Source organism: Castor canadensis, chromosome 13 (assembly GCF_047511655.1).
Source record: "Castor canadensis chromosome 13, mCasCan1.hap1v2, whole genome shotgun sequence".
Classification (NCBI taxonomy): domain Eukaryota; kingdom Metazoa; phylum Chordata; class Mammalia; order Rodentia; family Castoridae; genus Castor; species Castor canadensis.
In genome coordinates this window covers 66,693,861-66,838,039 of record NC_133398.1, presented here as the reverse complement: position 1 = coordinate 66,838,039, position 144,179 = coordinate 66,693,861, and the positions used below count along the sequence as shown (strand labels likewise).

General features: G+C 39.2%; 1 protein-coding gene across 2 annotated transcripts; it reads left to right on the top strand.

Moving 5' to 3' along the window:
• Positions 1-24,118: 24,118 nt before the first annotated feature.
• On the top strand, positions 24,119-140,343 carry Slc1a1 (solute carrier family 1 member 1). 2 transcript variants are annotated; one of them, XM_074051949.1, is made up of 12 exons: positions 24,125-24,667; positions 101,113-101,253; positions 118,428-118,520; positions 120,134-120,248; positions 121,441-121,483; positions 123,052-123,144; positions 125,842-126,026; positions 127,161-127,268; positions 129,315-129,437; positions 129,804-129,998; positions 136,297-136,431; positions 138,387-140,343. In XM_074051949.1, exons 1-12 carry the CDS (start codon positions 24,577-24,579, stop codon positions 138,631-138,633), a joined length of 1,569 nt encoding a protein of 522 aa, XP_073908050.1. In that variant the 5' UTR covers positions 24,125-24,576; the 3' UTR covers positions 138,634-140,343. The 2 variants fall into 2 exon arrangements, with proteins under 2 accessions (XP_073908051.1, XP_073908050.1); XM_074051950.1 differs by lacking the exon at positions 127,161-127,268 and having other exon boundaries at positions 24,119-24,667.
• The last annotated feature ends 3,836 nt before the right edge of the window (positions 140,344-144,179 follow it).

The window sequence follows — 144,179 nt, the reverse complement described above, 5'->3', positions numbered from 1 at the left end:
TCCCCTCAAAAAGTAAACTTAACTAAGGAAGTAAAAGACCTCTACAATGAAAATTATAAAACACCGTAAAAAAAAGTTGAAGAAGACACTAGAAGATGGAAATTCCTCCATGTTCATGGACTGGCAAAATGACTACATTTTCAAAAGCAGTCTACAGATTTAATGCAATCACCATCAAAATCTGGATGTCATTCTTCATAGAACTAGAAAAAAAATCCTAAAAGTGATATGGAAGCACAAAAGACCAAGAATAGCCAAGGCAATCCTAAGCAAAAAGAGCAATGTTAGAGGTATCACATATCTGAACTCAAATTACACTATAGAGCCATAGCAAATAAAACAGCATGGTATTGGCACAAAAACAGACAAGGAGACCAGAAGAATAGAGTAGAATAGAATAGAAAATACAGAAATAAACCCATGCAGCTACAGCCATCTGATTCTTTACAAACAAGCCAAAGACATATGTTGGAGGAAAAAAAACACCCTTTTTTTTTGCTTTGAGAAAACTAAATATCCACATAGAGAAGACTAAAACTAGATACCTGTCTCTCACACTGTACAAAAATAAAGTAAAAAACAGATCAAGCACCTTAATGTAAGTCCTGGAACTTTGAAACTACTATAGGAAAACATTTCAAGATATATGCATAGGCAACTCCTTCTGAACAGGATTCTAGTAGCTCAGTAAATAAGATCAAGAATTGACAAATGGAATTTCATCAAGTTGAAAAAATTCTGCACATCAAAGAGAACAATTACAGAGACAGCCTACAGAATGGAAGAAAATCTTTGCCTGCTATTCATCTGATAAGGGATTGATATCCAGAATATATAAAAAGATAAAAAATTTAAACACCAGGCAAATAACCCAATTAATAAACAGGCAAAAAAATTGACCTTTTCAAAAGAAGCACAAATGGCCAATAAACACATGAAAAGTGCCCAACATTTTTTCCTGTAAAAGAAATGCAAATCAAGACAGTATTAAGATTCTATCTCATCCCAGGCAGAATGGCAATCATCAAGAAAACAACAAAGGCTGGCAAGAATGCAGGGGAAAAGGAACCTTATACACTGTTGGTGGGAATATAAACTGATATAATCAGTATAGAAATCAGTATGGAGTTTCCTCAAAAAAAAAGAAAACTAAGCTGAAAATGGACTACCAATATGATCCTGCTATATTTGGGCATGTACCTGAAGAAATCTAAGTCAGCATACAATAGAGGTACCCGAACATCCATGTTTTTGCAGCACTATTCACAATAGATAAGTCATGGACTCAACCAGGAGCCCCTCAACCCATGGATAAAGAAAATGTCTCTCTCTCTCTCTCTCTCTCTCTCTCTCTCTCTCTTTCTCTCTCTCTCACACACACACACACACACACACACACACAGCCATAACGAAGAATGAAATTATGTCATCTTTAGGAAAATAGTGGGACTGGAGACCATAACATTAGGCAAAATAAGTCAGACCCAGAAAGGCAAATACCACATATTTTCTCTCATATGCAGAATCTCGATTTTTTTAAAAGGACATGAACATAAAAGGAAGACTCTTTGGGCTTCCAGTGGGAGGTGGGAAAGGGAAAAAAAGGTGGAGTGAAGTGTATATGATATATGACTGAAGTACATTGTACATACATAGGCAAAGGACAAAATAAAATCCATTTAAAAATTCATAAGGAAGTTTCTAAAAAGGAAGCGGTTGTGGGGAGGGAGGAAAAGAAAGAGTAACTCAGGGGTTAATATAATCAAATTACATAATATGTAGTGCAGAAAAATCACAATGAAACCCCTTTCTACAATTAATATATGCTAACCAAAATAATTTGTAAATAGAAAGAATTGAGAAGACTAACACTGCCATTATGCTCAAATAATATGTTGGAATATATAGAAAACAAAAACTAAAATTTAGATAATTATTGGAACTATTAAGCAAACTTATCAAGATTGCTGAAAAGAAAATAAAAATCTATATTTTTAGATATCATTAACAAAATTGGAAAATAAAAAGATACCATTTACAATAAAATCAAATACATGAGAAACTGAGAGGGAAATTTCTAATAATAGATTCATGAATCCGCTACAGAAAACTCCAAAGTATTATTTACATAAACCAGGGAATATCTAAGTAAATGGAAGAACAGACCCAGACATGAACCTGGTGTACTCTAAAGTTGCCAATCTCCCCAAATCACTCCCAAGCAAAATCTCAAAAGAATTTTCTGTGTATATTCACAAGCTGTTTAAATTTTGAAGGGAATTCAAAGGATCAATTACTAAGTAAGACAATCTTAAGAAAATAAAGGATTTAAAATATCAAATAGCAAAGCTCTTTATAAAACTATAAAAATTATCTTATAATTACAATAACCACCTCGAGTGGGAATTGATAGAAATACATCAATGAAATAAGTTAGAGTGTCCAGACCCACACATATTCATATATAATATTGATACTGCAGTTCAGCAGAGAAAAGTGATCTTTCAATAAATGTTGCTAGATTAATTGTACAACCACATGGAGAAAAGAATGGATCAGATGTATTTTAGATCAAAAAGAGAGAAGTAAAGTTGGTAGAATAAAACTCCTAGTATCTTCATATTTTCTTTGGACATGTATTTCTTAAGGAGAATCCCAAGTTCTTCCAACTTAAAGAAAACTTTGATACATAGGGCAACGTTTAAAAATTTTAAATCAGAATATCGAAAGAAATTATTGAGAGAGTGAAAAGGCAAGCCATAGTGAAAAAAGGTATTTGACATATATACATTCAAGAAAAGACTCAGATCATATTGAGAAAAGAATAAGCCGGACTAATAGAAAAGCGAGAAGAGATTTGGATTCTTCAAAGAGGAGGAAGCCAAATGCCCAGTATCTATGTGAAAAGGTGCTCAATCCCATGTGTTCTTGGGGAAAAGAGCATGAACGCCACAATGAAATACTATTACACACTTAAATTTCATTTTTTTAAAAAAAATCTGAGCATACAATCCTAGGTCAGGTTCTCCAGGAAGCAAACTCAGATGCTTTCAGGTCTGTATGTGGGAGGATTGGGGGAGATGATCTTGGAAAAATGTTCAGCGGTGTGAGGAAAGCAGGGAGGGACAAGGGAACAACCCTGCAAAGGAAGCCTTGGTTCATCATCAAGGAGCCCTGGCATTGGAATGGTGGAAATTGCCTGTACCCACAATTACAACTTTCACCATCACCACCCTTTACCACCACCATGGTGACTCACCACTGCAGGTGGCTTGCCCCAGGGGAAGAGGCATGACCTTCAGTGTGGACAGTCTCTGCTTGTGGGTAATTTTCACAGAGGGTTTCAGCAAATGGCTGTCAGTCGTTAACACTGCTTCAATGGCACCTCAGTGAGGAGTGCTTCAGTCCCAAAGAAGAGTCTGAAAATCAAGTACTTATGAAAATGGGGGACAACTGAACTCTCACACTGCTGCTGGATGTGCACTTTGGTAAAGCCACTTTGGAAAACTATCTGGAAGTTTCCAGTAAAGCTGAACATGTGCCCTATGACCCAGCACTTCTACAAGTAGGTATATACACAACACATAGGTGTGTGTGCCAAAAGACAGCTACGGGTGTTTGTGGCTGGAAACAATCCAAATGACTGTCAACAGGATGAATTACGACATATTCACACAATAAAAACTATTGCTGTACAAAACAGCATGGACGAATTCCACAAACAATATGGAGTGAAAGAAGCCAGACCCAAAATAGTTTGAGGCATGACTTAATTTTTTATAAAATTCAAAGACAGGCAAAATTTATATTATATGTGAATAGTTGGGTAGGATAATAGGGGTGGACCTAAAGAGTCATTCTAGTGATGTGTACAAAGCAGAAAATCTGACCCCAACATAAGTCAGCATCTCCAACTTCAGCTCCCAAAAACTACACGGCATTTCCCCAGCCAAGATGAACTATTCACAGCGCATCTTCCTCAGGCTTCTCTTTGTAGTTGATCAGAGGAAAGAAAAAATGATAAAAGGAAGGAAGGGACTAAGGGAGAATCAAAAGAAAGAAGTGACATATGCCCTATGTCACTTTTTAAAAGTCTGTCAAATGTATTTGTTTCTTAGAAACTTAAAAAAAAAAAAAAGCAAAGGCCCTGATTTTATTTGGGGCAGCAATCTCATAGCTGACTCCATTTCCCAGTTACCCTTAGAGTTAGATATGACCAGACAGCTTTGTGCTGTCTGGCAAACTACAAGCAGAGGTGCTGTATGGGACCTTAGGAAGTATCCTAAAAGGTGACAAACTCAGCAGAACAGTGCACCCAGATTGCCTTTTCCCATTTCTTCCTTCCTATTCTCTGGCTTGTTGCTACGGTGTCTGGTACACCATTAGCCACTTTGAATCATGAGGCTGCTTACCTACATGACACAGCAGAGTAGAAGAAGGTGCCTGCACATAGTTCCCTAAGAGAGAAGCAGACCATTACACATTCCATAATATTCAGGTGATGCTAGTGCTGCCTATCTCAGGCAGATAGAAGAACTTCCTATTCAGGTATTAACCAGCTGAACCAGCTCACGAGCACTAATGGTTAAATTTTTAGGGATATCCATGGCTGGTTGTAAAACATTTTCACTTACAGAAAAACTAAAAGTATATAAACATAAAACTAAAAAATTATATTTAAAACAAAGTTAATAAAGACTTAAAACTCACTACTCCCTGGTTATTTCTACTACCTTCCATTGTTTTTATGCTCTTAAGATTATTTGCATCTGGCCTGTCTCAGTGGTAGATATGTTACATAAAAATTTCTTTCTGACTCCACATTCACCAACTTCAAATTGGTAATTTGAAATTAGCCATGGTTGGAGTAATTTACCCTGGATATATCAGAGTTATTTTGTTTTGGTGAGTGGGTTTTTTTCTATCTTTTTTCCCCCCACAGGGCATAGTGGTAAACATTTACCAGAGCACTACTGAGTGAGGCCAATGCTACTCCTTGTGGTAGTATTTGTAATGGCAAATACTGCAAAACTCAATGTTCATGACTAAGGAGCATGTTAAATAAACTGCAGCTATACCCACACAATGGAGTATTCTGCAGAAGAGAAAGGAATGAGGAAGAATTCTTTATAATAAAGTCTACACAGAGGAGTATTAAGTAGAAAAGGAACAAGGAAGATTCCTGTAAGGTGGTATTGGGTGAGCACCAGGATGCATTGTTCAATGAAAAATTGCAGGCACAGAGCTGTGCTTGCAAAATGCCACTCTTGTGTAATAAAGGGGAGGGGAATATGAATATAAATGCTTGTTTATATTTTCTAAAACAAAGCAACAGAAAGATAAATCAAACAGCAGTGACACTTAACTTCCTGTTCCCTACAGAAGGAGGGAGAGGAGTAAAAGAAGAAAGGAGATGAAGATTAAAGTGGGGGTCCTCTGATTGTGCTACTTTATACTTAGGACTGAACAGTGCTATGTTTTACATAGTTTAAGAATGATTGAATTTTTTTAAATCAATTTCTGAAATTTGAAAATAAATAGAAAATATTATTTTAATTATATGGCAAATGAATGAAATAACTACATAGGGAAAACAATTATGTCAAGTGACATTTAAACACAGTAATGGCATAGGTCCCGAAGCTATAAAAATCACAAAGGATTGTCTGTCTAGAAAGCATGAGGTCTTAAGTTTAAACCCCAGTATCACCAAAAGAAAGAAAGATAAGATGGTCTTTTAAAAAACAGAAAACTATTCTAAACATATTATAGGAAATAAATACTTCATGTCTTTATTTTTTTGTGTGTGGGACTGGGGTTTGAACTCTGGGCTTCATGCTTGTAAAGCAGGTGCTCTACCACTTGAGCAGCACCTCCAGTCCATTTTGCTCTGGTTATTTTGGATGGGAGTCTCTTGAACTATCTGCCCAGGCTTGGCCTCGAACCTTGGTAGAATTATAGGTACGAGCCACTAGTGCTTGGCAATACTTCATGTCTTTAAGAATCAAAATTTTCAAAAAGAAAACAAATATGAGAATAAAATTTTAAAAATTAAATCAAAATCCTGTAATTTTAAATTTGAATTGTTTCATGCCCATTATAAGTGCTGTTATTTTTTAAATAGAATTGTAAAAAGCAAAAAATAACAAATATAAGAATGTGGAAAAATTGGACCCCAGTGCGTTGCTGTTAAGAGAGTAAAATGTTGTGCCTACTGTGGAAAAGACTATGTCAGTTCCTTAGAAAGTTAAACAAAGAATTGTAGCATGGCCCTAGAAATTACACTTCTGGGTATATAACCCAGAGACCTTAAAGCAGAGTCTCCAATAGATATCTATGTAACTATGTTCATTCACAGCATCTTTATTCATAATAGCCAAAACATGACTACCTAAGTGTCCATGAACCAGTGAATGGATAAGCAAAATGTGGCATAAACACACACACACACAGACACACACACACACACACACACAGGAATATTTTCAGCCATCAACAGGAAGGAAATTTTGACACATACTTCAACATGGATGAACCTTAATGATATCACATTAGTGAAATAAGCCAGTCACAAAAAGACAAGTATTCAGAGATACAGAAAGTAGAATTGTGGGTGCTGGAATGGGAGTTGGTGGCTTGAAAACGGGGAATGGGCAATTAGTGTTTAATGGGTATAGACTTTCAGTTTGGGAAGATAAGGTTCTGGAGAAGAATGGTATACATGGTTGTAGAACAATATCAATACATTTAGTGCCACTAAATTGTACACATGAAGTAGTTATGTATGTTATACCACAATAAAAATTAATCATTTATTAATTGGATTATTTGTTGTTTTGCTGTTTAATGTTTTTATCTTTTTGTATATTCTGGATATTAATCCTTTATCTGTTGAATAGGTGATGAAAATTTTCTCCCATTCTGTGAGTTGTCTCTTGAGTCTGGTAATTGTTTCTTTTGATGTATAGAAATTTTATAATTTGATGCAGTCCTATTTATCAAGTCTTGCTCTTAGTTCCTGGGCAATTGTTCCTATTCAGAAAAAAAATTACCTGTGCCTGTATCTTCCAGAGATTTTCCTATTTTTCCAAGTAGTGATTTCAAAATTTCAGGTCTTACATTAAGATCTTTGATCCATTTGGAGTTGATTTTATATAGGGTGAGAGATAGGGATCTAGTTTTGGTCTTTTGCAAGTAGATAACCACTTTTCCCAGCACCATTTGTTAAAGAGAGGGTTTTCTCTGGTGTATGTTTTTGGCACCTTTGTCAAAGATTAGATGGCTGTAACTGTTGTGGTTTTATATCTGGGTTTTCTATTCTGTTCCATAGGTTTTCATGTCTGTTTTGTACCATTACCATGCTGTTTTTGCTGCTATGGCTCTGTAGAATAATTTATAGTCCGGTATTGTGATACCTACGGCATTACCCTTTTGCTCAGAATTGCTTTGACTATTCAGGGTCTTTTAGGCCTCCATGTGAATTTTTGGATTGATTTTTCTATTTCTGCGAAGAGCAACATTGGAATCTTGCTGAGCATCGCATTGAATCTGTTAGATAGCCGTTTTCATGATATTAATTGTACTAGTCCATGAACATAGAAGGTCTTCTTTAATTTCTCTCTTCAAGGTTTTATAGTTTTCATTCTAGAGTCTTTCACCTCCCTGGTTAAGTTTATTTTCAGGGATATTTTGAGGCTATTGTGAATGAACTTGTTCGCCTGATTTCTTTCTCAGCCTGTTCACTGTTGGTATATAGAAAAGCTACTGACTTTTTTGTATTTACATATCATTATTGAACTGTTCTGGACAATACCCTCCCCCATTAGAGTTTTTCTGACCTTTCTCAAGACATCATGGAAACTTTAGGTATCAAGATTATTTGATGTTCTTTGGTCACAGGGACAGTTTCAGTTAATATCTGAATATAAGCTAGTAATTGCCCCTCACATGGAAATTTTCTAGTCCATTGCCCTATTAGTTGTCACTGGGAGCCACTTATAGGCTTTTGGCCTAGCTGTGTAAGGCTGTTGGAAAGGATTTGTCTGTACCAGCACTGTAGCTTACATTCTACACTGTGGGTTCAGGGAGTCTTATTCTTTCTCATTTAGCATGTTCAATTAATGTTGCTTGAAGGGTGGATTTATATGCTTTCTGTTCTACAGTAGTAGATAGGGAAAGTGTTCCCTCATCAGACATAAGGTCCATTCCCATAAAACATTCAGGTAAAGCCTGTGTAAACATTCTAATTTACTTCAAACTTCCATCTTAATCCTATCAGCCTTAACATTTTTATAGTCTGTTGTTCTGATTGTAGCCTGTGTTAAGACTTCACTAACAGATTTAGGGACCTCAGTGCAATGAGGCAATTTTAAGGAGTCCCAGAAACTTCTCACCCCTGACCATGTCATGCACTTCTGTTTATTAGGTTTGACACCACCTCAAGAAGTTGACCCAAGAGACCCCAGTTCTTTTGTCAGCCTTTATCTTGACTAATCTCTTACCCCAGCAGATTACAGTTCATTTCTTCTTACAATCTTTGCCTTCCCACATTTTATATTTCTCCAAACTAGGTCAAAAAGAATAGACTTGTTTAGGCCCTTTAATGTTGAAAAATCTTCAGGAGATCTCTTTAGTTTGCCCAGCCTCCCACAGTGCTACGTTAAGACATTTGTTTAACATGTCTGTTTTATTCACCCCACTTTTTTTTTTATGATTATACTCTTTTTTTTAATGACTTTTTTCTATTATTATTATTCATATGTGCATACAAGGCTTGGGTCATTTCTCCCTCCTGCCCCCACCCCCTCCCTTACCACCCACTCTGCCCCCTCCCTTTCCCCCCACCCCCTCAATACCCAGCAGAAACTATTTTGCCCTTATTTCTAATTTTGTTGTAGAGAGAGTATAAGCCATAATAGGAAGGAACAAGGGTTTTTGCTGGTTGAGATAAGGATAGCTATACAGGGAGTTGACTCACATTAATTTCCTGTGCATGTGTGTTACCTTCTAGGTTAATTCTTTTTGATCTAACCTTTTCTCTAGTTCCTGGTCCCCTTCTCCTATTGGCCTCAGTTGCTTTTAAGGTATCTGCTTTAGTTTCTCTGTGTTAAGGGCAAAAAATGCAAGATAATTTTTTAGGTGTCTTACCTATCCTCACCTCTCCCTTATATGCTCTCTCTTTTATCATGTGCTCAAAGTCCAATCCCATTGTTGTGTTTGCCCTTGATCTAATGTTCACATATGAGGGAGAACATACGATTTTTGGTCTTTTGGGCCAGGCTAACCTCACTCAGAATGATGTTCTCCAATTCCATCCATTTACCAGCGAATGATAACATTTCGTTCTTCTTCATGGCTGCATAAAATTCCATTGTGTATAGATACCACATTTTCTTAATCCATTTGTCAGTGGTGGGGCATCTTGGCTGTTTCCATAACTTGGCTATTGTGAATAGTGCTGCAATAAACATGGGTGTGCAGGTGCCTCTGGAGTAACCTGTGTCACAGTCTTTTGGGTATATCCCCAAGAGTGGTATTGCTGGATCAAATGGTAGATCAATGTTTAGCTTTTTAAGTAGCCTCCAAATTTTTTTCCAGAGTGGTTGTACTAGTTTACATTCCCATCAACAGTGTAAGAGGGTTCCTTTTTCCCCGCATCCTCGCCAACACCTGTTGTTGGTGGTGTTGCTGATGATGGCTATTCTAACAGGGGTGAGGTAGAATCTTAGCGTGGTTTTAATTTGCATTTCCTTTATTGCTAGAGATGGTGAGCATTTTTTCATGTGTTTTTTTGGCCATTTGAATTTCTTCTTTTGAGAAAGTTATGTTTAGTTCACTTGCCCATTTCTTTATTGGTTCATTAGTTTTGGGAGAATTTAGTTTTTTAAGTTCCCTATATATTCTGGTTATCAGTCCTTTGTCTGATGTATAGCTGGCAAATATTTTCTCCCACTCTGTGGGTGTTCTCTTCAGTTTAGAGACATTTCTTTTGATGAACGGAAGCTCTTTAGTTTTATAAAGTCCCATTTATCTATGCTATCTCTTAGTTGCTGTGCTGCTGGGGTTTTGCTGAGAAAGTTCTTACCTATACCTACTAACTCCAGAGTATTTCCTACTCTTTCCTGTATCAACTTTAGAGTTTGTGGTCTGATATTAAGATCCTTGATCCATTTTGAGTTAATCTTGGTATAGGGTGATATACATGGATCTAGTTTCAGTTTTTTGCAGACTGCTAACCAGTTTTCCCAGCAGTTTTTGTTGAAGAGGCTGCTATTTCTCCATCGTATATTTTTAGCTCCTCTGACAAAGACAAGTTGGTTATAGTTGTGTGGCTTCATATCTGGATCCTCTATTCTGTTCCACTGGTCTTGATGTCTGTTTTTGTGCCAGTACCATGCTGTTTTTACTGTTATTGCTTTGGAATATAGTTTGAAGTCAGGTATTGTGATACCTCCTGCATTGTTCTTTTGACTGAGTATTGCCTTGGCTATTCGTGGCTTCCTGTGTTTCCAGATAAATTTCAAGGTAGATTTTTCAATCTCTTTAATGAATGTCATTGGAATTTTGATGGGAATTGCATTAAACATGTAGATTACTTTAGGGAGTATCGACATTTTTACTGTGTTGATTCTACCAATCCATGAGCATGGGAGATCTCTCCACTTTCTATAATCTTCCTCAATCTCTTTCTTCAGAAGTGTATAGTTTTCCTTGTAGAGGCCATTCACATCTTTTGTTAGGTTTACACCTAGGTATTTGATTTTTTTTGAGGCTATTGTAAATGGAATTGTTTTCATACATTCATTTTCAGTTTGCTCATTGTTAGTGTATAGAAATGCTAATGATTTTTCTATGTTGATTTTGTATCCTGCTACCTTGCTGTAGCTATTGATGATGTCTAGAAGCTTCTGAGTAGAGTTTTTTGGGTCTTTAAGGTATAGGATCATGTCGTCTGCAAATAGGGATATTTTGACAGTTTCTTTACCTATTTGTATTCTTTTTATTCCTTCTTCTTGCCTAATTGCTCTGGCTAGGAATTCCAGTACTATGTTGAATAGGAGTGGAGATAGTGGGCATCCTTGTCTGGTTCCTGATTTTAGAGGGAATGGTTTCAGTTTTTCTCCATTACGTATAATGCTGGCTGTAGGTTTGTCATATATAGCTTTTATAATGTTGAGGTACTTTACTTCTATTCCTAGTTTTCTTAGAGCTTTTATCATGAAATGGTGTTGGATCTCAATCAAAGGCTTTTTCTGCATCTGTTGAGATGATCAAGTGGTTTTTGTCTTTGCTTCTGTTAATGTGGTTTATTACATTTATTGATTTTTGTATGTTGAACCATCCCTGCATCCCTGGGATGAAGCCTACTTGGTCATGGTGAATAATCTTTTTGATTTGTTGTTGAATTCGGTTTGCCATTATTTTGTTAAGTATTTTTGCATCAATGTTCATTAAGGAGGTTGGCCTATAGTTCTCCTTTTTGGAGGTGTCTTTGCCTGGTTTTGAGATAAGTGTAATACTGGCTTCACAAAATGTGTTTGGCAGTTTTCCTTCCCTTTCTATTTCGTGGAACAGTTTAAGGAGGTTTGGTATTAGCTCTTCTTTAAAGGTCTGATAGAATTCATCAGAGAATCCATCAGGTCCTGGACTTTTCTTTTTGGGGAGACTCTTCATTGCTGCTTAAATTTCACTTTGTGTTATAGATCTATTCAGGTGATTCATTTCCTCTTGGTTCAGTTTTGGCTGATCATATGTATCTAGAAATCTGTCCATTTCTTTAAGATTTTCAAATTTATTTGAATATAGGTTCTCAAAGTAGTCTCTGATGATTTCCTGGACTTCCATGGTGTTTGTTGTTATCTCCCCTTTTGCATTCCTGATTCTACTAATTTGGGTTTTTTCTCTCCTCATTTTAGTCAGGTTTGCCAGGGGTCTATCGATCTTGTTTATTTTTTCAAAGAACCAACTTTTTGTTTCATTAATTCTTTGTATGGTTTTTTTGGTTTCTATTTCGTTGATTTCAGCTCTTATTTTTATTGTTTCTCTCCTTCTATTTGTTTTGGGATTTGCTTGTTCTTGTTTTTCTAGGAGTTTGAAATGTATCATTAGGTCATTGATTTGGGATCTTTCAATCTTTTTAATATATGCACTCATGGCTATAAACTTTCCTCTCAGGACTGCCTTAGCTGTGTCCCATAGGTTCTGGTAAGTTGTGTTTTCATTTTCATTGACTTCCAGGAACCTTTTAATTTCCCCTTTTATTTCATCAATGATCCATTCTTCATTAAGTAATAAGTTATTTCGTTTCCAGCTGTTTGCATGTTTTTTGTCTTTACTTTTGTTGTTCAGTTCTACTTTTACTGCATTGTGATCAGATAGTATGCACGGTATAATTTCTATTTTCTTATATTTGCTGAGACTTGCTTTGTGCCCTAGGATATGATCTATTTTGGAGAAGGTTCCATGGTCTGCTGAGAAGAATGTATATTGTGTAGAAGTTGGATGAAATGTTCTGTAGACATCAACTAGGTCCATTTGATCTATTGCATATTTTAGATCTTGGATTTCTTTATGGATTTTTTGTTTGGATGACCTATCTATTGATGATAATGGGGTGCTAAAGTCTCCCACAACCACTGTGTTGGCGTTTATATATGCTTTTAGGTCTTTCAGGGTATGTTTGATGAAATTGGGTGCGTTAACATTGGGTGCATACAGGTTGATAATTATTATTTCCTTTTGGTCTATTTCCCCTTTTATTAGTATGGAATGTCCTTCTTTATCTCGTTTGATCAATGTAGGTTTGAAGTCTACTTTGTCAGAGATAAGTATTTCTCCTCCTGCCTGTTTTTGGGGGCCATTGGCTTGGTAAATCTTCTTCTAGCCTTTCATCCTTAGCCTATGCTTATTTCTGTCAGTGAGATGGGTCTCCTGTAAGCAACAAATTGTTGGATCTTCCTTTTTAATCCATTTCATCAAGCAGTGCCTTTTGATGGGTGAATTTGTCCATTAACATTAAGCGTTAGTACTGATAGGTATGTGGTGATTCCTGCCATTTAGTTGTCTTAGTTGTTTGAAGGTTTGATTGTGTGTACCTAAGTTGAGATTATTCTCTACTGTCTTGCTTTTTCTTTTCCTGTGGTTTGGTTCTGCCTGTCTTTTCATGGTTAAGTTGGGTGTCACTTTCTGTGTGCAGAATCCCTTGAAGAATCCTTTGTAGTGGTAGCTTTGTGGTTACATATTGTTTTAGTTTCTGCTTATCATGGAAGACTTTTATTGCTTCATCTATTTTGAATGATAGTTTTGCTGGGTAGAGTATCCTGGGGTTGAAGTTATTTTCATTCAGTGCCTGGAAGATCTCACCCCATGCTCTTCTTGCTTTTAATGTTTCTGTTGAGAAGTCTGCTGTGATTTTGATGGGTTTACCTTTGTATGTTACTTGTTTTTTCTCTCTTACAGCCTTCAATATTCTTTCCTTAGTTTCTGAACTTGTTGTTTTAATGATGATATGTCGTGGGGTAGTTCTATTTTTATCTGGTCTGTTTGGTGTCCTGGAGGCCTCTTGCATCTGTATGGGAATATCTTTCTCTAGATTTGGGAAATTTTCCATTATTATTTTGTTAAACATATTATGCATTCCCTTCGCTTGCACCTCTTCTCCTTCTTCGATGCCCATGATTCTCAAGTTTGATCTTTTGATGGAGTCGGTGAGTTCTTACATTTTCTTTTCACAGGTCTTGAGTTGTTTAATTAATAGTTCTTTGGTTTTTCCTTTCATTATCATTTCATCTTCAAGTTCTGAGATTCTGTCTTCTATTTGTTCTATTCTGCTGGATTGGCCTTCTGGTTTGTTTTGCAGTTCTGTTTGTTCTTTTTTCTGAGGTTTTTCCATATCCTGGCTGGTTTCCTTTTTTATGTTGTCTGTTTTTGTCCTTAGTTCATTTATCTGTTTATTCATCATGTTCTCTCTTTCACTTTGGTGTTTATACAGTGCTTCTATGGTTTCCTTTATTTCTTCTTTTGCTTTTTCAAGTTCTCTATTTTTGTTGTCTTGGAATTTCTTGAGTGTCTCCTGTACATTTTGGTTGACCCTATCCAGTATCATCTCTATAAAATTCTCATTGAGTACCTGTAGTATGTCTTCTTTTAAATTATTTTTGTGGGCTTCATTGGGTCCTTTGGCATAGTTTATCTTCATTTTGTTGGAGTCTGGATCTGAGTACCTGTTTTCTTCATTCTCCTCTGGTTCCTGTACTAATTTTTTGCTGTGGGGAAACTGGTTTCCCTGTTTTTTCTGTCTTCCCATCATTGTCTTTGGTGTTGTTACTGTCCCTGTACTGTGTGCAATTAAGTATTTTCTAGCTTGTAATAATAACAATGGTAATATTTAGAATGGAAGGGTGAGCTGAGATGGAAAGCAAGAAGTTAAAGAAATGGGAAAAACAAATACACAGACTGGAGGGAGAAAACAGAACAAGGTGTCAGACAAAAAGATTTGAAAGGTATAAACAGGGAGCTTTAGTGTACTAATCGACAGTAAGCTGAACAGACATTAGAGAGAGAGAGGATTGAAAATCAAAAATTAAAAAAAGATAAGAATAAAAATAAAAAATAAGTAAATGAAAGAAAAATCTATATATAAAAATGCATTAAAATAAAATGAAAAAATAGAAAATTTCAAAAAACCAAAAAACCAAAAAACCTCCAAGTTCAAATGCAATGAAGTTTCAGTCTTAATAATTTGGGTGTCCGTCTCAGTCTCCAGTTGGAGATGGTGCCTCGGATGTTGTTCTGTAGTTGTCTCATCAAAGGGGATGCATAAAGTAGAACAAAACTACAGACACACGCACAAAAAAAAAAACCCCACCAAGTGTCCCAAGTTCAAATGCAATACAGTTTCAGTAAGTTTTTCAGCTTACAGGTGTAATTCAGTTGTTCTCTCATCAAAGGTAGAGAGACAAAGGCAAAAAAAGAGTCTGGAGACAGTTCTGAGAATGGTATCTGCAGCTGTGGCTTGCCTGCCCACTGCTGTCAGCCTGCTGTTGCTGGAGGCATTATTTATGCAGATCTCAGGGGTGAGCTTAGCACTCACCTGGCCCTGCAGGCTTTGTTTACCCAGATTTCTCCTGTGCATGAGCCTCTGCTACAAGCTTTCCCCTTTCCAAGCACACTGGGAAAAGTGACACTGCACCCGCGTTGTCAGGCCTGCGTGTTTATTTACAGTTCATGTGGGAGGTGGGTCTTCTCCCCTCTCCTGTGCAGTTTTCCTCCCACCGCCACTTTCACAAGCTTTCCTGCTCCTGATTACTGGGCGGTGCTGCTGCTCCTGCCAGCTGCCATGTTTATTTACAGTTCACATGGGAAGTGGGTCTTCTCTCCTCTCCTGTGGAGTTTTCCTCCCTCTGCCACTCTCACAAGCTTTCCCACTCCTGGTTGCTGGGCGCGCACCCCGGCTCCCACCAGAGGCTCTCTGGCCAGGCCGGCTTGTTTATTTACACTCCCAGGAAGGATTCCCTTCCCCAATCTTCGGCGCTCAGTGCACCCCACCCTCTTTCCCACGTGTCTTTATTGCTCTTATTGTTTATTACTCAGTTTCTCTTTTTTCCCTGGGTGGAGGTTGGTCTGTCCAGGGGGGCTATCCTGCTCTGGCCCAGGCTTGTCTGTGGGAGTACCACATACCATGAAGCTCATCTGGTCCGTGTCTTCCCAAGCCGTCTGGGCACCGGCAACTGGAGGCCTGGGGGCCCTCCTGGTTTCTCCATTTAACATGAAGTGGAGATTCTCTGCGCCGGCTGGAGGTGTGGAGGGGTCAAAGTTATGCCTCTTCTCAGTGATTATTCCTGCAAAGTGTGTCTCCAGCATCTCTCTAAGATTTCACTCTAGGAATCTTGCTTTCTGCTTCTTCCCTCTAGCCGCCATCTTGGAATCCACCCCTCATACACTGTTGGTGGGAATGTAAACTAGATAAAATATTATGGAAATCAGTATGGAGATACCTCTTTATGATCCTACCATACCACTCTTGGGTATATATTCAAAGAAATATAAATCAATATACAAGAGAGATATCTCCATACCAACATTTATTGCAGTTCTCTTCATAATAACCAAATTGTAGAATCAGCCAAGGTGCCCAACAACTGATGAATGGATGAAGAAAATATGGTGTGTGTGTGTGTGTGTGTGTGTGTGTGTGTGTGTGTGTGTGTGTAGATATACCATGGAATATTATTCAGCCATAAAGATAAATTAAATTATGTCATTTGCAAGAAAATGGATGGAACTGGAGATCATCATGTTGAGTGAGTTAAACCAAGCTCAAAATGCCAGACATTGCAAGGTCTCACTCATTTATGGAACCTAGATCTAAAATTATTATGATGATAATAAAATAATAATGGGACATGAATACAAGTGGGGGATTGTCTGGGAGGATCAGCAGGAGGGGGAGGGAGAAGGAAAGGACACTGAGAAGTGTAGAGGATTGAAGTATGCCACACATGTACCTATCTATGTAGATATGAAGACAGCAAAAAGCAATAAAAGGAAAGAATGAAGCCTTTGTCTCTGCCTTTTCTGTATGAAATCTCTTTCAAGGCAACCAAATAGTTGATCCCAGCAAATGTATTCAGAGGGAGTGAGTTAAATAAAATAAGTTAAATAAATGATCTTAAACGACCATATGTGCTAAAACCATAGGTTCTGAAACCATATGTGAAAGATCAATGATGAATTTACCACAGGTGAACCTAGCTGACAACATCAGAATGTACTTGCTCAATCTTAGTATTGCCAAATGTCAAAACTCTAGATCTAACTTCCAACTAAAAGGTAACACTGTAGATAGAGAAATAAATAGCCACCACAAAGAAGCAGTCTGCTAAATCTAGAATGTGGAGAATTTTGACATCCAGACTGATCCAGTCCCTTTAACCATTAAGTGAGACCAGGAAGATCAGTTGTAGAACAAAAGAGACTTAAAAAAAAACTAACGAAAAAAAATAACGTGCACTCCTCTAGATCCTGGAATCTAGATTGTCCTCTGTGACTCTGGTTGCAACTTGCCCTGTGGCCATGGTTGGAATCTGCAGCTCTAGAGATATCTCCTGCACTGTCTCTCTGCTTGATTAGGGCTTAGAGGCATTTATCCACACAGTCTCATCCCACCTACTGGTAGCAATAAACATGCAAGTCCCTTCATGAAGTCAGTCCACATGAGATACCCCAGGAGTCTACAAGGGTCATCTCACTCTGTTAGGCCCATTGTGTGGCTCTCAGTGCAGCATCCCAGGCACCAAGAATGGAGGATGTTTGAGAAATAAAGTTTCAGAGCTTCTCTCTGCCAGACTACCCTGCCCTGCAATGCTTTCATTGATGAAGTTGCATATGGGTTGGAAGGGGTAGCTTGGGAGGTAGCTTCCTAGGTGAGGGCATAGGGGACAGAGCTAACACTCTTTTCTCTGACATACAACCTCCTTCTGGACAAAGCCTAGAGAGAAGGTAGATGCCATCTCTTCTCTGCTCTCCCTTTCTTCCTTCCACCATTGACTTGATCCAAAAATGGGCAGCTTTTCTTCTCCTTTTGCTTGGTCTTAAGCCACCTGCTGTGACAGCCTGACAGCAGTTATAGCTTACACTGCAGGAGAATTTTGTGAAGTGGATCTTCGACACTGAACTTTTGATATTCTCATGGAACATCAGAATGAGGAGCATTCCTCCTGCTATGTAATCCTATACATCAGCAGAACAGGAATGTAACCACATTTTAAAAATTCCTTCTTAACCTCCCATACATAGGAACACGTTGGCCTAGTAGGGCAAAGATTATGTGCTCAGAAAGGCAGAGGGAAAATCCATCAACAATTTCCCTATTATTGCTCTTGCACATACTCATTTAATTGGAATTATTCTGTGCATATTTTGATTTCTGTTTTCAAATATACAAGTAATAAATGACTATAACCTCATTGTAAGGAAACACCCTGTTCACTGCTTTATAACATAATTTTGTCATTTCAAAGCATAGTCTTCTGTGTGTGTTTAGTATTTTCCACGGTAATTCAATTTCCCATGTAATTCAATATTCTGCTAAAATATGCTTTTCATAACTCTGTGTGGTGTTCCATTGTCCAGGGTCCTTGAACACACTTAATCTTTAGCCACTCCACTCTACCAGATAGTTGTTTCCAACTAACCTAGGATACATGGCCTTTGTGCCCATCTTTGAGTATCTTTTTGGTATAAATTTCTTAAGTGCAATTAAAGACTACATGCAGTTTTGAGTCTGGGAGTGTGGCTCAAGAGGTAGAGGTGCCTTCCTAACAAGTGCAAGGCCCTGATTTCAAACCCCAGTACTGAAAAAAACACCTCTGAGAATATCCACAGTTTTGATAAAATATTTTACAAATTGCCTAAATGTCCTCAGAAAAATAGTAGTATTTTCTAGGCACACTTGCATGATTTGCTATTGCCCATTATACCCTCTCTAAGTATAAAAACTATAATGGTAAGACTATACATTTCATAATTATGTATTTAAAAATAGTTTATGTTAAAATATCTTTGGAAGGAGGGAAAGAAGAAGAAAATGATAAAGAGTGAATAACACTGAAATACATTGTATCTGTGTAGAAACAAGACACACGAAATATACTGAAAACTGCTAAACCATATGGGTGGGAGAAAAGGGTAGGGAAGAATAATAGAAAAGATTAGATTGATTTAAGTACAATATAATTACAAGGAAAATGCCACGGCAAAACCCCACTGAACAAAGAGCAGGCACTTAAACAATGAAGGACAGGAATGTAGAACAGGTCATGTCAAGGGGAGGGTAAATGAAGAGGATGAAGAGTGAATATGGTTGGTGTACTTTCTATGCATGTATGAATATGGAACATTGAAACCTGACAAAGTCATTTTAAGAAGGGGGAGGAGGAAGATGGAGAACAAGGGCGGGGATGAACCAAACCTGGGTACCTTATATACATATATAGAAATGTCACAAGGAAACCTGTTGTACAGCTATTATAAACTAACAAAAATGTTTTTAAAATAAAATATCTTTATGTAGTCGGTAAGCAAATATGGGCTAAAATTTGTATTTCCTTGAGTGCTAGAGAGATTGAAACTTTTTCATATATTTCAAATATATATTTGAAACTGGAGTTTTGGACCCCAGACACAAACTTCTGGGTTTCCACATGTCAGGTCTGGCCACTTGATCCTAAATGCCAAATAAAGAGACATGGTGAAGAGCAGGGACTTATTACATGACTGGGAAGAGGCAAAGTAAACAGTTCAGCCCATCTTCAGCCATCTTTGAGTCAGACAAAGAATTAGGGCAGAAGACAAAAGGTATGCATAGTTAAACAGTCGCAGTTACAGGTGTGGTGGGTTGATCATTATTTCAGTCCTTGCTCTCTGGAGAAGTTATCCCTGTCATCATTTGAGGAGAATGATCTGGTTCTCGTGAGATGAAAATTCCTGCTCCAGGCTACAGTCTCATCATTACAGATAATTGTCCTCATGGAGAGGGGAGGGAAGGTCTTTTCTCCCAGGCCCACTGTTGCTTAGGGGTAGTTTCAGTCCCTTGTCATAAAGATGTTATCTATCATTCTTGTCTTTCTTTGAGTCTAAGGTGGTTGCAGGAAAGAATGGCTCAGAGCAAAGGACAAAAGGTACAAAATGGAGACAGGGATGCCAAGCTTTTCTCCTGTTTTTAGTTAATTCATGGGCCCATGTCAGTGCTTTTTAGCAAAAGCAGTTTAAGTACGTCTTATATATTGACCATTTGCATTTATTACTTTAAATGGTATCTTCAAGGGGGGAAACAGGTTCAGAGAGCTTAAATAACTTGTCCAAGTTCTCACAGCTTGTGTCATGCAGGTAGAAAACTTTGTTTTTCATCTCTTAAAATGAAATGGTATTGTTCTTCAGTTTTTTTGAGTAATCAGTAAAGCCCATAGAGCAGAGTTCTGTGAAAGCCTAGAGTTCAAGGACATTTAATTAATAGTAAGTTCCTTCCAACCCAAATCATCCTTAAAGAATATTTCTTGGAGAATTATTGTGAAGGTTTAATGAATTAAAGCCTTTCTTTGATTTGTAGTTCCACAATGAATTCGATCCTGATTGAGTTTGGAAGACAAAGACTGTAAAAGGACATCTGGATATGCTGACAGTATCTTTTTCACCCGCAACGGGCATGAAGGCTGCTGGCTGAGACACTGAAGGTGACTCAGGTGCCCATGATTGCCTCCATCACTAATGACAGGAAGAAACGAACCCCATCTGCTTTATGGCCATGGACTACAACCAGCAAACTATTTTGATAGATGCTCAAAAGCCAATGTTTAATTTTTGCTTTTGAGTGTCTTTTTCATTTATATCCCAATTGATACAGAAGGCCAGACTGTAACCCGCTGGTTTAACCTTGTGTGACAAAAGTCAAAGTCTCCTTTCTTTAATCACTAACCCGACAGTCCATGAGTTGACATTTAAAAAAGAAAGAAAGAAAGAAAATAATAATAAAGGAAATTCCAGAGCTTCTTACATGTTGGAGGAGGAGAAGGAAGAGGAAAAGGAGGAGGAAGAGAATCACATCAGCAAACTGCAATTTAAAAAATTAGCAAAGGTTTATTTGGATGAAGAAATTGAAAAGACTTGAGGAAAAAATATGGGGGGCGGGAATGATAACACTTACTGCAAGAAAAAAGGCCTAGCATTTCTCTCTATTTGGCTTCAAGGTCTTATCTAAGACAGTGATCTTTGGCTTCCAGGAACTGGTGGTCCAGCTCCCCTTCAAAAAAGCTTATAAGGGAAATGCTTCTTAATTTTTTCCCAATCTGAGATCATTTGTGTCCAGGAATATCACAGCCCAAGAAAGTAAAAAAAAACAAAAAATAGGAGTTAAACACTAGGGATCTTCAAACTCTTCTCTCCCCAGACTATTGCTTCTGACATCATTCCTTGTCTTAAGCAGAGAAATTCCATAGACTAAGATGCCAGCATCAGTGACAGAGAATTTTAGGAGTCTAACCACTGCCCTATCAAATGTATTCATTGCCTGTTGGAGTATATACAACACATGAGGACACAGAATGTCCCCTACATAGATTCTTAAAGCCCTAACGTAAAGTTAAACATGTAACTAAGAGTAATTGCCCCACACAACTCTGCATTCTGTAGTTCTCATGTAAGAGGTGTTGGCAAAATGTAGAACTCTGGAATCAGGCCACCCAGTTCAATCCCTAACCCTCCTCCAACCAATAGGGAGAACTTTGTCAATCTGCTTAACTTCTTTGTGCCTGTTTCCTCATCTTGAAGATGAAGAGACAAAATATTCCATTTGGTTCTCACAATAATCCATGAGGTAACAAGAGTCCCTACCTCACTGAGTTGTTCAATTGACTGAATAAATGAGTGTGTGTTAAAGCTCAAAACAGTGCCAGTATGTAGGTGCTTCTTAAGTGTTTGCTTATTAGTGCTAAAGTGGAGCTGCCCTGTGGTCACAGCAGAAACAACTGACAATTCACTTGGTCCACTGGTGTTGAACTTTTGAAAATTTTGACTATTTTGGTCTGGAAGATTTTTATTAATTCAAAATGTACATAGATACACAGACAGATAGATAGATAGATACAGAGATAATAGATAGATAGATAGATACAGAGATAAGAGAGAAAGAGACTTCATTAGTCTTTGCTACTACTATTTTTAATTTGCATTGTATACATGAGTATAAAACCAATTATGTACTAGTTAAATTGCTTTTACTGAAAAGCATTGACTCTTTATTTGGGCAAATAATTAACTGCAAACAGGATAAACACTTTACATCCTGGCCTCCATTTTGTATCTGTGCCTTTTACTCTGAGTCTCTCAATCTCAATGTCTCTCTCTGTCTCTCTTTCTCTGTCTCTCTCTCTCTCTCTCTCTCTCTTTCTCTCTCTCTCTCTCTCTCTCTCTCTCTCTCTCTCTCTCTTTCTCTCTCTCTCTCTCTCTCCTGTAATAGTCTTGGGTCCTAGGAAGGACAGGACTAAGTGATAACAGTTTTGCAATATAAACTACCTCTAAAGAAAGGAAGGACAGAGACTCTGCAGGACAGACCACCTGCCAGGCAGCATCAAATCTCTTATTGTAAAAAGGCTGTGCCTGACCAATCCCATGACAATGAGCCAGCAACTGAACTACCTGGACCACTGGACCACACCTGCGACTCAAAGAAAAGAGAAGGACCACAACCTTCTTCCTTCCTGCCCCAAGTTCCTCCTCTATTTAAACCTAAAGCAAATGTCAGTATGGGGAAGATGGGAGTTTGGGCCTAGACCCTAAAACTCTGGTTTCACATGCAGTTACATGGGCTTTAGGTGTGAAAGTGCAATAGACGACAGGAAGTCTCTTGTACTATGCATCAATGTACAATGTACAATCTCCTGTACATTGCTTCTGAGGAGTCAGAAGCAATTCAGGATATGTTCACAACAGGTGGGCTACAAGAGATCGGGAGAAGATGCACATCCAGGTTGACTTGAGTCCACGTAAAGCTGGAGATAACACTTGTGTGCCAGGCACCTTTCTATGCCCTTCACACACACACTAGTACATTGAATTCTTACAATACCCCCATGAGGTAAAGTTATTAGCATTCACATTACAGTTGGAGAAACAGACACAAAAAAATTGAACCAACTTGTCCAAGGTCGCTGGGATTTAAACCTAAATACCTACCCCTCAAAACTAAGGCATAAATGTCTTACTACAACTCAAAAAAGCTGTGAGATGTGCAAAGTTTCTATTAAGTTTCCTCTTTGGGGGACTTGCTTTATAAACACAGCCCCACTGGCACTCTCCTGATCGTGGGTATGGTTACAATAGACACTGCAGAAGACAGGAAGGGAAAAGATGCTCAAACATGATCGTCTCACCCAAATAAGATCATTGTTTAATTTGGGTGTATTAAAAATTTCATAAATTTACTTTCTATAGATTACATACTGCCGCATGGAAGTCCATAATAAAAGTATTATCCCTTTCATATTGGACACTTGGGTTTACCCAATTTTTTTTCCTGTGTTTTTTTTTTTTTTAATGAATCTTTGTACCCTCTTTGTTGAGTTTCCCTCCTTCTGACATTTCTTCAGCTCTCCTTCAAGCACCCACTGATCTAGATACTGTTCTGTTTTTCTTTCTCTCAAAGGTTTCATTTCTGGACAGGAGCAGATCAACTCATAAAGCTCATAAAGCTTAATTTATTATTTTTAGGGATTTTTTTTAAAAAATCAGTTTAAGCTAAAGAAATGAAGTTCTAATTGTGGGGTTCTCGTCATCAGATAATTCAGTCCACAATGGCAAAAGGCAACAGGGCTCACTTAATTTTAGGAAAGCTGATGAGAACACAGTCTAGAGCTGCGCAGGTGGTGTGTGCTTGAGGGAAGGAAAGAGTTCCTTTAAGTGAGGGAGTAAATATTGGTGGAAGAATGGAAGGGAATTAGAATTTTCACTTAGCAACTCTCAAAGTGTATTTGGCACAACCAACCCAGTTTCTCCAACTCCCAGGTTGCCTTTCATATAACCCGTTTGGCCTTAGGGACAGGCCCGCCTACCCTCCCTTAACAGTCTGGTCCAGTTCTCAGTCCTAATTACTATACAGAGTGGAGGCCACAGATCCAGTCACCAGGAGTGGAAGTAAAGTTGTGAGAGGGATCACCCTTTCCACCTGCAGGGAGCACCTCCACACTCCAAGCCTGTGGACCTCTGGAGACCCAAAGAAAAGAGTAGTAATCCCTGCGTGGGATTAGAGACCCGATGTGAAAGTTCCCAAAACCCTACTCTGCTGCCAGCGCTCTCTTTCCCTTCTCCCAGAGCTTCAGTCTTTGGCAACTGCTGGCAGATCACAGCCTGCCTGGGGGGAGCCAGAGGGACCCAAGGCAGAACCAGCAACCCCCAACACGAGCCCTCCCAACTCGCACCCTTTCTCGGGGTGTCAACCCTGAGGAAGGCTAGGGGGGAGGGAGAAAAAGGAAGGGACAGTGGCTCCGCCCCCTCCGGGAAGGGGGCCGAAGAAAACCCTAAATCTGAGACCTAGCATGATGGAAAAAAGAGCGAGACTCACTTCAGCTGAAGGCTACGGGGCGGTACTCGGGCTCCCGGAGAGGCCACCCCAGCTCCGGCCGCAGCACGGGGCGCCCTCCCACGCCGGCTCCCCCGGGACCCCGGGCGCCCCACGCAAGCACCCACCCGCCTCCCGGGGCCGCCGCTCCTCCCTCTTTCCTAGCTGGTTGGCCCGGGCGCTGCAGAGAGCGGCAGCAGGAGGAGCCGGGCGTGCCCGCCACGCAAAACCACCGCGCTAGCTGGGTGGCGGTCACGGTACGCGATCCCAGGTGGCGGCGGTGACAGTGACAGTGACAGCGGCAGCTGTCGGCGTGCACCCTTCTCTTCGGAGCACCCGCATCCCGCCTCCGCCACGCCACTGAGCTGCTGGCGGTCTCCCCGCGTCCCCCGGCCCACGCGCGCACGGCAGAGCCCCGCGCACAATAGCGGCGGCCGCAGCGGCGGCTCCGAGCCTGGGCACCAGCGATGGGGAAGCCGGCGAGGAAGGGATGCGACTTCAAGCGCTTCCTGAGGAGTAACTGGCTGCTGCTGTCCACCGTGGCCGCGGTGGTGCTAGGTGAGCGGCGCGGCGGGTGGGCAATGCGCGCACCCCCACGCGCGCCCGGCTCCCAGGCCGCGTGCATGGCTTGCGAGGCAAGGGTGGGCATGGCGCTGGCTACTCGCTGCCGGGGTCCCTCGGTCTTGGTCTTAGACCCCACGCTGGGGGCTCCTCTGGAGAGCGCCTATTTCTGCCAGAGAAGAACAAAGCTCCTTCCTAGGGACTCCCATTTGGGTGCTCCTTCACCCAAAATGATCAAAGGGGCTTGGAAGGTGGTAAAGGGAAGCAAGGAGCTCTTGGTTCTGCATCTCTGAAACAAGCAGGGTTTAATTTTTAATTTTATTCTCAATCTAGTGACCCCCCCCCAGCCCTGCTTCTCTCTTTTTTTAAATTTTTATTATTTTTTTTTTGTTTTTTTTTTTCTTCCGTTCTTTCACGAAGCACGGTGCCCCAACAGAGACAGAGACTGTATGAATTACAGTTCTCTTTTCTCAGTGGAAGAGGAACCTTGGTCTCTGGGATGGGGAGAATGGCAGAATGGGGACAGGAGATGCAGCCCAGGAATGTGACGGCAGCGACCCCAGGGCAGTGCATGGAGAGGTACCTTCCTGCCAGCACCCGGGGCTCTGTAAAGCTGCCAGCTTCATGCCTGAATTCAGGGAGGGTGGAATTGTGGCCCCCGGGAGGTCACGGGGAAAGAGGGCTAAGAGAACTCAGATTGCTCCCTCCTCTTGGGCTGTCTTGCTCTCCACGTTTTCCATTAATAATTTAAAACCATCCTTACTTGTTTTTTAAACAAGAGTGTATTCAAGTGATTCACGCCTGACAGATCACCCGGCTAGGTGGTTGTCTAAGCCATTGCTCAGTGGTGTGAGTTACTCGTATTTACCTTCTGGATTTCTGGTGAGGTTGTCCGTTTTCTAAATACGGCTCTGGGAACCCTGTGTGTCTCCTTTCCCTAGGAGCTGGCACAGGTGGGGCCACCTGGCAGGTGAGGGCCTTGCCCCCTCTGGGGAACGTGGATTCCTTGGCAGGCTCCACCCTCTGTTTGGAAACTGCAGCTGCTGGAAAGACAGCCTGGGGGCAGCCTCCCTCCCAACTTCATGCACCTTCCTCTCCAGCTGCTGCTTCTGAATGCTTGGTGCTGTCTGCTCTCCCTTCAAAGCCTCCCCAACAAGCAAACATACAAACAAACAAACAAGAAAATAAAACTGCCGTGGGAAGTTACTGGAATCCTTGGGGTCAGTTTGGCTCCTCTCGAACCTTGGGCAAAGGAAAGTCAAGTTTCTAGTAAATAAGTAACATCCTGGAATTGCCCTAACAGAGAACTTTTGGGGAAGGAAAGGAGAAACTTAAGAGAAGCAAGTGTAGATTTTTTTTACACGCCCCCCCCCCACCGGGAAGTGCAAAAGTGGCCTTGGATATTTTTAAGGAGGGTTTATCCCCACCACATTTAAATGTCAGACTCTACAAAGAAAGTGATTTGATTTCCCTTCACCCAAATAGAAACGATGACCTCATTTTGTTGGTTTTATTTTATTTTAGTTTTTGTCAGAGATGAGTCCAGAATTTATTATTAAATCCCTTTGTAGAGACTGGTGGGTGACCTTAAGCCTTGTGTCTCCCTCGTAATTCCCTGGGGAAAGTACAATAATTCTACCTTTTCAGTCCTGAGTTCTCCGGAGATACTCACTTGTTAACCAAGTGTTGGGCACCAGCAGTTGGGGTACCAACTCACTAGAGGCCACTTTGGAGAGAGTTGTGAACAGTTGCTCCCTGGCCTTTGGAACTAGTTACATAAATACGTCTTCAGAGTCAAAAAAGATTTCATGCCCATTTTGCAGGTTGCAGCTTCTCCTCTCAGGTGGGCCCTTCCCCAGTTTTAATGTGGGCAAACCCCAGCAGCGCCTTATATATATATATATATATATATATATATATATATATATATATATATATATATAAGGAATCCACTATTTAAAAATTGTTAAGTGTCTCCAGGCGCCAGTGGCTCACGCCTGTGCTCCTTCCTACCTACTCAGGAGGCTCTTCGGGGCAAACGGTTCGCCAGAACCTAGCTGGAAAAACCCTTCACAAAAAAGGGCTGGTGGAGTGGCTAAAGGTATAGGCCCCGAGTTCAAACCCCAGTAGTGCAAATAAAAAAATTGTAAGTGTCCAGCTGAATACTTGCCAGTCATTGCCAGTCTTGTTTCTAGTATGAGAAGTCTCAAACTTTAGACACCCTCAGTATGCCCACCCTGGCTTCCTGGGGTCCTCCCTTTTCCTCTTTCTTTGGAGTGTACTGGGTATCGATGAGAAATGAGACCTTTCTTTGTGTAGTCTATAGTGGCTCACTTGTTTAATAAGTAGTGAAATCCCAGCCAGTTTTAACAGTAGCACAGAGTTTCCATAATCCCTTGCTAGGTCATGATAGTAAGAATTTATTTTATAACTGACCTCATTGATTCAGAAAAATCCTAAGAACTCTCATGCAACCTCCTTTCTGGACTTTTCAGGGTGTAGACCTTAAAGAAGAAAAAAAATCTGTTCAATTTATTAAGTGCCCTGGTGAGATGTCTTCTTCTGATTACAACCAGTGAACCATTTGGCACTATTTTAAGTCAGCAGCCCTGACTCTGTAAAATATTTTAATTGTTGAAATGAAGAATAAATATTTTTTATGAGCCTGCTTAGTCTCTGATTTTCCAAGATATAGTGTGTGGGAGGAAGTGCAATGAGGCCATATTTATGAGATATGGAGGTTAATTTTTTCACAGACAAGCAGATACTATGAGCTAAACATTTCTTAAATTTTGGTTTGAAAGCAAGATGGAGGGATTAAATAAATGACTATCTTTGTTAGTTTCTGTGAAACACTACAAGGTCCTGAAAATAATGTCATGGACTTTCACATGAAGCCTCTTCTGAAATACCAAGAGGATCATTTTTATTGCTTTCATTATAATTCTTCTATAGTATAGTAGAATGGGCACAGAGCCTGCAGTCAGGGGTCCTGCATCTGAATTCTGACATCAAATGGCTCCAAATGCTTATTTTCAGTTCCTTTATCTAGAAAATGAGGATATGGGTTATTAGGGTCGGTTGAGATAATGTGAAAACACTGGGTTATGTGGCTAGCATGTAATAGGCACTCCACAAATGTTATATTAGGGTAAATCTGAATAACTCAATTATGAGAAAATTAATATTTCCTTACGAAATAACTTCTCTTGTGCCGTGTCTTTTTCTTTGTTCTACTCAGTGTCCAGCCTATAATTTGGAGTTCAGGGTGATTCAAGTGTTTTGGTGCCATGCTTCATGTAAGCCAATACCAGCCTCTATAACAGACATTTTTTTAAATTTCCTTTTAAAAGGAAGAATGGAAAGAATAAATCATTTTGTCTTGAGCTCTGAGACCTAATTCTCAAGTCATTGAATAGGCAAAAAATCTGAGCGAAGTTTTGTGCTCTTTGTGGGGATTCTGTCCAAGCAGAATTACTCAGTGAGAATTCTGTCCTCCTTCTGATGATTCAAGTCACTAAAAGGGCAGTGTAGGGGAGGCGGTCTTGAGACCACTTTTTCACAACATAAAGCCTGGTCTTCCTCTGCAGACTTGTTATGTATTCTTTCAGCCATGTGAAAAATCTTTGATTCCAATTTGGGGGGGGGTCTTCACAAAAGGCAGTAGGTGTTGTTTATGTGATGAGCTGGCAAATGTCATTGCAAATCATTACCTTTGGGTACTAAGGAAACAATTAATGGTAGATTCCAATTCCATTGTCTAAACTCCGAACCAATTCCTTCAGGTTCTTAGTAATCTCTTGCCCAGCCTGGTGTCTTACCCTGGAGTCTCGTGGCATATACCCGCCAGTGTTTATTTGGACTTGACTTGTGCTTTCTTGTCTATTTTTTGTGATTCTTTGAAACCCCTGAGGACAGGGGCTGGTCCTGGCTCAAACTGGTTCCAGGCCCAGCCTCTCAACTTATATATCCTTGGCTCAGCAGTGTTTAGGAGTTCACCTGTAACAACCAACATTTACATCACTCATTTATTCAGTGTGTATTGGTACCCACTGTGTGGGTCACAACAGCTGGGAACAAAACTCTCTGCCCTCATGGAACTTATCCTGATTCTTTCAATAAACAGCAAGAAGTAGACTAGGGGAAGAGAGCAGGAGGAGATGAAGAGGAGGTGACACAGCAATAGGGTGGGCCAGGTTCAAGGGCTATGAGGTGTTCAACAGGATAACTAATCAGGGTTTGGTGGGATTTGATCTGGGGGAGAAGTGGTGATCTCTAATAGGACAGAGTGCCCCCAGAAGGGGCACCATCTTGGAAATAATCATGGCATGTTCTGATATGAATATGCTAAGGCAATAAGCAATTGAATAAGTGAGTCTGGTGCACAGGAGACAGATTTGGAGTAGAATATTGATTAGAGAACATGCAAGGCCAAGGACGAAGTTAAAGCTTTGGGAATGAAGGAGATCAGGGCGAAGAGAAGACAGAGCTCTGAACACCCCATGTTGGAGGTGTGGGCAGAGAAGGGGCTTATGGGTGGGAAATCAGAAGAGTTAAGAACAAGAACAAGTTGTGGGCAAATGTTTTAGAAAGGTGGAGGGAGCTCCACAGTTGAGAGTGAAGGAGAGAATGTGACCCTTGGGGCCTTTCTTTGGAGGCAACTAGTTGTGAAAGAATTGGAGGAAAGTGGTAGGTAAGATCCACAGAGGTTTATTCTGATTGCTCTAGGAGACTTGACTCTGATTTAACCTGAAGAGAAACATTCACTAATAGTAAGGATGCAAATGAGAAGGATGAATGATGATGAGTGGAGTGAAGCCGGGAGGCAAGAAGACACATATCATAGGATGGAGGGGTAAGAACTTGAGCCTGAGCAGGGCAGGGATCCCACACTCCTGTTATGGAAGGTGAAGAGTTAGGCTTAAAATTTGTATTTATTTCCTGTGGCTGCTGCAATAAATTACCATATACTGAGCGACTTGATAAAACAAAGGTTAGCCTAGGTCTGCAGACCAGAGAAGTCTGAAACCTGGCAAAGCCAGACTCTTCTGGGACTCCTCCAGCCTCCAGTGGCTGTCTTGGCTTTCCTGGCCTTGTGGTGACAGTCATTGTAATCTCCACCTTTATCTTCACTTCAGTCTCCTGGGTTTGTGTGTGCGGTCCCCCTCTATCTCTGTCTTTTGTGACGGTACTTAGAGCCCTCCTGTATAATCCTCCTCTCAAGATTCTTAGCTAAATCTCATCTTGCCATATAAGGTAATATTCATTCCTTTGCTGTATAGATTGCTATCCTTATATTCCAGGGACTAGGACACAGACCTATCGTTTGGAGACCACCATTTAGACCCCTACAACATTTATAGTTGACACAGCTATCAAAGTGATTTTTCTAAGAAGTAAATCAGATCATGTTGCTCTGGAGCTTAAAATGGTGCACTGCCCTAGAGGTGGGGAGAGCATGTCTTTAGCATGACCTCGGAGATCCTCCACTGTGTATCCAAGCCTGCCTGCCTCATCCTTCAAGACTATATCCCTTCTTTTTTTTGGTAATCCCCTACCCCCACTTCACCAAAATAATTAAAAAAACCCTCATTTCCTGTTTCAAACATAAGATCTAAGACTCAGGAGTTGCTTGCCATGGGCTAAGTACTGTTCTAAGTGCTGTAAGTGTATTAATCCATTTGATCTTTTCATCAAGCATATTTTTAGGAAACTGAGGTATAGACAGCTACAAAACTTGCCCAAGGTGAATGACAGATATTCAAACCCTGAAAGTCTGACCCTACAGACTCTGCTCCTAACCCTTTAAGTTTTCCCACTGCTGCTGTGCAGGACCAGTTCCTGCCTGATATTTGTTGCTCTGTATTCTGATTTCTCTGCCTCCACACCAACCCATGAGCCCTTGAAGCCTCCCTCTCTGTGCCACAGCACTGTCTCATTGCCTGGTAAGCTCAATGTATTTGTCCAATTTATGACCCAGAGTGCTGACAAGACATTGTCCTTGTTTTGAATGAACAAATGATTGCAAAGCTTAGACCAAACTCCATTTGTTCCATAAGTTCTCTGCCTGCTTCAACCCCCTCTGATCTATGTCAGTAACACAGATTAACACTTATTTAGTCTACATATACATCAAGCATGCTTATCTTTTTCTTCTGTAAAACTACATCTAGTTTTATGGACCCCTGGAGGGTGCTACTGTTACATCCTCAGACACTTGAAAACTAAGTGGGACCTAAAAATATGTGACTAACTCAAAAAAAGATGTGTGAAAACAGTGTATCTTATACTGTTAGATCCTTTGCTTCTTATCAGAAAGAAAGGGGTTTGGGTTAACTGAAAGAGGGAAGAGAATTCCATTCACATACCACCTCCAAATTACAGGAAGTGGACTGTCTGGTACAATATTTGTTGAGAAAGAATTAGAAATAAAATTCTGAATTGTATTACTGATGTCTGCCAAGGGCTGTAGATCAGGCCATAGTGATATGTGATGTGTGCTGCCTACTTGTTAACTGTAGGTTAGAAAATCTGTGAGATCCTGCTAGTTTCAAGGATTTTTAGCTCTATGACCATATAGTCATTCCTCAGCTTACTTCTAGGAGCCAGAGGAACTCAACTAAGGAGGTGGAGTTAAAGAGTATTACATAAATATGAAATAATCTTGATTAGGATAATAATATAAATTGTAGCTGGGGCTATGAGGATCAAATTATTCATTACAACAGTAAGGAAAGGTCTAATAAATGTTTGGGGCCTTTAACTATGTCCAACTTAAAACATTCATGAAGCAGAGAATATTCCAAATCACAAAACAAAACAAAACTCTTTATATTTTTTCTTTAAAATGATAGGAATAACGTAATTCTTTTACCATTTCTAAAACATGCAATAAATAAACATTTTGACATATGGGAAACAAAAAAATGTCATAATTGTCCATATGTAATAGGGACTTTTGTTTTAATGGAGCATATAGCTTTAAGGTTTTCTATTTCTAGAAGATGATGAAAACAAAGTTGCTAGTTTATTTGCATTAGTATATTTAATCCATAGCATGCCACAGACATGATAATATTTATCAGCAAAATACTGATTACTATAAGTTGGTTTCATGATCTTTTCTAGAAAATTTAAAGTTGGTAATGTGTTAAATTTGTCTAAGTCAACAATGTATATAACTAAATACTTATGTATGTTTGGATAAGATATTACCTTTACCCTACTGTTCTTAGGATTTCTATCTACATCTGTCTATCTGCCTATAACACATATCTGCTTAATTGTCTTAGAGAAGAGTTCCTTTATTTGGTGAGGCTCAAATGCCATTTAAAGAGTTAAGAAAATTGCATGTTGGGTGCCTATACCTGATGCTTTCATTTTTTTAAAACTGCATTGGCAGAATCACTGAAAACACTCTGAATTTGGGTTGGTCTATGCCAGGCATATACCGCAAACCTATGAAATCAAAACCCCAAACTAAGTTATCTAAACACAAGATTACAAAATGAACCTTAAAAATGATTTTACATATCTGATTCTGCAATATATATACTTGTATTCCTAATGCTGCCTGATGGGAATGCTTTGGATAAAAAATTGCTAATGTTTGACACATGTTAAATGTCCTGTTAGATGTTGCTTAATATATGATACATGTTTTATTTAGTATTGTACCCACCTGTCAAAAACTTGAACACTGGGCACAGAAAAGAAATAAAGGAAACTTCAAATGAAGATGCATATGTAGAAAAATTTGTGTAATAATTTAGGCTATGATGGAACTCATAGATTAGCTCAGATGAGTTCAGTCAGAGAAGGTGTAAACAGGAGGATTAGGAACCAACTGTTAGAGAACATGTGAATGCATGTGTGAGCTCTTGCTTGTACAGAGAGAAAGCTTTCCACATTAATTACTTGTGAAAAATTGTGATTACATTTAACAGAGCTGAGACTGAAAATAACTATCCTAGAGAGTCAGCGACACACTGGCTGTGTTCCAGAGAAGCTGTGTTAGCCTGAGGAACTGCAAATCTCCCCGTGTCGCCAGACACCTGGGGTCACTTACACTGTAGGGACTTAAGCACTTGAAGAAAATGCACTAATTTTAGATGACATTGAGTGGCCCATTTAAATGTCCCCCCACCCAGCAATGTCTGTTAAGGTAGCAAATGTTTTAAATGGCCTTTCATATTTTGCATGTTAAATATACATAAGGCAGTGCTGGACACAGTTACTCTGAAGCCCATAATTCACCTTAGAGCTATAGTTTAGCTCGGCAGGTAGTTGTAGATGGAGCTAATTCATTATACTTGCTGAGGGAACAGCCTAGAACTGCAACAAAGAGTGCTCTGTTGTTATTAGCACGCTTCACAGTAACACCTCTGTTAATGGAAAGGAAGTGTGACTCACTCCCTGCCAGAAATGGTGCTACCTTACTTTGGAAAATATCTGCTGACTGTTCCATTACCACAGGTAGGATACTTCCTTTCCAGAAAATACTCTTGCAGTTCCCATGAGGGATGGATCTCATCCCAGTTTGTGTGCCCTATGTCGTTCCTTTCCTGGGCCTAGCTCTAGCTGTGGGAGCTCAACTCAGCCAGAGGGGACGCTGCACTGTTCTTCACCACTTAGCCCAGAATCAGCATTGAGGAGTAAGACCTTCTACCAGCCTTCCTGCTCAGTCTGAGGTATTCGTTCCTAGGCCCCTTCTTAGTTATCAAGAAGAGCTCCAGGTCTAGGAAGGGTCTTGATTCCAGCATTGTATGATCTCTACTTGGTCTGCAGGCTAGAGCAAAGCGTTGGCTTTTGGGACTGGAATTTTGATTCAGAAATGACCCCAAAGAGGGTCTGCTCTGTGTGTTTATTCTCACAACTAATCTTACTTGGATTCAGCCTCAGCTGGTTAAAACTGCAGCACTCAACCAAGGGGAAAATCCTGAGGGGAGAGAGTTTGGGTGAGATTTTACAATTAAGTTATTTTTCTACCATTGTTCTATTGCTTAACTTATACTTGTTACTTATTAACTTAACTTATTACTTATAATTTAGTAAAGAATTAAATCAACAACAACAATAACCAAAATATGTACCATTACCAGAAATGCCTAAACTACAGAAAGCCTAGTCACGTAGCCTTTCCCCATTCCTGGAAAATAAACTGATTTTGCTCAATTTCTGTCAGTATCTCATATAATTAATTGGTTTTTGAGCCATTTAGCCACTTTACAGGTTTCATATAAGATTCAATAAATTATTAGACTTTGAGAGAAACACATTTTCTTCCTTGAAAAACTCCTTCTCTTGTGGCTAACCAAAACTAATACTAATATTTATTGAGAACTTCCTACAAGTTTTATGAACATTTGTTTCACATTTGACCCCAGCACAATGAACAAGCTTGGGGGGGAGGTTCCTATTTTGCAAATGAAGAAACTGAAATTTAAAAGGCATAGGTCATGTGGGCTGAGCCTGAGATTTGCTGTCAGGAATATTTGATTCCAGAGCTTAGATTATTAACCATTAAGCAGGTTTTCTTCCTTTCTAGCAAACTTTGATACACCCAATTGTGAGTTAAAAGTGTTCTTTCAGGCTTCATTCTTAAAAAGTAACTACATGACACCTATTCTTCCTCTTGCTCTATCCCTGCTCTGTCCCTTGGCTATTTTTAACCCTGTCCCTTAACTTGGGGTAATCCATGGTAGTTAGTACTTTCTCCTACATAAAACTTCTGCTTGAACTTATATTTATGTATTTGAACTTATCTAGTAGTTGCCTTTCCAGGATGGGTTGTACTTGTCTGAACTAATGGTCAGATATTTTATCCATGCTTATCCTGTTCATCCTTGAAGATGGATCTAATTCCCACTTTCATCCTATAGACTTCTCTTATTGCTCAGTAGGAGATCATCTCCCTTTTCCCTACTCTTATAACCCTTAATTTATATTCACAAGTGATCAGCATTTGCACTGCAGTCCCAATTCTGCCCTGTGGCAGACATCACTAATTGATTGCAGTGCTCTTTAGTACTGAGTTCTGTCATGGCTTCAGAATCCTGGAAACTATATTCCAGGCAACCACTGATATTCAGAGTTGGCATATAAGATGAGAAGTATTGTCTATTTTTAGGAAAATCTATTCATCTAACAATCAATTAGGAACTGAATGTAAATTGAACTAGTATGGAAGTTACTGGCAAGACATGCAGAGTCAACATCTGTGCTTTGTTTTTTTTCAGTCTGTTGCAACAATACATGCATAAATATCACTACCATGAGCCTAAATGTGGTAAATGCTGTAAGAAAGCTACAACATGCCTGGGGCCTTAAAAAAAAGAAAAGAAAAGAAAAGAAAAAAGAATTCCAATTGGGAAAAAAAAGTTCCTGGAGGAGGCCGTAAGCATGGCATGATAGAATTTCTGGGCTTGAAGATTAGAAAAATCAAGGCCAAATAGAGGTGATGGGAGTAGAGAGCCCTTAATCCTCTCATGTCTAATTTTAGTATTGCACATAACTACTATTTAATATATGCACCACAGTCCTATTTTCTGTTACTATAACAAAAACCTGAGATTGAGTAATTTATAAAAAAGAGATTTGTTTGAGTTCACAGTTCTGGAAACTGGGAAGTTCAAGAGCAAGGTGCCAGCAAGGGCCTCCTGCTGCTTCAACTCCTGGTGGAAAGCAGAGGGCAACCAGTGCATGCAGGAGACCCAAACCCAAGAAGCAATCTCGTGTTACCACAGTCTTTTCTTGTGATAATTAATCCAGCGTGTGAGATAAAGGCATTAATCACCTCTTAGTAACCTAATCACCTCTTACAGGACCCACTTCCCAACACTACCACAGTGGCAATCCAGTTTCAACAAGAGTTTTAGAGGGAACAAACTACATTCAACCAACCCTCAACAATACGTGTCATGTTTCCACACTTGTCTTTCTCACCTGCATTTCCTGAGAGTAGGAATGCTGTCTTACATAAGTCCATCACACTCATGGCACCTGACATTGCACCTACTTCATAAGAGATGCCCTAAAATGTTTTAGACTGATTCCAAAACCTTCTTCCTTGAGGAATAAAGGGCATAACTCCTTGATGGGTCTATTGCATTGATCCCTTAGTTATCCACTCAGTGGTATGGGTTTTTAGAAAGCAACCTGGAGGATGCTTATCCAAGCCTGGATCACCACAAATACACTTTACTCCTAGTATGGAGGCCCTGGAAAAAGAGCAAGGGTGGTTATTCCCAGTTCTGAAGCCATTTTAGTGTGAGCTCACATGGCTGTGAAGCACCCAGACTGGAGGACCTCTCTTTCCCTAAGGAAGATCTGATCTCAGGAAACCAGCACAAGAACCAGCCTGGTCTCCAGAGAATCCTTCGAACTAATTAGAAAAAAAAAAAAAGGAAACACCAGATTTCTAATAGTCCATCTTGGAGCTGAGTCAGCCCTCTAAGTAGAGCCTTTTCAAATGTGATATTTAGCAACTGCTACAACTTTCAGTGAATTTACTTCTGGGTTTTTCTCTCTCCAAGTGTCCTTCACCTCCTTGTCCATATCCTTCCCATTTCTCTCCCTGTCTGGATATTATATTTCTGTGATAAGAAATTAATTTGTCCATCTGTACTACCTGTTCCAGTAGACCTTGAACAACCACTTAGATAAACACTAGACACTGTAATTAAAGATTCTGAAGACGGTTTTTTTTATTTGTTTTATTAGTAGAAGTTAATTGTCAACCAGGAGATGTCACAGGCTTGTTCCATTTCTGCTTCCTGTCCACGGATTCCTTTCTTGTACATGGAGACATCCTGAGATTTCACTAGACTGCAGTGATTCTGAGTTCCACAGAATGATGGAGTCTGGATTTGAGAGCTTGTTCATTCACAAATCACAGGACCTCAGAAACATGCTCAGGTCTCCTTGGTAACTGATCTAATGATTGTGTTGACTATTGATTTTTCCAGTAATCTTCAACTAGCTTGTTTATTTTGAAAAAAGTAGCAGTTTATTTATATCTATGTTTGTTTAAGTGGAAAGAACCAAGTAAGGTTTGGTTGCTTTTCTTAACCTCAAATCAATAGCCACAGGAGACTGGGTTTATTGCATCCAAGATCTAGAAACCCAAAGTTACTTGAAGTAGTGCTCATCACTGTGCTCTTACAGAGTTACCTGACTCTTGCTCAGGGCCCTGTGCTCTAGGGAAAAGGACTGGCAGATCACAAGAGCTGGGCGTGCAACTATGACTGCTAGGTTAGATTATACACCTCTTTTTCTCCCCTCTGACTTACCACTACCCCTCATGCCTGAGGAAACATCTATTGTCAACAAGGACAGTCCTGGAAAAGGTTGGCTGAAGAGCCTCACGAACATAAAGTTTATAAGAGTAAACTCAAGTGTTACTGTAGAAAGATTGTCCTCACCATGTTTGATTTCTTGGATGCATGTACATTCATTTATGGACTTTAAATCTAATCCATTGTTATCATCAAATGATACATGTGGAGGACCTTTATAACATTATAAAGTGCCTTATAAGTATTTGTTACTATTTCTCAGAAACAAAAGGAAGAAGGGGTGACATTTTTCAAATTTGGATCCTGGGTACCATGTTACTCCTTGAAGGAACAGGCCTAATGTATCATTTGTGTGTTTCTTGGGCTTCCTCTTATCCTGTATGAAAAGGCATCTGGGCCTTTTGGTGGCTATGTGACATGTTATATCCCATACATGGGTGTTATTTCCTTTCAAACTTGTAATTAAACAGCTGGCCTGCTTGTGATTTCTTCCAGTGAGGAGGAAGAGAAGCACCAAAGTATTTACTGACACAGATTCCTGATCTACCCTTTCAACCAAGAGAAGTAACAGTCTTCATCTTAATTTAAGAAATATTACAAAATTTTTATATTTTAACTTACCTGAAGATAAAAGTAAATATTTCTGACATCCTTCTGAGAGCAGGGAAGGAATAGAGAGTGTATAGCTTTACACAAGTCAGGAGAGATGGTTGTACAATTGGCAGGCGGGCTGCATGGCTGGCAATCCTGGATAAAAGAGTTCAAGGTGACACAGCTTTGTAAGCAGAGGTAAGGAGAGGTAAACCTTCTCCTCACAGCTGAGGAAAGTTGGGTTCGAAGTCTATCAAACTAGGAATCCCAGGCTTGTGGCAAGTATAGAAAATCCAGGATGACTGGCCACCTTTCTCCTAGAGGTCAATCTAATCTCAAGTTGCTGCTGACTAAAATCTGCAGGGGTAGGGAAGGAGGAGGGAGAGGGAAGACTCAGATTTTATTTTCATGCAGAGCAAAGCCTTCCCAAGATGCATAATGAGCCAGAAAGGTATTTTTACAGCAGTTGTGAAACTGGCTTATTAGAAAGAGGTAGTAATCCAGGACAGCTTGTGTTAAACCTGGGGAGATGTTCAAGTAGAGGATTCCAGGGCCTCTTGAAACTGTGCAAGTGTGGGCAACTGGAAGCTAAATATTTGCTGAAGAGGGGGAAAGAGTGATATGTGACCACGGGTAGATGAAGGTATTTCATAGAAATGCATGGAACTAGTTAATAGGTAGACTCACCCTTGAGATTATCAGACATGAACCATTTCAAGAGGAATAAATAGAATAAAGAGAACCACAAGTAGAAAATGGGATATTTTAGAACTTACAAGTCAAATCATAGTATATCTCCCAGAAAATAGCTGGACCACTCATGTGTGGAACTGACACACCCATGGGGGAGTGAGACTGGATCATTCTTAGATTGAAACATCCACTCAGCAGCTGGGCCTCTGAGCCAGTTGGCTCTAGAGACTGTATTCCTGAGAGGTGGTCCTCACTCTTCCCAGCCAGTCTCAACTCACTTGACCTAGGGTGCTCCTTAGAATCCAGGGGCCCCAGGGAAGTCCCCAAGTGTAGAAAGCAGGCACTTGACTTCTCATATGCACAATACCATAGCCATTGTCAAAGGTGAACAAGTCAATGAGTCAGGAATTATTGCATAGACCATTTCTATGACACGATTCTGACTGTGATGGCCCTAGGATGACGGCAGAATTCGTAGCCACATTCCTGTGGCCCAGTTTTCATGTTGTGCTAATAACATCCTCTGTCAGCTATTTTCTCCTGCCTTTCATAGTTAGGTTTAATGAGTAAAGGGTGGTGGCTTCCTGAGCACGTGTATTAAATAGCAATTAAAGTCCCTTCCTGGTTCAGTTCAATGCAGCAGGTGTCAAACACCTGCAGTGTGTCAAGCCCCTGGATGCTGGGAGAATGGGGGGTACAGAAATAAGCAGAAAAATGTGTCTGCTTCAAGGTTGAGATGAAGGGCAAGGGGAGAGAAACAGGTTGGCCAAAAGGATAACAAAGATGAGAGGAATAAAAGCTCAGTAGGTTCCAGCACTCAGGAGGCTGAAGCAGGAGGATCATGAGTTTGGGGCCAGTCTGGGCTACATAGTGAGAATCTCTCTCTCTCAAAAAAAAAAAAAAAAAAAATCTCAGTAGGGTCCAGAGAAGAGACTTAATTCCACCTGGGAGGCAGCCTGGGAACAAAGGTGGGAGTTTTAACTAGGCTTTGTGGCATGAGTAGGAGGTTTTTAGGCAGAGATAATGGCAGTATTTTCCAGTGAGGGGGATCTGGGTCAACAAGGGTATGAAAGAAGAGCAGTGTGAAGTACGTTTAAGAAATCATCTCAAGAAGCTTATGGTGACTGGATGTGCTGAGACTGAGGGTGGGGAGGACATAGAGGCCTGCATCAGTTAGGGACCTGGCAGGAAACAGATGGTACATACACTCAGAAGGGTTCCACTGGACAGAATTTAATCAAGGGGCTATTTATAGAGTTGAACAGGGTTAAGGGAACCAGCAAAGGATGGGGAGGCCCCCAGGGACTAGTAACTGTAGGACACTATTAACTCCCCTGGGCTTGAACAGACAAGGGGAGGGGACAATGTTACCATAGTCCAGTGAGGGCTAAGGCTGTGGCAGAGGAACCAACTGACCAAATGAGCCCCAGAGGGACACAGCTCCTGTCAGCTCCTAGCAAGGCAGGCAGGGAGGGAGAAAATAAATACCCCAACTGTTCTCTCTTTCTGCTCTTAAGGTCTATAGTTAGTGCATTCTGTTGGCTAAACCCAGCCAAAACCAGAGGGCAAAGAAGCCCAGGTCAGCCTGCCAGCATGCAAAGCAGGACAAAGAAGGACAGGGTTGAATATGGAGGGAAAATGGAGAATAAGCAGTACTGAAGTGTTTGGCACTGAGTACCACACTACAGTGTTTTTTGGGATGACATTATCAAAAAGAAGTGTTGAAAATATCGAAGGTCTATGAATGATGGTATAAAAGTTATTTTGATTCTGCTTACATATACTTTTTATCACCTTGTAAACCATTTTCAGTGTTATCTTTTCTTAGGTATCTTTTTATGTGAATTTATTTATTCATATGTTGGTAGTAAAATAATGATAAAAGTTATTGGATAAAAATCTTAAAAAATAAATAAAAGTTATTTTGATGATTCTGGTGAGAACTGGAGAAGGCCACATAAGGGAATTGGGAAATAGGAGGTAATAATGGCTTCCACACCTCCGTAGCTATATTCTAGCATGACTCTCCTGCTCTTGACCTGTCCTGCAAGCCTCTTCCCTGGGCCTCCATGTCTAGAAGACCTTGCCCCACATCACCACGCTTCTTTGCATGCAACAAGGGCAGGTGTGTATGATGGAGGAAGTATCCAGGATACCAGTGACACGTTCTCTCTCCCCACATATAATTTAGGATGCTTCTAACTGGAAGTGCCAGAATGTCCAGTTCAAATAGGTTCAAGTCAGAGAGGTACAGAGTGATAGAAGTTATGGCTCAAATAACTTAAGGGTTCAGAAATAGTACCTGGCTTCAGGTACCGCTGGATTCAGAGGTTCAAACAATGTCACTCAGACCTGTCCTTTCTTTACATAGGGTCCGCATTCCTGTGCTGTTTTCACTGAGATAGCTGCCATCTCAGCTGGAAGTTTCCTTTACCCAGTCACACACCCAGCAAAAGAGAAGGCACTGCTCCCTACAGGTTCAAATAGCGCTCACGGGTCTTAGCCTGAGACTCTCTCATCTCCACTTAGGTCATAGATTCATTCCTTAATAAAGCATTAGAACAAAGGAATGTGATAATTTGATTGGCCAGACCAAAGTCACTTCCTCTTCCTACCCTATTCTTCCCCAAAAATGTTATGGGGTTAGCTAGTTATGGAGTCAGCTCTGCTTGAAACAGATTAAAAGTTCAGAGATATAATTGTTTTTTGTTTGTTTTTGTTTTACATTTCTTTCTTTTGTAATTACTCTATGTTAATTGTTCAAAATAATAGATTTCATTGTGACATTTTCATATATGAATGTAACATGATTTCATCATACCCACCTCATTACCCTCTCTTATTTCACTCTCCCCTATGTCCTTCCTCTTCCCAAAGAGTCCCCCATCTACTTTTATTTCTTTTTCTTGATTCCACATATGAGAGAAAACATGTCTTTTTGAGTCTGGCTAATTTCACTTATATGATGATCTCCAGTTCCATTCATTTTCCTTTGTGGCTGAATAATACTCCATATTTACTTTATCCATTATCTGTTGACAGGCATCCAGGCTGATTTCATAACTTTATTATTATGAATAGTGCTGCAATAAACGTGGGTGTGTACGTATCTACTGTATGCTGACTTTGATTCTTTTGGGTGTATATCCAGGAGTGGTATATAGCTGGATCATATAGTTTTTAGAGGAACTTCCAAACTGTTTTCCATAGTGTCTAGAATAATTTACAATCCTTCCAAAAGTGTATGGGGTTTCTTTTTCCAGGATCCTTGACAACATTTGTTGTTTGTTTTCTTGATGATTGTCATTCTGACTTGGATGAGATGGAATCTCAGTGTAGTTTTGATTTGCATTTCCCTGATGGCTAAAGATGTTGAACTTTTTTTCATGTATTTATGGGTCACTTGTACATCTTTTGAAAAGTGTTCAGTTCATTTACTCATTTATTGGGTATATTATTTGTTCTTTTGGTGTTTGGTTTTTAGATTTCTTTATATATCCTGGATTTTAATCCTGCTGTCAGATGAATAGCTTACAAAGATTTTCTCTCATTTCTGTAGGCTACCTTTTCACTCTGGTAATTGTTTCCTTTGCTGTGCAGAGGCTTTTTAATTTGATGTGATCCCATTTGTCAACTCTCAGCATTATTTCCTAAGCTTTTGGAGTCATATTCAGAAAGTCATTGCTTATGCCTGTACCTTCTGGTGCTTCCCCTAAGTTTTCCTGTAGTAGTTTCAATAGCTCAGGTCTTAAATTCAGATCTTTGATCTATTTTGAGTTGATTTTCTACAGGGTGAGAGACAGAGATCTTGTTTCACTCTTCTATATTGTAGATATCCAGTTTTCCTAGGACCATTTGTTGAAAAGGCTGACTTTCCTCCAATATATGTTTTTGTTGCGAATTAGATCACTATAGCTGTGTGGGCTTATTTCTGGGTCCTGTATCCTGATCCATTGGTCCACATGTCTGTTTTTGTGCTAATACTATGTTGTTTCAGTTTCTATAGCTCTGTGCTATAATTTGAAGTCAGATATTGTAATACCTCTGGTATTACTATTTTCGCTCAGATTTACTTTGTCTATTTGGGGTCTTTTGTGCTTCCATATTAATTTTAGGATTTTTTTTTCTATTTCAGTAAGGAATGTCATTATAATTTTGATGGGAATTGCACTGAATCTATAAATTGATTTCAGTAATATAGCCATTTTCATTATATTAATTCTTCCAATCCATGAGCATGGAAGGTCTTCCCATCTCCTCATATCGTCTTCAGTTTCTTTTTTCATTGTTTTATGGTTTCCATGGTAGAGATCTTTTACTTCCTTGGTTAGGTTAATTCCTAGGTATTTTTTAGGTTATCGTGAATGAAATTGTTTTCCCGGTTTCTTTTTCAGTCTGTTCATTATTGTTATATAGTTAACAGCAGGCACAATATTGTGTAGCAGTGTCAGCAGACATTTTGCCTTTTGTCTGCTGTGTTCCTAATCTGTTTCCTGACAGTGATCAATATGTACTCAAGGGTTAAATCTTACTGAATTCATGCTATTACAAAACCCATTGAATTTACTGCTTAGTTATTAACCACATGTCTTAGTCTGTTTATTTCCAGAGATAGAGTGATTAATAAAGAATCAATGTTTATTTAACTCATGGTTCTTGGGGCTGAAAATTCTAAGGTTGAGGATATATAGGCAAGGGCCTCCATGCACATGGGAGCTCTCAGCAGAGACCCAAGAGCATCACATGGCAAAGATGGGTGAATACAAGAGCAGACCTCTACATGTTTTTTTTAATTCATTTATTCACATGTGCATACATTGTTTGGGTCAATTCTCCCCCCTGCTCCCCGCCTCCACCCTCTCCCCCTCAACCCCCCTCTTTTCCAGGCAGAACCTGTTCTGCCCTTATCTCTAATTTTGTTGAAGAGAAGACATAAGTATAATAAGAAAAAGTGTTTTTGCTAGTTAAGGATAGCTATACAGAAAGATTCCTAGCATTGCTTCCATGCACAAGTGTATTACAACCCAGGTTGATTCATCACTAACTGATCTTTACACTGGTTCCTGATCCCCTTCTCATGTTGACCTCTGTCGCTTTAAGGTTTCTGTATTAATTCCTCTGGAGTGGGGACATCAAACGCTTTCATGTTTTGGGTTTACTCCCTAACCCCATACCTCTCATGTGTGCCCTCCCCTTGTCATGTGACCTAAGTCTAACAACAGTGCTGTATTTGCCCTAGAGCTAAAGTCCGCATATGAGAGAGAACATATAATTTTTGGTCTTCTGAGCCTGGCTAACGTTGCTCAGAATGATGTTCTCCAGTTCCATCCATTTACCTGCAAATGATAAGATTTCATTCATCTTCATGGCCGAGTAAAATTCCATTGTGTATAAATACCACATTTTCTCGATTCATTCGTCAGTAGCGGGGCATCTTGGCTGTTTCCATAACTTGGCTATTGTGACTAGCACTGCAATAAACATGGGTGTGCAGGTGCCCCTGGAGTAACCTGTGTCGCATTCCTTTGGGTATATCCCCAGGAGTGGGATTGCTGGATCATATGGCAGATCTGCTTTTAGCTTTTTAAGTAGCCTCCAAATTTTTTTCCAGAGTGGTTGTACTAGTTTACATTCCCACCAGCAGTGTAAGAGGGTTCCTTTTTCCCCCCGCATCCTCGCCAACTCCTGTTGTTGGTGGTGTTGCTAATGATGGCTATTCTAACAGGGGTGAGGTGGAATCTTAGTGTGGTTTTCGTTTTCATTTCCCTTATGGCTAGAGATGGTGAACATTTTTCATGTGTTTTTTTGACCATTTGAATTTCTTCTTTTGAGAAAGTTCTGTTTAGTCAGTTGCCCATTTCGTTATTGGTTCATTGATTTTGGGAGAGTTTAGTTTCCTAAGATCCCTGTATATTCTTGTTATGAGTCCTTTGTCTGATGTATTGCTGGCAAATATTTTCTCCCACTCTGTGGGTGGTCTCTTCAGTTTAGAGACCATTTCTTCTGTTGTGCAGAAGCTTTTTAATTTTATGAAGTCCCATTTGTCCATTCTTTCTCTTAGTTGCTGGGCTGCTGGGGTTCTATTGAGGAAGTCCTTGCCTATACCTATTTGTTCCAGAGTGTTTCCTGCTCCTTCCTATATTAACTTCAGAGTTTTGGGTCTGATATTTAGGTCCTTGATCAATTTTGAGTTGATACTAGTACAGGGTAATAAACATGGATCTAGTTTCAGTTTCTTGCAGACGGATAACCACTTTTCCCAGCAACATTTGTTGAAGAGGCTGTCTTTTCTCCATCATATGTTTTTGGCACCTTTGTGAAAAATAAGGTGAGTATAGTTGTGTGGTTTTATATCCGGGTCCTCTGTTCTGTTCCACTGGTCTTCATGTCTGTTTTTGTGCCAGTACCATGCTGTTTTTATTGCTATTGCTTTGTGATATAGTTTGAAGTCAGGTATTGTGATGCCTCCAGCATTGCTCTTTTTGCTGAGTATTGCCTTGGCTATTCCTGGTCTCTTGTATCTCCAAATGAACTTTAGGGTAGAGTTTTCAATCTCTGTAATGAATGTCATTGGGATTTTGATGGGAATTGCATTAAACATGTAGATTGCTTTTGGTAGTATAACCATTTTTACTATGTTGATTCTACCAATCCATGAGCACAGGAGATCTTTCCACCTTCTGTAGTCTTCCTCTATCTCTTTCTTCACTGGTTTGTAGTTCTCCTTGTAGAGGTCATTCACATCCTTTGTTAGGATGTTTGCTAGGTATTTGATTTTTTTTGAGGCTATTGTGAATGGAATTGTTTCCATATATTCCTTCTCAGTTTGTTTGTTGTTGGTGTATAGAAAAGCTAATGATTTTTGTAAGTTGATTTTGTATCCTGCTATCTTCTATAGCTGTTTATGGTGTCTAGGAGTTTTTGGGTAGAGTTTTTTGGGTCTTTAAGGTAAGGATCATATTGTCGGCAAATAGGAATATTTTGACAGTTTCTTTACTTATTTGTATTCCTTTTATTTCTTCTTCTTGCCTAATTGCTCTGGCTAGGAATTCCACTACTGTGTTGAATAGGAGTGGGGATAGTGGGCACCCTTGTCTCGTTCCTGATTTTAGGGGGAATGGTTTCACTTTATTACTATTAAGTATGATGTTGACTGTAGGTTTGTCATATATAGCCTTTACAATGTTGAGGTACATTCCTTCTATTCCTAGTTTTCTTAGAGTTTTTATCATGAAGTGATGTTGGATCTTATCAAAGGCTTTTTCTGCATCTATTGAGATAAGCAAGTGGTTTTCGTCTTTGCTTCTATTAATGTGCTTTATTACATTTATAGATTTGTGTATGTTGAACTACCTCTGCATCCCTGGGATGAAACTGACTTGGTCATGGTGATCTTTCTGATATGTTGTTGGATTCTTTTTGCCACTATTTTATGGAGGATTTTTGCATTGATGTTCATTAAGGAGATTGGCCTATAGTTCTCCTTTTTTGGAGGTCTCTTTGCCTGGTTTTGGGATGAGTGTAATGCTGACTTCATAGAATGAATTAGGCAGTATTCCTTCCCTTTGTATTTCATGGAAAAGTTTAAGGAGAGTTGGTATTAGCTCTTCTTTAAAGGTCTGATAGAATTCAGCAGAGAATCCATCAGGTCCCGGACTCCTCTTTTTTGGGAGACTCTTTATTGTTGCTTCAATTTCATTTTGTGTTATAGATCTATTCAGTTGATTAATATCCTCTTGGTTCAATTTTGGATGGTCATAAGTATCTAGAAATCTGTCCATTTCTTCAAGATTTTTGAATTTATTATAATATAGGTTCTCAAAGTAGTCCCTGATGATTTCCTGGATTTCTGTGGTTTTGTTGTTATCTCCCCTATTGTACTTCCGATTTTACTGATTTGGGTTTTTTTCTCTCCTCATTTTAGTCAGGTTTGCCAGGGGTCTGTCAATCTTATTTATTTTTTCAAAGAACCAGCTTTTTGCTTCATTGATTCTTTGTATGCTTTTTTTTGTTTGTTTCTATCTCATTGATTTCAGCCCTTATTTTTATTATTTTGCTCCTTCTGTTTGTTTTGGGGTTTTCTTGTTCTTGTTTTTCTAGGAGTTTGAGATGTAGCATTAGTTCATTGATTTGAGATCTCTATGACCTTTTGGTATATGTACTCATGGCTATAAACATTCCTTTTAGGAATGCCTTTGCTGTGTCCCATAGGTTCTTGTAGGTCATGTTTTCATTTTCATTAACTTCCAGGAACCTTTTAATTACCTCTTTTATTTCATCAATGTTCTTGTAGGTCATGTTTTCATTTTCATTAACTTCCAGGAACCTTTTAATTACCTCTTTTATTTCATCAATGGCCCATTGATCATTGAGCAATGTGTTTTCCAGCTTCCAATTGTTTGTGTGTTTTTTACTGTTGTTTTTGTTGTTGATTTCTAGTTTTAATGCATTGTGGTCAGATAGAATGCATGGCATTATTTATATCTTCTTATATTTGCTGAGGCTTGCTTTGTGCTGTAAGATATGATCAATTTTGGAGAAGGTTCCATGAGCTTCTGAGAAGACTGTATATTGTGCAAAAGTTGGATGAAATATTCTGTAGACATCAGCTAGGTCCATTTGAGCTATGGTGTGATTTAGTTCTGGAATTTTTTTATTGATTTTTTGTTTGGATGACCTATCTATTGGTGATAGGGGGGTATTAAGTGTCCCACTACCACTGTATATGTTTTTGGGTCCTTCAGAGTATGTTTGACGAAATTGGGTGCATTGACATTGGGTGCATATAGGTTGATAATTGTTATTTCCTTTTGGTGTATTTCCCCTTTTATTAGTATGGAGTGGCCTTCTTTATCTCCTTTGATCAATGTAGGTTTGAAGTCTATTTTGTCCGAGATAAGTATTGCTACCCCTGCCTGTTTTCGGGGACCATTGACTTGGTAAATCTTCTTCCAGCCTTTCACTCTCAGCCAGTGCTTATTTCTGTTGATGAGGTGGGTCTCCTATAGGCAGCAGATTGTTGGATCTTTCTTTTTAGTCCAGTTTGCCAATCAGTGTCTTTTGATGGGGGAATTTAGTCCATTAACATTCAGTGTTAGTATTGATAGGTATGTGGTGATCCCTGTCATGTAGTTCTCTTTGTTGATTAAGGGTTTGATTGTGTGTAGCTGAATCAGTGTTACTCTTTGCTTTCTTGTCTTTTCTTCTCCTGTGGTTTGGTACTGCCTGCCCTTTCATGGTTTTGTCTGCTTTCTTTTTCTGTGTGCAGAGTTCCTTGGAGAATCTTTTGCAGTGGTGGCTTGGTAGTTATATATTGTTTTAGTTTCTGCTTATCATGGAAGAGTTTTATTGTTCTGTCTATTTTGAATGATAGTTTTGCTGGGTAGAGTATACTAGGGTTGAAGTTATTTTCATTCAGTGCTTGGAAGACCTCACTCCGTGCTCTTCTTGCTTTTAATATTTCTGTTGAGAAGTCTGCTGTGATTTTGATGGGTTTGCTATTTGTTTTTTTCTCTTTTACAGCTTTCAATATTCTTCCTCTAGTCTCTGTACTTATTGTTTTAATGATAATATGTTGTGGAGTAGTTCTATTTTGGTCAGGTCTCTTTGGTGTTTTGGAGGCTTCCTGTTCCTGAATGGGCATAGTTTTCTCTAGATTTGGAAAGTTTTCTGTTATTATTTTGTTGAATATGTTACACATTCCTTTTACTGGCACCTCTTCTCCTTCTTCAATGCCTATGATTCTCAGGGTTGGTCTTTTGATGGAGTCAGTGAGCTCTTGTATTTTCTTTTCACAAGTCTTGGGTTGTTTAACTAATAGTTCTTCGGTTTTTCCTTTAATTGCCATTTCATCTTCAAGTTCTGAGATTCTGTCTTCTGTTTGTTCTATTTTGCTGGAATGGCCTTCCATTTTGTTTTGTATTTCTGTTTCACTCTTTTTTTCTGAGGTTTTCCATATCTTGGGTTACTTCCTCTTTAATATTGTCAATTTTTGACCTTAATTCATTTATCTCTCTGTTTGTGGTGGTCTCAGTTTAGTTTGGCATTTATTTAGGGCTTCTATGATTTCATTCATTTGTTTTTGTGTTTTCTCATATTCTTTATTTTTGTCCTCTTGGAATTTCTTGAGTGCTTCCTGGACATTTTGGTTGACCATGTCTAGTAACATCTCTATGAAATTCTCATTAATTACTTGTAGGATTTCTTCTTTCAGGCTGTTCTTGTGGGCTTTCTTGGGTTCCTTGGTATAGTTTATCTTTGTTTTGTTGGAGTCTGGATCTGGGTATCTATTTTCTTTATTTTGCTCTAAATCCTGCAGTACTTTATTTTTTTGGAGGGGGGAATAGTTTCCTTCCCTTTTTCTTCTTCCCATATTTCCACTAGGTAACGTTTCTATCCCTGAACTATGTGTAATTTAGTATTAGCTGGGTAGCAATATTTATACTAACAAAACCAAGAGAGAAGGATAAAAAAGAGAGAGAGATGGAAAGATAAAAGGAATAGAGTAGAGAGGAAAAGAGGAAAAAAATGGTAGGGATAGTGGATGATCAAATAGTAAACCAGGCAACAAATCCCTTAAAGAAGGGAAAAAAATAGAAATTAAAAATTAAAAAAAAAATCACCAGTTCTGGAGCAGTAGAATTGCAGTCTTAGTTGTTTTGATGCTAGTTCTTTAGCATCCAGACCTGTCTGTATGTGTCTCTTAGGTGGGTTTGGAGCCTTCCTGTGGCAAGTGGATGGTGGGTGGGGTCCCACAGGCCTTCATGTGGAGGCCTTTAGCTGAGGTGAAGTAGTGGGTCTTTAGAGCATGGGCTTGGCGTGCCTGAAAGGCACAGGCCAGTGGAGTGGAGATCCTGCGTGTCTATGGATCCCTGGCTTGACAGGCTTGGGGGGCACTGTCAAGCAGAACAGAGATTGTGTGCGTGTGGGTCCCCAGCTTGGCAGGCCTTAGGGGCCTGTGTCTCCTAGGCATGTTTGGAGCCAGCGTCTGGTGGTGCTGAAGCCCTGCTGTGGTGGGAGGTGGCCGGCAGGCAGTGGACGGGTGGCAGCCTACCTTCATGATGTGGAGAAACCTTCCATGGGCTAGGGGTTCAGGGTGCCAAAGGTTCAGCTCTCCCTAGTGCTTTACCTCAACCAAGCATGTCGCCAGCATCTCAGCAAGATCCCTGATTCCCAGAGCTCACACAGTCTGTGTCTGTGTTCCAGTTGCCATTTTGGATCCTCTCCAAATGAAATTTCTCTCTAAGGTGCCACAGAGTGGAAATTCTATCCAGATTAGACAGGGCAATCTTCCCAGAATTTGGATTATTTGTTGAAAGTAAAACCTGAAGAAAATCTACACAGTTCAATGTCTGTCAGAAACAACTTGAGGGAGGAATGATTTCTTTGGGCTCATAGTTTCAAAAGTTTCAGTCCATGATGGCAGGGAGAACATAGTGGAGCAGAGCAGCTCACATCACAGCAGACAGGAAGCAGCGAACCCTCTACTGGTTTTTATAACAGACTCATCCTTGAGATAATCTATTAAGCCATGAATCCATGAATGGATTGATTTTCTCTTGAGGACTGAATGCTCATAATCTAAGTAACTCTTAAAGGTTCCACCTAATCCTACCCATAATACCTCATAGTAAGGATTAAACATCAACATAAGTTTTGGTGGCTACTACAGCACAATATAATTTGAAATTGATTAAATTTATGCTAAAGCCTGAAGGAGTGTGTCTTAGTTCACTCAGGCTGAAACAACAAAATATCATAAACTGAGTAACTTGTAAGCAGAAACTTATTTCTCACAGTTCTGGAGGCTAGGAAGTCCAAGATCAAGGTCCTAGGAGATTTGGAGTCTGGTGATAGGCACACTTTCTTGTTCATGGATGGTACTTTCTCCCTGTGGCCTCACATAGTGAAAGGAACAAGACCCTCTCTCAGAAGGGCACTATTCCCATTCATGAGGACTCTTCCCTAATGACCTAATAACCTCCCAAAGGCACCACCTCTCAACACTATCACATCAGTGATTAGGTTTTTAACATACCAATTTTGAGGGGACAAAAACATTCTGATCAAAGCAGAGAAGAAGAAAAATTAAGCAAGGACCACAACTGAAGTTTTGCTTTAAATTCTAAAGAATTTCCTATATCAAAATATGCAGCTAATATTATATTTTTCATTTAAAGTTTGAATGCTTTCCCTCTAAGAGCAGGAATAAGATGTCCATTTTTTTTTCTAACTAATTTTTTAGGTGTCTTACCTATCCTCATATCTCCCTTGTGTGCTCTCACTTTTATCATGTAAGATGTCCATTCTTAACACTTCTATTCAACACATTATTGAAAGCTTAAGCCAGTGCAGTAGGTCAAGAAAAAGAAACAAAAATGTAGATTGGAGAAAAAAGAAATAAAATGGTACTATTGACAGATGACATTTTCTACATAGGGAATCCCAAGAATTACAAAAGAATGCCTATAAGTGATTTTAGCAAGTTTGCAGGATACTTTGTCAATACACAAAAATATTTATTTCAATATCCTAGCAAAGTATAATTGGAAAAGGCAATTTAAAAATATTCTGTAGATAGCACCACAAGGCAAATATTAGGTATACAACACTGATGAAAGAATATTTAAGTAAATAAGACACACACATGTCCATGGATGGGAAAACTCAAAATAGTAATGGTGTCAATTTTGCCATAATTGATTTATAGGTTTAGTACAATTCCGATTAAATCACTGGGATTTTTTTGTTAGGTGTACAAGACAAATTGATTCTAAAATTTATGTAGAAATTCAAAGTAATTATGACAGCTAAAACAAATTTTGGAAAAGACAAAGAAAATTGGAGAAATTGCATTATTAGCTTATTTTAATACAGTAGTTAAGACAGTGTAGCAATAATGAAAAGGCAGACAGATCAGTGAAACAGAAAAGGGATTCCAGAAATAGACACACAAATGTGCCCAACTGATTTTTGACAAAGCTTCAAAAGCTACTTAAGAAGAAAAGAGAGTCTTTGCAGCAGATTTTATTAGAACAATTGGGCATTGTATGCAAAAAAAAAAAACCCTGGACATGAATATCACATCACATTTTATATAGAAACTTACTCCAAATGGGTCATGGATCTAAAGGATATGAGTAAAACATAAAAAGTTTAGAAGAAAACATAGAAGGAAAAGTCCATGACCTCCAGTTAGGCAAAGAGACTTATTAGACACCAAAGCACAATGCTTTAAAAAAAATGGTAAATTGTACCTTACAAAAAAAAATACTTTCTCTATAAATACACTTAAAAGAATGGACAAACAAGCTTCGAACTGGAAGGAAATCATTGCAGATCATATATTCAACATATCTAAACTTATATTCAAAATAGATAAAAAACTTTCAAAGCTCAATAGTAAGAAAACAATCCGACTTTAAAAATGGACAGACACTTCTCCAAAGGGGATATACCAATAGCATTATTTTTATGTTTAAGAAGAACAGACTGAAAAAGATACCAGGAAAACAATTCCATTCATAATAACCTCAAAAAGTACCTAGGAATTAACCTAACCAAGGAAGTAAAAGACCTCTACCATGGAAACCATAGTACAATGAGATCATAAAAAGATGCTCAGCATCGCTAACCATTAAGAAAATGTAAATTAAAACCATAATAAGATATCACTAAATACCTATTAGAATGACTAAAGTAAAAAATATGACACCAAGTGATGATAAGGATATGGAGTACTCTTAAATATTACTATTGCCACTCTGAAAAGTTTGTTATAAACTTAAATGACACATTTGACACAGCAACCCCACTCTTGGGTACAAACCCTAGAAAAAAAAGACTATAGTCACATAAAAACTTGTATGTAAATGTTTATAGCAGCTGTATTAATAATCACTCAAAATAGGAAGATACACAAATATCCTTCAATAAGTGAATGAATAAACTATCCATAAAATGTGATCCATTCATCAAGAAAAAGGAACATATTGTTGATATGCACAAAACTTGACTGAATCTCAAAAGTGTTATTCTCAGTGAAAGACGCCGGCCTCAATAATGTGATTCCATCTGCATGATATTCTCAGAAAACAAAACCGTAGTGATGGAGAAGATATCAGTGATTACTAGAGGTGAGGAGTGGGGAAGTAGGAGAACTTAAAGGTATATCTTTAAATTCTTTGGGATGATGGGACTGTTCTATATCCTAATTTGGATGGTGGTAGTAAGAATCTTAAGTGTCAAAACAGAACTGTACATGAAAAAAGTTGATTGTGCTGTCTGATAAATATACTTACACACATATTCATAAGCCTGATGGGTTAGATTAGTGCATACATGTTCAGTATTGGTAAGAGGAGGTCTTTGTTTAATGGTGGAGGATCCCTACCTTTTGGTGTATTCTTATCCCTTTGAAGAACAATGTCTCTAATGGCTTGATGTTACCATAATTCCCATCAGGGATTTCTGATCTAATTGTTTTGGGTACTGTTGGGTGTGGAAGGTAGGAGAATTTCTTAACTGTACATCTGTAAGACCAGTCAGGATCTGCCTGGTTATCTCACCCAAGATACACATGTCACATGGATCGTGGAGGAAGGTTAGAAGACTTTTCAAACACTCTTGCACTGAGTTTTAGAATGGCTGAAATTAGGGAGCAGAGGGTTCAAAGACATGGGCAGAACTGAAGCAGTGGGACAAGGTTGGGGTTGAGACTGGGATAAATCAAAGAGCTTTCATACAACCCCATATTAGGGAATCATTGAAAGGTCTGTGAGTAGAAAGGTGACTTGGTCAAATTAGCATCTTAGAAACTTAGATCTGCCTTTTGTTTTCATAATTGACAGTGTCAAGTCTAAAGGCAGGAAGAGCTTTATGAAGTGGTGAAATAGTCTTGGTGAAAGTGTCAGTGAGTGACTTGGTATATTTTCTGTTGATGTAACAAAACACCTGAGACTGGGTAGTATATAAGTTTATTTCGTTCGCAGTTCTGGAAACTGGGAAGTCCAAGAGCCTGGAAGAGCTGGCATCTTCTCAACATCTGCTCAACATCTGTTCAAGGCCTTCTTGCTGCTTCATAAGTTAGCAGAAAGAGGAGACAGAGCAAGTGTGCTAGCTCTGTTCTCTCTTCCTATTCTTAAAGAGCCACTAATGCCATAGTGGTTATGGAGGCGTACCCTCATGGCCTCATCTAATATTAATTACCTAGTGGTCCTACCTCCAAATACCACTAGCATATTAATTTGGGGACCAAGTTTCATTCAAACCACAGCAGTAAGATGGAAGGAAAAGAAATGGATTGAGATTTACTTGTCTAGGAGAATTGGCAGAACTTGGCATGTGCCCCAGATACAGTTATCTAGAACATATCTGAAGAATTCTACTTTAAACCCAAACCGTTTCTATATCTCAACTGTATCACTTACATCCTGTGAGGCCTCAGACAAGTTACTTCACTTGCTTGTGCCTCAGTTTCTCACCTGAAAATGAAGTTACCTGATAGAGTTGTTGTGATGATCAGAGCTAATTACATTTAGCCGAATCCCTGGTATGTGGTAAGCTCTCAAAAAAAAAAAAAAGTGTTGACTGGGCACCAGTGGCTCACGCCTATAATCCTAACTACTCAGGAGGCAGACATTAGGATTGCAGTTTGAAGCCAGCCTGGGCAAATAGTTCACAAGACCTTATCTCAAAAAAACCCATCTCAAAAAAGGGGCTGGTGGAGTGGCTCAAGGTGTAGGCCCTGAGTTCAAGCCCCAGTACTGCAAAAAAAAAAGTTGGTAAATAACACCATAATTTCAGGATATTTATTTCTGTGTAAGAAATCATCCCCAAATTTAGTGGTTTAAAATAACAGTGGTCATATTACTATTGCTTATGGTTCTAAGGGTTGGCTGGGCTCACCTAGGCTACGCACTTCTTTCTTGGGTCCCTTTTGTGACTGGAAGTATTGGTGGCTGAGGCTGGAATCATTTAAAGTCCTGTCACTCACTTGTCAGCTGCCCAACTGGCAAGACCTAAACAGTTGGGGCTCCTCTATTCTCTCTGTCTCTGTCTCACCTTTTCTTTCTTATTTTCCATGTGAACTCTTCAACATGGCAGCTTCAGTGGAGCAGGACTTCATACATGATGCTCAGTGTTTCAAAGTGTCTCAAAAAGAGAAACCAGAAGTTGCCCCTTTTTAACCTAGCTTTGGATTCCATGCAACACCTTACTTCTATGGCATTGTGTCTTAGTGTGGCAATCACAAAACCCCACCCAGGTCCAAGGGAAGGGGACAAAGACCGTCTCCTGATGGAAGGAATGTCAGATACTCTGTAGACCTATTTTTAAACCACCAGGGAACTCAGGATGCAAAGTGTGAGGTTTTCTGAATAGGAGGAAAGACAAATATATCTTTCCCTTGTTAGGTTCCAAGTTGAGGTATATATCCAGTTAAGGATTCCCAGCAGGCAATTGTACTTTGAGCTTGGCACTTGGGAGACAGAAAAAGGTGAGAGATGGTAGTGGAAATTGAAGCTATAAGAACAGATAGGATCACCCTGGGAAAGTAAAGATCAAAAAGAGTGTGGAAGACAAAACAAGTATCCACAGGTAGGGCATGACAAAGGTGGAGAGATGAGTGCTTATCAGCCTGGCTGGGTTCCTCCAGACACCCATAGAGTGTTGTAATCTATGAGATTTTTCTCAGGGTCTCAGTGCCCTCTTGAGAAAGAAGATAAATTTCCTTTTCATTCTCCCACCTCTCTCCAGGCTGCTGACAGCCAGTATCCACCTCCCTCCCCCTGGCCAGGCTCTGTCATACATGGAGCATGAGGTTATGATTGTTTCTGTCCTGTACATTTCTAGGATGGGGCAAGGAATTAGATCCTCCACCCTCCCTCAAGTCTGATGTTTTCCTGAGGTAAAACAGTCTTAAAATAGTTGTTCAGAAAGTTCCCCCTTTTAAGTTGGAGGTATAGGTACAGGTTGGTAGAGCACCTGCCTGCAGTCACAAGGTCCTGATTTCAAATCCCAGTACTGCCAAAAAGAAAGAAAGGTCCCCCTCTCCAACCACTTCAAAATGTCCTCTGAATTCAAGCTACCTTCCAATAATTAGCTTTAAGTTCCAGATACTTTTAGGAAACCACACTGGTTCAGGGGCTAGCCTAGTTCCTCTTTCCTGAGTTGCCAGAAGGAAAAAGGAAGTGACCTGAAATTCTTTGAAAGACATAAGTTCCAATACAGGGATGTCTAACTTCAGGTGTGTCTGAGCACATCACCCCAAGCAGTGAATTTTAACCTGAACAGGCCTGAAGATGTGAACAACAATAGGTAGCTCCTTACAGATTGAGTTCCAATATGTGGGTTTAGTTTGAGCCAGCAGCTGAAATAAAACAAGGCTTATAGGGGGCATGTGGCAGAGTCAGAATGGCCTCACCTGACCTCCTTTTCTCTCTTGAGAACAAGATGAATTAAGGAACTAATTCATACTCCCTCTCACCCAAACTCTGAAATAAAGCATCCTTTCATCTCTCCAAACCTTTCCGTGACCACATCTTGGGTTTGGAGTTCTCGTTCTTCTGCCTCCAGTCTCCCTACTCCTGATGAAACTTGTTCTTATCTTCCCATCCCAGGGGGCTTCCCTGCCGGGCCATGAACAACCCTGAACTGCTCAGCTCCATCCTGCATAGGTCAGCTGGCTCTCTCCCTACTCTAAACCTCCTCTGATATAAAATGTCTAGTGGGCGCTCATTAGCTCTACATATAGCTAATCATTGTGTATTACTTTTCACTGTAGCACATTGTTTATCTCATCTGATCCTCACAATGAACTGGTTTAGTATTGAGGAGAACTAAAGGTCGGGGAAATTTAAATTCTCTACGCTTGTATGGAAGGCTTTTCATGGGATGCCACAGGTATGTTTCCAGTCTTCGTTTTGTTCTCTCAACCACCTCCCAAGCACCAGGCAAACTGAACATACTCTTCTCACCTCTTTATGGAAGGAACAGAACTTTGGGGTCAGAGAGACCTGGGTCTTGAGGCTGGCTGGCTGTGTAACCGTGTGCAAGTATCCTAAACTTTTTTTTTTACATTATTTTCTTTATCAATAAATATAGGCTTGTTAGATTATACAATTAAATGAAATCCACCTCTAATCTGAAATCCAAAAGGCTCCAGAACCCAAAATTTTTCTGAGTCCCAACATGACACAAGTGGGAAATTCTATACTATGAAACACTTTATTAAAAATACTGTATAAAATTACCTTCAAACATGTGTATAAGGTGAATAGAAACACAAATAAATTTCCTGTTAAGATGGGACTTGGGTCCCATCACCAACATATCTTATTATCTATATGCAAATATTCCAAAATTCAAAAGTATTTAAAATCCAAAATACTTCTGGTCCCAAACATTTTGAATAGAGATGCACAAATTGTAATGTACTATAACAGTGTGCTTATTCTTCTTCTCCTGACTCCTTTTCTTTATTTTCCCCACTCTCCCTTCTCCATAGTCCTTATCTATTAAATTCCTAATTTTGTTGGTGGGACTGGGACTTTGAATTTAGGGCTTCATGCTTACCAAGCAGGCACTCTACCAGTTGGGGGACCTCACTATTTGCACGGGGGCTCTCAAGCCTTGATCTTCCTGATCTCATCCCCCCAAACAAGTAGGATTACTGGTGTGAGCCACTGGTGCCTGCCTGAATTCCTATTTTCATATTGAAGGCACATCTGAAATTCTCCCTTTCCTAATCACACTGAATAGGAATTTCAAAGGTAGCCTTGAACTCCTACGACTTTGGGGTGACCTTTGCTGTGGATTAGCAATTTTTCTTGTCTATCACCATGTTCATGTCCTGTCCTATCTACAAATATAACCACAATGGTCTAATTTTCTGCTGATGCCCTAGGTTGCCAATAACTCAAGAGGCACAATGGCAGGAAAAGGAAAGGTTTTACTCAGCAGCAAGCTGGCATGTGGGAAGATGAACAGCCAGCACCTTGGTTCATCTTAGATGGCACCTCTGAGAGGTTTATATAGCATTTTTTGTGGAAATGTTATCTTGGTCTTAATAGGTGGGTGCCAGGGTAGATTATTACACTTGAGAAATGGCCAGTTCTGGAACTTGCATTGTGAGCATCCTATCTTGGTTCCAAGATCACCCAGTCATCCCAACCTGTCAATCTAAGAAAATGGGATTCTTTAGATGTTTGCCATTTGAAGGACTGTGTGTCTGGTTTCTGTTACACCCAGTATCTGCTCTCTACCATTATAGCTACTTTACCTTTCCTGCAACCTGGTAAGGAACAGTGCACAGGGAAAGCCAAGATCCTAAACTGAAAGAAGGAAAAAGGGTAAACACAGAGAAAAAACCAAAAACCTTTTAATCAGAGTGCAACTTCACTACATTATAAGTTGTAGGTGGCAGGAGCTGTGCCCTCTCTTTGGCCTCACAGGTGATATAGCATTTCCTATGATGCTGTCACAAAGCAGTCATTCCAATGACATTTATCACATTGACTGGAGACCACAGGAGGCTTTATATGTTCAAGGTGCTCCTTTCCTGATTGTGGAGATACTTGCTTCCAACTGAAGGGGGTACTGTCCCTGTTTTGCTACTTTTTAAAAAAAAATTTATTGTTTCATTATTCATATGTGCACACAATGCTTGGGTCATTTCTCCCCCCTTACCCACCCCCTCCCTTACCACCCACTCCGCCCCCTCCCTCTCCCCCCAACCCCTCAATAACCGGCAGAAACCATTTTGCCCTTATTTCTAATTTTGTTGTAGAGAGAGTATAAGCAATAATAGGAAGGAACAAGGGTTTTTGCTGGTTGAGATAAGGATAGCTATACAGGGCATTGACTCACATTGATTTCCTGTGCGTGGGTGTTACCTTCTAGGTTAATTCTTTTTGATCAAACCTTTTCTCTAGTTCCTGGTCCCCTTCTCCTATTGCCCTCAGTTGCTTTTAAGGTATCTGCTTTAGTTTCTCTGCATTGAGGGCAACAAATGCTAGCTAGTTTTTTAGGTGTCTTACCTATCCTCATACATCCCTTGTGTGCTCTTGCTTTATCATGTGCTCAAAGTCCAATCCCCTTGTGTGTTTGCCCTTGATCTAATGTCCGCATATGAAGGAGAACATCTGATTTTTGGTTTTTTTGTTTTTTTTGTTTTTTTTTTTTCATTTTTCTTTTATTATTCATATGTGCATACAAGGCTTGGTTTATTTCTCCCCCCTGCCCCCACCCCCTCCCTTACCACCCACTCCACCCCCTCCCGCTCCCCCCCTCAATACCCAGCAGAAACTATTTTGCCCTTATCTCTAATTTTGTTGTAGAGAGAGTATAAGCAATAATAGGAAGGAACAAGGGGTTTTGCTGGTTGAGATAAGGATAGCTATACAGGGCATTGACTCACATTGATTTCCTGTGCGTGGGTGTTACCTTCTAGGTTAATTCTTTTTAATCTAACCTTTTCTCTAGTTCCTGGTCCCCTTTTCCTGTTGGCCTCAGTTGCTTTAAGGGATCTGCTTTAGTTTCTCTGCATTAAGGGCAACAAATGCTAGCTAGTTTTTTAGGTGTCTTACCTATCCTCACCCCTCCCTTGTGTGCTCTCGCTTTTATCATGTGCTCAAAGTCCAATCCCCTTGTTGTGTTTGCCCTTGATCTAATGTCCACATATGAGGGAGAACATACGATTTTTGGTCTTTTGAGCCAGGCTAACCTTACTCAGAATGATGTTCTCCAATTCCATCCATTTACCAGCGAATGATAACATTTCGTTCTTCTTCATGGCTGCATAAAATTCCATTGTGTATAGATACCACATTTTCTTAATCCATTCGTCAGTGCTGGGGCATCTTGGCTGTTTCCATAACTTGGCTATTGTGAATAGTGCCGCAATAAACATGGATGTGCAGGTGCCTCTGGAGTAACAGTCTTTTGGGTATATCCCCAAGAGTGGTATTGCTGGATCAAATGGTAGATCGATGTCCAGCTTTTTAAGTAGCCTCCAAATTTTTTTCCAGAGTGGTTGTACTAGTCTACATTCCCACCAACAGTGTAAGAGGGTTCCTTTTTCCCCGCATCCTCGCCAACACCTGTTGTTGGTGGTGTTGCTGATGATGGCTATTCTAACAGGGGTGAGGTGGAATCTTAGTGTGGTTTTAATTTGCATTTCCTTTATTGCTAGAGATGGTGAGCATTTTTTCATGTGTTTTCTGGCCATTTGAATTTCTTCTTTTGAGAAAGTTCTGTTTAGTTCACCTGCCCATTTCTTTATTGGTTCATTAGTTTTGGGAGAATTTAGTTTTTTAAGTTCCCTGTATATTCTGGTTATCAGTCCTTTGTCTGATGTATAGTTGGCAAATATTTTCTCCCACTCTGTGGGTGTTCTCTTCAGTTTAGAGACCATTTCTTTTGATGAACAGAAGCTTTTTAGTTTTATGAGGTCCCATTTATCTATGCTATCTCTTAGTTGCTGTGCTGCTGGGGTTTCATTGAGAAAGTTCTTACCTATACCTACTAACTCCAGAGTATTTCCTACTATTTCTTGTATCAACTTAAGAGTTTGGGGTCTGATATTAAGATCCTTGATCCATTTTGAGTTAATCTTGGTATAGGGTGATATACATGGATCTAGTTTCAGTTTTTTGCAGACTGCTAACCAGTTTTCCCAGCAGTTTTTGTTGAAGAGGCTGCTATTTCTCCATCGTATATTTTTAGCTCCTTTGTCAAAGATAAGTTGCTCATAGTTGTGTGGCTTCATATCTGGATCCTCTATTCTGTTCCACTGGTCTTCATGTCTGTTTTTGTGCCAGTACCATGCTGTTTTTATTATTATTGCTTTGTAATATAGTTTGAAGTCAGGTATTGTGATACCTCCTGCATTGTTCTTTTGACTGAGTATTGCCTTGGCTATTCGTGGCCTCTTGTGTTACCATATAAATTTAACAGTAGATTTTTCAATCTCTTTGATGAATGTCATTGGAATTTTGATGGGAATTGCATTAAACATGTAGATTACTTTTGGGAGTATAGACATTTTTACTATGTTGATTCTACCAATCCATGAGCATGGGAGATCTCTCCACTTTCTATAGTCTTCCTCAATCTCTTTCTTCAGAAGTGTATAGTTTTCCTTGTAGAGGTCTTTCACATCTTTTGTTAGGTTTACACCTAGGTATTTGATTTTTTTTGAGGCTATTGTAAATGGAATTGTTTTCATACATTCTTTTTCCGTTTGCTCATTGTTAGTGTATAGAAATGCTAATGATTTTTCTATGTTGATTTTATATCCTGCTACCTTGCTATAGCTATTGATGATGTCTAGAAGCTTCTGAGTAGAGTTTTTTGGGTCTTTAAGGTATAGGATCATGTCGTCTGCAAATAGGGATATTTTGACAGTTTCTTTACCTATTTGTATTCCTTTTATTCCTTCTTCTTGCCTAATTGCTCTGGCTAGGAATTCCAGTACTATGTTGAATAGGAGTGGAGATAGTGGGCATCCTTGTCTGGTTCCTGATTTTAGAGGGAATGGTTTTAATTTTTCTCCGTTAAGTATAATGCTAGCTGTAGGTTTGTCATATATAGCTTTTATAATGTTGAGGAACTTTCCTTCTATTCCTAGTTTTCTTAGAGCTTTTATCATGAAATGATGTTGGATCTTATCAAAGGCTTTTTCTGCATCTATTGAGATGATCAAGTGGTTTTTGTCTTTGCTTCTGTTAATGTGGTTTATTACGTTTATTGATTTTCGTATGTTGAACCACCCCTGCATCCCTGGGATGAAGCCTACCTGGTCGTGGTGAATAATCTTTTTGATGTGTTGCTGAATTCGATTTGCCATTATTTTGTTGAGGATTTTTGCATCAATGTTCATTAAGGAGATTGGCCTATAGTTCTCCTTTTTGGAGGTGTCTTTGCCTGGTTTTGGGATAAGTGTAATAGTGGCTTCATAAAATGTGTTTGGCAGTTTTCCTTCCCTTTCTATTTCATGGAACAGTTTAAGGAGGGTTGGTATCAGTTCTTCTTTAAAGGTCTGATAGAATTCAGCAGAGAATCCATCAGGTCCTGGACTTTTCTTTTTGGGGAGACTCTTGATTGCTGCTTCAATTTCATTTTGTGTTATAGGTCTATTCAGGTGATTAATTTCCTCTTCGTTCAGTTTTGGATGATCATATGTATCTAGAAATCTGTCCATTTCTTTAAGATTTTCAAATTTATTTGAATATAGGTTCTCAAAGTAGTCTCTGATGATTTCCTGGACTTCCATGGTGTTTGTTGTTATCTCCCCTTTTGCATTCCTGATTCTACTAATTTGGGTTTTTTCTCTCCTCATTTTAGTCAGGTTTGCCAGGGGTCTATCGATCTTGTTTATTTTTTCAAAGAACCAACTTTTTGTTTCATTAATTCTTTGTATGGTTTTTTTGGTTTCTATTTCGTTGATTTCAGCTCTTATTTTTATTATTTCTCTCCTTCTATTTGTTTTGGGATTTGCTTGTTCTTGTTTTTCTAGGAGTTTGAGATGTATCATTAGGTCATTGATTTGGGATCTTTCAATCTTTTTAATATATGCACTCATGGCTATAAACTTTCCTCTCAAGACTGCCTTAGCTGTGTCCCATAGGTTCTGGTAGGTTGTGTTTTCATTTTCATTGACTTCTAGGAACTTTTTAATTTCCTCTTTTATTGCATCGATGATCCATTCTTCATTAAGTAATGAGTTATTTAGTTTCCAGCTGTTTGCATGTTTTTTGTCTTTACTTTTGTTGTTGAGTTCTACTTTTACTGCATTGTGGTCAGATAGTATGCATGGTATTATTTCTATTTTCTTATATTTGCTGAGGCTTGCTTTGTGCCCTAGGATATGATCTATTTTGGAGAAGGTTCCATGGGCTGCTGAGAAGAATGTATATTGTGTAGAGGTTGGATGAAATGTTCTGTAGACATCTACTAGGTCCACTTGATCTATTGCATATTTTAGATCTTGGATTTCTTTATTGAGTTTTTGTTTGGATGACCTATCTATTGATGATAATGGAGTGTTAAAGTCTCCCACAACCACTGTGTTGGCGTTTATATATGCTTTTAGGTCTTTCAGGGTATGTTTGATGAAATTGGGTGCGTTGACATTGGGTGCGTACAGATTGATGATTATTATTTCCTTTTGGTCTATTTCCCCTTTTATTAGTATGGAATGTCCTTCTTTATCTCGTTTGATCAATGTAGGTTTGAAGTCTACTTTGTCAGAGATAAGTATTGCTACTCCTGCTTGTTTTCGGGGGCCATTGGCTTGGTAAATCTTCTTCCAGCCTTTCATCCTAAGCATATGCTTATTTCTGTCGGTGAGATGAGTCTCCTGTAAGCAACAAATTGTTGGATCTTCTTTTTTAATCCATTTTGTCAAACGGTGTCTTTTGATGGGTGAATTAAGTCCATTAACATTAAGTGTTAGTACTGATAGGTATGTGTTGATTCCTGCCATTTAGTTATCTTAGTTGTTTGAAGGTTTGATTGTGTGTACCTAACTTGATGTTACTCTCTACTGTCTTGCTTTTTCTTATCCTGTGGATTGGTGCTGCCTGCCTTTTCATGGTTAAGTTGGGTGTCACTTTCTGTGTGCAGGATCCCTTGCAGAATCTTTTGTAATGGTGGCTTTGTGGTCACATATTGTTTTAGTTTCTGCTTATCATGGAAGACTTTTATTGCTCCATCTATTTTGAATGATAGCTTTGCTGGGTAGAGTATCCTGGGGTTGAAGTTATTTTCATTCAGTGCCCGGAAGATCTCACCCCACGCTCTTCTTGCTTTTAATGTTTCTGTTGAGAAGTCTGCTGTGATTTTGATGGGTTTACCTTTGTATGTTACTTGTTTTTTCTCTCTTGCAGCCTTCAATATTCTTTCCTTAGTTTCTGAACTTGTTGTTTTAATGATGATATGTCGTGGAGTAGTTCTATTTTGATCTGGTCTGTTTGGTGTCCTGGAGGCCTCTTGCATTTGTATGGGAATATCTTTCTCTAGATTTGGGAAATTTTCCATTATTATTTTGTTGAATATATTACGCATTCCCTTCGCTTGCACCTCTTCTCCTTCTTCGATGCCCATGATTCTCAAGTTTGGTCTTTTGATGGAGTCGGTGAGTTCTTGCATTTTCTTTTCACAGGTCTTGAGTTGTTTAATTAGTAGTTCTTCAGTTTTTCCTTTAATTACCATTTCATCTTCAAGTTCTGAGATTCTGTCTTCTGTTTGTTTTATTCTGCTGGATTGGCCTTCCGTTTTGTTTTGCAGTTCTGTTTCGTTCTTTTTTCTGAGGTTTTCCATATCCTGGCTGTTTTCTTCTTTATTGTTGTCTATTTTTGTCCTGAGTTCATTTATCCATTTATTCATTGTGTTCTCTCTTTCATTTTGGTGTTTATACAGTGCTTCTATGGTTTCCTTTATTTCTTCTTTTGCTTTTTCAAATTCTCTATTTTTATTGTCTTGGAATTTCTTGAGTGTCTCCTGTACATTTTGGTTGACCCTATCCAGTATCATCTCTATAAAATTCTCATTGAGTACTTGTAGTATGTCTTCTTTTAAATTATTCTTGTAGGCTTCATTGGGTCCTTTGGCATAGTTTATCTTCATTTTGTTGGAGTCTGGCTCTGAATTTCTGTTCTCTTCATTCCCCTCTGGTTCCTGTACTAATTTTTTGCTGTGGGGAAACTGGTTTCCTTGTTTTTTCTGTCTTCCTGTCATTGTCCTTGATGTTGTTACTGTCCCTGTACTGTGTGTAATTAAGTATTTTCTAGCTTGTAATAATAACAATGGTAATATTGAGAATGGAAGAGTGAGCTGAGATGGAAAGCAAGAAGTTAAAGAAAAGGGGAAAACAAATATACAGACAAGAGGGAGAAAGCAGAACAAGGTATCAGACAAGAGAGTTTCAAAGGTATAAACAGGGAGTGTTAGTGTACTAATCGACAGTAAGCTGAACAGACAATAGAGTGACAGAGAGAGGATTGAAAATCAAAGATAAAAAAAATAAAAAATAAGCATATGAAAGTAATATCTATTTATAAAAATGAATTAAAATAAAATGGAAAATAGAAAATTAAAAAAAACAAAAAAAACCAAAAAACCAAAAAACTTCCAAGTTTATATGCAATGCAATTTCAGTCTTAATAATTTGGATGTCCGTCTCAATCTCCAGTCCTGGAGTTGGTGCCTCACATGTTGTTCTGTAGTTGTCTCATCAAAGGGGATGCATAAAGTAGAACAAAACTACACTCACACACACACAGAAGAAAAAAAAAAAAAAAAGCCCCACCAAGTGTCCCCAGTTCAAATGCAATACAGTTTCAGTAAGTTTTTTGGCTTGCAGGTGTAATTCGGTTGTTCTCTCATCAAAGGTAGGGAGAAAAAGAAAAAAAAGCGTCTGGAGGCAGTTCTGAGAGTGGTATCTGCAACTGTGGCTTGCCTGCCTGCTGCTCTCAGCCTGTAGCTGGCGGCGTTATTTATGCAGATCTCTGGGGTGAGCTTAGCACTCACCTGGTCCCACAGGCTTTGTTTGCTCAGAGTTCTCCTGTGCGGGGGAGGGGGGCCTCTGCTACAGGCTTTTCCCTTTCCAAGCACTGGGAAAGGCGACACTGCCCCGCGTTGTCAGGCCTGCGTGTTTATTTACAGTTCACGTGGGAAGTGGGTCTTCCCTCCTCTCACAAACTTCCCCGCTCCTGGTTGCTGGGCGTGCGCCCCGCTCCCGCCACAGCCTCTCCGGCCCGCCCGGCTCGTTTATTTCCAGTCCCGGGAAGGAGTCCCTTCCCCCAATCTTCAGCGCTCAGGGCGCCCCACCCACTTTCCAGCGTGTCTTAACTGTTCTTATTGCTTAGTACTCAGTTTCTCTTTTTTTCCCGGGTGGAGGTCAGTCTGTCCAGGGGGCTATGCTGCTCTGGCCCAGGCTTGTCTGTGGGGGAACCGCGGTACCGCGAAGCTCACCTGGTCCGTGTCTTCCCAAGCCGTATGGGCGCCGGCCACTGGCGGCCCGGGGGCCTCCTCGGTTCTCTGTTTAACGTGAAGTGGAGATTCTCTGCGCCGGCTGGAGATGTGGAGGAGTCAAAGTTATGCCTTTTCTCGGTGATTATGCCTGCAACGTGTGTCTCCAGCGTCTCTCCAAGATTTCACTATAGGAGGCTCGCTTTCTGCTTCCTACCTCTAGCCGCCATCTTGGAATTCCCCCAACATATGATTTTTGGTCTTTTGGGTCAGGCTAACCTCACTCAGAATGATGTTTTCCAATTCCATCCATTTGCCAGCGAATGATAACATTTCGTTCTTCTTCATGGCTGCATAAAATTCCATTGTGTATAATACCACATTTTCTTGATCCATTCGTCAGTAGTGGCACATCTTGGCTGTTTCCATAACTTGGCTATTGTGAATAGTGCTGCAATAAACATGGGTGTGCAGGTGCCTCTGGAGTAACCTGTGTCACAGTCTTTTGGGTATATCCCCAAGAGTGGTATTGCTGGATCATATGGTAGATCAATGTTTAGCTTTTTAAGTAGCCTCCAAATTTATTTTCAGAGTGGTTGTACTAGTTTACATTCCCACCAGCAGTGTAAAAGGGTTCTTTTTTCCTCGCATCCTCGCCAACACCTGTTGTTGTTGTTGCTAATGATGGCTATTCTAACAAGGGTGAGGTGGAATCTTAGTGTGGTTTTAATTTGTATTTCCTTTATTGCTGAAGATGGTGAGCATTTTTTCATGTGTTTTTTTGACCATTTGAATTTCTTCTTTTGAGAAAGTTCTGTTTAGTTCACTTGCCCATTTCTTTATTGGTTCATTAGTTTTGGGAGAATTTAGTTTTTTAAGTTCCCTATATATTCTGGTTATCAGTCCTTTGTCTGATGTGTAGCTGGCAAATATTTTCTCCCACTCTGTGGGTGTTCTCTTCAGTTTAGAGACCATTTCTTTTGATGACCAGAAGCTTTTTAGTTTTATAAAGTCCCATTTATCTATGCTATCTCTTAGTTGCTGTGCTGCTGGGGTTCCATTGAGAAAGTTCTTACCTACTCTTTCCTGTATCAACTTTAGAGTTTGTGGTCTGATATTAAGATCCTTGATCCATTTTGAATTAATATTGGTATAGGGTGATATACATGGATCTAGTTTCAGTTTTTTGCAGACTGCTAACCAGTTTTCCCAGCAGTTTTTGTTCAAGAGGCTGCTATTTCTCCATCATATATTTTTAGCTCCTTTGTAAAAGGCAAGTTGGTTATAGTTGTGTGACTTCATATCTGGGTCCTCTATACTGTTCCACTGGTCTTCATGTCTGTTTTTGTGCCAGTGCCATGCTGCTTTTATTGTTATTGCTTTGAAATATACTTTGAAGTCAGGTATCGTGATACCTCTAGCATTGTTCTTTTGACTGAGTAATGCCTTGGCTATTTGTGGCCTCTTGTGTTTCCATATAAATTTAATGGTAGATTTTTCAATGCTTTAATGAATGTCATTGGAATTTTGATGGGAATTGCATTAAACATGTAGATTACTTTTGGGAGTATAGACATTTTTACTATGTTGATTCTACCAATCCATGAGCATGGGAGATCTCTCCACTTTCTATAGTCTTCTTCAGTCTCTTTCTTCAGAAGTGTATAGTTTTCCTTGTAGAGGTCATTCACATCTTTTGTTAGGTTTACACCTAGGTATTTGATTTTTTTTTGAGGCTATTGTAAATGGAATTGTTTTCATACATTCTTTTTCACTTTGTTCATTATTAGTGTATAGAAATGCTAATGATTTTTCTATGTTGATTTTATATCCTGCTACCTTGCTGTAGCTATTGATGATGTCTAGAAGCTTCTGAGTAGAGTTTTTTGGGTCTTTAAGGTATAGGATCATGTCATCTGCAAATAGGGATATTTTGACAGTTTCTTACCTATTTTCATTCCTTGTATTCCTTCTTCTTGCCTAACTGCTCTGGCTAGGAATTCCAGTACTATGTTGAATAGGAATGGAGATAGTGGGCATCCTTGTCTCATTCCTGATTTTAGAGGGAATGGTTTCAGTTTTTCTCTGTTAAGTATAATGCTGGCTGTAGGTTTGTCATGTATAGCTTTTATAATGTTGAGGAACTTTCCTTCTATTCCTAGTTTTCTTAGAGCTTTTATCATGAAATGATGTTGGATCTTATCAAAGGCTTTTTCTGCATCTATTGAGATGATCAAGTGGTTTTTGTCTTTGCTTCTGTTAATGTGGTTTATTACCTTTATTGATTTTCGTATGTTGAACCATTCCTGCATTCCTGGGATGAAGCCTACTTGGTCGTGGTGAATAATCTTTTTGATGTGTTGTTGAATTTGGTTTGCCGTTATTTTGCTGAGGATTTTTGCATCAATGTTCATTAAAGATATTGGCCTATAGTTCTTTTTGGAGGTATCTTTGCCTGGTTTGGGGATAAGTGTAATAGTGGCTTCATAAAATGTGTTTGGCAGTTTTCCTTCCCTTTCTATCTCGTGGAACAGTTTAAGGAGGGTTGGTGTCAGTTCTTTAAAGGTCTGATAGAATTCAGCAGAGAATCCATCAGGTCCTGGACTTTTCTTTTTGGGGAGACTCTTCATTGCTGCTTCAATTTCATTTTGTGTTATAGATCTATTCAGGTGATTAATTTCCTCTTGGTTCAGTTTTGGATGATCATATGTATCTAGAAATCTGTCCATTTCTTTAAGGTTTTCAAATTTATTTGAATATAGGTTCTTGAAGTAGTCTCTGATGATTTCCTGGACTTCCATTGTGTTTGTTGTTATCTCCCCTTTTGCATTCCTGATTCTACTAATTTGGATTTTTTCTCTCCTTATTTTAGTCAGGTTTGCCACGGGTCTGTCGATCTTGTTTTTTTTTTCAAAGATCAACTTTTTGTTTCATTAATTCTTTGTATGGTTTTTTTGGTTTCCATTTCGTTGATTTCAGCTCTTATTTTTATTATTTCTCTTCTTCTATATGTTTTGGGATTTGCTTGTTCTTGTTTTTCTAGGAGTTTGAGATGTATCATTAGGTCATTGATTTGGGATCTTTCAGTCTTTTTAATATATGCACTCATGGCTATAAACTTTCCTGTCAGGACTGCCTTAGCTGTGTCCCATAGGTTCCGGAGGTTGTGTTTTCATTTTCATTGACTTCCAGGAACTTTGTAATTTCCTCTTTTATTGCATCGATGATCCATTCTTCATTAAGTAATGAGTTATTTAGTTTCCAGCTGTTTGCATGTTTTTTGTCTTTACTTTTGTTGTTGAGTTCTACTTTTACTGCATTGTGGTCAGATAGTATGCATGGTATTATTTCTATTTTCTTATATTTGCTGAGGCTTGCTTTGCGCCCTAGGATATGATCTATTTTGGAGAAGATTCCATGGGCTGCTGAGAAGAATGTATATTGCGTAGAAGTTGGATGAAATATTCTGTAGATCCATTTGATGTATTGTATATTTTGGATCTTGGATTTCTTAATTGATTTTTTGTTTAGATGACCTATCTATTAATGATAATGGAGTGATAAAGTCTCCCACAACCACTGTGTTGGCGTTTATATATGCTTTTAGATCTTTCAGGGTATGTTTGATGAAATTGGGTGCATTGACATTAGGTGCATATAGGTTGATAATTGTTATTTCCTTTGGTCTATTTCCCCTTTTATTAGTATGGAATGTCCTTCTTTATCTCATCTGATCAATGTAGGTTTGAAGTCTACTTTGTCAGAGATAAGTATTTCTCCTCCTGCCTGTTTTTGGGGTCCATTGGCTTGGTAAATCTTCTTCCAGCCTTTCATCCTAAGCCTATGCTTATTTCTGTCGGTGAGATGGGTCTCCTGTAAGCAACAAATTGTTGGATCTTCCTTTTTAATCCATTTTGATGGGTGAATTAAGTCCACTAACATTAAGCGTTAGTATGATAGGTATGTGGTGATTCCTGTCATTTAGTTGTCTTGGTTGTTTGAAGGTTTGATTGTGTATACCTAAGTTGAGGTTACTCTCTACTTTCTTCCTATTTCTTTCTCTGTAGTTTGGTGCTGCCTGTCCTTTCATGGTTAAGTTGGGTTTCACTTTCTGTGTGCAGAATCCCTTGAAGAATCTTTTGTAGTGGTGGCTCTGTGGTCACATATTGTTTTAGTTTCTGCTTATCGTGGAAGACTTTTATTGCTTCATCTATTTTGAATGATAGTTTTGCTGGGTAGAGTATCCTGGGGTTGAAGTTATTTTCATTCAGTGCCCGGAAGATCTCACCCCAAGCTCTTCTTGCTTTTAATGTTTCTGTTGAGAAGTCTGCTGTGATTTTGATGGGTTTACCTTTGTATGTTATTTGTTTTTTCTCTCTTACAGCCTTCAATATTCTTTCCTTAGTTTCTGAACTTGTTGTTTTAATGATGATATGTCGTGGAGTAGTTCTATTTTGATCTGGTCTGTTTGGTTTCCTGGAGGCCTCTTGCATTTGTATGGGAATATCTTTCTCTAGATTTGGGAAAGTTTTTGTTATTGTTTTGTTGAATATATTACACATTCCCTTTTCTTGCACCTCTTCTCCTTCTTCAATGCCCATGATTCTCAAGTTTGGTCTTTTGATGGAGTTGGTGAGTTCTTGCATTTTCTTTTCACAGGTCTTGAGTTGTTTCACTAATAGTTCTTCAGTTTTTCCTTTAATTACCATTTCAGCTTCACGTTCTGAGATTCTGTCTTCTGTTTGTTCTATTCTGCTGGATTGGCCCTCCGTTTTGTTTTACAATTCTGTTTCGTTCTTTTTTTCTTAGGTTTTCCATATCCTGGGTCGTTTCCTCTTTGATGTTGCCTATTTTTGTCCTGAGTTCATTTATCTCTTTATTTATTGTGTTCTTTGTTTCACTTTGGTGTTTATACAGTGCTTCTATGGTTTCCTTTATTTCTTTTTTTGCTTTTTCAAATTCTCTATTTTTGTTGTCGTGGAATTTCTTGAGTGTCTCCTGTACATTTTGATTGACCATATCCAGTACCATCTTATAAAATTCTCATTGAGTACCTGTAGTTTGTCATCTTTTAATTTATTCTTATGGGCTTCATTGGGTTCTTTGGCATAGTTTATCTTCATTTTGTTGGAGTCTGGATCTGAGTATTTTTTTTCTTTATTTTCCTGTTGCTCCTGTACTAATGTTTTGCTGTGGGGAAACTGGTTTCCCTGTTTTTTTCTGTCTTCCCATCATTGCCCTTGGTGTTGTTATTGTCTCTGTACTGTGTGCAATTAAGTATTTTCTGGCTCGTAATAATAGCACTAGTGATATTTAGAATGGAAGTGTAAGAGGGGATGGAAAGCAAAGAAGTTAAAGGAAAAGGGAAAAACAAATAATCAAGTAAAAAAACAAAACAAAGAAACAAACAAAAACTTTCAAAGATATAAACATGGAGAGACAGGGTACTAATCAACCATAAGCTGAAAAGGCATTAGAGAGACAGAGAGAGGATTGAAAATAAAAATAAAAAGAATAAAGATAAGAAAAAAATAAAAAATAAGTAAATGAAAGAAAAAAATATATATAAATAAAATAAAATGAAACAAAATAAAAAATAGAAAATAAAAAAAATCTCCAAGTTCAAATGCAGTGAAGTTTAGGTCTTAATAATTTTGGTGTTCGTCCCTCATCCTCCATTCCTGGAGATGGTGCCTCAGATGTTGTTCTGTAGTTGTCTCATCAAAGGGGAAACAAAGTAGAACAAAACTGCACACACACACAAAAAACCCCACAAAGTGTCCCAAGTTCAAATGCAATACAATTTCAGTAAGTTTTTCAGCACGCAGGTGTAGTTTGGTTGTTTTGTCATCAAAGGTAGGGAGAGAGAAATAAAAGAGTCTGGAGACAGGTCTGTGAATGGCATCTGCAGCTGTGACTTGCCTGCCTGCTGCTGTCAGCCTGCTGTTGCTGGAGGCTTTATTTATGCAGATCTCAGGGGTGAGCTTAACACTAACCTGGCCCCCACAAGCTTTGCTTACTCAGAGTTCTGTGCACGATGCCACTGCTACAAGCTTTCCCGTTCCCAAGCACACTCGGGGAGGTGACACTGCACCCACTTTCTCAGGCCTGTGTGTTTATTTACAGCTTACATGGGAAGTGGGTCTTCCCCTCTCTCCTGTGGAGTTTTTCTCCCTCTGCCACTCTCACAAGCTTTCCCACTCCTGGTTGCTGGGCATGTGCCCTGCCCCCGCTCCCACCCTCTCTGGCCAGGCCCAGCTTGTTTATTTACAGTTCCAGGAGGGATTCCTCTCCCCACCTCTTTGGCACTCAGTGTGCCCCACCCTCTTTGCCACGTGTCTTTATTGTTCTTATTGCTTATTACTCAGTTTCTCTTTTTTCCTCGGGTGGGGGTCGGTCTGTCCAGGGGGCTATGCTGATCTGGCCCAGGGTTGTCTGTGGAAGTACCGCATACCGCTTAGCTCACCTTGTCTTTGTCTTCCCAAGCCGTCTGGGCGCAGGCATCTTGCAACTTTTTTTGGTAATAGTCTCTTTTTAAAATAATTTTTTAATTAGGATATATTCATTATACAGGAGGATTCATAATGGCAATTACAATTAAACTTATAGTGTACATTAGTTACATTGCCCCCATCGTTTCTCCCCCTCAACCCTCTTCCCTCCCCACTTAAAGCAATTGCAAGAGGTTTCTTAGTTCAACCATATACTGTCAACTTAATCTCTTTCATTCACCCTCTTCCTTCCACTAGTACCACCCCCCACACATTGTACCTATTTTACAGTCCTGTTTTTCATTATCAGTATCAAAGTTGATGTTCAAAGGGGTGTCTCAATGCCCACTGTAGATATGCTTTACTTTGCTTTTATCCCCTCTTCTGTGGGGAAACCAGAGTTAAAGATGACAGCCCTGGAGGAAATTGCAGAGGCATTTCATGACCTCACTGAATTTAACAATTGTGTTTAAACATTTGCTAACATGTAAAAATTGGTGGCTTCACACAAAGACCTAGGTTCCTAGTTTCTCTTTAAAAATGCAAAGGATGAGGCCACCCTGTCACCTCACTTCCATGTGACAGTAGTGAGCCAGAGATGGCAGAACTCCCACAGACCCCGCTCCTCAGCCACACCTGCTTCCTCCTTCTGGCCTAGAGCCTTGGGGGACTTTCAGTATTTGATGCCAACTCTGGAAACTATTGAAGTGCATTTAAACTCTATATTTAAGAATGGAGTCATCCCTCTTTTTTATTTTAAGACAAACGACCAAGGAGGTGGTTATTGCCCAAAGTGATAAAAAGCATTCTTCTGCTACTGCATATGTTTTAAATATCTTTCTGACCATCATCTGTAGAGTTTTTCATTTGTTTAGATGATAGTGGCCTCATGCCTGTCCCCACTCCAGCCACCCATCAATTCAGTGTCTACAGCTTTTTTGAGATAAAGAGCCATTGGTCTCACTCTCCATTGGCATAAAGTGGAAAATGTCAGGTCACTCTGCTTCAATTACCACCTTTCAGCACCTGTCCCTACAGTTTCTAGAGAGAAAGGCAAACTTGACAGGGAAAGAAAAAAGAAGAAGAGAATTTTCTGACTTTAATGCTTTATCAACATTTAGTATTCACCCTGAATCTGGTTAGGTACTGTTCCTTCCTGACTCATGACAAAATTAAAGCACAAAGAGGCTGTCATTTACTCTTTGTCCCAAAGCTTGAAAGTAAGTGCTGAGGAATTGTGGTCCAATTCTTCCTAACTTAAGTCATATTTTTCTACTGTTCTATCTGTCTTAGGGTCTTTGTGTTAGTCAGTGTTTCATTTTTTCATTGTGAAAAAATACATGAGCAAAACCATTTAAAGGAAAAGGATTTATTTTGGCTCATGCTTTCAGAGGTTTCAGTCCACCATGGTGGGGAAGATAGGGTGAGGCAGAGCAGCTCACCTCATGGACACTGGGAAGCAGAGGGAAAGTAGGCATTCTTCTTTTCCACCTTTTATTCCATTTAGGCCCCCAACCCATGAATGGTGGTGCCCTCATTCAGGGTAGCTTTTCCCCCTTAGTTAGTCCTCTCTGAAAACACCCCTACCAGACATACCCAGAGGTGTACTTTACTAATCTCTTAGGTGCTTCTCATGTCAATCAAGTTGACAATCAAGATTAGCCATCACCTTTCCCACATCTTTTTGCCATGTTTTAAGACTGATATTTGCATAAGTATTTGTTAGTTTGAAGACAATTGTGAGCTGAGCTGTATAAACAAAACTAAGATTTATGCCTACTCTTAATAGAAGCTTTTATTCAGTCCTCTATTGGGAATGTGTCTGTAGGCTACCAAATTATATAGCATAAATATCTGTAATTTGGATGGTTTTCAAGGAAATGGGAACAAATAGGAATTATAAATTACATACATTGTAAAATAAGAATAGCTCATGATATTGGTTTTGATCACTAAGTGCTTCTTATGTTCATTTTCTCATTTTTCTCACAACATTCCTGAAGTACCTTTGTTGGAGTTTGAAATAACCAAAAAAGCAAAAAGATTAAATGACATTGCTAAGTATGTGACTAAAAAGCGAATCAAAATCCAGATTCTTGACTCCTCTTTCCATTTATCTGATCCTACATGGTTTTTACTTACACAAAGGTATAGATTAATTTTGAAAGCACTGTTCTGTCTACTTTTGCTGCTATTATTATCATCCATTGTCATTACTTAGTCATAGCTAACACTGAACCTTCCCATCATCCAAAGGCAGGACTGGATCCTCTTCATCCTACTAAGGCTCACAATAGCCATGTGATACAGGTTCTCTTCTTATCCTTCCTTAATTGACAAGGATATGAAGTTAAAGGGATTGAGCAGTTCACTTATGGCCACACTACTAGTAACTGGTAGAGCAGACTCAACCCCAGATCTGGGTAACCTCTGAATTTTTTTATTTTTTAAGACAGTGTTTCACTATGTAGACCAGGCTCACCTTGAACTCCTGATCCTCCTGCCTCAACCTTCTAATTGCTGGGTCTTCTGGAGATTTCTGCTATGACTTGTAAGAAATAAAGTGACCTGGGCTATAAAACATCTGAGGATCAGGACCTTGCATCCTCCACAGGCCTTAGCAAAATGGTTGCATGCAAGAGGTATGCAAGTTCATTCACTAATGATAGTTGATTTTTCTCTAGGCTGTTAGTTCTAACTTGTCTTTTCCAGAAATTTTCAGGTAGTATTCTGAACTAGCTGAATCTCGATTTTTGGTTGGCTATTTTGCTTCATTTTTATTCTCTATAATTTAAAATTAAGCTCTCAAACATCTCCTTTGCAGGCTGTGAACCATAACTGTAATCACAACTTTTCTTTAAATTGATATTCTTCTTTTTGGATATTAATAAATGTGTCTGGCTTCATTTCAGTTTTTATATTATTATTTCCAGATGGTGAGACTTTCAGATTTTAAAAGGTTGCCTATGTCCTACCAAGTTTCAACAATATGTCACAACTTTGGCAATCTTTGTGCTGTTAAAATGATGAGTAAAAGGAAAAAAAGCAAGGTTCCCTATGTTACTTCAACGACCCCATGAAAAAGCCACCAAATTGTTAGCCAATCAAAATGTAAATGAATGACATTCATTGTTATTAATTGCTTTTCTTTTTCCCATTTTAAATTAATTTACTTCAGTTATTAGTGCAAGAATGCTCTTTTTAACTAACACTTGATTTCATTAATACTTAAGTTTAGCAAAATTAAAATATAACAGGTATCACATACAATATTACATTAACATTTAAAAATAACACAAAAATATTACAAAATAACAATACAAAGTAGTACAAGAACAAAAATAGGTAAAATTTTATTTAATGTGTTGAGTGAACTTGCCTGTTCATAAGTTCATTCCCGTCTGGAAAACAAGAAGATAATGGTACTAGTTTTATCTGCTATACCATTGACCCATTTTTTCTCTTTGATTTTAATGGGTTTAAGATTGAAAATCCCCAGTTGCCACTAGTCATTGTGAATGGTCATAATAGCAGGACGCTGTTTCTACTTAGCAAAGGAAAGTCTTCTTTTATCTTAATACAAAATGCCAATAAACTTAAGGTCTCATAATTATTCTTCAATAGGTATAAAGAACTAAGCTACAATAACCCATTTTCTTCAAACACTAAGTTTAATTCAGTTATTGATCCAGAGTTCCAAAAAGCAAATGGTCTTTTACCCAACTGTTTTCCTTTAATGTCTCAAATTTCTCTTCTGGAAAGACATCATTAAAAGTTTGAGACAGACAAGTGAGATGCAGCAATATCTCTGATTTCACTTCTTTCAAAATGTTTTCATTGATAATATTCTCTTCCATATGTTGTAAAAATCTTGGAAACATGTAGCAACTAAGACGATTGCTTTTAAGCCTTGCTTGCCATAAAAACAATGTCTTTTGGGATGCTTGGATTTATTCAACATGTTAGAATATATCACAGTTTCAAAATCAGTCATTAAGAATGCTAAAAATATCAGTTAATGGGGATTCCAAGATGGCAGCTAGAGGGAAGAAGCAGAAAGCATGCCTCCTAAAGTAAAATCTTGGAGAGATGCTGGAGATACACCTTACAGGCAAAACCACCAAGAAGAGGCAAAAGTTTGACTCCTCCACACCTCCAGCCTGCGCAGAGCATCTCCACTTCACATTAAACGGAAACCAGGAGGGCTCCCACACCACCGCCACCAGATGGCAGTGCCCAGATGGCTTGGGAAGATGCAAACCACAAGGTGAGCTAAGTGGCATGCGGCACTCCAACAGACAACCCTGGCCCAGATCAGCATAGCCCCCTGGACAGACCGACCCCCACCCAGGGAAAAAAGAAAAAAAACTGAATAATAAGCAAAAACAAAAAAAAGACACATAGCAAAAAGGGTGGGGTGCCCTGAGCACTGAAGGGTGGGGGAATCCCTCACAACAAGCTGGCTGGAGAAGGCAGGAGCAGCGGCACACACCCAGCAACCAGGAACGGGAAAGCTTGTAAAAGTGGCAGTGGGAGGAAAGCTCCACAGGAGAGGGGGGAAGAACCACTTCACATGTGAGCTGTAAATAAACACACCAGCCTGAGAAAGCTGGTGCAGTGTCACCTCCCCCAGTGTGCTTGGAAAGGGGAAAGCTTGTAGCAGTGGCATCGCATACAGAACTCTGAGTAAACAAAGCTTGAGGGGGTAGGTGAGTGTTAAGCTCACTCCTGAGATCTGCATAAATAAAGCCTCCAGCAACAGCAGGCTGACAGCAGCAGGCAGGTGAGCCACAGCCTCACATAGCCATTCACAAAACTGTCTCCAAACTCTTTTTTTTTCCCTCTTCCTTTGATGAGACAACAACTGAACTACATCTGCATGCTGAAAAACTTACTGAAACTGTATTACATTTGAACTTGGGACACTTTGTGATTTTTTTTTTTTGTGGGTGTTGTTTTGGGTTTTTTTGGGTTTTTTCCCCTCTGATGAGACAATGACAGAACTACTTCTGAGACACCATCTCCAGGATTGGAGACTGAAGGACTAACACCAAAATTATTAAGACTGAAACTTTATTGCATTTGAACTTGGAGATTTTTTATTATTATTATTTTCTTTCTTTCATTTACTTATTTTTTATTTTTTTTAATCCTCTCTCTGTCTCTCTAATGCCTGTTCAGCTTACTGCTGATTAGTACACTATCTCTCCCTGTTTACATCTTTGAAACTTTTTGTTTGTTTCTTTGTTTTTTTTCTACTTCTTTCTTTGTTTTTCCCTTTTTCTTTAACTTTTATGCTTCCCATCTCCTCTCACCCTTCCATTCTAAATATCACCACCATTATTATTACAAGCTAGAAAATACTTAATTGCACACAGTACAGGGACAATAACAACACCAAGGGCAATGACAGGAAGACAGAAAAAACAAGGAAACCAGTTTCCCCACAGCAAAACATTAGTACGGGAGCAACAGGGAAATAAAGAAAACAAATACTCAGATCCAGATTCCAACAAAATGAAGATAAACTATGCCAAAGAACCCAATGAAGCCCACAAGAATAATCTAAAAGAAGAAATACTAAAGGTAATCAATGAGAATTAAAGTTAAAAACAAAGAACTATTAGTTAAACAGCTCAAGACCTGTGAAAAGAAAATGCAAGAACTCACCGACTCCATCAAAAGACCAAAGCTGAGAATCATGGGCATCGAAGAAGGAGAAGAGGTGCAAGAAAAGGGAATGTGTAATATATTCAACAAAATAATAACAAAAACTTTCCCAAATCTAGAGAAAGCTATTCCCATACAAATGCAAGAGGCCTCCAGGAAACCAAACAGACCAGATCAAAATAGAACTACTCCACGACATATCATCATTAAAACAACAAGTTCAGAAACTAAGGAAAGAATATTGAAGGCTGTAAGAGAGAAAAAACAAATAACATACAAAGGTAAACCCATCAAAATCACAGCAGACTTCTCAACAGAAACATTAAAAGCAAGAACAGCTTGGGGTGAGATCTTCCGGGCTCTGAATGAAAATAACTTCAACCCCAGGATACTCTACCCAGCAAAACTATCATTCAAAATAGATGGAGCAATAAAAGTCTTCCATGATAAGCAGAAACTAAAACAATATGTGACCACAGAGCCACCACTACAAAAGATTCTTCAAGGGATTCTGCACACAGAAAGTGAAACCCAACATAACCATGAAAGGGCAGGCAGCACCAAACTACAGGGAAAGAAAAAGCAAGAAAGTAGAGAGTAACCTCTACTTAGGTACACACAATCAAATGTTCAAATAATTAAGACAACTAAATGACAGGAATCACCACATACCTATCAGTACTAACGCTTAATGTTAGTGGACTTAATTCACCCATCAAAAGGCACCGTTTGATGAAATGGATTAAAAAGGAAGATCCAACAATTTGTTGCTTACAGGAGACCCATTTCACTAACAGAAATAAGCATAGGCTTAGGATGAAAGGCTGGAAGAAGATTTACCAAGCCAATGGACCCCAAAAACAGGCAGGAGTAGTAATACTTATCTCTGACAAAGTAGACTTCAAACCTACATTGATCAGATGAGATAAAGGACATTCCATACTAATAAAAGGGGAAATAGACCAAAAGGAAATAACAATTATCAACCTATATGCACCCAATGTCAATGCACCCAGTTTCATCAAACATACCGTGAAGGACCTAAAAGCATATATTAACTCCAACGTAGTGGTTGTGGGAGACTTTAACACCCCACCCATTAACATTAATAGATAGGTCATCCAAACAAAAAATCAATAAAGAAATCCAAGATCTAAAATATACAATAGATCAAATGGACCTACTTGATGTCTACAGAATATTTCATCCAACTTCTACACAATATACATTCTTTTCAGAATGTCTCATGGAACCTTCTCTAAAATAGATCATATCCTAGGGCGCAAAGCAAGCCTCAGCAAATATAAGAAAATAGAAATTATACCATGCATGCTATCTGATCACAATGCAATAAAACTAGAACTCAACAACAAAAGTAAAAACAAAAAACATGCAAACAACTGGAAACTGAATAACTCATTGCTTAATGAACGTGGATTGGTAGAATCAACATAGTAAAAATGTCTATACTCCCAAAAGTAATCTACATGATTAATGCAATTCCCATCAAAATTCCAATGACATTCATTAAAGAGATTGCAAAATCTAATGTTAAATTTATATGGAAACACAAGAGGCCACGAATAGCTAAGGCAATACTCAGTCAAAAGAACAATGCTGGAGGTATCATGATACCTGACTTCAAACTATATTACAAAGCAATAACAATAAAAACAGCATGGCACTGGCACAAAAACAGACATGAAGACCAGTGGGACAGAATAGAGGACCCAGACATGAAGCCACACAACTATAACCAACTTATCTTTGGCAAAGGCACTAAAAATATACGATGGAGAAATATCAGCCTCTTCAACAAAAACTGCTGGGAAAACTGGTTAGCAGTCTGCAAAAAACTGAAACTAGATCCATGTATATCACCCTATACCAAGATTAATTCAAAATGGATCAAGGATCTTAATATCAGACCACAAACTCTAAAGTTGATACAGGAAAGAGTAGGAAATACTCTGGAGTTAGTAGGTATAGGTAAAAACTTTCTCAATGAAACCCCAGCAGCACAGCAACTAAGAGATAGCATAGATAAATGGGACTTCATAAAACTAAAAAGCTTCTGTTTATCAAAGGAAATGGTCTCTAAACTGAAGAGAACACCCACAGAGTGGGAGAAAATATTTGCCAGCTACACATCAGACAAAGGACTGATAACCAGAATATATAGGGAACATAAAAAACTAAATTCTCCCAAAATTAATGAATCAATAAAGAAATGGGCAAGTGAACTAAACAGAACTTTCTCAAAAGAAGAAATTCAAATGGCCAATAAACACATGAAAAAATGCTCACCATCTCTAGCAATAAAGGAAATGCAAATTAAAACCACACTAAGATTCCACCTCACCCCTGTTAGAATAGCCATCATCAGCAACACCAGCAACAACAGGTGTTGGCGAGGATGCGGGGAAAAGGAAGCCTCTTACACTGCTGGTGGGAATGTAAACTAGTACAACCACTCTGGAAAAAAATTTGGAGGCTACTTAAAAAGATAGACATGGATCTACCATTTGATCCCACTCTTGGGGATATACCCAGAAGACTGTGACACAGGTTACTCCAGAGGCACCTGCACACCCATGTTTATTGCAGCACTATTCACAATAGCCATGTTATGGAAACAGCCAAGATGCCCCACTACTGACGAATGGGTTAAGAAAATGTGGTATTTATACACAATGGAATTTTATGCAGCCATGAAGAACGAAATGTTATCATTTGCTGGTAAATGGGTGGAATTGGAGATCGTCATTCTGAGTGAGGTTAGCCTGGCCCAAAAGACCAAAATTTGTATGTTCTCCCTCATATGTGGACATTAGATCAAGGGCAAACACAACAAGGGGATTGGACTTTGAGCACATGATAAAAGTGAGAGCACACAAGGGAGGTGTGAAGATAGGTAAGACACCTAAAAATCTAGATCGCATTTGTTGCCCTCAACGCAGAGAAACTAAAGCAGATACCTTAAAAGAAACGAGGCCAATAGGAGGAGGGGACCAGGAAGTAGAGAAAAGGTTAGATCAAGAAGAATTAACCTAGAAGTTAACACACATGCACAGGAAATTAATGTGAGTCAACTCCCTGTATAACTATCCTTAACTCAACTAGCAAAAACCCTTGTTCCTTCCTATTATTACTATACTCTGTCTTCAACAAAATTAGAGATAAGGGCAAAATAGTTTCTGCCGGGTAGCAAGGGGGTCAGGGGGAGAGGGATGGGGGATGGGTGTGGGGTGGTAAGGGATTGGTGGGAGAAGGGGGGAGAAATGACCCAAACATTGTATGCAAATATGAATAAAAAAAGTCAAAAAAAACCAGTTAACTATGCCAATTTCATTACCCAAATATCATTTTCAAAAACATTTGCTAAGTGAGATTCTTTCTTCAATGAGAAAAATGTGAACCTAATTTCTGGGTTCATAAACCCTGCATAGTATTTTCCCTTGAGACAGCCAATGAACTTTGGAGTGATACTGTTAAGTGGGTATGATTAGTTCCAATTTCTGAACAAAATGTTTCAAGAGTTTTTTATTCAGTGAGCCTCCTTTAGTAAGATTAACAGCTTTTATTGCATTTTTCAATACTTTCATGAGATCCTGTGGAATGTCTCTGGACGCTAAAGCTTCATGATATACAAAACAATGATTCCACACAGCACCATCTTTGGTAAACTCTCGCATTTTTTTAAATTACTCTGCTATGTTTCCCAGTTATTCTTGCTGTTACATCACTTGCACTTCCTTACCATTTTCCAGTTTAATTTATATTGACAAATAATACACTTTTCTAACTCTGTAAAAATATCTAATCTCCTGAGATGTGAAGTTAAGTTTTTAAGATCCAAAAAATTCTCCATAAAATCATCTTGCCACACTTATCTGACACAGGCCAAAAGTGCTGTGCAGCTTCTAATCTTGGTGCTCTCATTAAGCTGCATTGAAAAATCTGTACCAGACTGTAACTAAGTAATAAGCATTGTTTCTGCATGTCCTGAAAATTCAAAGAGATATTGTTTTGTCACTAGATATACTTTTAAATTTATCAGCTGACTTGACATCAAAAATTGTACACACCATATCCAAGTATGGGAAGGATAATTTTTTCAGCAGCTGTATAAGACATTTTTTTTTCTTTTGCCACATGGTATGCAACCTAACAGTAGTAAGACAACTAAGAAATTAGGTGGATAACTTTCTTTTTTTCTATCTTTGGAAATATTCAATAGGCTTATCAATAAGTTCAGCATGCTGAGTTTATAAGTGCATTTTTAATTTTGAAGGTTTTAAGGTTTCATTTGCAAGAATATTATTACAAATAACACACTGCAGTCTATCATTTTCTAAGGATTGTTCACATTTGATAAAACCGTATTTTAAGCAATTCTCATTATAATGTCTTGTACTTACTTTTCCCTTTTTGGAATGAGGCTCACACAAGGTTGAAGTTGAAAGATTAGAGTCAATATTTTTTTCAATATTGTCAATATTCACACTTCAGATACACCAGTTGAATATCTCTATAGTTCATGATTTCTTTTTCTTTTAATAAAGAAATTATCCATTTTAACAGCAATATGTTCCAGTCTAATTTAAATATAATTGTTACTAACTCTAAAAAATTTTAAAATATGCCCTGGATAAGATGTTATTTAAAATGTCAAAGTGTGCAACTGAAATCAGTGGAATATCTCACACTTCATATCGAGTTGCCAGTCATGGTGATATAAAACTAGACTACACGATACTAACTTTGCTATTATGAAAAACAACTGACAGCCATAAGCAAATGGTGCATAATTCAGGCAAAAGATTGATGCAAAATACTTTGATATTTTGTATTTTATTAATTTTTTTAAAAAGGCCATTGTGACTCACAGAATTAATTTAATGACTCACTAATGGGTCACATACATACTGTGACAAGCAGTGATACAAAGACATTTTGTGTCCTCTGCTGTGTTAGTGGCTTGAGTATGTTAGTGGCTTGAGTATGTTAGTGGCTTTGAGTTTGTTTGGTGATGAGAGAAACTGGCTGATCTGTTAGATACTCTTGATTCGTATAGGAACTTCCTGAAGTGGTAGGAATACATCTTAGTTTTCCCATTTCTGATGGGAAGAGTTTTTAAGCATGCCAGCTGTTGTTGTTATTGTTGATCTTGTGAAAAATCCATGAGGTTTTCCATGGCTAGGTCAAATATTAGGTTGGCGCTTCCATCAGAGACTGTCTTTCTTTCTTCTCACTTCCAACCCAGCTGGGCCTAATGCCCCAAACTGCACGTTTTGCCCACATAGACACAATTCAGTTTGCTCCCTCTTTAGCCACCACAAGAAGACTTCCATTCTAACCTAAGATACCCCACATTGAGCTGGAAAAGCCATGTGCTCTTTTTAATTGAGATGTAATCCACATAAGATTTACTATTTTAAAGTACACCAATTCAGTGGTTTTTAGTGTACTCACTGTGTTGTACAACCATCATCATTTTCTAACTTCATGGTACTTCCAATCGTACTCCCCAAAGAAAATTTGTCCCTATTAACAGTCAGTTCCAACCCTCATCCTCACTGTAGCAACTATTTGCCTACTTTCTGCCTCTATGGATTTGCCTATTCTGGAGATTTCACATAAGTTAAATTATATAATATGTAGCTTTTTTGTCTGACTTCTTTCACTTAGTAGAGTGTGTTCAAAGCTCATTCGTGGGGTAGCATATTAGCAGTGCTTTATGCCTTTTGAAAGTTGAATAATAGCCCCTTATATGGCTACACCTTATTTTGTTTATTCAGCCTGAAGTTGATGGGCATTTACACTGTTTTCACTTTTGAACTATCATTAGTAATATTGCAATGAACACTTCCCATATTACTAACATTAACTACTAACACTTAATGTTAATGGACTTAATTCACCCATCAAAAGGCACCGCTTGACAAAATGGATTAAAAAGGAAGATCCAACAATTTGTTGCTTACAGGAGACCCATCTTACTGACAGAAATAAGCATAGGCTTAGGAGGAAAGGCTGGAAGAAGATTTACCAAGCCAATAGCCCCCGAAAACAGGTAGAAGGAGCAATGCTTATCTCTGACAAAGTAGACTTCAAACCTACATTGATCAAACGAGATAAAGAAGGACATTCCATACTGATAAAAGGGGAAATAGACCAAAAGGAAATAACAATTATCAACCTATATGCACCCAATGTCAATGCACCCAATTACATCAAACATACCCTGAAAAACCTAAAAGCATATATTAACTACAACACAGTGGTTGTGGGAGACTTTAACACCCCATTATCCTTAATAGATAGGACATCCCAACAAAAAATCAATAAAGAAATCCTAGATCGAAAACATACAATACATCAAATGGGCCTACTTGATGTCTACAGAACATTTCATCCAACTTCTACACAATATACATTCTTCTCAGCAGCCCATGGAACCTTCTCCAAAATAAATCATATCTTAGGGCACAAAGCAAGCCTCAGCAAATATAAGAAAATAGAAATTATACCATACATACTATCTGATCACAATGCAATAAAACTAGAACTCAACAACAAAAATAAAGACAAAAAACATGCAAACAGGTAGAAACTAAATAACTCATTACTTAATGAACAATGGATCATTGATGAAATAAAAGAGGAAATTAAAAAGTTCCTGGAAGTCAGTGAAAATGAAAACACATCCTACCAGAAATATGGGACACAGCAAAGGCAGTCCTGAGAGGAAAGTATACAGCCATGAGTGCATATATTAAAAAGACTGAAAGAGCCCGAATCAATGACTAATGAACATCTCAAACTCCTAGAAAAACAAGAACAAGCAAATCCCAAAACAAATAGAAGGAGAGAAATAATAAAAATAAGAGCTGAAATCAACGAAATAGAAACAAATAAAAAAATACAAAGAATTAATGAAACAAAAAGTTGGTTCTTTGAAAAAAAAAAACAAGATCGACAGACCCCTGGCAAACCTGACTAAAATGAGGAGAGAAAAAATCCAAATTAGTAGAATCAGGAATGCAAAAGGGGAGATAACAACAAACACAAGTCCAGGAAATCATCAGAGACTACTTCGAGAACCTACATTCAAATAAATTTGAAAATCTTAAAGAAATGGACAGATTTCTAGATACATATGATCATCCAAAACTGAACCAAGAGGAAATTAATCACCTGAATAGATCTATAACACAAAATGAAATTGAAGCAGCAATCAAGAGTCTCCCCAAAAAGAAAAGTCCAGGACCTGATGGATTCTCTGCTGAATTCTATCAGACCTTTAAAGAAGAACTGACACCAACCCTCCTTAAACTGTTCCACGAAATAGAAAGGGAAGGAAAACTGCCTAACACATTTTATGAAGCCACTATTACACTTATCCCCAAACCAGGCAAAGACACCTCCAAAAAGGAGAACTATAGGCCAATCTCCTTAATGAACATTGATGCAAAAATCCTCAACAAAATAATGGCAAACCAAATTCAACAACACATCAAAAAGATTATTCACCACGACCAAGTAGGCTTCATCTCAGGAATGCAGGAGTGGTTCAACATACGAAAATCAATAAAGGTTACAAATCACACTAACAGAAGCAAAGACAAAAACTACTTGATCATCTCAATAGATGCAGAAAAAGCCTTTGATAAGATCAAACACCATTTCATGATAAAAGCTCTAAGAAAACTAGGAATAGAAAGAAAAGTACCTCCAACATTATAAAAGCTATATATGACAAACCTACAGCCAGCATTATACTTAATGGAGAAAAACTGAAACCATTCCCTCTAAAATCAGGAACGAGACAAGGATGCCCACTATCCACTCCTATTCAACAGAGTACTGGAATTCCTAGCCAGAGCAATTAGGCAAGAAGAAGGAATAAAAGGAATACAAATAGGTAAAGAAACTGTCAAAATATCCCTATTTGCAGACGACATGATCCTATACCTTAAAGACCCAAAAAACTCTACTCAGACACCATCAATAGCTACAGCAAGGTAGCAGGATATAAAATCAACATAGAAAAATCATTAGCATTTCTATATACTAATAGTGAACAAACTGAAAAAGAATATATAAAAAAATTCCATTTACAATAGCCTCAGAAAAAATCAAATACCTAGGTGTAAACCTAACAAAAGATGTGAGTGACCTCTGCAAGGAAAACTATAAACTTCTGAAGAAAGAGATTGAGGAAGACTATAGAAAGTGGAGAAATCTCCCATGCTCATGGATTGGTAGAATCAACATAGTAAAAATGTCTATACTCCCAAAAGTAATCTACATGTTTAATGCAATTCCCATCAAAATTCCAATGACATTCATTAAAGAATTGAAAAATCTACTGTTGAATTTATATGGAAACACAAGTGGCCACGAATAGCCAGGGCAATACTCAGTCAAAAGAACAATGCTGGAGGTATCACGATACCTGACTTCAAACTATATTACAAAGCAATAACAATAAAAACAGCATGGTACTGGCACAAAAACAGACATGAAGACCAGTGGGACAGAATAGAGGATCCAGACATGAAGCCACACAACTATAACCAACTTATCTTTGGCAAAGGCACTAAAAATATACGATGGAGAAATATCAGCCTCTTCAACAAAAACTGCTGGGAAAACTGGTTAGCAGTCTGCAAAAAACTGAAACTAGATCCATGTATATCACCCTATACCAAGATTAATTCAAAATGGATCAAGGATCTTAATATCAGACCACAAACTCTAAAGTTGATACAGGAAAGAGTAGGAAATACTCTGGAGTTAGTAGGTATAGGTAAAAACTTTCTCAATGAAACCCCAGCAGCACAGCAACTAAGAGATAGCATAGATAAATGGGACTTCATAAAACTAAAAAGCTTCTGTTTATCAAAGGAAATGGTCTCTAAACTGAAGAAAACACCCACAGAGTGGGAGAAAATATTTGCCAGCTACACATCAGACAAAGGACTGATAACCAGAATATATAGGGAACATAAAAAACTAAATTCTCCCAAAATTAATGAACCAATAAAGAAATGGGCAAGTGAACTAAACAGAACTTTCTCAAAAGAAGAAATTCAAATGGCCAAAAAACACAGGAAAAAATGCTCACCATCTCTAGCAATAAAGGAAATGCAAATTAAAACCACACTAAGATTCCACCTCACCCCTGTTAGAATAGCCATCATCAGCAACACCAGCAACAACAGGTGTTGGCGAGGATGCGGGGAAAAAGGAACCCTCTTACACTGTTGGTGGGAATGTAAACTAGTACAACCACTCTGGAATAAAATTTGGAGGCTACTTATAAAGCTAAACATTGATCTACCATTTGATCCAGCAATACCACTCTTGGGGATATACTCAAAAGACTTTGACACAGGTTACTCCAGAGGTACCTGCACACCCATGTTTATTGCGGCACTATTCACAATAGACAAGTTATGGAAACAGCCAAGATGCCCCACTACTAATGAATGGATCAAGAAAATGTGGTATCTATACACAATGGAATTTTATGCAGCCATGAAGAAGAACAAAATGTTATCATTTGCTGGTAAATGGATGGAATTGGAGAACATCATTCTGAGTGAGGTTAGCCTGCCCAAAAGACCAAAAATCTTATGTTCTCCCTCATATGTGGACATTAGATCAAGGGTAAACACAACAAGGGGATTGGACTTTGAGCACATGATAAAAGCGAGAGCATACAAGGGAGGGGTGAGGATAGGTAAGACACCTAAAAAATTAGCTAGCATTTGCTGCCCTCAATGCAGAGAAACTAAAGCAGATCCCTTAAAAGCAACTGAGGCCAATAGGAAAAGGGGACCAGGAGCTAGAGAAAAGGTTAGATCAAAAAGAATTAACCTAGAAGGTAACACACATGCACAGGAAATTAATGTGAGTCAACTCCCTGTATAGCTATCCTCATCTCAACTAGCAAAAACCCTTGGTCCTTCCTATTATTGCTTATACTCTGTCTTCAACAAAATTAGAGATAATGGCAAAATAGTTTCTGCCGGGTATTGAGGGGTTGGGGGGGAGAGGGAGAGGGCGGAGTGGGTGGTAAGGAAGGGGGTGGGGGGCAGGGGGGAGAAATGACCCAAGCATTGTGTGCACATGTGAATAATAAAGCAATGAAAATTTTTTTAAAATCACCAAAAATAAAAATAAATAAATAAATAAAAGGTGATAAATGAAAAAAATGAAGAAATAAAATACATTTTTGTGTAAAGGTATGTTTTTAGTTTTCTTGGGTATGTATTTAGGAGTGGAGTCACTGGGTCATTTGATAACTCTGCTTAACTTTTGGAGGAACTGCTAATTATCCATAGGAACTGTATCATAATACATTCCCACCAACAATATAGAAGAATCCCAATTTTTCCCCATTCTCACCAAAACATATTATTTTCTATTCATTTGGGTTTTGTGGTATAGCCAATGTAGTATGTGTGAAGCAGTATCTCCTTCTGAGTTTGATTTATATTTTCCTTATGACTAATGATGTTAAACATATCTTCATGTGCTTGTTGGCTACTTATATATCTTATGTGGAGAAATATCCACTCAAGACCTTCGTCCATTTTTTAAAAAGTGGGCTTCTTTTATTATGAAGTCTTAATGTATTCTAAACCTTTATCAAGTATATGATTTACATATCTGAATTCTTTTTTGTGGTACTGGGGTTTGAACTTAGGGCCTCATGCTTGCTAGGCAGGTACTCTACCATTTGAGCTACTCTGCCAGACTGCATATCTGCATTCTTTTTTTTTAAATCCTGCTGGGGATTCATTGTGACATTTACGAAAATTCTTACAATACATCAAATATATCATAGTTGAGTTCACCCCCTCTATCATTCTCCTTTATCTCCCCTCCCCCATCCCTGAAATAGTTTCAGCAGGTCTCATTTTTCCATTTACATACATGTGTACACTGTATTTGCACCATATTCACCCTCCTATGCCCTTTCCCCACATCCTTCTTCCTCCATCTGGTACCAACTCCCACACACACCCAGACAGGACCTATTCTACTCCCCTGTTCTGTTTTGAAACTGATTTTCAAAATCTGTTTGATTTTGAAAAAAAAAACCTGACATTTTTGCTTGTTAAAGTTAGCTATATAGGGAGTTTCCTTATGACATTTCCGTATATATGTATTATAACCCAACTGGTTCATCTCCTCTATTTTTCTTCTTTATACCTTATGCAGGGATGGTTCAACATATGCAAATCATTAAATGTAATACAGCACATCAACAAAAGCAAAGACAAAACCGACATGATCATCTCAATAGATGCAGAAAAAGCCTTCTACAAAATTCAACATCATTTCATGATAAAAGCTCTGATGAAACTAGGAATAGAAAGAATGTACCTCAACATAGTAAAGGCTATATATGACAAACCTACATCATACTAAATGGGCAAAAACTGAAACCACCTCCTCTAAAGTCAGGAACGAGACAAGGGTATTCTCTCTCTCCACTCATGCATTCTTGAGTCAATTGAAAAGCAACTATTTCAGGAAAGTTTGTCTTTTGACCCCAGGGCATCATGTTAAGAGTGTGTGGCAGAGGAAGATGCTTTCCTCTTGGCAGCTTGGAAGCAAAGAGAGACTGGGGTCCCCAAATCCCCTTTAAAGACACTTCCAATGACGTTCCTTCCAGTGTGCCCCTTCTCCTAAAGGTCCCACCTCCTCCCAAAAATGCTATAGGTTGGTGACCAAAGCTTTAATATATAGGCCTTTGGAGGGCATTTCAGATCCAAACCATAACAGAACCCAAAGCACAAAGTGTAAAACCAAGAGCAACTAAGGTCTAGACCCAATCTGAGGCCCTAATGATGGGAAAGAGGGGTTTTTTTATCCACCTGGGGAAAAGAGATAGGGTTTTGACTTGTATCAGTGAAGGAAATAGAATTAAATCTTTGCATAAGGTCTAGGACCCCAAACTTTGGCTTTCTCCTTTGATAAAATGAGAAGAAAATTTCTACCCAGTGACCTCAGAAAAGCTTCATGAAATGTTGCCATGTAATCATGAGAAACCTATGAAAAAATTAAACCTCAGGTTAATTCTTCCCTAAGTACACACACTCTGAATTATTACTAGCATGATATGCTGACTTCCTAAACTTAAAAAAAAATTATATGAAAACTGTCCTGGAGGCCTTGAAACTCCTCAGTCCTCAACAGAAACAAGTAACCTATAAAAACACATTCACAGCTCATAGAGAAAAGTCATTCACCCAAAAAAAAAAAAAGAAGAAAAGATAAGCCTATCGTAAAAATTACAAACAAGTCAGAAAATGATATACACAGGAGAATACATGTCTCTCAAACTAGATATGGTAGCACAAAGTCTGAAAGTATATACTACATATGTTTAAAATGCTTCAAGGAAAACAGATGGAATAGAAACTGAAAAATAGAAAAGTGACTCAGATATAGAGAATACTATAACTTCTAGAAGCAGAATTTAGAGATGACAATTAAAAATTCAGTAGATGAATTTAACAGCCAATAAATTCAACAAAGCAAGGTTTGGTAAACTTGAAGGTGGGTCTGAAGAAATCAATCAAATACATCACAGAAATAAAAATAAGGAATATTAAAAGTACCCAAATTCCAAGATAATTAGATACTGAAAAGCATGTATAAGGAATTTCCAATTCATAGAAGAAATCACAGTGTAAATTATATGACATCTTAGAAGTAATCAATAGTGAAAATACTGTATAATAATTTGTGGGATACCAACACAGATTTAGAAGGAAATGTGTAGTATTAAATGCAAACTAACAGAAGGGAAGCTACTGAGCTAAACAAAAAAGTTAGAAAAAGAACAAATAAACCTAAAAAACTAGAAGGAAATAAATCACTAGATAAGGGAAGAATAAAAAAATACAGAAAACAAAAACAAAATTGAGGATGTGATGTGAAATACTGAATAGCACTCTGAATAAATGAGTTAGTACTCCTTATATTAATAAGAATAAATCTCAAAAACATAATGAAAAAAATCCTGCAAATCAAAAGCAGTTTGCAAGAAAATACATCCAAACAGATACCATGAAAGTCATATTTTCAAACACAAACAATATGATATATTTTCATGGATAGAGACAAGTATGTAATATATGTACAAAAACAGACAAAAATATACTCAGAATAATGATTATCTCTATTAGGGAAAGGCACAATGGACCCTTGACCATAATGGCATTTGGAAAGATCTGTGGCAGATTTGATAAAATGCTAATGATTTGTTCAGTCTGGGTGGTGGGTGTATGCATGCTTTTTAAATTTTCTGTGAAATATTTCAGAACAACACCTTTTCAAAGAATTGATAATTCAGATTCTGTAGTACATGGAATAGAGTTCTAACAAAATTATCATTCAACAATAAAATTAATGCAATGTTGCATAAGGCTTTTATGCTATGTGGTTAGGTCGTGGGAAGGAATGTAAAGTAGATGTTCTAAGATGGTCCCAAGATTTTCACCCCTTGGTGAACACACCCATATATATCCCCTCCCTGAATCAGGATTATGATGGGATTTTGCTTCCATATTAAGTTACATTATCTGGCAAATTAAAGGGATTTTGCATGTAATTGGGTCCCTAACCAACTGATTCTGAGTTAATCAAAAATATTATAGTTGGTAGGGCTGACTTGATCAGGTACAATCCCTTAGAAGAGAAAGTGGGCCCAGCCTGAACATATCCTTTTGCTGCCTCTGAAGAGCACCGTGTTGTGAGAGGGCCATGTGTGAGTAATGGTGGGGGCCTTTAGGAGCTGAGGGCAGCTCCAGGAACCAGGGATCTGAGTCTTAGAAACACAAGGGTGCAAATCCTGCAAAATCATATGAGCCTGGAAGAAAACCCCAAACTCCAGAAAGGAGTGTAGTGTGGTTGACACCTCATTACAGCCTTATGAAGCCCTTAGCAGAGAACCCAGGACAACTGTGTCCAGACTCTTGACCCATGGAAACTGTGAGAATAAATATGTGTTGTTCATAGCTGGTAAATTTGTGCTGATTTGTTACTCGGTAATAGAAACAAATCAAGTTGCTGCAATACTAACCCTGTTGTATGAAAGCAGTCTATAAGTTATGACATGCTCCATAAACAGACAGCATTGTTTTTTCTATATCATTGTTTATTCACATTTTATCTGAACCTCTGTGAATCAATAAACCATAGACTGTTTACAGAATGTTACATTCACTATTCCGTCATGCCTTTTCTTGGAACTCAGTCTCCAGTGAGGTCATCAAGCTAGGCTTTCATTTTAGAAAATCCCCATAAAAGATCCATAGAAATATTTTCTAAGTTCATTTAACAAAAATGACATCATCCCACCAACACTAGTATCTAAAAATGTCTTTTCATTTGGAGGGGATTTTTGGAACCATTTTTGTTGTTTTGAAGCTGTATAGGTTCACCTGCCTGAAGGGGAAGGTAGTCCAGATATCAGTCATGGTAAAGTGGTGAAGCTTTTGAAAAGAAGTTGGAATTTGATCTTGAACTTTGAAACATATGAGAAATGAAACATCTCCTAGGGTAAGACCAGGAGACTTTCTTACTTGGGTCGACAGTGAAGAATGAACAAATACCAGCATTTTGTTACCCAGCTATCTTATCCATCTTACCCTTGGTGTTTATTTTCCTCATCTTGCTCCCTAACTTTTAGAAAAGCCCTATTTAAACCTTCCTATCTGGTTCTTGCTATCCTAAGGTTATTAAGAGAATGTATACTTTTATAACTGGGCCATGGTGTGGTGATGATGGTGCTAACTAGTGAGAGTTCCTGAGGGGAAAGGCATCTCCAGGAACAAGACACAGAGCTGTAAGGCCTGCCTCTCCTTCCCATGAGAAGATGCTTCCTCCATAGGTAATCTTGGGGGACTAGAGTTTGCTTTATTAAAAAAGAAAGTTAGGGGTTGAGGATTTAGCTCAGTGGAAGAGCGCTTGCCTAGCAAGTGCAAGGTCCTGGGTTTGGTCCCCAGCACCAAAAGGAGGGAAAAAAAGCTATATTTCCTTATAATGGGAGAGCATTATGGTTTAAGAAGATGGGCAGAAACAAAATTGGATTATAGTCTAATTGACACAGAGATAAATGGACCTCTGGCCTTCGCAGTGTACTTTGAGGCCATTTAAGCACTAGGTCTGCGTTCTTGTCCAACCATAGTCTGAGTGGGCTGTAATATGTGTGACCTCATCTACCCTTACCTCTTTAGTTCCCTCTATGCTGATGACATCCACACTCCTTGTCCACACCTCTGGTGCTCTCTGTCCACATGTCCATGTGTTCATTAACATCCTCACCTCAGTTTCCCATCTGTGATGGGTAATTTTAATTTTTAACTTGATTGAATTGAGAAGCCCTAACAGATTGGTAGATCACATCACCGTATGTGTCTATGAGGGCATTTCCAGAGAGAATTAACAAAGGGGGAAAACAAGCCCTGAATGTGGCTTATATGCTGGGGGCCTGGATGGAATAAAAGGGAGGGAAGAAAAAAGCCAGCCAGCATACTCCCTGCTTTCTGGCCACCATGAAGTAAGTTATGCGGCTCCACCACACTCTCCCCACCATGTTCAGCTGAAACTTCTGAAATCATGAGCTAAAATAAATCTTCTCTCCCTTAAGTTGTGTTTGTCAGATACTACCAGTCTTACTAACACAACATCCAAAAGTGAACTTGTCTTCTCCAGAATTTCCCAGATTCCCCACTGTAGTAGGTATCACTACCTGCCCTGTTGCCCAAGCTAGAAAACTAGCAAGAACTCCTAAGGCCTCCCTTTCTTCTTCAACTCTTCCACCCACCCCCACCTCCAATTGACTAATTCATCACCAAGTACTAGCACTTCTACTTCCTCAGTCTATCCAGTTCTCCACTCTCACCTGGGATCAGAGCAGCAACTTTCTAATTGCTCTCCCTGCTTCTAGGATGCACAAAACTCCTTTTAGCTCAAAACTCCTTCAAAGGCTCCCCACAGCCTTCAGAATCAACTTCAGATCCTCCGCTTTGTATTTGGGGTCCTTCATGATCTGTCTCTTACTTCTGTAGCTTGCCATTCTCCTACTAATTCCTGGTCATACTGAATTGCTAGAAGCTGTTCACATGTATCAAGATTCTGACCTCTCAGTCTTTGCAGAATTCTATCTTCAACAGTAGTATTCTATCTTCCTGGAACATCATTCATTTTGTCCTGCCAACTCTCATTCCTCCTTTCCTTGATGTACTGTGTTTATCCCCGTCCTACACTTTTCCCATCATCTTAAAATGATTTGTCTGCTTGCCTCTCACAGGCATCGCCTTGAGGATTGGGACCATTCATTTTTATCATCATACAGTGTGACACAGTGCCTGTTTGTGTAGGTGCTCAGTAAATGTTTGATGTGTGTGTATTAGTGAGAAAAATAATAAATCTATGTGTGAGTGAATAAATGAATACGCAGACGCATCAATAGATGTAGGAAGGGATGAAGGATGAATTAGATGATCAGTAGTCTCTACCACCAGTCAAAATTCAACCTTCATTTTTTAAATACATATTTACTTAGTTACTATATCACAATAGTCATTTTGTTCATGGTCTATGATCCTTTTAAAAGTTCTAAGTCATTTGTAAGAAGACTGTTTTGAGTGCTGCCTCAAACAATGGGGCAAATATTGTCTATATATTTTATTCATTTAGCTCAAATAGGCTGTGAGAATAACTTGAGTATTTAATATCACCCCAAAAAATGCACCATAAATAATGGAAAGAGAGTGACTTTGATTTTTTCCCTTATATTGCTCTTATTTTTATTTGGGTTGACAGAAGTCATTTGTAAGAAGACTGTTTTGAGTGCTGCCTCAAACAATGGGGCAAATATTGTCTATATATTTTATTCATTTAGCTCAAATAGGCTGTGAGAATAACTTGAGTATTTAATATCACCCCAAAAAATGCACCATAAATAATGGAAAGAGAGTGACTTTGATTCTCTCCCTTATATCGCTCTTATTTTTATTTGGGTTGACAGAAAGAAGAAAGTTTGGGGAAGTAAGAAAGAGGGAAGGACATGCAAATAAAAAGCCCTAATTCTTTCCTCCATCTCAAATTGTGTAATATGGAACAAACCCTGATATTTGGTTGTGGACAATGAAATAGTGTGGGTAATCAATATTATGAATAATGAATGTCAAAAACCTCTATTATGGGCCACTAATTTTTCAAAGCATTGGTGGTATAAATAAGGGCACTCAGTGTGTTAATGACATAGAATAAAATGTAACCTTTGGATGAGAAGCTGCTTCAAGATCTAGCCATGCCGGGAAAAGAAATAGGACATAGATGCTAGTTCAGCTCAGTGATGTGCCAGAGAGAAACTTGTTATCCTGTGGATCCAAACCACTACCAGAGAAACCCATTAGGTCCTCACCAAGACCAACTTTCTTCTTGAGTCAGACTGATTAATTGTAAGTGGTAGACACAAGAGGAGATGACTTCAATGTAAGCAGTCACTGCTGTTCGCAAAACATGCAAAACACATTTCCTGTTGATAGCGGACAGAGTCATCCATGAAGAAAAGCATTTATTATTGCAATAGTACAAAGTGTATTTTTAAAAATTCATCCCTTTTGTAAGAATGGGAGGAGAGGGATAAAGGAGAATGATGGAGAGGGTGAATTTAACAATGTACCTTCTAGTACAATAATATAATAAATAAACAACCATTAAGAAATAAAATTCATCCCTTTCAAATTCCCTAGCACTCAGTTCAGTGCTTGGCACACAGTTGAATATTAAAAATGTTAATTCATAATTGCTTTTTAAAAAATTTTTTTTAAAAATTTAATTTTTCCCTTAAATCTGAAGATGTACAATAATATGAAGCCTTTGCATCATATTTTTTGTTTATTTCCTTTATTTGTTAGCAAAAATCAGCAACTTGCAGGAAAATTGTCTAGGATTGAAACATCTAACAATTGGCTGATGGTCAAGAATTAAGTCTATCCAAACATCCACAGTGGTATTACTCAGCATTTTAAAACATTAAAAAAAAAGATTAATGTGGGGAAATGCTTATTATGTAATATCAAATGAAAAATGCTTTTCAAAAAATCCCACCTACATGCTGCAACATGGATCAACCTTGAAAACATCACGCTAAGTAAAAGAAGACAAAAATAGGTATCATATGAGTCCATTTATATGAAATGCCATAGTAGACAAATCTGTACAGAGTAGACTAGTGGTTTCCAAGGGACCCAGAAAGAAAAGGGAATGGGGTGTGTCTGCTGACAGGTACTGAGTTTCTTTTCAGGGATGATAATGGAAATGTCCTGGTGCTAGATAATGGTGATGGTTCTATAACACTGTGAATATAGAAAAAACACTGTAACTATGTGAATTTTATCTCAATAACATTACAAAAAAATACATGTAAGTATATAGGCATTAAAATTGCAAGAGATGATGTATAAGACATGATTCATGTGGTGTGTTTAACTCAGTGCTTGGCACAGTGTGTGCTCATTACTGTTAACCATTATTACATCATGGCTAACAGCAATCGTGACAGAAAAATGAAAACAATTTCATCTTAGATGTAATTGACATGGTAAGTTTGAGGATGAATGTTTGTACTTATTTTTGTTTCCAGTATAGAACTGTCCTAATAATACTAGGATAGAAAATGCTTTTTGAAGGATTTGAAAACAAAAAATAAAAGGTTTACAGGCCCAGGAATTGGGTTTTTAAGTCAAAATTCCTGTGAAGAGCTGGTGGAGCTACTCATAGAAAATGAGGAGAAAAGGACACAGATACATTGCAGTTAAAGACAGAATAGAAAAACCATCCTTCCATTTATTCAGTGTGTGCACATCATCATAGTAAGTGTTCATTCTATACTGATTTTCTCATCATTAATGTTCATTTCAGAGTAGTTCCAGAAGGGCAAAAAGGCACGTAGTTAATTTGCTTAATATAGTGCCTATCCTGATGGCATGGCTTGATAACTATTTCAGTGATAATTTAAAATATTTCCCTTTGTCAATAATTCTTACTTAATCAAGCCAAAATTAATTTGCATACTAGAAAACTATTAGAAAAGCTTACACATAAAACATTCAAGTTTCTTTTCTTTAAATCCCCTCAAACAGGAACACTGCTGTATTCATAAATGTAAATGTAAATCAAATGCAATTTACCTCCTATCCCCAGATTAATTTTATGACTGCTACAAGTGTGAGTGCCTGAGAACAGGCCTGATTAGGACCTGGGAAAAAACAGGAGTGGGGAGGGAGGAGAGAGGGCTGATGTAGTAATATGTGGCTTTTTTTTCCCTTCTTATGATTTCCAGTATTACTTCCTGAGCAATAATTTTTATTAGAAGTAAAAAATAAATCACTCAAGTGATAGAGTGCTTGCTTTGCAAGTGTGAAGTCCTGAGTTCAAACCCAAGTACATCAAAAAAAATCACCCAGAACCTCCCTACAAGGCAGTGAGACTTGCAGTTATTTTTCCAGACATGAAGAGATGACATTCTGTTCATTGTCTCTTTTAAACTTGCATCTTTGAATTTAAGAATCACTAGTTGAGGTCTTGATGGTTTTCCTTCCATGTTTCTTTCTTCCCTATGTTACTAACATATTTATATTTAGCATAAAAGCTGGAGAAAGCTTGAACAACCTTCTTAGAACCAAGATCCTGTGAGCCCATTTTAAAGCTGAAGAAGCCAAGGCTTAGAGGTGATCACAACATCTTGGGCATCAGAAGGGATCTTTGAATGCAGCTAACCTAACCCCTGTCCTACCACCTGACAAGAGAAGCAAAGGTTACACACCTCAGAAAAGAATTCAAGACTGCTCTTCTAACACCAGTATTTTTCTTAATCTACCTTTGTGTGTACTTGGGATTTTCTTATCTATAAAGGAGAGAGAGGCCCAACAATGGTGTCCTGAGTCCATTTCTGGAGCTGTTGGGGTTCAGGTAACTATTTATCTTAGGGATTCCTTGTTGGCCCTGCCTAAGGCCTCCATCAGACTTCCATTAGGGAAGCTGTCAATCTTCAAATCTTCACTTTCCCTCATTCTGGGAGTGGCCCGTACAGGTGGGCCTGGCTGCACACTCCCCAAGATGGAGCCAAAGCAATCTCTGGCTTCACAAACTTCTTTGTGAACCTTAATCCAGCTCAACATCCTTGATACCAGACACAAGAAATTTTGGGCATGAAAATAGTAGAAATAAGACAAGTGCCAAGGATTATGAACAAGACAGGAAAGGTGTTATTAGGACTTCAGCTTGCAAACAAAAGGGAGCTAGCACTGCCCAAAGAGATGACTAAGCTTCTCACTGAATGAAGGAAGGAACAAGATTTTAATTGATTTGTTGGAGTGGGCTAATATAGTAACCGTCCATCAGACATGGGCATGGGTTCAAAAGAAACTTTTTTCCTTATGCACCAACATACTGGTCTTCTCTTTTGCAGACTAACAGTTCTTAGGTTATCTTGTCTCAAGTACTGCTGTCAGGTTGATGCCATCAACCTGTGCAACATCCTGGCCTGGTGAGTTGGTTCTGGCATTAGAATCAGTTTGAAGGACTTGAGTTGCTGCAGCTGCACAAGCGTGGGGTAGAAAAACTACACACCAGTTCCAACGTGCAAAAGGCCAAGTTATCTCTGCATTATAGTCTTGAACAAAACGTTATGTTCCATGATCATAATTTTAACGATCAACGTTTCTACATGCAGAACTGAGTAGAATTTGACACAAAGGTTGTAGCAGCAAAGGGGACAGAGACAGTATGAAGACAGACATGCCAATCCTTATTATCTTGTTCTAGTCACCCTCCAGATATTTGTAGGCCCAAGTGAAGAGTCATGTTGCTAGCAAAAGCAGCCTCAGGTCCCTGAAAAGTAACCTAGAGAACGTTATAACCCACATGTCAGAGGCATTATCTATCTGAAAAAACATGAGGATAGGCCAGAAGAAAATACATACCACACTTTTAGTGAATAATAAGTTTAGGGCCATGGTTTATTTTTCTTCTGTCTGTTTGAGGTGATCCCTTACTATCTCAGTCCTGGCCCTGTTAATGGGTAAGGTAGGGTTGTACCCCGAGATTCTGACCTAATTTTGGGAGTTGGAAGAATCTTACAGTGATTTTCCTTGTCTTGAACCTGATGTGTCTAAACTTGTTTGAGACCAAGAAAAAGCACAGCCCCTTTCAAGGCATAACTCCTGGGTAAATTCATTCACCTGCCACTTTAGGTACTTGAAGGTCTCAGAGTGCTACCTACAAACCTCCAAATTGCTTTTCCAGTCCTTGGTTGGCATTTCTACTCATTTTTATTTTTTTTTCAAAAAAATAAAAAATTGGGATACCACTTGGGGTACTCAACTTCAAGAACAAGCCAAATGCAATAACCTGTTCGCAATGTGTCACCTTTGATGGCTTTTAACTATTCCACATGGTGGCTCTTTTGTTTCTCCCACAAAACGCCCTATCTGGCTAAAGGCTGAAAAATAGCAAGCACATTTTTTTCTAATCACCCTGCGTTTGTCTGGTGTGGCGATGATTAGAGGCTGAGTTCATCATTAGTAATGTAAACCATAAGGTTGGGCACGTGAGGTTCAGTTGCTCCTCAACAGAATAACTCTGTGGCTGATTTGTGAGCACAGACACACCTTTATTTTCACACACTGAGATTTCTTTGACATATAAATCAAAACCTCTCTTGAAACAATCTAAAATAGTATGAGAGAGAATATTTTTTAAAGCCCTCAGCATTACAAATTATCCTATGGCATAATATAGGTGTGTTCATGTAGAACAGCCAAACACAGGCAATTAATAAAGCAGGAAAAGAGCATATTATGCCTCTTCAATTTACTTAAAGTATCTTGACTACTTAGTGTGTTAACTGTTCATAAGTCTAACACTAGGCTTTAATATGTAAACCAAATTGGGTAGATAATAGAGTACTTTTTTGTGTAGTGTCTTAGGTACAATTTGGGAAATGTTTTATGACCAGAAATGAATTTAGTTACATATTATGTATAAAATATAGAGATAAATACAAAGGTAGATTATGTAGGAGAATAAAATTTAGCTAAGGATAAAGCTATTCAAAATGTATCCTATTAAGCTTATCAATTAGGTCTGTCAGTGTATAAAGGAAGGACACTTAATTTAGATGAAACTTCTAGCATTGGTTATAATTCACATCTCCTTTCATTGCCCTGGAGTATTTAACTATGCCCAAATAATTCTGGATTTTCACAAACTAATTGTTTGAGTTTGTGAATTTGCATATCCAGGCATTCTTCCTTGAGTCTTTCGGTCATTCAGTCATTTCCCTTCCAATTAAACTCACTCATAAGAGACCAATGAAGGAAGAAAGACATAAGAATCACCCAATAAGGGAGTGGGTGAGGGGAAGAGGGGAGAAATGACCCAAACATTGTATGCACATATGAATAAAAGAAAAAAATTTTTAAAAAAAGAGTCACCCAATTCATTTATTTCTTGATTTTAAAAAAGGGGTGTGCATATGTACATGTGTGTATGTGTATGGATGTGTGTTGGGGGAGGGCAGGGTGAAGCATTGTTATCAGAGCTATTGGGAGCAAGATAAAGAGGAAATATTAAAATTCTGTGAGTTTGAATTATCACCCAACTGGAAGATTACATATGGACATCTAGCTAAGGTAAGATTCCAGAGTATGTATAACATTTCTTAGTGGCGAGCATGTCCCTGTACTCACGTAATTATAAGTTTCAACATACAAGCAATTCAGGATCAGAAACTTGTAAAAATCCTCTTGATCAGATAAACATGAGCACATCATCTTCTAGAAATGCCTGGAAAGCATGCTAAGCATTAGAAAACACAGGTGCCCAATGATACAGTCAGTATCCATCAAATGAATAGAATGGTATTTTGCTTTTAAAATTATAAAAGTTACATAAACAGGGAAGAGTATTTATCATAAATATTTATCCTAAGCTAGGAATGGTGGCACATGTCCTTTAATCACAGCTACTCAGAGGCCAAGGCAGGAAGACCTTAAGTTTGAGACCAGTGTGGACAAAGTTAGTGAGATTCCATCTCAAAAACAAAATTTAAGAAAAGAAAAAAGAGCCGAAAGTATCATTCAAGTAGTAGAGAGCTTACCTTAGCAAGCACAAGTCCCTGGTTTCAATTTCCAGTACTGAAAAAAAAAAATCTTAAAAAAACACTTATGAGAAAAATACAAACTGAAACTACATAAAATGTGTAAAAGGTTCTATTGGTAGACAAAGAATAAGGTGGTTTGTAAAAGAACAAAATAGTTACATTGAATTGACTAAGTTGATGAATTTGGTGGCTGATGATATAGCTCAGCAGTGGAGCACTTGCCTCGGTTTGAAAAAAAAAAAAACCTAAGATATGTACTCTTCTTTCCCATAGTATTCTTTGATGTTCCTCACTATAAAAATATAACTGATAGGAAAGAAATGAAAACAAAAACTTTCATCTGTAAGATGTAACGTGTATTCTCTACTCACTACCTTCTGGCTCTTCTAGTCTAAATTTTACAGACTCATGGGCAATGATCTAAAATGGTTCTCTTGCCATTAAAATTTGCTTTTTTGGTATTTTTCCATTAAAATGTACACAGGAGAATTAAACAACGTTCTTTTCTCTCCCTTTTTTTCATAGGTATTGCCATAGGAGTCTTGGTTCGAGAACATAGTAAGCTGTCAACTCTGGAGAAATTCTACTTTGCTTTCCCTGGAGAAATTCTAATGAGAATGCTAAAACTCGTCATTTTGCCATTAATTATATCCAGCATGATTACAGGTACCTTGGTTTTCTCTAGGATACTTAGGGAGCCCAGCAGAATCTAAATTGTTCTTTCCTAATTATGGAAAAAATTGAAATGCATGAGAGGCATCAAATAACACAAACACACTCTTGAAAAATGTTTTTGCTTGGGTTGAAATAGTTGAGTGTTTTCAAAGTGTCATTGCTTCATCTCATTGTCCACTACAGCTCAAACCCTCACTTCTCCAACAGGTCGTCACTTGTCCATCTCCTAAGGGAGATGCCATTTTCAAACATATTATACATGAACATCTATTTAGGGCCCGGAAGGGGAAAAAGGCATATTTGGTCACTGAAATATCAGCTAGTGTCCTCAGGAAAAATGTAGCTGTCAATTTTAGTCATGTTTTTAGTAGTTCAGTTACTTGTTTCCCAGCTCCAGCTCTCTCATCCACAACCTCTGGCAGATGCCTGGGGGTTCCCTGTCCTCCTGCTCTTCACCCACTTCCACTCAGCAGCAGAACTCAGAACTTGCAACATAGCTTCCTGGAAATCTGCTAATGGGACCAGCAGCCAGTGCTGTGGGAAAGGTGTGATTAGGGTTTTGCATCATGTTTTAAATGACCCGTATTTTAAAATCTGAACTTGTGACACAGTTGAATTTGGAAATGATTTTTCTCTTATTGATCATTTTATAGCAGGGTGCCTTCAAAAAGCAAGCTCCCTTATGTAACTAGAGAGCAACTTGAGTTACAAAAATGTCATTTACCTAGCTCTGGTGTTGCGCTGAATGCATTCCATTGTTCTTATACTTCCTGTAATTCTGGCAGTTGGGGAAAAGTGGCATGATATTAGTCACTAGTGTTGGCAGCTTGAAAAATCAAGGTTTTATGCAGCCATGCAATTAGGAGTCTTGATGTGTCCTCTTCTAGAACTCTATTCTCCACTGCCACTGAAAGGCCTGGTCTTTGTTGAGTCCTGGACATTGGCCACGGGGAGGAGAAGGTGGATGTCAGGATTTTATGCATACAGCTACTGTATTGTTTGAAGAGCTGTCGTATTTGGCCACTGAACTTCCCAAGTGCCAAACTCCAGTTACACTAGAGTCCCTTGGGAGCTGTGTTCTTAAATGGTCTTGGTGTTCTTGGCTTTTTAGAAACCTAAAGAGAACATTTAATTATTTTTATTTATGAATTTAATTATGTCTTGAAATTCTCAGCTTCCTCCAAGACTAACAGCCTGAGGGACAAAGCAGCAGAGGAGCTGTTTTTCCCATGTAATGTTTAAATTATTAGAAATATTTAAAATTTGGAAGATTTCTTATAAATATCCAGACTTCTGTCCTTCTCTGAAAAAAAGAAAGAAAGTTCTGGAAAAACTAGACCTATGTTCCTACCCACCAACCATGACCTAGAGACAAGAGACAACTATTCCATTTAGTTGGAACACATGCATTTGAGGATGCTACAGTCCCTACATTCCCTATTGCCTACTCTCTTGTCCACTACACTCTTTGACATTACCTGCCTGGTCTATGTAGGCATTGCAGTTGTAATCCCTCAGAATTTTCTCCCTGTCAAAGATTCTTAATCATTTCTTGGGTTTCTTTAAAACAAAATAGGAGCTTCAAATTCCCTCCCAAGAAAAATATTCACAATTGTACGTATATATTTTGCACACATGTTGCAAGATTCATATATTGCCTGATGGGTGATACCATTTAATTCTAGTGTCCATAGGAAAAGAAAAGAAACCAAATCTGAATTAGGCAGCAACCTCAAAACTCATGTGACAAGCCAAGTTTTAGAAGAAAATGTAAAAATGCAGGAATGAAAACCCTAATTGCAATATTGGGTGTTTGAAAATATATGCCATTCTTAGCAGTCAACTACTAGTGAGATATTTGCAACCTAGATGTTTTGTGTGTTGCTCAGCCTTGCGAATAATCTAGGGAAATAATTTACAACCCTTAGCATTCCAGTGACATAGCTCAGCGGCTTCTCAAAGCCATAGCGCAGGTCTAGTAATCTCTACCTTTCCTTCAACACCTCCCCCTTCCCCCCCCAGCAGCTAGTGAGGAGCTAGAGAGAAAGAGAAAAACCACTACGTTTTTGGCAGTGCTGGAGTTTGAACTCAGGGCTTGCTAGGCAGGTGCTCTAGCACTTGAGCCACACCTCTAGCCCTTTTTGCTCTGGTTATTTTGAAGATTAGGTCTTGCTTTTTGCCCAAGTGGGCCTGGATCACAATCCTATTTTACACTTTCTGCTGTAGCTGGGATGACAGGTGTGCACCACCAACCCCAGCTTTTTTCCATTGAGATGGACTGCCGCTAATTTTTTTTTTTTTTTTTTTTTTTTTTTGCCTAGGCTATCCTAGAACTGTGATCCTCCGTATCTCAGCCTCACATATAGTTTGGGATGGCAGGTGTGTGCCACTGCTCCTAGCTATTGGTCGAAGATTTTTTTGCTTGGACTGGCCTTAAATTGCCATCCACCCAATTTCAGCCTTCCAAATAGCTAGGCTTACAAGCATGGGCCACAGATATCTAGCTCCACTACTCATTCTTTTGAGGTGGAACAATGAAATGGTTAAAAAACAAAAAGTGAGGAAAATGAGCCATATTCATGTTTTAAATTGTCATATTTATGGGATAGTGACAATACTAGATTGGCAAGAATGTGGTAAAATAGGTTTACTCATTGATTTTTAGTTACCATATGAATTGAAACAAATATTCTTAAAGTTTGGAACATGTTTTGATCTTTCTACCTAGAAGTTCTATTTATTGGAATTTATCATAGAGAAATAATCAGAGATACATTCAAAGTCTTAGGTACAAGGATTTTCATGGCAGCATTTTTTATAATGATGATAAATTATAAACAATCTAAATGTATGGTCTACCCATGATTTAGGATACCATGCAACTATTAAAAACCTCATTTGGATACATTTTTAATGACCTGTGGAAATAAAGTGACATAAAGTGACAGGATGAAGCAAATTAGACAAGGTATTGTGTACAATCCAGATTTTATTAGAACATATATACCTTTGAAAAGATTGGATTAAAACAAAAAAATTAGCAACAATTCAATCTGGATAGTAAGAAACATAATTCATTAAGGCTTCCTCAGATTTTCAAGGTGAACAGTGTTACTTTTGTTCTTTCTTTGTTTTGTTTTGTATCTTCTTTTTTTGTTTAAGAAGGAAACAAAAGAAAGTGGAGATGGAGTCTTCTCTGTGCTCCTTAGTTTTCCTGGCTCTCAGTCTCCCTCATCCCCTCCTCTCAGCTCTGCTTCCTGTCCCTGACAGCTTGGTGTCACCTTTGCCCTGGCATCAGGTCCTTCCCCCCAAGCCCTACAGTAGTTTTCAGCCTCCCCACCCAGGAAATGGCCCTGGAAAATACACAGGGGAGCACTTTCACATTGCAAAAACCTTTGCAAGTCCACAGGTCAATAGACTAACTGATATATTTGTTAGACTAAGGAGGATGTGTGTGGGAAGCCAGAAGGGTTGAATAAATGCTCCAGGGATATGTAAATTGGAGACACAAATACAGCTAAAATTTGAGACCCAAGACCAATCTGTGCTCCTGTGTAGCTTTTGCCAAATTAACAGGGAAAAAAAAAATCTGGCATCAAAGCATCCAGTGATGGCTGGGTGTGGTGGTGCATGCCTGTGATTCCAGCTACTCGGGAGGCAGAGGTAAAATGATCATGGTCCAAGGACTGATTAAGCAAAAGAAAGAAACTCTATCTTAACAAACTAAAAGGGAAAAGGACTGGGGGAATGGCTCATGTAATAAAGGGATTGTCTAGGATTGTGAGACAATCCTGAGGCCTTGAGTTCAAAACCCATACCACCAAAAATAAATAGATAAATAAAGCAAGCCTCTAGTGACATAAAAACGCTTACTTTATAGCTATGTTTTCTCTTTTTAAATTTTTTTTAAATTAGGATATATTTGTTGTGCAGGGAGGATTCATAGTGACAATTCCAAATAAGCTTATGTTATACATTGGTTATATCACCCCCACTGTCTCTCCCCCTCAACCCCTTTCCCGTCACACTTAAAGCAGTTGCAAGAGGTTTCTTTGTTCTATTTCATACAAGTATATGAAGTCCCTTTACCTCCCACCCTCCATTTTTCCACAGTTTTCAATACACATCCTTATATCCTCTACCTTCACAGATGTTACCTTTTTATGATATTGTTGATGCTCTGACATTCTCTTTTCCTGTCCCTCTTTCCCTGAGTTCCATAGAGTAGTTCCACTATAGCTATATTTTTTAACAGAAAGAATCTCTCTTTCTTATATGTTAGTGTGTCATGTTAATCAGGGAAATTTGAATATAGACTAGATATTAGATGGTATCAAGAGACTGTTGATCATTTTGTTAGATAGAGGTGATAATGGCATATAGTTATGTAAGCAAAATGTCCATATTTTTTAAATGCACAAAGAATTATGTAGGGATGACATAATGGCTCAAATTTGCTTTAGAATAGAGCACAGTAGATACAATTTCAAGGCAATTTCAGACACAGTCAGTGTGGACACTAACAGACAGAATCCTTTCTATGACTTACATTCTGAAGAAAGAACATCTTCCCACCACAGTGAAGAAGATCTGTGCTTGGGCCTTTTTAACATTTCTATTTCTAAGCTGTACTTATGTCAAACCACCAGTGTAACAGCACTGAAAATTGAGGCTCTGCAAACATCCTGGTCCAGATCTCCCCAGCCAGTGGGTTTATTATGCTCAGGTCATGTTTTCTAGAGAACATTCATCTGTGCCTCGCAGGAGCAGCACAAGAGCAGAACAGCCCCTCCAGTCCCACTCCGAGATTCTCCTGTGCTTCCTCCTGGGGTGCTGTTAGCCATCCTCATGAGATCCAAGGTGGGCACCACTGGGCACACCTGCGCCCCTTGGTGTCTGCTGTGGCTGCTGCCACGCCTCTGATCCTGACAAGATACCCCTTTGTTCCTCTATCCTAAAATAGGAACAAGAGCTCAATTCTCCTTTGCGAGGGTGAAACCAGACTGCTACTTAGAACAGAACTACTTAGATCTTTTGCCAAAAGCTTGGGGTAACCAAAAGCAGATGAGACATCAGTGATTGGGTTCCGGCTGCTGCCAGAAGGGGCTCTTCCAGGACTCCCAGAGGTCCTTAACAGAGCTGTCTCTCTGTTTAGTTGCCAGCCTGTCTCCAGGAAGCTAGGGCAGTTTATGCCTCCACATAGATACTCCAAGCCTCCACGCACCTGACACCAGGTTCTAAGAATGAAAAATTTCACTACCACACAGCCTTCCTCCTGAACCAAGGGCAACCTTTTCCTGTGATGCTGTGGAATATCTACTGCAGAGAAAACCTTTGCAGTCACAAGGGGATGGTCTTTCCTTGAAAATCCCCTAAGGTCTTAGTTAGAAATAATACTCCTAGTACCTGCTGGGTTATCACATACAACCTAGCCTTTAGAACTTGGAGTCTGTCCAAGTCAAGTTAAGCCAAATCTATGCAGATTCCCACACTCATTTCAAGAGCAAGGATATACTCATTCCTAACCATTCCTGAATTTTTGCAAATGCCTACTCAAACCAGAGCACAGATAGTAACTCAAGAAGCAGCTTCAGATTTCAACTCAGTGCATCCCAAGCCAAGAAAGCTCCCCCTTCTCCCTCTACAGCCTCCAGGGCCACTGTGTGTGAATCCCGGGCCTGATTCTACTTCCTGGGCAAGTCCTGAAACCAAATACTAGACATCAGTAGAAAATGTTTGCCCTCATTTGTCAATGACTTTTCCATCCCCACAAGACCACTGGTTGGGTTTATATTTGGGGGGAACTTAACCAAAGATAATTTGACTCCACACTTAGAAGATTTAAAATACATTGCTCCAAACTTTTACATCCAGTTTTACAACAAGAGCTCAAAACTTTTGGGACTTGACCTAAGCTATAAAAGCAGACATATTCTAGTATGGTTTAATGGAGAAAAATAAAGCCTTATAAAATTTACATCTAAACAGTATTTGTTAAATACCAGGCAGATGTGGAATGCATATGTAAGTCAGTTACCTTTTTTAGCAAGGGTCAGTAAGGTTTCTCTATAAATGGCCCAATAGTGACTATTTTAGGCTCTGTGAGTCATTTGCTTTCTGTCCAGTTATCCATTTCTGGGTTGCCATGGGAAAGCAGCCACAGACACTATGAAAATGATGTGCCAATAAAACATTTATTTACCAAAATAAGAGGCCAGACAGCAGCTATAGATGATTTCAAGACTAGATTCTGATTCTTAACCAATCTAGTTAATATTGAACCCATGTGGCAAGATAAACCACAGCAACCAAGCCATGTGTGTAAATACCTTGAAGAGCTACTGAAGAATAGAGAGGATGGAACAGAATAAAGTGAAGTAAGTCAAAGAATTTGAAGACCCTTATTTTTAAATGCAAGCATTGTAGGAGATAACACACTTGGAGTGTTTGCTCTGGGAAAAGCATTCTTTTAAGGCTATGTATTCATTTGCTCAGAGGCAGCTGTTTACCTGGAAATAATTCAACATCCACCAAAGGAAAGAATCATGTGCCTCCCTGTGACAGGGTTCAGTTTTATCCCACAAATGCTTGCTAACCCCAACTGTAAGAAAACTGACTAACAGAAAATCACCTGCTACCCACTTGTTCATGAATTCCAGGTCTTCTGATAGCCAGGTACAAAAATCCCCCTGTTGGCAAAAAGATGTAAGACTACAAGGTACATGTACTACTTGGTTGTACAACTTGCTTTTAATTATAAGCTCATAAACATAGGGGGCTGAGAGCCTTCATGTCAAATTCAACTCTGGGAAAGCATACATGCTTTTCTTGAAATTTTGGTCATTTGCTACACAGTTCAGCTTTTGTGAAAATTGCCGTGATTGAAGGTGATTTATAAACTCAAAACCCAGTGCTGAAAAAGGCAAGGATGCAGCCTAAGACCATAAAGTCTGAGAATTAACTTCTTGCCTCATTTTCAACATCTGGAACCAATGGGCTCTTCCTGTGTTTTAAGTCCTTCCTTTCCTTTTCCCTGATCTTCTTTGTGAATCAAGAGAATAAGGGAGACTAAGCAGTTTTGCTCACATGAATTAAACATTTCTGTAAGATCATCAAGAAATTTTTGTTGAGTAAGAACACAGATATTTAAGCCAGAGGACTTATTGTATTAATTTGATTCCTATAATGTCTTCTCCTTGAGGAAAGGAGCACATTGTGTAAAAGCCATAGAGTTCCCACAATGAATGTGCCACTTTCACAGTAATAAAATGAAGAGTGGCAAGAGATAAATGTTCCCTGCTTCAGTCTCTCTCTGGGACAATGAGTCACAGAGAATCAACCATGGATGAGCCTCCCTTCTCCCTTCTCTATGGCACTAGACCATTTCAAAGTTCTGTTTGACTATAAGATAACAAAAAAAAAGAGGAGGGCAAGACCAACCATACAGGTATTTTAACATCCTTCCAATATACTGGATGTGTGGACCTGGGAGACCATTCTTTCATTCCGTCTTCAATGAGCCAAGCTCTGTGGTAGGCACGCAAGATGTAAAGTTAAGTTGTAGCCCAGCAAGAGAGAGTATATTACAATACTATGTGCTAAGAACTTTGTGGGAATGAGGACAGTAGAGAGGACATAGGAGAGGGATTTTAAGGAAGGCTAGAAATCAAGTGAAGGAGAGGAAGAGTGTTCTAGACAGATGGAAATGGCAGAAGGCATAGCTTCTTCGGAAAACAGTAAGACATTAACCAGAATACTAGAAACGTGGTGAAAGAAATGGGATGGAGGAGTGAGCGTGTGGCTTCATTGATTTCATGTACCTTGCCAAGGGTTTTGGACTTGAGTCTATACACACAGGGAAGCAGGTTATAGCAATGACTCCCAGCCATGCCACTGTCTGCAAATGGACACCCTGAACAAGCTTCAGGTGGGAAAGCATCCATCATAGAGGGGCAGAAGTGTCTGGTGGGTAAAAGCACAGACCTAGAAGCCACACTTGCTTGGGTTTAGATCCTGATTCTGCCATTCACTAGCTGTGAAACCTTGGACAAGTTACTTAACTTGTGCTCAATTCTTAAAAAGGAAAAATAATAGTCACAGTGCATATAGAATGCTGTATACTCTTTTTGTTTACAGTCAGAAATGTCTAGAAAGTCACTGAACTGGTACCAGAAGCTACAAGGGTCAATATTATGATCCAGCTTCACACATGTGAAAGCACCAAATGCCTTCATTTGTGAAATGAATAATATAAAATGAAATATAAAAAGACTTGCTCTGCCAACAATTTGTAAATCTCACCAGCCTACAAGCTACTTTTACCTAGAAGCCTTAGTTACCAATTTTATTGGATAAGAAGAAGCAACACACAAAACATAATAATAAGTAGATTGTGGCAGAAAACCACAATCTGGTTGAGCCATAAGCTAGCTGCTGCTTTCAAAACATTCCTGTGGACCTTGGAAGAGAACAATTGAATTCCTCAGATCTTCTGGAGTGTGTTTAATGCTTTTCATTGAACAATAAGCCTCCTAAAAAGCTTATGGGGCCTTCTGAACAATTTGCCCTACTTATAAATACCACCACACTACATGGTATTAAAAATATTAAAACAGCTCCAGTCTGCTGAAGAATCAAGAGACCAGCCACTGCTTCTTGACACATTTTGAACATCAAGTGTGGCACAGCTGACATAGGCTGCAAAGTGACCTTTAGTTGATTCTGCCCAAGTACTGGTTTATTTTGTTAACGTCACAGGATAATGATGATATAACCTATTTATAGAGAGTTATTTGTGTTAATGTCTCTAAGATATATGGTATCATAGGTGATCTAAACACATAAATGTACTTTGCATACTCCCCGCTGCCTTTTCTCTTCTCTTCTAACATCCCAGGGGTATGAATCCAGGCTACTCGGATTTCCCTGTGCCCTGGATTAACAAAAGAGATCACATCCAGCCTTGTTTGCCTTGGGGAATAAAAGAAATATTTCATCGTTTAAAGATTTTGAGTTTGTTTGTTTACTCCACATAGCAACTCTATGAAGTAGTAAAGTAGGTGGGACCTTATCTCCATCTCTACAGATAAGGAAACAGGAGGTTGGAACGAGATTAAACCACTTTTTCAAGATCACACAGATCATAGGCTAGCACCTGGGACTGATGAATTCCATTCTGGGACATTCTGCTGCCCAGGGACCATTGTCTGGAAGAGGCAACCATGCATAAATAAAAGTGTTATTTATTCAATCAACACATCTATTGAATTTCTCCTATGTGCTAGGCACTGGGTACACATTGGTGTATACGCAGATATCTATATCTCCTGCCTTTGTGGAGCTAGCAGTCTAGTAAAAAAGATAGATGTAAACAATAAGTCCATGGATTTAAAGGCAAAAAGTGAAACATGAAGCTGGGTGTGGTGGCACACACCTGTAATCCGAGCTACTCAGGAGATAGAGGCAGGAGAATCATGAATTGCAAGCCAGCCCAGGTAAAGTTAGAAAGTTAGACCCTATCTCAAAAATAAAGGGCTTGTGGAGTGGCTCAAGTGGTAGAGCTACTGCCTTGCAAGCATGAGGTCCTGAGTTAAAATTCTCCCCCAAAAAGTGTGTATGTGTGTATGTGTGTGTATCTGTGCGTGTGTATGTGTGTGTGTGTAAAATAAAAACAAAGGGGCTGGAAGGCATAGCTCAAGGCCCTGATACTAGAAAAAAAAGTGAACAGGATACACATGGAATGAAATCAGCGCCTTGGTACTCAGAGAACAGCTCCAAGGAAGGAGCTTAAAGACCAAATGAAGAGTGGGAAAAGACAATCTAGGTAGAAGGAAAAGCCTGTGTAAAGACTTTGAGGTGGGAAGGACCTTGGTCTGTTGAAGAGAGCTGGCAAAGTAAATGAGACAGGTAAGTGGCACAAGTGGGCTAGAAGAAGCAGGTGGGTGCCCTCCTGCAGGCTCCCATCTTCTGGGGTTAGAATTTGCTATTTTATCTTCAGTGTCATTGGAGGGTTATTCTGGACTATAACATGATTTGATTTATGTTTTTAAAAGATCCCTTTAATGACCATGTAATAAAGGAATGAAGGAGAGAGGGCATAAATGTTGAGTGTCTTCCATATCTTGGTAATACATTGATCAGTCATTCCAAAATAATGGAGGCTGAGAGCAAATTAAGTCTAGGCACTGTTTTAAGCATGTAACAGACAGCAAGTCTAATCCTCACAAAAGGTGTGCAAGCTGAGGTTGTTCACTTTACTCCACCATTACCCTTAAGGACATATAGGCATTTCAAACCTCCATTACAAATGTTAGGAAACAGTATGGGAGAAGAAGACTGATAATTGAGCCTGGTCAGTCCACCAAAGCCCATCCTTGTTTCTGTGTAGGTGGACTCTCTGGTGATGACAGAGAGATAAGAGTCATCCACATTGTGGATGTTTAACTCCTGTGCGACACTAAGCTTCTTGGATTTTGTGTCCATTTACAATTGTGGAACACCATCAAATGCCAGCCTAAAATAAAACTCTAAGCCATTAATTCTGACACCTTAACTGCAAGGTGCAGAGAAGTTGTCACGAAAACTTGGTCTTCCAGTGGGTGGCAGCTTCATCACAGAGCTCTCTGAGGAGTCTTTTGGCCTCGGATGTTTATTTTTAAAACATGCTATTGTTTAGCCCAGGCACTGCTTCCTTTGTGTGGTGTTATTAAAAGTTCAGATGATTTCTGCTTTGGCTAGAGGCCAATATCCCAGCACTTTGGAGCCTCCTCCAGAGGTAAAGAAATCCAATGCTTTTCCCTAAAATAAAGAACAAGCAGGTGCCTCTAATTTCCAAGGACAACCTTGGATTCTATCCCTGTTTCTAGGCTATAGCCCAGCCTCACAACTGACCCAGGTTTTAAAGGCCTTATGGTAATTGAAATTCTGTGCATCTTTTTCTGCCTAATTCAGGTGCTCCATCACGTCTCTCCTAGTCACCTCCTTCTGGTGACATCTCAGGTTCCTCTGAAAGCCACAGGGCCTCTTCTTTGCACAAGGGCTTCACAAAGTATCTAGTCATCAAACAGAATGGGGAAAGCCCAGGTTTTTAAAATTTCTGATCTGCCACAGATAAATAGCCTTTGTAAACTACAGTAAAAGTAAATTACTGGAAAAATAATACAAAAAGCCAAAGATGTACAAAATACTGTCCCTATGTTTTTATTATTTATGTTCAACAGATACAAGATACTGTCCAATTGCTGTAAACATTTTTCAGCACTTCTGGTGAGCTGTGCAGGTCCTGTTACACCTGCTTTGTGATCTCTAAGCACACAGGCCCCTCTCCTTTGTCAGCTTCCCTCACACGTTCATCAGCATCCAGGAGCAGTGAGTTGAGGGAATGTACTATACAGAGAAGTGGTCCTCTTGACTTTACCAGGCACCAGGCTTGACAGCAAGAAACCCGTGTAGCTATGGAGAGCAAACCTCAGGATAAAACAGGGTGATATTTCACCCATGTGAGACTGAGGCGAGCATGCTGTCATGCCTCACCTCCAGTACGTGATAGACAACCACCCCCTTCAGAGTGCAATACCTAGAATGTAGTGCCACGTGTGTGTTACATATTTGTTGAACTTGACCACAAGTTATCAACAGCCGTGGCATCACCCTCAAGGCAGCAGAAACTGATTTTGGGTGGAGGAAGAGGAGAAATCTTCCTCTCTTTGTGCAAAAAAGTGCATATATCCATTTAGCACATAAACAGCCAGTTTGTTTGTGGTACTAAAATTTTGTGGAAGTGGTAATTAAGGAAAAATGTCTAAAAGGCTCTGAGTAAGGGAGTATAAAATATAAACAAAACAAGTTGAAAGACACTAAGATGCTAAACTTGTTCTCACATGGAGGTGTTTTTTGGGTGACAAGTATCTTTGTTGACTGCCCTGCTAACCAAACCAAGCCATTATGTATAAGTGGTTTCTGAGGAGACTACCTGCCGGCTCCACATTTCTGATATGGAAGTGGACCTCTGAAATGGGCTATTGGTAATAGGAAGATAACCTGTAAAAAAATGTAGCTCTTTCTGTCACATGGCAAGCATGGAGCACAAACATTTACAGAGCATTTTAAAAATAAGCCTCAGGCCTTGAAGCATTATAGAAGCACAGGCCAGGAGATGTGGCTTGCTGTGTCCTCCTCTCCACTTTCCCTGTGCTGGCAAGGCGAGGAGGTTTCAGTGAATTTTATAATGGAGTCACGCTTGAGCTTGTTCACTCAACATCATTGAGCACCCACTGGGAAGGTCTAGAGATTGTGCCATCCAATATGATAGTCATTAGCCACTATTAAAATTGAGATTAAATACAATTTAAATTCAATCCTCAATTATACCAGCCACTTTTCAAGAGCTCACTAGCTATATGTAGCTTGTGGTATGAATGTAGCATAAATATAGACCATTTGCACAACACAGAAATTTCTATTGAGAAGCACTGGTCTAGAATTTTGCACACAGGGATTAAGTCAGTATGTCATAGTAGTTAAGAATATGATCTTTGGAGTCAAACCTGGAATCCCAGCTCCACCACCTACCCCTCCCCCAGCCCTATGACTTTGGTATATTATTTAGTCTTTCTGAGCTACAGCCTTCTGCTCTGTAAATGAGGATAATAGTGCTTGCCTCATAGAGTTATAATGAGAATTAAAGGGATGACTGAATAACTTGACCTCATTGCTCAATATAGTGTCTATTGCCATCATCATAGTCATGTTGTTATAATAATTATCATCGTCGTTGTTCACAGGTGGGGCATTTAGACCATCCAGAAGACATTCAATCATTAAGTTCTCTAATGTTCCTATGACAGAGGGGTATGAAGGTTAAGCAGAGTTCCATGCTTGTGTTCTTTCCCTCCCCAGTGGTCACCACCCTTATCATTATGGGGGTGATTCCGCCCCCCACCATTGATGACTAGAGACGTAGAGGGAAAACTGTAGAGTGTAGAGAAATATGATTGCTGACAAGTACATTTCTGATATTTCCAGGAAAATGAAAGGACCAAAGTAGATGAGAGAAATGGGAAGCTCTTCTCGAAAGTGACTACAAGGCAGTTTCTCCAGCTAAGAACTGGCTGACTGCTGGGGATGATTTGTTTAAGCTATTTCCACCAAAAATCTCATTATTAGGAAGTCTTTTATTGCCAGCTGAGTCCTAAAGTATAAGCAGAGGCACCAGTCCATGGCCAAATCATTAGGACAAATTAAGACATATTAACATAGGCTGGAAACAATTACCCACATAGATTTAATTTGTTTCACTGCTGGAAGGAAGTCCTGAGAGGACACCAAACACATACCCCAGAACAGTTCCATGGGTTCATCATTTGTCAGCACTTTAGGGAGCAGAGGCTGCTTAAATTGGACATCTACCAAAGAAAGACAATATATCTGAGAAGGCATCCCATATGAGTTCAGGTGTATTAGTTACTTTTCTCATTGCTGTGACCAAATGCCTGACAGAAACAACTTAGGGGAGGAAGGATTTATTTTGCTCGTGGTTTCAGAGGGTCCAGTCTATGGATACTTGGCTTCATGCACTTGAGCAGAACATCATGATAGCAGGAGAAGGTATGGGGGAAGCTCCTTCACCTCATGATGGACAGGAAGCAGTAAGAGACAGGAAGGGACCAGGGTCAAGTAACTCCAAGTACCCTCCTCCCAAGAGATCTACTTCCTCCAACTAGGACCTACCTCCTAAGGTTTCCAGAAGCTGTTGGAGAGATGGTTTAGGTGATAGAGTACCTGTCTATTAAGAGCAAGACCCCAAGTTCAAATCCCAATCCCAACAAAGTTTCCAGAACCCCCCAAAATATCAGCATCTTTGGACCAAGTCCCCAACACACAAGCCTGTGGGGGACATTTCTATTCAAACTGTAACATCTGGGTTACAGTTATGTGAAATTCTGGTAAAGTGGTGATTTTCTAGGGATGTTTTTTGTGGAGGGGGCTGTTTTGTTTTGGTTTGGTTCAGTTTTTGTAATGCTAGGAGTCAAGCCCAGGGCCCCCCACATTCAAACCAGTGAGCTACACTCCACCCCTCTGGTTTCTTTATAACCTATCATTATTTTTATGAATAGTTATTATAATTGTTTCTCAAAATAATGAACTGAGCTCTGAAATAAGACAGGTGTATTTAATAATCATAAAATATGCTTGGCAAGGTTATATATTTGCAAGGTTTGCTCATTTTAAAAAAGACCTAAACTAAAAATAAGACCATTCATTTCTGAATTATGCCTTCAATCCCTCCTGAGAATTGTTGTTGTTTTTATTGTTGTTCTTTGCATAACTTACTTTTAATTACCTTGCTTTCTGGAGAAGAAGTTCTCAGCACATCAAACTCTTTTTCCCAAAGAAAGAGAACAGACTGTGTCATCAAGGTCATTCTAGGATATGAAATAAGCCCATCATTTGATAATTGTACAGCCTCATGCAAAAGGTTGGTGAGTGGACCCTTATCAGCATTCTAGGGTGACTGCTAAAGAGACTAGGGCACCTTCTCTTCAAATATTAACTTCCTAAAGAGCAATCAACATCCCAAGGAATGGTATGTTCAGAGAGTATGACATGTTCTGTCATCATCATGACCAGCTTCCTTGCCGGTTTTTCCTGTTCACCAAATATGTACCTTTACATGTGAAGACCATAATCCCCAATTTCTTTAAAAAAATGAATAGACTTTTTATAGTGTTAGGAGTGACTATAAAAGCTACCTGCTCACCCCAATAGCCATAAAGGCTTACTATATTTCCCTTTGGGTTGCCTTGTGACAACCTCTTCCTTTTCCTGCTATCCTATACTTTAGGCTTTGCAAATAGCTATGGGACAACTCATGCGTGTTGAAAATGTAAAATCATTTTCTTTGACGATCATTTGATTCAAAATATGTGCCTTATTTTTGAAATCAGGCAGGTAGAGCCTAAAATCTCCAAATGGCAGCTTGCTGAAAAATGCTTTGGTTGCTTCTCAGTTGTCCCATCTGCCTCATGGAAGTCCACTTAGGAAGCATGATTTGACTCCATTTGTACAAGTATCCTTGGTAGAGGGCAAGTAGAGATGTATGCCCTCCACCTCTAATATAGCTGCCCTTGACATTTCAGATGAATCTCTCAAGTCTGGGCAACACTCAGTTATTGTATTTGGTAGCCAAGGACTGAAACTATATCTACCAATGTGACTGCAAGTCTCTTAAATTACCTGTGGCCTTGGAAATATTATTTGTATATGTCTTTCCAACAGAAATTTTAAGGTATTTTCACACTAGAAGCCATATACAATGAGTTTCTTCAGCTAGAAGCAATGTGAAAATCATGAAAAGAGCAAGGAAATATGCTAGCCAGGATGGATAATGAAATTACTGTGATTTATTATTGAACTAATAATAATTCAATAAAAGGCCCTGAGACAGTCTAAAGATTCAGGAATAAGAGGTTGATTAAGTACATTATGATACAGTCATATGCCAGAATATTGTATAGCCATTAAAGTTTTTCCTCAGTATGAGTTTGCAACAATGAGGGAAAATTCTTATAATACAGTATTAAGAACAGAGCAGGTTAAAAAATATAGAATTATCTCATCTATGTTTAAAAAATTAAGAAAAAATATTGGAAGAAAATTCACCAGCATATTAACTGTGGTCATGAGATGAAGTGACTTTTGTTTTCATCTTTATATTTCTGTCTTTTTTGTGGGGATAATGGTAATGAGTATACACTTTTATCATCAGAGGCCATGTTATTTTTTTCAGTTGACTCTAAACTTCCTGACAGAAAAACCATCAAGGAAAACAATCACGACTTGCATTATTCTCATTACGTGATAAGAGAACTATCTTAGTTTTTCAAATTTTTCCTACTGAATTCCAAAAGAGGCTTACCATAAAGGATAGTGCATGACATCATGTTCAAATCTTGATATAATTCTTAGAATACTTGCTCACAAGGAAAGCAGAGACCAAGGCCATGGAAATGAACCTGCCTAGGGAATTTGTGCCTCAATGGCTTCTACCTCTAAATTCTGGTATTGGAATTTTCTTTTTTCTTTTCTTTTCTCTTCTCTTCTCTTCTCTTCTTTTCTTTCATTCTTCTCTCTCTCTCCCTCCCTCCCTCAATTTAAAGCAACAGAAATTTATTGTCACATAGTTAAGGCTACAAATACAAAGTCAAGGTGTCTGTATGATCATGCTCTTTCTGAAGGCTCTAGGGAAGAATTTGTTCCATATCTTTTTCTCTTAGCTTCTAGTGTTGCTGGAAATTTTTAGTGTATGTCAGCTTGCAGACATATTGCTTCAGTCTTTACCTCCAGTGTCACACGCCCTCCCTGTGACTCTCTGTGTATCTTCTCATCTTATAAGGACACGAGTCATATTGGATTAAGGGCCCACCCTACTCCATATGACCTCATGTTAGCATCTTAACTACATCTACAACTATCCTGTTTCCAAAGAAGGTCATGTTCTAAGGTTCCAACATGAACATGAATTTGGGGCGACCACTAGCTAACCAATATAATCTGGCTTCTGGCCTCCCAAAATTTGTATCTATTTCACATGCACAATACTTCCACAAAAATCCCCAAAAGTTTTAAGCCATTTCAATATTCACTCCAAGTTCAAAATCTCATTGAAGTATCAATTCAAAAAGTTCCAAATTTCATTATCTAAATAAGTTATGAGTGAGACTTGGAATATGGTATTTCCTGGGCAAAATTCTTCTCCATCTGTGAATCTTTCTCAGGTGAAACTCCTGAATATTTCAAGTTTTCAATGAAATGACTTACATTCTTTCTTTTCTTGTTCGGCCGAATATGATGGACACTAAAGTCATTGAGTTCTGTTGCTCTAAACATTTCTATTACTTTCTTGGTGGCCACATTACTGGGCAAAGAAAGAGGTGGTGGAGTAGCAGAACTTTTCTCAGAGCATCCACAGCTGCGATGCCCTGCATTTGGAACATTCAAGTGCTTCTTTTGCCTGTTGCATCTTATCTAAACAAACTGTGTGAGATGGACCTTATAATGCAATGAACACTTTCAGTTATTTCACACCTTGAGGATTGAATCACCAGTCGTGGAAATGTGCCTTTTAAAAACGAATGTGATTTTTCTAATCCCGCCTTTCCTTTCAGGTGTTGCTGCACTGGATTCCAATGTATCTGGAAAAATTGGTCTGCGTGCTGTTGTGTATTATTTCTGCACTACCCTCATTGCCGTAATCCTAGGTAACACTTATTTCTGAATTCTTATTCTTCAAAATTATGACTTTTCATTAAACAAGTAGTTGAACATTTAAAAATGCACACTTTTAAAGCAGAACATATTATTTTTGCGTTGAAGTCTCCATAGCACTTTTTATGTTAAGGAGCCACAATATTTTAGCCACAGTACTGCTTTTTAAGGTCTCTAATAAGAAATGGAAAGAGGGTAACAGTGCTGTGCCCTGTCAGGATCATTGGGTAAAAGGAAGTGAAGCAAAGAGCTTATATACTCTTAAAGCAGATAATTACTCTATTATAATAGAAGGTAAATATAAAATTCTGGAAAGGTAGAATTTCAGCACATTTCACATTTCACCAAAAGCTAACAGCTACTAGTCTTGCTAAAGTCTTAATCTCACTTGTAAGCAGGAAAAAGTTCTAATAAGGAAATAGCTGACCTTGTATCTTTAGTATGGTTTTGTGAAGAAACTTGGTCCATCCTTTGTGGCCTCACATGGCATTTTAGAAGGATGCCCAGAGTAGAAAGAAAGGAAGCAAATGTGCTCGGATGTTTCAACCACCTTGGCCCATGCAGATCTGTTTTAATGAATAAGAGATGGTGGGATGTGGTATGGTTTTAGTGGAATTAGGTCAAGGGGCCACAAGGGTCTGAACCCTGCTCTAAACCAAAGCCACATGTCCTCATGAGGTTCCTGAGGGAGTCATACACAAAGAAAAGATAAAAGAAAGAAGGTAAGATACTGCTTTATTATTATCTGAACTTGTGTCCCTTCTGCAATCCTGAGAAGAAAGAGTAGATCATAAAGAGAAGAGTTCTGCTCTCTTATTGCCCAGTGACTCCTCCTATAGAACTGACCCATTCTGCACCCCAAAGTCCTAATCCTAGGATTAGCATTTCCTTCTCTTGGGGGAGAAATGAGAAAGGGCATGGGAACTTTTTCCTTCTTCACTCTCCTCAAACAACCTCTCGTTTCTAAGTCTCTTCACAACCTCTCCCCGCTGCCTGGACACCTCAAGGGAAAGGACCCCTTTACTTCCAGAGGCTATAGTCACACTTCCAGATGCTCTAGTATGTACATGGTTCTTCCTGACAGTGAGTTGAACTTTCTCTCCCTGTATTTCCTTGCTATGTGTCTTTATTCCACCCCCTGAAGGACACATTCTCACATGAGAGTTTTGAGATATTTGAAGGCCTGTGATATGGAAGGAAAACAAGATAAGGCTTGTTCTGGATGACCCTCAGGAAGATGACCAGAATGTGTGAGTAGATGTTTCAGGAAAATATCAAGGGCTGGCAGAGTGGCTCAAGTAGTAGAGAGCCTACCTGGCAAGTGTGAGACCTTGAGTTCAAACCCCAGTACCACAAAAACCAAGTGAAACAAAGGAAAATATCAAATGAGCTCCCTGGGCTGGGAAATGAAGCACCTTCATCCCAACACCTGCCTGAGCTGATCTCATAAGGCTAAAGAAAAGAAGAAAGAGTATTCTTATCACAGGTGTTTTGCTTATCCAAGTATTGCTTTGCGCTTTGCCTACTAGTTCCAAGAAGGATGCACTAGGGTGTCAGGTGCCCTGGAAGGTGCTTAATCCTCTGTGGATACTGTCCTTGACCGCAGGTATTGTGCTGGTGGTGAGCATCAAGCCTGGTGTCACTCAGAAGATGACTGAAATCAACAGGGTGGGCAACACCCCTGAAGTCAGCACAGTCGATGCCATGTTAGACCTGATAAGGTGAGAGTCATGACAATAGGTGACTTCCTGGGTGTGCCATCAGTGTAGTTGCTCAAGACCCCATCCCTGATTTAATGCTCGGGTGTTTCTGTCTTGAAATTTTTAATAATTCGTAAATTACTATGAGTCTTAATTTTGCCCTGGGCCCTACAAATTACATAGCCTGGAATTTCTGCTTGCCAGATCGTAGATCCAAGAGGAATGGAAAGAACAGATTCCTCTGTAAGGATTTAGGATGGATAGAAATGCTGAGTTATGTAAAGGTGCTGGACTGGATGGATAGTCAATTCCGAACATACTTGAACAAATTCATTTTTAATTGTATAGCAGAAACCCTCTAAACAGTCAACCATAGAAAGAAGTCAATTAAAACAGAGACCCACAAAAATATTATAGACTATGCATTACATATTTTGTTTCCACTTGAAACTTATATGCACTTCACCAATTTTTGATGTAGGCCATGGTCTTTCTTTAAGTGTATCAGTTCATTGTAATTTCATATCATTTTTGCTGTATATACTGACCTTATAAGTGTGTCATCCATAATTTCTAGATTCAATTTCTATAAAGTAGAGCAAAAAAACACTTGGAAATTGCAAAAAAAAAAAGTCAAGTGATAAATCCTCCCACTTTTTATTTCAGTTGTCTCCCCATACCCAATTTATCTGCATGAATTTTAGTCACTTGCCTTTATTGAGTTTCTAAGCATTCAACTTATATTTTAATAAAAAAATGCCATCTTTTTCACACTCTCATTTCATTGGTTTACATAATACTTAATTCAATAATTATAGTGATATTTGCAAATGGCATTAGTATTTTTGGAATAAATGCAATAGATTATTAGCATATTGCCTCATTTATGAGACTAGACATGTGCAGAAAATTAAAAGAATTTTCTCTTGACTGTGAGTGTCCACCTGCCAGTGTAGCATTTCCCCTAGGACAGCAAGTATGTCACTCAGTGAATCAGTTAAGTGATGGTTGACTAAAAGAGCTTTCTACAGTCACTTAAGGCTCAGCAGAAAAGAAAGAAATCTCAATAAAAGGAAGTATTATGCAAAGGAGAAGCCAGAAGATAAATCACAGTTCCCATTCTATATTATATTCATTTCTACCAATGCATTGACCATAACAACAAAAAAAACCTTTTCTCTCTAACATAATAATGCTTTCCATGTCTCCACAGGAACATGTTCCCTGAGAACCTTGTCCAAGCCTGTTTTCAGCAGGTAATAGTAATTTTGCCTGCAACTTGTTCCCCTCTTCTTTCTGCTGCGACCTAAGAAATGGAATTAGCCCATCAAAAAGGGAAACAGGAAGTGCACCTGTGTGTGGTGATGTTTCAGGTGGCTCCTCTGTTTTGTATTCCCATCTTTCTAGCCCACAGTGAAATACATGTCACAATTTACACTGCTCCCTTTTCCTTTATATTTTTCCCCAAAAAAAGACTGAAATAGAGCAAGTCAGCAATCTGAAATAATGTTTTAATGTGGACATTTAAAACATGGATGGAAAACCATGTTATATTTGTAAAAAAAAAAAAAATTGAACTCTCTGCAGATGCAATGCAGTGAATAAGGGGCTGTCTATCTCCTCCTTCCTGCCCCTCTCCTGGTGACCATCTGTATCTATCCTACATGGTCTGGCCAGCACCCCTGAGATTGGGTCTTTTTCTTACTGATCACATGCCCAATACAGGCAGTCTGCAGAACAATGTAACAAAGCCATGATTTTTTTTCTCTTGGAAAGTTTAATACTGTCTTCACTCCACTGACAAGTCTTTTTCTTCTATTTATCTATGCCCTTAAGACAGCTGAGCCTATCACAAACTACTACATTCATTTATGTAAAATGCATGAACAGAGACCTCTGTGTATACCAACAAAAATGGCAATTATATTGCTCCCTGCCAACTTCCATGAGGCACAGAAGCACCTCTATTTAAGGGTGCCTTTGCAGATCAGCCACAGTGGTTGTTTGTAAGGTTCTCAGTGTTGGCAGAGCCCTGTAGTGGGAACATTTATGCCTGTGGTAATAATATACTAGCTCTTTCTTAAATCTCCGTGTTGAAACTCTTCAGAACCAAACAAGGCTAAAGGAAGAAGACTGAACAGAAGCAATCTCACTTACTGAATAGCCCTAACTGTTGATTGGGCACAACCATCTAGTTAAACCTTTCTGGATATTTATCAAAGTAATAGTGGCCTGCTGGGCATGGTGGCTCATACCTGCAATCCCAGCTATTTGGGAGGCAGAAGCAGGAGGTCAGAACAGGCAAAGTGAGCTATTTAAAAAAAAAAAAGGGGGAGGCTGCGGGGTGCAGCTCAAGTGGTAGAGTGCTTGCCTAGCATGCTTGAGTTCCTGGGCTCAATTCCCAATACTGCAAAAAAGTAGTCCTGGTGGCTACTTTTTGCCAAAATGATAAGATTAAAAATTTTTTTAAAAAAATAAAAATGATTGACAGGAATCCCTGCAGGTCTGTGTGCGAAAGCACCTACAGATAAAACGCACTTTCTTTCACATTATTTCCTTACTTGGAAAGTGACAGAATAATCTGACATTGTTGAATCATGGTTTGGGGAGTTGGAGATTTGAGCTTTTCAATCCCATTTTTAGTTCTAAAACTTCACAAGAAGGACCATCAAAAACCAGAAGCAAGAGAGGCAGCACAGATAGAGACCTTCTGTGGCATTTGTTTGGCCAAAATAGAATTCCTGAGGTGTGACTTCAGAAGTTTAAAGCTCTTTTGTTTGTTTGTTTGTTTGTTTGCTTGTCTTTGTTTTTCTCCAACGTGCAGTACAAAACAAAGCGTGAAGAAGTGAATTCTTCCAGTGATCCCGAGAGAAATGTGACAGAGTCTGTCACCATCACCATGACAACAGTTTCTGAGGTACAGTTCTGTCACATGCTCACTTTCCCAGTAGTCAGGTGCCAGTCATGAGTGAGCAGGATAGGGAAGGACAGTCAATCTTTGTTATTCACAGGATCCTCATTATGAATTCCCTTCTCGCCAAAGTTTATCTGTAACCCCAAATCAATAGTCATGCACTTTCACACTCATTCGCAAACAATGACACAAAATTTGAGTCACTTACTGCACGTGTGTGCCCAGGTGAGGTTAAACAAGGTTACCCCCTGCCTTCTTGTCTTGACTTTCATACTATAAACGAGCATCCATTTTCTGGTGTGTTTAGTGCCAATTTTTTTTTGGGGGGTGTGCCTTTTTTTTTTCTTTTTGGTGATTTCACTATTTAAAATGAAGTGAAGCACAGCCGTCAAATGTTCTGTAGAGTTCCTAAGCACAAGAAGGTGTGATGTGCCTTACAGAGAAAATACAGGTATTAAAGGAGCTTCATTCAGACATAAGTTATAGTATATTGGCTGTGAATTCAATATTAATGATCAACTCTGTGTGTTAAACAAGATATATTTAAGCAGAAACACATAAAACAATGTCAGGTATTAATTGATATAAATTATGTGACCAGAGTTCTCAGGAACATAATCCCATATTTGGTCTAGGAGCAATGCTTCAGTGTTTGGTAACTGAGCCTTCATAGGGTCTTTCTAGCACATAGCTACCCAGGAATACTGAGAACCAACTCACACATGGAGAAAAGAAGGAGCCTGTTGCCACTCCTTACAGTCGGCCATCTCGGGGACTATTTTAGATTTGCAAGGCTATGTACACACAGAATACATGTCTGAATTTTTCTGCCCAGATTGATTCCATGTTCAGAACATCGAGACTATATTCAGGCCATACATATGTGCTGTGTGGTATGCAGCATCTGTAAGTGGAACTGCAGCCACACATCACAACCAAGCAATGTTTCTGCAACAAGCACATGAGTATTCTGCCAAATGAGAAAAACAGATAATTAGTAGCCTCATCTAATAAGGGAGGAGTTTTGCTTCCAAAAGAGTTTGCCATAAACTTACAAATAAAACCAGTGGGCTTTGAGAGCTTTGGGAATTTCAGAATTGGAGATTAAAATTCATAGGACTGACATGGTACCTTTGTAAGCCTGTAGTCAGGCTTCTGAATGTTTTTTGCCTTCACTCAAAGAGGAAAGATTTACCTTGGGTTTGATCCTAAGCACTACCAATAAATAAATTAAATAAATAAATATAACAAAGAAAAGGATATTCAGTGGACTTAAGAATTCAAATTAAAGTTGGAGTTGGTGGTGCACACCTATGATCCCAGCACTCACAGGAGGAGCTGTGAGTTAGTTTGAGGCCACCTTGAGCTGCATAGTGAGATCTTATCTCCAAAAAAAAGAAAGAATTCAAATTAAATAGGCCACAGTTGGGGTCCCTGCTTCCAAGTGCAGAAAGCCTTAACTTCTCCAGCTATGATCAGAGGCCCTCCTTGGACTGGCTTTTACTGAGTTTCTCCCACTTTCTTCCCAGTGGGTCCCTCTCTTCTATCTAGATCTGCCTCTTCCATTATACCTTATTCCTGCCTTTTGATGTGGTTCCACAAATATTTTTCTGAACAGCCTCCTTATGCCTGGCCCTTCTGTGCATTGTGAGTATAACAGTGAAAAGACAGATTTGACATCTGTCCTCATGTGAGGAACCATGAGTATTACAATAGGGAAGAATGGGGTGCTTTAGGGGCATTCAGCAGGTATTAAGTCAATTCGAGGGTCATAAAGGATGAGTAAGAATTATCCAAACAGGTTACGAAGACCCAGTGCACCATGGCCTTTGCCCTTGCTTACCATCTTTCTATAACATGCATTGTCTTCTGACTGCCTACTCCTCAAGCCCAGCTCTCCCTAATCTGGAAGCCTTCATGCATGTTCTAGTCTCTAGGTAACACTTGTAATGCACAGCTTAGTTGTGATATTAATTTTACACCATCTTGGTATTGGTTCATGCTTTTCACAGTTCATCTCTTCAACTGAATTTTAAGACCTTATGTTGCAGTCAGTGCAGTTCGAACACTCCAGCTGCTCCATAAATATTTGTTTCATCATAAATAGTAAATGCCTGTACACCAGTGGCTTGCCAACATAATTCTTTATAAACTTGGTTTGCACCACTCAGATTATTTTATCTCTTAGTAAGTCTTATGCTATTTTTACCCAAGAAGAAATAGCTCATAGTAGCAGGTATTTGGATAATTTTTGTATCTGAAATCCTGTTGGTCATATAAGACCACAGGCAGTGCAGAATGTTTGTGAGCTTCATTATCAGGGTAAAACGGATGGTAAAATGTCCTAAAACTGTTCACACTGTGTAAATATCTTGTACTTCCTGCATTATTAATTCCTGTCTTTTTTTTTTCAAAAAGCAGTCTCCAAATGTAACTAAAATAGCCCTGAAAAGTGCTCTGATTTTAAAATTCATAATAAAAATATAAAACATTCCAGAATTAGAAATTTTCAAAAGAAATATTCAAATATGGACTTGTTAAGAAAAGGGGGGGGAGAAAATGTAAACTTCAATGGGGGTGAAAATTTGCTACATGTGTAGAGGATTTTATTATTATTATCATTATTATATTTCCTAAGTATTGTTGACTCTGATTTACTGTACTGTGATTAAAATCATGCTTCTTGGTTTTGGTCCACAGAACAAAACAAAGGAATACACAATTGTAGGCATGTATTCAGACGGTATAAATGTTCTGGGCTTGATTATCTTTTGCCTCGTCTTCGGACTTGTCATTGGAAAAATGGGAGAAAGGGGACAGATTCTGGTGGATTTCTTCAATGCTTTGAGTGATGCAACCATGAAAATCGTTCAGATCATTATGTGGTGAGCAGACAGTGTTTCATGCCATTTTGCTTCCCTTGACAACTCTGTCCCTTCAGAATTAGAAAGAAGAGGCTATGTTCCTCAACTGGTCCCCTCCTAGAGAAGACAGACACAGTAGTATTAAATAATCCCACATACTACTCAGTAGTGAGTTCATTAATAAAAGTCTAGCTGTCAGCCATTGTCTTTTCCCTTAAAGCACTGGAACATCATCTTGCACCCAACCAGTATTCATGTCAGAAGTGACTCTTCTAGAAGTGATTTGAAGGAGTTCCTTGCACATCAGAAAACAAAGTACCTTTTAGCTTAGGCCCCATGCTGAAGTGAGATTCAAAACATTTGCAGCCACTGCAGCGTGGACAGCTGAATGAGGCTGCCACCTGAGCCTCCCAGAGATACCACCTGAAGTGCCCTATCTCTGAGATACCAGAGTCCACCCTTCCTGGGAGATCTCTGCCTCCTTATCTCATATGGAATTGGTTTAACATTATATAATCCAAAGGGTAGACATTAATGATGATGCAAAAGGTTCAGCAATAATGTCCAGGAAAATCTCTTAATCCTTCCAAAACCTCAGCTTTATTATCTGTCAAAAAAAAAGATAATAAAACCTATCCCCAGGGTTAGAAGTACATTAAGTGAAATGATGCATGTAAAATACTTTCCCCCAACACAAGACATAATGAGAGCTCCACAAACAGAGCTATCATGTCCATTTCCACCACTGCTGCTGTTGCCTTTATTGCTGACACCTAAGAAAGAAGATGACCATGGCCCAGAATCCATATTTTGCAGTCAGGGTCATGCTCCGGTAAGATAAACAGATACGACAATCAGTAGGATGTATGTGCACTGTACTTGCATGTGTCTGACATGGGGCATATACCAATCTGACCACACATTCTTGCTAAACTTAATTTTGGATGGGTGGAATTTAAGGCACTTCCAGATACTAAAAATTCAACCAACAGAGCACCCAGGACTCCAAGCTGAGCTCTTGGCTTCATGCTGTACCCTTTTCTTCTCCCAAGCTGAGGGTACATGCACTGACTTGTTCCTCTCCCATACCCCAAGCCTGAGCAACCGCCCCTCCCCCCCATGACAGAATCATGTCTTTACTGTGCTCCTTTCTAGTTACATGCCAGTTGGTATTTTGTTCCTGATTGCTGGGAAGATCATAGAAGTTGAAGACTGGGAAATATTCCGCAAGCTGGGCCTTTATATGGCTACCGTCCTGAGTGGGTATGTCTGACTCAAGAGAAGAAACAGAAACCTCATTGGATCCAATAGGGTGGCTGCAGAGAGGCTGGGGTGCAGCTCGTTAAAGGCAGCTTCTCTCCCATGTGCAGGGAAAAATAGGGTTCAGAGATAAGAGAGCAGGGGAATCAGGGCTGCCCTTTTAACAGCTGTGCTGTAGGTGGATCACGCTGTACTAATTGTCAGCTCTTGGCAGAAAAGCCTGGACCAGGCTTCACCACTGCCTTTATTGGTTGTATTTAAATAATTTTTTAAAAGAAGAGAGAAACCCACTCGTGTCCTTTTTTGGCATTCTCCTGCCCTTCACTGTCTCAAGAGTATAAACTAACCAAGCAGGTAAGAACAGCCTTCCACCTTCTCCAAGGATGAAATAAATTCAAAAGGGCCTAAATGAAACTAGACTCAAGTGAGTAGAAGCAGTGGGCTGGCCAGTTCAAACTCTGTTGCTGGGCTGCTAGCTACTGCCATGCCCTGTATAATGAAGTGTCAGCTCTCTGACACCTAGGAAGGAGATCATCAGGAGAACAGGTATTGTGTGGGGCTTTTTAGAAACCATAAAACAGAAGGGAAGGAAGGCAGTGAGGTGGGTCACTGGCATATTTCTTAAAGTCCAGTTTTTGGTTCATTAAGAAGAGATGCAATTGGATAGGTTATGTAGAGTGCCCTGAGACACCCAGCCAAGGACGGGATGTGTCATATATGCCAAGAAATGTAGACTAAGGGAGTGTATAAATAGCACTGATTTGACTTCCAGAGATCAAACACCCAACTTGAGCAATCAACTCACCCATTGTAACCTGATTGCATCAGGGAGTTTCCACACAGGATTGGGTCTCAATCTGGATTTGCCAAAAAGCACAGCCAAGCCGGCGAACACAGAAGCAGCCTGGGTTCCTATAGGGTGAGGGCCAGAGTCAAACTTTGGGGCCATGAAGGCCAGGGAGGCAGAGGCCAGCTCTGCTCTGGCTGTTGAAACAGGTAGAGTTAAGGGTTGTGAATGGGCGGTGATGTGGCTGAGGCTTATCATACTGAGCTATTTCATAACGGAGTCTACTGCTTTCTTTTCTCCTGCCCTATTTAGGTTTCTAACAGAAAACTAAAAGTCATAGCTAAAACTCATTACTTACCAGAGAAAGCCCTCTCTTCAGAACCCTATTTACAACGACCATTTCTTAGTATTTCAACTTTGGGTAACTGATCTATAAACTGTTAAGTTGCTACATGCCAGGTTGGCAGAGTGGCTCAGGCAGTAAGAGTGCCTGCCTAGTAAGTGTGAGGCCCTGAGTTCAAACCCTGGTTCCACAAAAAAAGGAAAAGAAAAATAAAAGTTGCCATCTGCCATCTGCCGAATGGGTCTCATTTCAAAAGTTCCCTATTTAGAGCAAACTTTATATTTCCATGTAAAACAAGGAACAATTTGGGAAGACAGGAATAATAAAGAAAAGGCTGGCACTAAAGTATTAACTGTAGAAGAACAAAGACTTTTTCCTTGCTGCAACTCTGACTTCCCTCTCAGATAGTTGGCACTGAGAATGGAGAGGAAGAAGGCTATATGGTATGGTCCAGAGAATGGAGAGGAAGAAGCCTGTGATAAGGGTTATAATGAGGTATCATGGTGGGGACAAAAAGGGCACCAAAGAGGGAAGGGTCAGCTCTACCTGGGAAAGTTGAGGGAAGGCTTCCTGGAGGAGGAGAGTGGTTGAGCTGAGTCTTAGAGGAGGATTAAGAATTCAGCAGCAGGAGTCAGTAAAGAGCATTGTTGCACACATGGTGGGGAATGACACCCACAGGAGAATGGCAGAATGATGTAACCTGGGCTGTGGCTACTCAATTGCCATAACTTGGACAAGATTCTTCATTGCTGAGTGAGTGTCTCACATCCTTATCTGTGGAGTGGGAATATATATGCCCTGTAAAACTTCCCATTTTGTTACTAGGTCATTATGAAAGTTGAAAAATGTTATGATTAAAAAAGATTACTTTTGAGTAGGTGGTATTATTTTTGAAACTGTTTCTTGCTGTTGTTCACAGGCTTGCAATCCACTCCATTGTAATTCTCCCACTGATATATTTCATAGTGGTACGGAAGAACCCTTTCCGATTTGCCATGGGCATGGCCCAGGCTCTCCTGACAGCTCTCATGATCTCTTCCAGGTAACTAGACGGAACCCTCTAGACCACACTTCATAAACTCACTTCATTTGATTGAACAGACTATAACTTGTAGTTTTTATAGCTGCCTTTAATTTGAGAGATGACCTCCATATTCTCTGTCATTGTCCTTGAACACATTTCTTTACCTTATTGAATACTTCCTTTGATGGCATCAAAGAGGGAAGGGTCAGTTCTAGTATAACTGGGGTCAGCAGTGGCCACAGAATCATCTGGTTCTTGGACTGGCCAACAGTGGCAGCATGCTTTGGGCTTTTTGTTTATCACTTAGAAGAGAAGTGTCTTTTCAGGTGGGGATTAAGGACTGGAATCTTTAGATCAGAAGTTCTTTTCTCTTTTAACACACAGTTCAGCAACACTACCTGTCACTTTCCGCTGTGCAGAAGAAAATAACCAGGTGGATAAGAGAATCACTAGATTTGTGTTGCCAGTTGGTGCCACAATCAACATGGATGGGACTGCACTCTATGAAGCAGTGGCAGCTGTGTTTATTGCACAGTTGAATGACTTGGACTTGAGCATTGGGCAGATCATCACCATCAGGTAGGGCATGGTATCACACTCATTTGCATCACTGTTACTAAGATTGACTCAAGTGAAAATGTGAAGGGAGACCTAGTAAATTGTTTTGCCTCGTCCCTTCATAAGATTAGTATAAGTAGTGGACTCATGGCACACAAGATTTCTGCTTCAGGGTCTGAGTAGCCAAAGCATCACTCTGCTCAGTCCAGTGCACCCAGTAGTTGCCAGGCACAGAGTAGGCATTCAGACTCAAGGTTGAATAAGGGCCACTTGGTTGGCCAGTCCTTTCCTTTGTGAAAGGGAATAGATTTCTAAAGGAATGCAGAGGTCTGTGATAGAGGCTGTCACAGAACTTTGTATGGTGGTCACAGAGGGCTCCAAGAAAGGAGGGATGTGCTTTACCTGGAGGAGAGAGGAATATAACTGAATCTTAGATGAGGCATAAGAATTTAGAAGACCAAGAAAGAAGTAAAGAGCTTTGGATAGCAAAATAGCTCACAAAGGTCTCGTGAATGTAGCCATGGCCTAGGTATAGAGTACAGATTATTTGGCATGACTGACATAAGGAGCACAGTGTCAGAACATGAAAGAATGAGGAAGGTCATAGCATGAAAAACTTTGTATGGGGAGCTCATGAAAGGGTCTTAGACAGTTTATCATGTCACGAACAGATTTACATTTTAGAGAGGTAACTGGAAATGTGGTGGATGGATTGAATGGGTACAGGGACCACATGCTAGAGGACCCATTAGGGGATATAGCAGAAGTACAGGTAAGGTATTAAAAGGCCTATATCGAGGATGTAGCAGAGCTAATGGACGAAAGAGGCATCAGTTGTATTCAAAGTGAGGAACAGGGGAAAGCTAGGTTGTTTCCCAACACTGGTAGATGATTCTAGAATGGTCGATAGGGCTTATCAGAACAGGAATAAGGGAGGCAAGAATTAAGTGGAAAATCAAGAGTTTATACTTTTTGCCAGGTGCCAGTGGCTCACACTTGTAATCCTAGCTACCTGGAAGACTGAAATCAGGAAGATCATGGTTCAAGGCCAGCCCGGGCAAATAGCTCACAAGATTCCATCTCCAAAAATAACCAGAGCAAAAATGGAGAGGTGTGGCTCAAGTGGTAGAGCTGCTTTGTAAGCGTGAAGCCCAGCTTCACCAAAAAAAAAAAAAAAAAAAAAAAAAAGTATTTTTTTGGATGCATTGAATCTGAAGTGCCTTTGAGGCTTTCCAGGTGGAGACATGCAGTAAGAAATGCAGTTCTGGACCACAGATAAAGAAGCCAAAGCCACTGACTTAATGGTGGTCATCAAACATGTAGGTCACGAGTCAGTTGTCTGTGTCTGAATCTCAGCAACACTATGATTAGTTATGACCTTGGGCAAGAGACTAGAATTCTCTAAGCTTCTGTTTTCTCACCTGTAAAATGAGGATAATAATAATACCTACCGTTTATTCAAGTAATGGTGATTAGGTAAGATGATGCATATAAAATTCTCAGTGCCTACATAGTAAGCACCCAGTAAGTGTTAGGAATGGATGCCATTATTTAGGGACAGTTTGTAGAGAAGAAAAGGAGACTAAGGGTTGAGCCTTGGAAAGTCCTAGTATTAGAGGTAAACAGGGAAGGGGGCATCCAAGAGAGAGAGTGAGAAGGAGAAGTGAGGTGGGAGGGAACAGGATCCATGGTGTTATGGAAACCCAGAGAGAGATTTTCAATAAGGAAGTGGTTCACAGACACAGATCCTGCAGAGGATTCTAAGAAGTCAAATGAGGACTGAAATAGTCTGTTTAAGGGGGTGGTGGAGTTGTGATTAGTGAATTCTGCCAGATATATTTCCCTAGAACAGTGTCATCCTTCCAGTATGGTATCAACTAGCCATGTATGGCCAATAACTGGCTGAACTGGATTGCACAGATATAGAACAATTTTAATACTGCAGAAAGTTCTGTTGCACAGCACTGTTTGAGTGACAGGTTGGGATTACAATTAACCTGGGGGATTTAGTCCAGTTTAGAGTAGAAGTTTAAGATAAAATGGTCCCTAGGCCTACTCAAGGTTGAATCTGAACCTTTTAGAGTCAATTAACTTAGTGTTGCTAGCACATGCATAATTCAAGACCTAAAGAGTTTATTAACTCACAATGTTCTAGTACATTGTATTAGAGTATTGTGAGTATCTAATACCTCCCCTCTCCCCCCACCCCACTTCCTCCCCAATCCTAAATCATAAACGATTGCATTTGCTTGAAATTGAAAACAAGTGTAGAATATATCATTTTTGCCCTATACAACAAAAATTACTATACTAGGCAGATGCTGCATAATCTACAAAGTGTGTTAGTGGCTAAAGAAGCCTGGGCCAGGGATGGGTATGGTGTCACACACCTTTAATCCCAGCTACTTGGGAGGCGAAGATTGGGAGGATCATAGTTCAAGGCCAGCCCTGGCCAAAAATAAAAAAGTCAGTGAGACCCCCATCTCAACCAATAAGCCTATAATCCTAACAACAAGGGAGCATAGGTAGGAGAATCCTGGTCTGAGACTGGCCCAGGTCAAAAACACCAGACCTTAAAAATAACTTAAACAAAACAGGCTGGGTGTGATGTGGCTCAAGTGGTAGAGTGCCTGCCTCACAAGTGCAGGACCCTGAGTTCAAACCCCAGTACCATCAAAAAGAAAAAGAAGAAGAGGAGGAGAAGGAGTAAGAAGAACCCCCACTAATCTTGTGGTTCAAAAAGCAAATACTATGTTAAAATTTAAATCTTGAATCATGCTTGGGAAAGTACCTAATCCCCCAAAGACACTTGTGGTTCCAGAAGATGTTTGTTTTACATTTCCAAGTGGCTGTTCCCACCTCTCATCCAGTCTGCATTGAACTGATTTGCAAGGAGTGGTAGTACGAGGTACTGGCTTTTCACATATTGGTGACCTTATGATGAATTCCCTTACTTGTTCTTAGTTATAAGTTTTCTAGAACTCTCTAACCTTTTTTTTCATATAATTAATTTTTTTATTTTATTGTTTTTACATTTACTCACGTGTATACATTGTTTGGGCCACCTCCCCTCTCCCCCTGCCCCACTTCCTAACCTTTAAAAAAAGAAATCCTGACTGCCAGATGAATCAACATTGGTCCCAGAGGCCAACTGGCTAATTCATATCGAAACCTCTGTCTCACCTAAAAAACTAGCTAGCATTTGTTGCCCTTAACGCAGAGAAACTAAAGCAGATACCTTAAAGCAACTGAGGCCAATAGGAAAAGGGGAACAGGTACTAGAGAAAAGGTTAGATCAAAAAGAATTAACCTAGAAGGTAACACCCACGCATAGGAAATCAATGTGAGTCAATGCCCTGTACAGCTATCCTTATCTCAACCAGCAAAAACCCTTGTTCCTTCCTATTATTGCTTATACTCTCTCTACAACAAAATTAGAAATAAGGGCAAAATAGTTTCTGCTGGGTATTGAGGGGGGTGGGGAGAGGGAGGGGGCGGAGTGGGTGGTAAGGGAGGGGGTGGGGGCAGGGGGGAGAAATGAACCAAGCCTTGTATGCACATATGAATAATAAAAGAAAAATGAAAAAAAAAAAAAAGGAACCTCTGTCTCCACTCTCCACTGACTGAAGACAGTCAGACTCGACTGCTGGCTCGGAACCTTAACAATTGTGAGGCCCAAAGTAATCATTGACTTAAAAAATCCCCTCTGGATCTACCTGGAAATAATAAAAGTTAGTTTTAACTTTATAGGTTATAGTGATAGTTCATGTGGCTAATGGTTAAAGAATTTTTTTAGACCCATATGTAATATGTTTCTTTCTATGGACTTGCCATTACAGGAAGAAAGATACCATCCTTTTGTGGTTTTAGCATAATAGTCACTTACCACAGGTTATAAAGGAAAATGAGATAGTTTCATATCAAAAAATTATTACAGTATTTGGGGCCTAGAAAGGGCTTAAAGAAAAAAGTAGCAGCAGGAGTTGTTGTAACAGCACAGATAATGAGTATCCTTTATCCAAAATGCTTGAGACTGGAAGTGTTTCAGATTTGGGAATTTTTTTTTTTTTGAATATTTGCATGTACCGAGATATCTTGGGGATGGAATCAAAGTCGTTTATGTTTCATGTACACCTTACACACAGTCTGAATGTTATTTTATATAATATTTTTAGTGTGCCTATGTTTTGACTGTGACCTGTCACAGACCACCAAGTATGGAATTTTCTACCTATAATGTCATGTTAGTTTTGGATTTGGGAGAATTCTGGATGTTGGATTTTCAGATTAGGGATTTTCAACCAGTAGTTGTTCAAGTTGTTGCTGTAGTCAAAGTGGCAATTGTAATAATGCTAGCAAGAGTAGCAGACGTAGCAGCAGAAACGCTATGTTTTAATCTACTAGGCAGATCTATCCTCAATGTTCTATATGGATTAATCTTCACCCTGGAAACACATTGTCCCCATAGTGCAGGCAAGAAATTGAGATACAGAGGAGTAACTTGCCTAAGAATACAGGGTTAGTAAATATGGCAGAGCCAGGAGAATAACCCAGGTGCACTTGACTCCTAAACCTGTTCACCTTAGTTCACTACCCAGCCTCCAGCCAAGGTGAGCTGAGTTGGATGGCCTGTTCCAAAACAGCCTCAGTATTAGACGAGAACTCTGTACCTGAGAGGGTAAAAACCTTCTCCGCCAAAGTAGAGTATGTTCAAGCAGATTTTTATACTTTTCCCCTTATCTGAAGATTTATAGTTCCAAGCTTCAGATTAATGCCAGCCAAAAGCAGACGTTTAGCAAGCAAGGTCAAGGCTCAAGGACAGACTTTTCTTTGACTAAATGGATTTTGAGTTTCAAGCCCAACCTCAGAATATAAGGACTTTGTTAACAGGAAATGTTGGGGCTTCCAAGAGGGATAAATGGACCTGGACACAAATCACTTCTGACAAAAGAAAACCCATTGATGTGTTTAGTTCAAAAATTTTTTTCAACTGCATTGAAATAAAGTTGGATTTTCCAAAGAGGACATAGGTAAGGGCAGATCCAATGGATTATGCAAGCCACTTTTAGAAAAATTGGTACAGCCTCAGAACTCTGTAAATTGGTGACCGTTGCTACTGAAGGAAAACATACTCGTCAAAGAACCCAGGTCTGCGTTTGAGTCTACCCTCAAAAGGTCTCTTCAGCGTATCACTAGCAGACAGATGAGCAGTACACTGCTTCCTAAGAACTTTGAGACTTCTTAACTCATAAGAATATGGATTTCTGGTAGACTCAGGAATTTTTTAAGTTTAAATTTGCAGTTTCTATATCTTTACCTTTCAACCCAGTGGCATCTTTACAGCAGTGCATGCTTTGGCTCAAGGGTGAGACCCTGTCTCCAGAAAGTACATAGGCTATCACCTCAAGCTAATCCCAAACCAAAGGACGTTTCAGGGCATGATGAGCCTTGATTTCCTCCAGAAGGATTCAATTAAAATAAGAAAGATGTTGGTGCTGAAAACTGTACTTTCTAAAGAGAAAAATCCCTAGTGCCACATCTAATTGCCCAAGAGAAATCTTTTTAAATACATGGTAATAAAGTTTGTCTGGCTGCCTCCCTTGGATTCCAGATCCCTCTTCCTTTTACACAAAGTACATCCATTGAGAAAAAGAAACAGACAGTCAGGAATGCTTGTACCTTGGACAGGAGTCATGCAATTTCTTAATCCAGTACTCTAAAGTCAATTCTTAGAGAGGTCAAGAGTCTTGTGATGTCCAGAAAGTTCATAAAACCTGCCTAGCCACTGCTTCATTCCCTTGGCCTTCACCTGAAAGCCCATCCACCTGATCACTCCCTTTACTCATCCTTTAAGGCAACTGAAATTTCTAGCACTTATTAGATGCTCAGTAAATGATTGGGCTGGTGAGCAGATGGAAGAAGGAGGGAAGAAAGCAGGTGGAGAGGTACCTGCCACTTATTTAGAACAGATGCATGGATGGGTAGGTAAAGCTTTCTGTAAACACTCATTTGGTGAATTCTTGCCCTCCTTTTAAATAACACTCTCATTCTTCAGTGCCACTCGTGCTGTTCTCCTGTACGCCTTGCCTTAGTGTGATCTGCCATATCTCCTCCTGCCAGGACATGGCATCATGCTCCCTTGGGCCCCCCAACCCAGCTCTCATCCTATAATGAGGTACAGTTAGTGCTTAGCAGATTACAGATTCACTGGCCAATTTGGGGACACAGCAGTAACAGCCATGGAGACTGTTTCAGGCCAGGGGCCTTAAAGGGAGAAATAAGAGTCTAACTCTTTCCTGTTGGTGTGTTTTGGCTACAGCATCACAGCTACAGCTGCCAGCATTGGAGCTGCTGGAGTGCCACAGGCTGGCCTGGTGACTATGGTGATTGTACTGAGTGCTGTGGGCCTGCCTGCTGAGGATGTCACCCTGATCATTGCTGTTGACTGGCTTCTGTGAGTTGGAATAAGTGCCTTGCTTCAGCCGGATGGACGGGTCGCTTCCTAGCCATGCAGAATCTGCACTCTGCCATCATTCTCTCCTCAGATTGCCTAATGAGCCATCTGTTGCCACTTTAATTCCCCTCTGAACAGGCTGCCTGATAATGTGCTTAAACATTAACTCCTCATAACTTCAGCAGTGATTTTAAAAAGCCAGTAAGCTTCATTAGCTTATTATATCTGGTAATGCTCATGGCTAGGAGCCGGGTGTGGGGTAAGATAAACATAGGATAATAACATAAAGAAGCTGGGCCAGATTCCATGGCCTTGATTATCCTAGCCCTGGGTTACCATCACAGGCTCAGAATCACCTGGTTCAAGATCAGTGCATTTCCCCAAGCATCTTTGTAGTCAGCTGAGCCAGGGGCATGAGCAAAGGCTTTGGTGTAAGCCTGACTTGGGTTTGAATCCCTACCCAATGTCTTACTAACTTTTTGACCTTGAGAAAGTTCCTTAACCTCTCTGTGTCATTATCTGTGAGTGGGAAAATTTCTGTCTTCCACATGACTGAGTGAGGTCATGTGAGTCCTTCTCTTGTCCTCTCTCTTTCTCTCTCTCTTTTCATACACCATAACACACACACACACATATATACACACGGACACACAGGGGTAAAAGACAACAGAATATCTGAATGAGAGTGTGTTTTCTGTGACCTCCAAAGTTAAACCTGGAGCAAGCCTGGTTCCTGGCTTGGTCATTGATGCACAATCCTGTGCATTGGTCTTCCAGCAAAGAGGTCTACCTCCACACCTGGCCACTGGGGTAAGTGCATCTCCATATTGAGCCTTCCCTCTGAGCCAGCTCAGGTCAACTGGGGAGTCCAGTGTTGTGAAGTTTGCAGGTAGCAGCTGAGATGGGGGAAGAGAATCAGGACATTCCATGTGGGTCCCAAACTCTGCACAACTTGGAATCCCTTCAGCAGCTAGGGACTCTAAGGCCCTAGTGAGGTTGACACCCTTCTTGAAGATACCCTATCACTGACACATGATTTGTTTTCTTTCTATTGGTGATGGTAGACTTGTCCTTCTCTGCTTTCTGTGATTCTTCCTGGAACCAATGTCTTTTACCACCAAGATAGCTAAATGAGTCAAACTGAGGTCATGGGATGCAAAGATGCTAGGACCAGTTCAATCCCTAGCATTGTTCAAAATAGCAGAAGGGCATCCACAGTTGACATGTGTTGACCTTTTCTGCCCTTCAGTTTACAAGCAAACCCATGTACACAGTTCTGCCAACAAAGCACCAGTATCAAAATGGATACGCCCCTCTTATAAGCTCTTCTCTACACATCTTCCCACCACCAGCCTCTTCTCCAGCCTTTCAGGAAGTTAAGACTGGCTGAGAGTGCATCAAGGAAAAGTCCATCCCTGCACTGGCTTGTGTTTTCTGAACCTGTTCTCTGCCATGTCTCTGATAGCTTGCTCCTAGAATAACTTCACTTGGTAAATAAATGGGTATACTAAGGACACACACACAGCACACACACCACTCACCACATATCCAAGTTCTCTCACCTTAGCCAAAAGAGAGTGCATAATGTCAACTGCATTGAATCTGGAAAACCCACATGAGAGGTTAGGGCTGAAAGAGTTAATGAGCTCCCCTCAGTCCTCCAACCATATCTCTGGAGATTCTGATTACATTTCTTTCAAAAGGGAGAGAGGACTTTCAGGAGATTTAGGGAAATCATTGCTACTTATTGGGAGCACAGTCCCCATAGAGCCTGTTTGTTCATTTTGTACCTTTATGAGTGACCTAGGTGAGGTGACTCTCACCAGTCAGCCATAAAGACAGCATTTTCTGCATTGACTCATATCTTAACATGTCAAATCCTTTCCTTTGTCTAGTTAATGGTGGAGGAAGATGAAATCTGAGCCCCCTGCCTGACTCTCCTGTCTCTTCCCCAGGGACCGGTTCAGGACCATGGTCAATGTCCTTGGTGATGCATTTGGAACTGGCATTGTGGAAAAGCTCTCTAAGAAGGAACTGGAACAAATGGATGTTTCATCTGAAGTCAACATTGTGAACCCCTTTGCATTGGAATCCACAATACTTGATAATGAAGACTCAGACACCAAGAAGTCTTATGTCAATGGAGGCTTTGCAGTGGACAAGTCTGACACCATCTCATTCACGCAGACCTCAAAGTTCTAGAGTCCTGGCTTGGAATGACTGGAGTGATGAAGAATATCTCCATGAAAGTCATCTCTTAGCGAGTTCAAACATTAAGGAAATGAGAAACACTATTGGTTAATTATACATTTAGTTTGATATACAGACCTCCAGGTTATTTTCTATATTTGGCTTGATAGACTTTGCTGAGCTTCAGTATTTGGGGGTGGGGTAAGATGAAAGGAAATTGATTAAGATGGAAGTTGTATCATATGGATTTTGAAAAGTCTGTAAGACAAATTTGGAGGTATAGAAAGGAATAACTTGGAATTGGATAATGGATGTGGAAGAGAAATTGCCTTCACATGCACAGACCAATGTTTTGGGTTTTTAAAAAAAAAAAATACTGTTACTGGTTACAAGTTTTTACTCAGGCTTTCTATTGGCATGGATTTCCTTTGACCTCTCACCTTTTATAGATTATATCTAAACACCACCACCCTATTAATGTGCCAAAATGTTCACTTTGAAGTCATCTCCAGGAAATTTCAAAGAAACTGCTATGAAAAAAACAGACCAGCACAGTTCTGCAATAACAGTTTTAAGATGGACATAGGGTTTAGGGGGAAGGGAGAAGGGTTCTTTTTTCAATGTACTGTATTGGGACGCTGGTAACTGTTAACCCAGTGTTCAGTATAGAACTAATATATATATGTGTATATATTTATTATTTTCATATAATTTGCAAGACAGAGATCAGAATTGAACTGTCAATGTGAAATAAGGAGCTCTCCTTGTACTTGAATAACTACTACAATTCCTACCCGTCTGCTTTGAGGCTTATCAGAACTTCTTTCTCAGGAGCCCTAGAATGAGAAATTTGTTGTTTGATTGTTTCACATCTGTGTATCAGCCCTAAAGCAGAAATGTATTGTGGTGATACTCCAGGGTATTATGGCCATGTATTTACAACTTCCAGATTTGAACTTCCTGGAGGTAATTAGTATCAGCTCTGTGTAAGATTATGTACAAAGGTGTCATTCCCAAGAGGCTGGGTGTGCTTAGATCCAACTGGAAGACTTCATTCTTCCAAGTTCACTCATTCCATCTTAAAGCCAATACTTTTCTTCCCTTACATTTTGGTATCCACTAGGGTCCAGACAACAGTGACAAGCTACCAGCTTAAATTGTATTGCAGTATAGATTCCATAGGTTGAACAGGCAACCTGCAGAAAAAGCTATCCCTACCTGGATTCTTATCAAGTTAATCCCACGACTTAAGGTTTTGGTAGCAGTAGTCCAGGGGAAGTTCTTCCATCCTCCAGCACTGTCGCCTGCTCTAGAAAAGATTGTTCTAACTAGAAATCTTGGCCCTGCTCATGAAAATCCTCTGCTTTTTATTCTCCTGCTTATTAATGATGGTAGCCTGTTAAAAGTCTGTGCTTTAGCTCTCATCTTGTAAATAGTTTTAACATAAACTTGTACTTACATTGAGATAGATCCCAAATAGTCATGTTTCTGCAGTGATATGAAGCCACCTTAAACCCATGCTTTTATAGTTAAGAAAACAGAAATTGTGCCAAAGATAGCAGAAAAGTAAATAAATGCTCAGTACCGACCACCTGCACCTGAAATCTAAAGAAAATGATACTGAATTGTCATGTAAACTTCATAGTGACCAATGATTCAATGTGAAATTTAAAATGCAAATACTGACATTGTTTATAGGAAATAAATCTAAATATAAATGAAGCTGAATCAATAATTTATTTTGAACTGAATAGTTCTGTCCCTTATCAGGTGGCTCCTATTAGTAGCTCCAGAGTTAGCAGAGCTCTTCATAAACTTGGAACATCCTTATAACCAGCCTGTTAACACAAAAAGAGAAAAATGTCCCATTCCAGTCTTAATAAACAACTCCCTCATTCCTTCTCCCCTGCCTTTTTCTTTCTCTTATCTGTTCTTTTTATCTTATTTATGTGGGTGGGTATGGGAAGGTGGAGGTTTGGGTCAGTCGAATCAGTCAGTACAAGATTATGGGGTTCAAAACTTTTGTCACTCCAAGAGTGAAAAGGCAGAGCGTGAGGAAAAATACATTTTCATGCTCATCAGTGAGGATTATAAGGCAGAGATACAGTGCCATTATGAACAGTTGGGCTCATTCTTTGTAACTGAGATGAAAGTAGAATTTTGTTAAATTACTATCACAATAATCCTAGCTTCTTGGAAGGCTGATATCTGGAGGATCATAGTTTGAGGCCAGCCCAGGCAAAACGTTAGTGAAAACCCTATCTCAACCAATACATAGGTGAATGGCATGTGCCTGTCATTAAGCTTCTTAGGAAGCTGAAGTGGGGGGGATCATGGTTCCAGGCCAGTGTAGTTTTCAAGACCCCATCTCAGTAGGAAAATAATTGGTGGTGTGCACCTGTCATCTCAGTGACAGTGGGAAGCATAAAATAGGAGGATCACAGTCCAGGCCAACCTGGGCAAAAAAGCAAGACTCTATCATCAAAATAACAAAAAGGGCTGGAAGTGTGGCTTAAAAAGTAGAGCACCTGCCTCTCAAGCAAATGTGAAGCCCAGAGTTCAAACCCCAGGACTGCAAAAAAGCAAGAAAAAGAAATTGCTCTCATAGGAGACAGACTTACCTCAATAGGTTGTTGACTTCTTGGTTTCAGAGAAGGACCAATGCTGCCCACTAAAAATGTGTAAACTATGAATGACTGGACTTGGTGTTCTCTTTAAAGGGATGGCATGGTGCTGCTTGAATACCTGCATCATGACTGCCTTCTGCCGAACACAGTAAACTCATTTGTGTGATACATATCTAAAGAACAGACAGCTCTCTTGATCCCAATGAGAAAGAGCAGTATAAAAATGCTGATCACTGTCTGGTCAAAGGAGTAGAGGTCAGCCTCTTTTTATTGCAACATGGGGGAAATACCCAACAACACAATTCAGTAGAAAGAGAATACTTGTTTGGAAAAGTTAGTGACTTGACAGTGCAGAGCAACTCCATGTGATTTTGGTCTAGCCAAAGTATACTCACAAGAGAGGATGTCATTATCAATTCTGGTGAATAACTTTATTTTTTCAACAGATTTTTGTGAGCCACTGGTCACAAGTCCCTTTATTCTAAACACACCTCAATTCTTACAGTAGCCATGAGAAATGTATTTGGCTTGTAGTCAGGCAATAGGCCAGCAGCAGTGTTGGCTTTGCAGGCGTTTAAGATTCTTCTCTCCTGCAGCAGGAGAGAAGAAATGGTCCTGCTGAGCCTTAGGAGCATGCTAGACATGCTGTGCAACAGAGCTGATATTCTGTATTCTTTCAGCTTCCCAGCAAAGGACCACAGGAGACAATAACTGGGCACACAGCTCTGATTTCTTCTCATCTTTGTGACCCTTCTCAATAATCTAACCCTTGGTTTCCCCTCCAGTGAAATGAGGATTATAATACTTGCCTCATGAGATTGCTTTTAGGTATTAGGTGAAAAAACATTTGTGACATATCTTGCAGAGACCCTGTCACATAGTATGTTTAATAAATGATAGACCTCAGCTCCTTTCTCTCCTCCCCCATTTACATAGGCAATCCATAGAGATGTGCTGTGGTTGGATAAGTGTGTTCCAAAGGCCTCTGTGTTAAAGGCTTGGTTGCCAGCTTGGCACCATTGGGAGGTGATGGAATAGTTAGGAGGTAGAGCCTAGTGGAAGGAAGTTAGGTCATTGAGGACATGCCCTTGAAAAGGGATATGGGGACCCTGGCCCCTTCCTGTCTCTTTTTGCTCCCTAGCCACCATGAATTGAATAGACTTCTCTGCCATGCACTCCCACCATGATGTACTGCCTCATCTATCACAGGCCCAAAAGCAATGAGACCAACAGTTGATGGACTGAAACCTCTAAAACTGAACCAAAATAAACCTTCCCTTCTTATAAGTTGTTTCTGGTATTTTGTCATGATGACAGAAAGCTGAGTAACACAAGAGGCAACTGCAATTGTTTCATGTTGTGTTACTGATGCAGTTAGGGAATGTAGCCCCCACGAGCTGATGCTAACTGGGTTATTATATGCCTAACCTAGTGAGACTTCACAAACAACCCCACACTCCATAAAAAGGAAACCCCTTTCTGAAAAAGGAACATTTTAATCCTAAAATATTTTAACAAAGATAAGTATCTGAAACCTTATTTTCTATGATCTGATACAGAAAGGTTTTGAGGTATTTGGGCTGTCTGTGTGAGGCTGAAGTGTATGTTCATATAACCCTCTTCATCTGTCTAGAAAACCAGAGTGTGGCATAAAGTTCACTTTTGTAATCTTGGCCTGTTGATTCCATGTGACTCCTCAGAAACTACCTTCTCCACCCTGCCAAAAAGACTTTATTCTGAGCCCCACTTGGGCTTTTTAGTAGGAAATGTGCCTCCTTTCCCTGAAATCCTAGCATTTATAAGTGAAAGCCATAGAATATTAATAAGAAGTAGGGACAATGTATTGCACATGAGGAACTGAGTGACTGCACCTAAGTGAATGCAGTTGTTCATAAGGGATGGAAATAACTGGGGACATTTCTAATAACCCAAGCTACATGGTGTCACAGAACTCCTAAGCAGGCAGTGACATTTAACCACACAAATGACATCCCATTCCTTCGCTCACTAGGACAAACCAATGCCATGTGTGATTCAGACAGCATCTCTCCAGAATTAAGGGACACTTCTGGTTTCATCTGCTCATCTCCACCTGGTTTGCCAATTGTAACAAATCACAGAGTTCAGAATGGATTGAGTAAACCCTCAAAGATATGATAAACATCCATAGCCCTTTTGTCAACCTTGTTGGAAGAAATGGGAACAAAAAACCTTGGCTCTTGCAAAGAAGTTCCATTGGTCTGGGAGGCTCCTGTCCCATGGGAACATCAGTGGTATACTGCCAAGAGAAAAGATGAACTTGCAGGAGGACATGTACCAAAAGAGAGGCAAAGAACCCTGGAGAGAAAATACAGACTCAACCAAGCTCCTGAGCAATAGTGTTTAGATGGAAACCCCCATTTTCTCTCCAAGAAACTGCTTTTTCATGGCAGGCTGAAAAACTGCTGCTTCCTCATGATTCAAGAAAACCATTAGCTTTGTCATATTGCATACTCTTCCTTCACTTCAGGGTGTCTAGGGAAATACAAAGCAGGGTTGTGTCATCTGGACATGTCCAAGTCAAGGGTCCAGCTGCCAGAGGAAGGCATAAGGAGTCTGGAGATCTGACACCAGCCAGGATTTACTCTCTTGTCTGGACTCTGTGGAAAGGTACATTTTCTAAGGTGAAGACAAGATGAATTAAAATGAGCTGAATCATTCTGGGAGGGTAGTTTCTGGATAAAAGCCCCTACTCTGCATATTTCATAGGACACCCTCACAAAGTGCTGGCAGTCTGCACACTAAAGATAATTTTGATCCTCCACCAGGCAGCAGGTGCAACTTTCATTAAAGAGCCCTTGTGTCCTATTTCCAAATCATCACTTAGCTTAGTAAGAATAATAAAAGGCCGGCAGAATAATTTGTCCAAGCTGACTAGACAGGGAAAGAGGA

Coding starts and splice junctions, on each gene's coding strand:
- Slc1a1 (XM_074051949.1), top strand. CDS start 24,577: ATGGGGAAGCCGGCGAGGAAGGGATGCGACTTCAAGCGCTTCCTGAGG. Junction 127,269..129,314: donor ATGGCTACCGTCCTGAGTGG/GTATGTCTGACT, acceptor TGTTGTTCACAG/GCTTGCAATCCACTCCATTG. Junction 129,438..129,803: donor GCTCTCATGATCTCTTCCAG/GTAACTAGACGG, acceptor TTTAACACACAG/TTCAGCAACACTACCTGTCA.